We start from the raw sequence: 144,179 nt of genomic DNA on the forward strand, positions 1-144,179 counted from the left end.
CCCCATATAGGGCCCCCTATATATTTGCAGAACCCCCCATATATAGGACCTCCTACCATAGCCGTGCCCCCTCCCATATTCAGGACCTCCTATAGTTGCTGACCATCGCTCTACGTTTAGGACCGCCGTAGATTCCAGGTCCAGTCTGTGACCCCGGGGGTCTCTGTAGAGGCGCCATCCTTCTCTTCTTGGATTTTCGGAGCGATTATGTTCAGGAATCATCGGGACATTTTCAGTTTTTTGTTTTTTTTTATTAACATGCTCTAATAATATCCATATTCCAGCAATCAGCGTACCCCGGGACTGATGCCCCCAGGACAGACGCCCCCCCGGGACAGAAGCCCCCCAGTCCATGTACTCAGCCCTTCACCAGCGTGCGGTTATGACCATTTGGGGGTCTCGTTCAGCTCCGTCCCTGGAGACGTACAATACACCGGTGTCTGCGCTCATACTGGGGGTCCGCAGCGCCGGGCACCATTTGTGCTACAAGGCACCGGGCTCCCAGGGTTGCGATTGGCTGCAGTGCGATGAGTGGACCGTGGCCTCCATTCTCGCCATGTGAGCGGGGTCTTCGTGTTCTGTCCTAGTGATTATGTCCCTATAGCAGGAGGATAGTGGGAGCGGGGTCCGGGAGCGGGGGTGCAGGCGGAGGACCTACCCGCACATCGTCAGCGTCAGCCACTGCAAGAGACAGCGAAGAGTTAAGGGGGACGGTGCCATTTTTGGTGCGTGTTGTTGGAGGCGCCTCCTCCTGTTTTGTTCTTGGTTCTGGCCCTTAATTTCATTAATCAATTGATTCATTATTTTTAAGGAGGCCCGAAAACCCCATGAAACAAATGTACGCAACGTGCCCGGGCTGAAGGTTCACAGGTGCGAAATATCGGGGCGGCTGCTTGATTACCGTTTCTACGTTTTTACGTTTTAGGTAAAATTTGTGCAGAAATCTGATAACGTCTGAATGGTTCACAAACTTTCAAGTAGATACAATGTGTCCTGTGTAACAGCCAATCACAGCACACCTCCTATTCATCCAGAGTGCTCTGATTGGCTGCGGTGAGTAGATGGGGCCGGGCTGGGCGGAGTCTGCCTGTGTCTTGCTGCCACCTGGTGGCCATACTGGATAAGACATTGGAAAAGGATGTGTAATGAAGGCTGATACCAGAGAGCAACAGCTTGTTACATGTACAGATGTAACTGCCCCAGACTACATCAGAATTCCCAGTGGAGAGCGTGCCCATTGCTGGGGATTACCCACCTCTCCCAGGTTCATCTCCGCCGCACCGCTGCCTTCAGGGTCGATGCCCTTAAAAAATCCTTTAAAAAAAAGAAAGAAAATGGCAGAAGTTGAGGATGAGGCCACACGGCATCATGGCCACCAGAATAACGAGGAGACAGGGACTCACTGAACATGGCCTCCAGCTTCACCAGGCAGCACACAAAGTTGTCAAAGTCGATTCCCAGATCGCTGTCAGCGTAACGAGCGACCAAGACCTGCATCAGCTTATTATTGAGCCGGAACCCTGGAGGGAGAGAGAGGGGCAGTGACTGCGGCCCCCGCGGCCCAGATCAGGCGTCCCCCCCAGAGGGAGAGAAAGGGGCAGTGACTGCGGCCCAGGATCAGGCGCCCCCCCCGGAGGGAGAGAAAGGGGCAGTGACTGCGGCCCCCGCGGCCCAGGATCAGGCGTCCCCCCCCCCCCCCCGGAGGGAGAGAAAGGGGCAGTGACTGCGGCCCCCGCGGCCCAGGATCAGGCTCCCCCCCTTGCGGGAGAGAAAGGGGCAGTGACTGCGGCCCAGGAACAGGCGCCCCCCTCAGAGGAAAAGAAAGGGGCAGTGACTGCGGCCCAGGATCAGGCGCCCCCCCAGAGGGAGAGAGAGGGGCAGTGACTGTGGCCCGGGATCAGGCGCCCCCCCCCGGAGGGAGAGAAAGGGGCAGTGACTGCGGCCCAGGATCAGGCGCCCCCCCAGAGGGAGAGAAAGGGGCAGTGACTGTGGCCCGGGATCAGGCGCCCCCCCCGGAGGGAGAGAAAGGGGCAGTGACTGCGGCCCGGGATCAGGCGCCCCCCCCGGAGGGAGAGAAAGGGGCAGTGACTGCGGCCCGGGATCAGGCGCCCCCCCCGGAGGGAGAGAAAGGGGCAGTGACTGCGGCCCGGGATCAGGCGCCCCCCCAGAGGGAGAGAAAGGGGCAGTGACTGTGGCCCGGGATCAGGCGCCCCCCCCGGAGGGAGAGAAAGGGGCAGTGACTGCGGCCCGGGATCAGGCGCCCCCCCCGGAGGGAGAGAAAGGGGCAGTGACTGCGGCCCGGGATCAGGCGCCCCCCCCCGGAGGGAGAGAAAGGGGCAGTGACTGCGGCCCAGGATCAGGCGCCCCCCCAGAGGGAGAGAAAGGGGCAGTGACTGTGGCCCGGGATCAGGCGTCCCCCCCAGAGGGAGAGAGAGGGGCAGTGACTGTGGCCCGGGATCAGGCGCCCCCCCCGGAGGGAGAGAAAGGGGCAGTGACTGCGGCCCGGGATCAGGCGCCCCCCCCGGAGGGAGAGAAAGGGGCAGTGACTGCGGCCCGGGATCAGGCGCCCCCCCCCGGAGGGAGAGAAAGGGGCAGTGACTGCGGCCCGGGATCAGGCGCCCCCCCCGGAGGGAGAGAAAGGGGCAGTGACTGCGGCCCGGGATCAGGCGCCCCCCCCGGAGGGAGAGAAAGGGGCAGTGACTGCGGCCCGGGATCAGGCGCCCCCCCCGGAGGGAGAGAAAGGGGCAGTGACTGCGGCTCCCGCGGCCCAGGATCAGGCGTCCCCCCCCGGAGGGAGAGAAAGGGGCAGTGACTGCGGCCCCCGCGGCCCAGGATCAGGCGTCCCCCCCCGGAGGGAGAGAAAGGGGCAGTGACTGCGGCCCCCGCGGCCCAGGATCAGGCTCCCCCCCTTGCGGGAGAGAAAGGGGCAGTGACTGCGGCCCAGGATCAGGCGCCCCCCCAGAGGGAGAGAGAGGGGCAGTGACTGTGGCCCGGGATCAGGCGCCCCCCCCGGAGGGAGAGAAAGGGGCAGTGACTGCGGCCCCCGCGGCCCAGGATCAGGCGTCCCCCCCCCCCCCGGAGGGAGAGAAAGGGGCAGTGACTGCGGCCCCCGCGGCCCAGGATCAGGCTCCCCCCCAGAGGGAGAGAGAGGGGCAGTGACTGCGGCCCCCGCGGCCCAGATCAGGCGTCCCCCCCAGAGGGAGAGAAAGGGGCAGTGACTGCGGCCCAGGATCAGGCGCCCCCCCAGAGGGAGAGAGAGGGGCAGTGACTGTGGCCCGGGATCAGGCGCCCCCCCCGGAGGGAGAGAAAGGGGCAGTGACTGCGGCCCCCGCGGCCCAGGATCAGGCGTCCCCCCCCCCGGAGGGAGAGAAAGGGGCAGTGACTGCGGCCCCCGCGGCCCCCGCGGCCCAGGATCAGGCTCCCCCCCAGAGGGAGAGAGAGGGGCAGTGACTGTGGCCCGGGATCAGGCGCCCCCCCCGGAGGGAGAGAAAGGGGCAGTGACTGCGGCCCCCGCGGCCCAGGATCAGGCGTCCCCCCCCGGAGGGAGAGAAAGGGGCAGTGACTGCGGCCCCCGCGGCCCAGGATCAGGCGTCCCCCCCCCCCCCGGAGGGAGAGAAAGGGGCAGTGACTGCGGCCCCCGCGGCCCAGGATCAGGCATCCCCCCCCTGAGGGAGAGAAAGGGGCAGTGACTGCGGCCCCCGCGGCCCAGGATCAGGCTCCCCCCCTTGCGGGAGAGAAAGGGGCAGTGACTGCGGCCCAGGAACAGGCGCCCCCCTCAGAGGAAAAGAAAGGGGCAGTGACTGCGGGCCCCGCGGCCCAGGATCAGGCGTCCCCCCCCCCCCGGAGGGAGAGAAAGGGGCAGTGACTGCGGCCCCCGCGGCCCAGGATCAGGCATCCCCCCCCCGGAGGGAGAGAAAGGGGCAGTGACTGCGGCCCCCGCGGCCCAGGATCAGGCGTCCCCCCCCGGAGGGAGAGAAAGGGGCAGTGACTGCGGCCCCCGCGGCCCAGGATCAGGCTCCCCCCCTTGCGGGAGAGAAAGGGGCAGTGACTGCGGCCCAGGAACAGGCGCCCCCCTCAGAGGAAAAGAAAGGGGCAGTGACTGCGGGCCCCGCGGCCCAGGAACAGGCGCCCCCGCGGAGGAAAAAAGGGGCAGTGACTGCGGCCCCGGATCAGGCGACCCCCCAGAGGGAGAGAAAGGGGCAGTGACTGCGGCCCCCGCGGCCCCGGATCAGGCTCCCCCCTCTTGCGGGAGAGAAAGGGGCAGTGACTGCGGCCCCCACGGCCCAGGATCAGGCGCCCCCCCAGAGGGAGAGAAAGGAGCAGTGACTGCGGCCCAGGATCAGGCGCCCCCCCCCCAGAGGGAGAGAAAGGGGCAGTGACTGCGGCCCCCGCGGCCCAGGAACAGGCGCCCCCCCCGGCCTGGGAACAGGTGGCCCCTCGCTTACCTGCGGACTCCAGTGCCATGCGCAGCTCGTAGGAGCTCATGGTTCCGGACTTGTCCACATCGTGTTCCCGGAAGACGCCCTAGAACAGGACCAGCAATAATCAGAAGGATGGAGACTCCGGATCACAGACATGGCCGACCTTCTCGGCACGTTAGATGCTCGATTGCCGCACAGTACACTAATAGTGATGGCGGCTGATATGTGCGGCTGCTGGCGCCTCACGTCCGCTGATGATTCTCCGCAGGGCTATGTTCACACGTTGCGAGCTGCGTTTTCTGGATCCCAAAATTCAGCTTTGCTTCCCCACACAGTGCAGGGCGCGGGAAGAGGCAATGTCTTCAAATTAGGGGACAAGGTTTTCAGACCTATAAAATCTCGGACTATTCTGAGGAAAATCAGCAGGAATCACGGGGGGGCAGAGGGGAGCGGCCAACGGCAGAGGGGAGCAGCCAAGGCAGAGGGGAGCGGCCAACGGCAGAGGGGAGCGGCCAACGGCAGAGGGGAGCGGCCAACGGGGGAGTAGAACGGCCAATGGGGGAGGGGAACAGCCAACAGGGGAGTGGAACGGCCAACGGCAGAGGGGAGCAACCAACGGGGGAGGGGAACGGCCAACGGCAGAGGGGAATGGCCAACGGCAGAGGGGAGCAGCCAACAGGGGAGGGGAGCAGCCAACAGGGGAGGGGAGCAGCCAACAGGGAAGGGGAGCAGCCAACGGGGGAGGGGAGCAGCCAACGGGGGGAGTAGAACAGCCAACGGCAGAGGGGAGCGGCCAACAGGGGAGGGGAGCGGCCAACAGGGGAGGGGAGCGGCCAACAGGGGAGGGGAACAGCCAACAGGGGAGTGGAATGGCCAACGGCAGAGGGGAGCAGCCAACGGGGGAGGGGAATGGCCAATGGAGGAAGGGAACCGTCATTGGGGGAGGGGAACGGCCGACGGCGGAGGGGGAACGGCCAACAGGGGAGGGGAAGGCCGCATTCACACTGTCAGGATTCACATCAGTCCTTGTAGCCCGGAGTGGAGACGACAGAGGCCGAAAGGCTGTAACTCTCCTGCTTTCAGCTTATACAAAAACTGATGTAAATTACTGACCGTGTGAACGAGACCTTACACAGACCAGTGACGGAACGAGCAGGAGTCTGGGGAGAAAGCAGAAGACAGATCTCATCTGTGCGAACACCCAACACTGCGGGAGTACGGAAAACCACACACGACATCACACCTAACATTGCAGGAACATGGAAAACCACACACAACGTCACAGCCGACGCTACAGCAATATGGAAAACTACACACGGCATCACTGCCAACGCTGCAGGAATACGGAAAACCACACAAGGCGTCACAGCCGACGCTGCGGCAATACGGAAAACCACACACGAGGTCGCAGCCAACGCTGCGGGAGTACGGAAAACCACACACACGAGGTCACAGCCGACTCTGCGGGAATACGGAAAACCACACACGGCATCAAAGCCAACGCTGCAGGAATACGGAAAACCACACAAGGCGTCACACCCGACGCTGCGGCAATACGGAAAACCACACACGAGGTCACACCAGACGCTGCGGCAATACGGAAAACCACACACGAGGTTGCAGCCAATGCTGCGGTAATATGGAAAACCACACACGGCGTCAAAGCCAACGCTGCAGGAATACGGAAAGCCACACACGAAGTCACAGCCGACGCTGCGGCAATATGGAAAACCACACACGGCGTCACAGCCAACGCTGCGGGAATACGGAAAACCATAAATGGCGTCACCAGCATCAAAGCGCTGCAAAACAGAGCGTGAAAAGCTGTCGTTACAGTGTGTGGGTTGGAAACGCTGCCGTCACTAAATTCAGCCAGAAAACTAAACCCGTTGTGAGCACCGGACATCTCAGTTTTTCAGGTTCTGTAAAAAGCAGTTTTTAATTTGCATAAAACCTGCAAAAAAAACGCAGCATGTGAAGATGGGATTATTGTGTTAATCTGTTTTCACCTAGTCCAACAGCAGCACAATATGGCGTTACCATGCCCCCGCGCGCTAACGGGACAAAGTGGAACATTTAATGATTGTTAGTAGTCCCACCCCTCATCTCCCCCAGGATGAAGCATCCCAGAAGCCATCAGTTTAACGACATTAATAACACGTACTTTACAGGGTGGGAGCCTTGTGCTACTGGTGGACTAGGGGAAAACAATAATCGAATCTTCCCCTACGTCCACAGCAGCACAATATGGGATCTAGCACGGATTCTTTATTTGGGAGGGATTGAAACTGAGTCTAGAATAGATCTGGCAAAGGCAGTAGATGCAGCAGAGGAAGCTTCTAACCTACAGTATTTCAAGAAGGTCATTGGTGTTGATCATGTAGCTGAGCGACATATGTGGTCAATAGACCACAGCTGAGTGAGCAAAGATGAACTGGGGAGATGGAACGTTGACATTTTGATAGCACAGCCTAATACAATCACAAATCCATCTCGAAAGGGAAGGTTTTGAATCCTTCTTCCCCTTGAACTTTCCTAATTGAAGTACCAGGAGGTTTTATCCTTTCTGAACGCCTGAGATCCTTCGAGGTAAACTTATAGACCTCTTACAATGTCGAGAGTGGAAAGAGATCATCTTCCTGGGATGATGTTGCTTCAGGAACATAGACTGGAAGAGAGATCATTTGGTTCAGATTCTCCGATGATGGAATTTTTGGTCGGAAGGAAGGAATGAATGAATAAGTCTCAGATTAACCCTATCCTGTGTGAATACAGAGTAGGGTTCCCTGGAGGACAAAGCCTGTAGGTCACTCACTCTTTTGGCCGAGGTGACTGCTAGCAAGAGAACAGTCTTGAGGGTCAGGAATCTCAATTCTACTGAGATCAGGGGTTCAAATGGTGGCTTAGTTAACTGTTTGAGCACCATGCCGAGGTCCATGTGGGTAACTGGTTTAGAAATTCGAGGTCTTATTCTTGAAATGGCCTTCAGATAATCCATGATCTCTGGAGATTCTGCAAGGCATCTTCTAAGGCAAGCAGAGATAGCCGCAACCTGGACTCTGATGGTACTAGGTTCAAGTCCTCTGTCAAATCCTTCCTGCAAAAATTCCAAGATCTGTGGGATGGATGGTTCCCAAGGATTGATGGATCTTCTTGAGCACCAAGAGGAAAAGATTTTTTTTATCCGTGCATAGGGCCTGTTGATTGCATCACTCCTAGAGTGAGCTAGCGTTTCCAACACCCTATTTGAAAAACCCTTTGTTTAGTCAACCTCCAACCTGTCAGATTGCAAGCTCTCAGGGTCTGACACAGAACCGGCCCCTGAGAAATCAGGTTCTGTTATAGGGGGAGCTTCCAGAACTGGCCCTGGCTCATTGTCATAAGAGTGAACCACGATCTTTGACCAGAATGGTAGGATGGCTATTACAGACACTTGATCCTGCCTGATCTTCATCAATACCCTTGGAATCATGGAAGTTGGTGGATAAATATAAGCCAGTCTGAAACTCCATGGAATTGTCATGGCTTCTACTGCCATTGAGTTGTCCTCCAGATATAGGGAGAAGAAATCCACAGTCTTGGCATTCTCCCTGGTCGCCATCAGGTCGATTTCTGGGTGACCCCAACTTAGTGAAATCAGTCTGAACACCTCTGGATTCAATGACCATTCTCCCGGTATAAATAGATTGCGACTGAGTCTGTCGGCGAGGACATTCTACTTCCCTCGGATATGAGTAGCTGATAACCTGGTTACCGTTGACTCTGCCCACTGAAAAATTCGAGCCACATCTGCCATGAGAGGGGGAGATCTTGTGGCACCCTGCTTATTTATGTAGCACACACAGGCCATATTGTAGGTGCTTACCATCACCACTTGACCTCTCAGGGAATCTGTGAAGTTTTGGAGAGCAAGGTAAATGGCTCCCTTACATTGGAAGCCAGGAGGGATTCAGTACTGGACCAAGCTCCTGCGATGGTACTGCTTCTTAAGTGGGCCCCCCAACCTGTTCCTGAGGCGTCTGTCATTAGAATTATCCAGGTTGGTTTTTCCAGACTCTTTCCGTCCGGAACCTGTTGCGACTAAGAGAAGGTTTGTCTCATTGCCGTGGAAAGGACATGCATGGCATTCAAGTTGGAAGGACTTCTGTTCCATGCCCTTAGGACTTCCGTCTGAACGGTTCTCATGTGGGCTAAGGATCAAGGAACAACCTTGGCGGTGGAACTTAATACCCCTAAGAACCTCATGAGAGTCCTTATCGGGACCCTGGGACACCGCGAGAAAAAACGTGCTCCATTGAGAAAAAGCGCCTTCCTCTTATAGAGTTGATTGCAAACACCAGGAAGGATTTGGAGGTGTCTAGGAACAGATCCGACTTCTCCTTATTTATTATCCAGCCGAGGTCCGTAAGAAGGACCAGAGTAATCTGCAGGTGCTCCAGAAGGAGAGGGCGAGATGCTGCAAGAATCAGCCAATCGTCCAGATATGGAATTATTCGTATTCCCTGAATACAGAGCCTGGACATCATCGCAGATACCACCATGGTGAAGATATAGGGTGCGGTGGTTATCCCAAAGGGAAGAACCTTGAACTGGAAGTGTCGAAGGTTTCCACTGAGGATGACTGCGATTCTTAAGTATCTTCTGTGTACGGGAAGTATCGGTATATGAAAATATGCATCTTTCAGATCTATGGACACCATAAGATCGCCTCTCTCCAGAATGACTCTGATGGACTTGATAGTTTCCATGCTGAACCTTTCCTTTTGAATGAACCTATTCAGATGCCTTAGATTGATTATCAGACTCCACTTGCATAATGGTTTCGGAACCAGAAAGACAGGCGAGTATACGCCTCTTCCAACCTGGGACATTGGAACAGGTTACAAGGCTGATAGAAGAATTAGATCCTGTATCTCCTTCTCTAGAATTTTCTGCCTGGAGGGAGGAAGAGTTCTGGACACCGAATATCTTTTTTGGGGATCAGAAATGAAAGGAATTATATAACCATTCTCTATAATTTTGATCACCCAGGTGTCTTTTATTAAATCTTTCCAGTTTTGCAAGAAAGGTGTCAACCTTCCCCCACCGGTAACTTTTTGGCATCAGAAGTCTTTTTTGATTGCTCTGCGGTTCCTATAAGCTCCTCGACAGGAAGATGCGGCTTCCCCTCTTCTTCCACCATACTGATATGTTCCTCTAAATCTAGAGGTGAAGTACGGGATTGATCCCATGGGACGAGGCGAAGCCACAAAAGGATAGTCTTTGAGGAAGTGACTTGCCTTTGTTATCAGCTAGGTCCTCCATAATTGAATCCAACTTCTGGCCGAACAACCTTCCTGGAGAATATTCCACGTTACAGAGATGGTATTTGGAAGGTACATCATCTGACCATGGCTTAAGCCACAACGCTCTCCTTCCCACAGTAGACAGGGCCATGGCTCTAGCCGCCGACTTTATCATCTGTTCTGAAGCTTCGCACAGAAAATCCACAGATGGGTTTAAGCACATGAACCTTTTAAGTAGATCCTGTCTGGAGACCCCAGCCTCAATATCCTCCTCCAGTCTGGCTAGCTACTAAGGGCCCTAGATGTTTCATGGGCCGAGATCCCAACGGAGGACTGTGCAACTGCTGAGCAATAAGATCTCTTCAAGGAGACCTCAACCCTCCGGTCCATAGGATCTTTAAGACTTGCAGCATCTTCAGAAGGAACAATAGTCTTTCTGGACAATCTAGCGATTGCTGTATCTACCTTAGGGGGAGACGGCCAGTCCTTAAACTGAGACTCATACAGCGGGTAGAGCCTTTTAAAAGGTTTGGATTGAAACTGTGCCTTCTCTGGTCTTTGCCATTCACCCTTCATAAGGTCCATGACCTTATCATCCACAGTAAAGGCCGTAGGCACTTGAGAGGTGGTAGGCAGTGTGATGAGGGAACAGCCGCCATCTTGGAACAGGCATGCTATCAGATTGGCGTGACTCCATTTTGTCTCCTGGACACAGGAGTGCTCCTGGACCCCCACCTTTGCTAATGAATAGAGTTCCTATTAGTATGCTAACGGGCTGAGCTCAGGGTAAACTGTAGACGGTAGTTCAAAGCCCCATGAGGAAACCACGCCACCAGGGGGCTTGGAAATGCTTGGGGGCTTAATTAAAACACGCATGCCAAGTGGCCACTGGATACACATCTATTATGGCAGCCCAGCCAAACCGTCTCCAACATGGAATTGTGAATTATGGACGCATCGTCCGAGGTACAGGCTCATAAAAAATATTCTCCTTACCCTAAAGAAATGGTGCATCTAATAGTGCGATTCCCGTGGCGGTGGGAGGTCTGAAACCCGAGATATAGGGATCAGCCTCCCACAGGGACCGAATGGGTCCAGGTTTGATCCCAGTACGACCGGCAGAACAAACCACAGGCGCTGGTACTGCCCGTGTGCTGATCCGATCATCCTGAGAGAAGTTATCCCATTTATTAGATATTGGAATAAATCTTGCAGGGAGACAGAGGGGGTGGAGATTGCTAAGCCCACCCAGCTGCAGGCAGGGGGGCTCAGCCAGGTATAAGAAGACGCTGAGGTCACTGGGAGGGTCTCACTCCACAGAAGAAGATGATGATGATGACATCTTAAGGAACAGGGTATGCCAGCCAGAGGGGGGCAAGCACATGCTTTCTGGGGGCTGCCCGGCAACTAAGTTTTGGACCTGCGGAAGGCTATGCCCCCCGGCTTCCACAAGCTACCTTCAACCTGGTAAATTGACCTCCAGCTTTATACCTTTAAGCCTTGTAATATTGTTGTTATATTGTACTCTGACTGTAACTCTTGATATATTGTGATTGTATATTTCTGTAATTATCTAGTGCGCCCTTAAGGCAATTAAATCATAAATTAATTTTGGGCTGATCCTTTTACTCTGATTGCGAATCTTAGAATACCCAGGGTGGGTAACAGGGCAGTCTCCCCGGCGGCCATTTGCTCTAGGTGCAGTTCCTTTACTGACCTGAGAGACAAAGGGGGCGCCGGAGAGCTGGGCCTGTGTAGTGACGTCACGGATTGGTGACGTGGGAGGAAGGGGTAATCCTTCACAGTGGTGGCAGCGTACGTGGGATCAGAGTAATAGTGTGCGTGGGACCCCTACTCCCAGACACTAAAGACTACCAGTGGTAACTTTCACTGCTGGGGTCTTAAGGTCAGCCCAGCACTAGACGGTCAGAGTGTAGATATAATAAGTTGTGTGCAAGGTCAGGGGTACAGCTGTGTCAGTAACCAGAGGTTCCAAAGATGGCGGAGGGCACCAGGAGTGCAGTGAGGGCGCAGGCCAGTGCTATGGCTTATGAGGAGGTGGTGGTGGACGGTACTGTTCCAGGCGAGGGGGAGCTCAGCCCAGACTCCCCAAGGAGCCAGCCACCCGTGCTTAGTCCGGCAAGGGACTACCCACCACCTACCCGCCCCAGCCTGTCCACATCAGCGGCCCTTGTTGCAGCGGCAGTAGCACGTCTCGAGGCGGGTAATGAAGACGCCTATATGAGACTCATGGCAGCTGCAGAGAAAGCAGCGGAGGCCGAGCGTGCAGAACGCCGTGAGGCAGCGGAGCGGGCAGAGAGAGCTGCTGAGCGGGCAGCGGCAGAGAGAGCAGCGGAGCGCCAGCACCGACTGGAGATGGCTCAACGCGGGCTCCCGCTGGACGCCCCAGCACCGCCAGAGTCCAGGGTTTCCAAAGTCCGGGCCGAGGACTTCCCTCTGCTTGAGAAGGATGGAGACCTGGATTCCTTCTTGCTGGCCTTTGAAAGGACCTGCCTTCAACACCATCTGGCCCCGGATCAGTGGGCAAGATACCTGACCCCCCGTTTGAGGGGTAAGTCCCTGGAAGTTTTGGGGGACTTACCTGCCGGGGCGGAGCAGGACTACAGCAGCATCAAGCGGGCGCTGATCCAGCACTACAACCTCACCCCAGAGTCCTACCGCAAGAAGTTCCGGAGCCTGCAGCGGGGCCCAAAGGACACCTGGACCGACCACATGCGGGCGTTGCTGAGAGCTGCAGAGCACTGGACCTCGGGTCTAGCGCTCACCACCCGCCAGGAGGTCCAGGAACTGTTCGTCATGGAGCAGTTCTTGTGGAACTGCCCAGAGGACCTCCAGCAGTTCCTCCGTGACCGGAAACCGAAGGGGGCTTCCGCTACAGCCGCCCTGGCAGATGAGTATGCCAATAACAGGGCGCCTGAGCCGAAGAAGCCTGCCAGCAGCACCTGGAGAGGGGGTAAGCCCAATCCTGCCCCTGTTTCCCCAGGCCCCAGAGTGCAAGGGGTGTACCCCCCTGCTGCCCTCTCCAGGCCAGGCGCAGAACCCAGACGTTGTCATCACTGCAACCAGCTGGGGCGCTTCAAGACAGCATGTCCCCAGCGTCTTAAGGCCCCATCCATGTCCCCGAAACCGTCCACTGTTTTATGTGTGGGAGGGGGTGGTGGGAGGTCCCTGGACAATTACCAACCCGTCACTATCGGCCGCTCAGCGGTCATGGGACTGCGGGACACAGGCGCTGAACAAACCCTAGTACGTCCTGAGGTGGTGTCCCCTCAAGACTTGGTACCGGGGAAAACCCTTTCCGTCTCCGGAATTGGAGGCGTGGAACCGGCGCTGCCTGTCGCAAAGGTGTTTTTGGACTGGGGCGCCGGGAGGGGAATGCGGGAGGTGGGAGTAACGTCAAACATTCCTGCTAATGTATTACTTGGGACCGATTTGGGGCGGCTAGTGTCTCAGTATGTGGCCACTGAACCCCCAAGTTCGGCTCCCCAAGAATGTCATGACTCTACTGTGAATGTTGATGTGTTGAATGTGCCTCCAACAGTGGGGGAGGGAGTGAAACCTGAGGGTACTCCATACACTGACACCACACACACGGGGCTCACGGGGAGGACAGGTGAGGAGACTGTAGGGGAGAGCTCAGAGGTGGAGGGAGGGGCTGCTACGGGCAGTGTAGGGCCCCTAAGTGAATCCAGCCTGCTGAGTCTAGGGCCCCTGCAGGAAGAGGAACAGGCCATGGGGGGAGGAGGCGTCCCGGGAGAGGAGCCACCAGGTAAGACCCCAGGGCAGGAGTTCCCCACCCCCGGGATGTCAGGAGGGCAGGAAAGTCTGCCTGACCCGGCGACTTGGTCAGGGGCCGGGGGGAAGCAGGTGCTACCCATGGGCACAGCGGTCGTGGCCGCTGTCACCCGGAATGGGAGCGCCGGAGCCAAAGGAGCCTTGCAGAGGTCCGACGGCTTCCCCCTCTCTGACCAAGTGGCTGCCGAGTCAGACAGCGGCCAGGAGACAGATCCCGGGGAGCTGACAGCGGATGTGGCGGTGTCGTCCATTCTCGCCACATCGAGTCAGGGATTTCAGGCAGCGTTGGAAGCCGACGGTAGCCTGAAAGCTCTCAAGGAGCAGGCGGCACAGCCTCCTGGGGAGTCAGACCGCGAGCGGGTGGTCTGGGACCAGGGACGGCTGTACCGGGTATCGGTCCAGCAGGGTTCACCGGAGGCGTGGCCCAGGGACCGACAGTTAGTGGTACCCTATCCGTTCAGGGCGGAATTGTTGCGGATAGCCCACGAGATTCCCATGGCCGGACACCTAGGGATCGCTAAGACCAGGGCCAGGCTAGCGCAGCATTTCTACTGGCCTGGAATGAGGACCGAGGTAATTGCCTACTGCCGTTCGTGTGACACCTGCCAGAGGGTGGGGAAGGCGGGGCGGCGCCCCAAAGCCCCACTGGTAACTCTGCCCATCATTGAAGAGCCTTTCTCGAGGGTGGCTGTGGATCTCATTGGACCTCTGTCCACTCCCAGTCGCTCCGGGAAATGCTTCATATTAACGGTAGTGGACTATGCCACTCGGTACCCGGAGGCGGTCGCTTTGTCATCCATTCGGGCTGACAAAGTGGCCACTGCCTTACTGGAGATCTTCTCCAGAGTGGGGTTTCCCCAGGAAATGCTCACCGACCGAGGGACCCAGTTCATGTCCCAGCTGATGGAGTCTCTCTGTAAGCAGATACAGGTGCAACATCTGGTAGCCAGCCCGTATCACCCACAGACCAATGGCCTGTGTGAGCGGTTCAACGGCACCTTAAAGCAGATGCTTAAGATGTTGGTCGACTCCCACGGGAGAGATTGGGAGCGGTATCTCCCACACCTTCTATTTGCCTACCGGGAGGTTCCACAGGCCTCAACGGGGTTCTCCCCCTTTGAGCTCCTGTATGGGCGACGTGTACGGGGGCCCCTTGCTCTGGTGAAGGAAGCGTGGGAAGGAGATTTGGCCACCCCTGGAGTGTCGGCCATTGAGTATGTTGTGCGCTTCCGGGACAGAATGACGGCCTTGACGCAGCTGGTGCATGACAATATGGCCCAGGCCCAAGCTGACCAGAAGCGGTGGTACGACCAGAATGCTTGTGAGAGGACCTACCAGGTGGGTCAAAAGGTGTGGGTACTGGTCCCCGTCCCACAAAACAAGCTTCAGGCAGCCTGGGAGGGTCCATACCTCGTGCACCAGCAGCTCAACGCCGTCACCTATCTGGTCACCCTGGACCACGCCCGTGGAAGGAGGAAGGCCTTCCACGTGAACATGATGAAAGCACATCATGAGCGGGAGGCTTGTGCCCACCCAGTGTGCAACCTCCCGGAGGAAGGGGAGGTAGAAACCCTCCTGGATCTGCTTACCCAAGTCAAGGCGGGTGGATCCATCGAGGATGTGGAGGTTGGCCACCAGCTTTCGGAGGACCAACGTTCCCAGCTGGGGGTCACCCTACACCCCTTTCGGGAGCTGTTTAGCAGCCTGCCCGGAAGGACTGAGGCAGCCGTCCACGATGTGGACACCGGCAATCACCCCCCGATCCGGCGTTCAGCATATCAGGTCTCTCTCGAGGTGCAGCAGCACATGCGCCAAGAGATAGACGAGATGCTGAAGCTGGGGGTGATCCAAGCATCCAACAGCGCGTGGGCTTCGCCGGTAGTCCTCGTCCCTAAAAAGGACCGGACTACGCGGTTCTGCGTGGACTACCGGGGGCTCAACGCTGTGACGGTCACCGATGCGTACCCAATGCCGCGCATCGATGACCTGCTCGATCAGCTGGCCGGGGCCAAGTACCTGACCATCATGGATCTGAGCAGGGGATATTGGCAGATTCCCCTGACCCCTAAGGCACGGGAACGCTCTGCCTTTATCACCCCATTTGGACTGTACGAGTCCACGGTGATGCCCTTCGGCATGAAGAATGCCCCTGCCACTTTTCAGCGGATGGTCAACACGCTGCTCAAGGGTCTGGAAGGGTATGCGACTGCGTACCTGGATGACATTGCCATCTTCAGTCCCACCTGGGAAGATCACCTACAGCACCTGGCGCAGGTGTTGGGGAGGATCCAGAGGGCAGGGTTGACCATTAAGCCGGAAAAGTGCCAGCTGGGTATGAGTGAGGTCCAGTACCTGGGACACCGGGTAGGTGGGGGAGCTCTGAAGCCAGAGCCCGGGAAGGTGGATGCCATCACCTCCTGGCCCTCCCCCAGGACCAAGAAGCAGGTGATGTCCTTCTTGGGGACGGCCGGGTACTATAGGAGGTTTGTTCCACACTATAGCACCCTGGCCAAGCCCCTGACGGACCTCACCAAGAAGAAGCTGCCCGTCGCAGTCGACTGGACAGTCGCCTGCGAGACAGCTTTCCAGGCGCTCAAAACCGCCTTGTCTAGCTCTCCTGTACTACAGGCAGCCAACTTCACGCGGCCGTTCGTAGTACAGACCGACGCCAGTGACTTTGGCCTCGGTGCTGTGCTCAGCCAGGTCGACACTACGGGACATGAACACCCCGTTTTGTACCTGAGCCGGAAGCTCCTGCCGAGGGAAGTGGCCTATTCCACGATGGAGAAGGAATGTCTGGCAATTGTATGGGCCCTGCAACGTCTGCAGCCATACTTGTACGGACGCCACTTCACCGTGGAAACAGACCACAACCCCCTCAGCTGGTTACACTCGGTCTCTGGGACGAATGGGAGGTTGCTACGCTGGAGCCTGGCTCTCCAGCAGTATCACTTCAGCATCCGCCACAGAAGTGGCAGAGACCATGGTAATGCTGATGGGTTGTCCCGGCAAGGAGAAGGTGTGGAAGGGCGCATGGGGGAACACAGGAATGTGATGCCCCCTAGCGCCCTCTAAAGCAGGGAGGTGTGATGAGGGAACAGCCGCCATCTTGGAACAGGCATGCTATCAGATTGGCGTGACTCCATTTTGTCTCCTGGACACAGGAGTGCTCCTGGACCCCCACCTTTGCTAATGAATAGAGTTCCTATTAGTATGCTAACGGGCTGAGCTCAGGGTAAACTGTAGACGGTAGTTCAAAGCCCCATGAGGAAACCACGCCACCAGGGGGCTTGGAAATGCTTGGGGGCTTAATTAAAACACGCATGCCAAGTGGCCACTGGATACACATCTATTATGGCAGCCCAGCCAAACCGTCTCCAACATGGAATTGTGAATTATGGACGCATCGTCCGAGGTACAGGCTCATAAAAAATATTCTCCTTACCCTAAAGAAATGGTGCATCTAATAGTGCGATTCCCGTGGCGGTGGGAGGTCTGAAACCCGAGATATAGGGATCAGCCTCCCACAGGGACCGAATGGGTCCAGGTTTGATCCCAGTACGACCGGCAGAACAAACCACAGGCGCTGGTACTGCCCGTGTGCTGATCCGATCATCCTGAGAGAAGTTATCCCATTTATTAGATATTGGAATAAATCTTGCAGGGAGACAGAGGGGGTGGAGATTGCTAAGCCCACCCAGCTGCAGGCAGGGGGGCTCAGCCAGGTATAAGAAGACGCTGAGGTCACTGGGAGGGTCTCACTCCACAGAAGAAGATGATGATGATGACATCTTAAGGAACAGGGTATGCCAGCCAGAGGGGGGCAAGCACATGCTTTCTGGGGGCTGCCCGGCAACTAAGTTTTGGACCTGCGGAAGGCTATGCCCCCCGGCTTCCACAAGCTACCTTCAACCTGGTAAATTGACCTCCAGCTTTATACCTTTAAGCCTTGTAATATTGTTGTTATATTGTACTCTGACTGTAACTCTTGATATATTGTGATTGTATATTTCTGTAATTATCTAGTGCGCCCTTAAGGCAATTAAATCATAAATTAATTTTGGGCTGATCCTTTTACTCTGATTGCGAATCTTAGAATACCCAGGGTGGGTAACAGGGCAGTCTCCCCGGCGGCCATTTGCTCTAGGTGCAGTTCCTTTACTGACCTGAGAGACAAAGGGGGCGCCGGAGAGCTGGGCCTGTGTAGTGACGTCACGGATTGGTGACGTGGGAGGAAGGGGTAATCCTTCACAGGCAGCTTTGATGGATGACGTTCCTTCTGCACAGCTCTAATAAGCCTGCCTGATTTTTCTACTGAAAAGTAGGTTTTCTTAAACAATTCTTCCTCAGAATCCGATGATGAAGATATGATCTCATCAATGACCATAAGGTCTTCAGACTTGAGTCACTTCCTTGCGGAGAGGGGGAAAGTCTGGAGCGTTTCCGAGCTCTAGAAGGCATTGGATCTCATGGAGACACCTATTAGGTCTTTTACCCATATGACTAAGTCTCTAATCGTGGGTTCCTCCGCAGATATTGCACATGGTCCCAGACCAACCATGCGGGAGGGGTAGACCGCAGGAAGCACACTCCACGTGAGGTCTTTTGGAGGTCGGTTTCCCGCCGGCAGAATCCCGAGATGACTTACTGGATAGCCAGCCATAAGACAAGCATGCAGGATAAAAACACTTAAAAAGGACGAAAAAAAGGAGGGGAAGCAACTTCTCCCACCCCGTGATGAAGTCTGATAACCACAGAAAACCACCAGCAATATGGTGGCGCCCATAGAGGAGACAGGAAGACACTGTGGATCCCACCAAGAGAATGATCCATAGAAAGTGCTGAAAGGAAGTAGCTACTTCACCCGGAACTCTCAGCAGTGGCGCCCGTGAAGCAGACTAAAACCCTGGATAAGCGGGCACGGGGGTAAGGAAGGACAAGAGGCGTCCCGCTAGCACGGGGGCAGAGTAAAAACTGATGGCTTCTGGGAGGCTTCCCCCTTATCCTGGGGGAGATGAGGGCGTGGGACTAAATCATTAAATATTCCACATGGTCACGTTAGGCCCCTTTCACACATCAGTTTTTTGCCGTCAGTCACAATCCGCTCCTCGATGGATCCGTCCCAGATTGTGAAAAACTGGTGCGACGGATTCGTTTTTTTGATGGATTCGACTAGCAGATCCGGCTAATTGGATCCCAAATAAATCGGAGCATGCTCAGTAAAAAAAACAAAAAAAAAACGGAATCCGTCACCATAGGCTTCCATTCGAGCAAACAACGGACGGCGTTGTCCAATTTTTCGACGTACACAAAAATGGTTACTTTGCCCGTCATCTCCGGCCGCCGGACAAACTATTTTCGACGGATTTGGTGAACGACAGATGAAACGTAAGATCATCTGTCACAATCCGTCACTAAAACAAGTCTATGAGAAAAAACGGATCCAGCAGCATCAGTCGCCAGATTGGCAAAAAATTGATGTGTGAAAGGGGCCTTAGCGCGCAGGGGCAACGTAACCCCATATTGTGCTGCTGTGGACGTAGGGGAACTAATCAACAGCACAGCTCGGACCCCGGACCTGGGGCAAAATGGCTCTGAAATCTAACATTTCACTCAGTCCATCTCACACTAGTGTCTGGATGTACAACTTGTCACAGCTGAAGGTTTGGCACCATGTGTTAGACCGGGTAACACCGAGCTGAACATGTCAGCAGCACAAGTCACTGCTGTTTGTTACAATGTATCAGTGAGATGTTCGGCTCGCAGAGATTGCCTGGACACACTGTAACAAACCCTCAGCTGGATCAGCTCAGTGACTGGTCATGTTCTGGCTCTTCTCAGTACAGCAGGCAGAGATCCTGACATGGGTGAGGTAGACATCAGAACACATGCTGAGAGTTGTAGTCCGGCCACGGTTCATCCCCAGACTCACCAGCCAGCTCCGGATTTTGTTCCACAGGATCTGAAACTCCACAATCCCGAGCTTCCCGCTGCCGTCTTTCTGCGGGGGACTCAGTTAAAGAAATAAATCACTGCACTGTGCCCACAACACAGGAGGCGGGGGCCACACACAGGAGGCGGGGGGACACACACAGGAGGCGGGGGGACACACACAGGAGGCGGGGGGACACACACAGGAGGCGGAGGGGCCACACACAGGAGGCGGAGGGGCCACACACAGGAGGCGGAGGGGCCACACACAGGAAGCGGGGGGGCCACAAATAGGAGGCGGGGGCCACACACAGGAGGCGGGGGCCACACACAGGAGGCGGGGGCCACACACAGGAGGCGGGGGCCACACACAGGAGGCGGGGGGCCACACACATCCACCAAGGAACACACACAGGAGGCGGGGGCCACACACAGGAGGTGGGGGGCCACACACAGGAGGCGGAGGGGCCACACACACTCGATCATGCTCCTCCTGCACTGACCAGTAGGGGGAGCTCATTACATTAATACCTACACACACACATACAACAGCTCCCCCTGGTGGTGACTGACAGAAACATGAGTCAGAGATATCTCTACAGGATTTAGCAAGCGAAAAAGCAAAAATGAGCCAAATCCTGCCCGCGAAGGACAGTACCAATTCCGGCCCGTGAAGGGAAGGATCCAACCCCGGCCCGCGAAGGGATGGATCCAACCCCGGCCCGCGAATGACAGCACCAACCCCGGCCCGCGAAGGGACGGATCCAACCCTGGCCCGCGAATGACAGCACCAACCCCGGCCCGCGAAGGGACGGATCCAACCCCGGCCCGCGAATGACAGCACCAACCCCGGCCCGCGAAGGGACGGATCCAACCCTGGCCCGCGAATGACAGCACCAACCCCGGCCCGCGAAGGGACGGATCCAACCCCGGCCCGCGAATGACAGCACCAACCCCGGCCCGCGAATGACAGCACCAACCCCCGGCCCGCGAAGGGACGGATCCAACCCCGGCCCGCGAATGACAGCACCAACCCCGGCCCGCGAATGACAGCACCAACCCCCGGCCCGCGAAGGGACGGATCCAACCCCGGCCCGCGAATGACAGCACCGACCCCGACCCGCAAAGGACAGCACCAACCCAGGCCCGTGAGGGACAGCACCAACCCAGGCCCGTGAAGGACAGCACCAACCCAGGCCCGTGAAGGACAGCACCGACCCAGGCCCGTGAAGGACAGCACCGACCCAGGCCCGCGAGAGACGGCTCTGACCTCCACACATGTTGATCGAACGGAGCGCATGTAATCAACAGTAACATCCTCCCCATAGACCCCATAGAGAAGGATACGTCCATGAGGTTGACCATCTGCCGGCAGGCCTCCATGCTGAACCCGTCCGTCTTCAGGTCCTTGTCTGTTGGCAGAAATAACGTGAAGCTGAGAACAATAACCACCATCATCTATGGTGGGCCGGACTTACCGAGTTCCTAGGTGCTGGCTCTACATGGGCAGCTATGGGACGCCTGGTAGTACTGGGTGCGGACAGTGCCGGCTCCACCAGTCGTTGTGTCCACAGAGTGGATGTTTAGCTCCAGATTTACAGATTTTTAGGAATCTTCTGTAGAAGCAGTGAGGTCTCCAGTGTGTGCAAGATCTGCGCCATGCACTGGTGACAGCGCAGCCGGGACCCCCCACCCTGGCGACAGCGCAGCCGGGACCCCCCACCCTGGCGACAGCGCAGCCGGGACCCCCCACACTGGCGACAGTGCAGCCGGGACCCCCCACACTGGCGACAGTGCAGCCGGGACCCACTACACACAGTGGAGTTGGCACAGCCGGACCCCTCTCACTGGTAACGGCACAGCCAGGACCTTCCACACACTTGCCCCAACCAGCACAGTACATATATGACCAGAGTGCAGAGAAGATTAAAGGGCGCGTGCAGCTTCAGAACCCCCCCAGCTGCAGTTTGTTTCGTTTCACACTCCTCCTCACACTGCTTGTAAGGCGCCGATTCGATGCTTGTATGTACGCGGAGCGTCTACTCCGGCTGTCTGTGATTTGTCTTTGTGTGTTATGTGGTCGATCCCTTAGAATACAGTTGTGTTTTCTCCACTTATGGTCAGTGGTTGGGTGAAGCCATTTATTGTCAGACTGCTGTGTTTTCTCTTTATAAATCTTAATGACAACCCAAAACATCCAAATGACCCTGATAAAAGTTCCCCTCCCATATCTTAATATCGTGTGTTGCCCCTTCTAACATCAATGACAGCTTGAAGTCTTTAGTGGTAGTTGTGGATGAGGTTCTTTATTTTCTCAGATGGTAAAGCTGCCCACTCTTCTTGGCAGAAAGCAAAAACCCTAGTCCATGCCCTCATCATCTCCTGCCTCGACTACTGTAACCTCCTGCTCTGTGGCCTCCCCTCTAACACTCTCGTGCCCCTCCAATCTATTCTAAACTCTGCTGCCCGACTAATCCACCTGTCCCCCCGCTATTCCCCGGCCTCTCCCCTCTGTCAATCCCTTCACTGGCTCCCCATTACCCAGAGACTCCAGTACGAAACCCTAACCATGACATACAAAGCCATCCACAACCCGTCTCCTCCATACATCTGTGACCTCGTCTCCCGGTACTCTCCTACACGCAACCTCCGATCCTCACAAGATCTCCTTCTCTACTCCCCTATTATCTCCTCTTCCCACAATCGCATACAAGATTTCTCTCGCGTATCCCCCCTACTCTGGAACCCTCTACCACAACATATCAGACTCTCACCTACCATCGAAAACTTCAAAAAGAGCCTGAAGACCCACCTCCTCCGACAAGCCTGCAGTAACCACCGATCGACCAAACCGCTGCATGACCAGCTCTATCCTCACCTACTGTATCCTCACCCATCCCTTGTAGATTGTCAGCCCTCGCAGGCAGGGTCCTCTCTCCTCCTGTATCCTCACCCATCCCTTGTAGATTGTGAGTCCTCGCGGGCAGGGTCCTCTCTCCTCCTGTATTCTCACCCATCCCTTATAGATTGTGAGCCCTCGCGGGCAGGGTCCTCTCTCCTCCTGTATCCTCACCCATCCCTTGTAGATTGTGAGTCCTCGCGGGCAGGGTCCTCGCTCCTCCTGTATCCTCACCCATCCCTTGTAGATTGTGAGCCCTCGCGGGCAGGGTCCTCTCTCCTCCTGTATTCTCACCCATCCCTTGTAGATTGTGAGCCCTCGCGGGCAGGGTCCTCTCTCCTCCTGTATTCTCACCCATCCCTTGTAGATTGTGAGTCCTCGCGGGCAGGGTCCTCGCTCCTCCTGTATCCTCACCCATCCCTTGTAGATTGTGAGCCCTCGCGGGCAGGGTCCTCTCTCCTACTGTATCCTCACCCATCCCTTGTAGATTGTGAGCCCTCGCGGGCAGGGTCCTCTCTCCTCCTGTATTCTCACCCATCCCTTGTAGATTGTGAGCCCTCGCGGGCAGGGTCCTCTCTCCTCCTGTATTCTCACCCATCCCTTGTAGATTGTGAGCCCTCACGGGCAGGGTCCTCTCTCCTCCTGTATTCTCACCCATCCCTTGTAGATTGTGAGCCCTCGGGGGCAGGGTCCTCTCTCCTCCTGTATCCTCACCCATCCCTTGTAGATTGTGAGCCCTCGCGGGCAGGGTCCTCTCTCCTCCTGTACCAGTTATGACTTGTATTGTTCAAGATTGTTGTACTTGTTCTTATTATGTATACCCCTCCTCACATGTAAAGCGCCATGGAATAAATGGCGCTATAATAATAATAAATAATAATAATAAAGCCTCCAGTTCCTGTAAATTCCTGGTCTGTCTAGCATGACCTGCGCACTTGAGATCTCCCCAGAGTGTCAGGAGACTGAGATGGCCACTCCAGAACCTTCACTTTGTTTCGCTGTAGACAATGACAGGTCGACTTGGTCTTCTGTTTTGGATCGTTGTCATGTTGGAACGTCCAAGTACATCCCATGCGCAGCTTCTGGTCTGATGAGTGCAAATTTTTGCTGATAATGTGCTGCATTCATCTTTCCTTCAACTTTGATCAAGTTTCTTGTGCCTTTGTATTTCACACATCCCTAAAACAACTGCGATCCACCTCCATGCTTTACAGTAGGAATGGTGTTCATTTCATCATAGGCCTTGTTGACATCTCTCCAAATGTAACTTTTATAGTTGTGGCCAAAAAGTTCAATTTTGGTCTCATCACTGCAAATTACCTTGTTCCAGAAGTTTTGAGGCTGGTCTCTGTGCTGTTTTGTGTATTGTAGTTGAGATACTTTGTGGCATTTGCGCAGTAATGGCTTTCTTCTGGCGACTCGACCACGCGGCCCATTTTTCTTCAAGTGCCTCCTTATTATGCATCTTGATACAGCCACATCATTAGTTTTCAGATCGTCCTGTATTTCAGCTGATGTTATTTGTGGGTTTTTCTTTGCATCCCGAACAATTTTCCTGGCTGTTGTGGACATTTTTGTTGGTCTACCTGACCGTGGTTTTGTTTTTCCAGAGCCCCTGATTTTCTATTTGCTAATCACAGGTTGAACGCTGCTGACTGGCATTATCAACTCCTTGGATATCATTTTGTATCCTTTTCCTGTTTTATACAGTTCAACTACTTTTTCCTGTAGATCTATTGACAATTCTTTTGCTTTCCCCATGACTCACAATCCAGAAACGTCAGTGGCTGGATGAAAGATGCAAGAGTCAGTCTGGACCCCAGAAACTCACTCTTCTTTTATGCACACACTGATTACAAGCAAACAGGTCACAGGTGAGGATGTCACCTTTAGTAGCCATTCACACCCATTTGTGTCATCTTCTGCGCATGTTATGAGGCCAAAATCACCAGGGTGTGTGAACTTTAGATCAGGGTCATGTGGATGTTTTGGGTTGTCATTATGATTTAAAAAGAGAAAACACAGTAGTCTGACAATAAATGGCTTCACCCAACTACTGACCATGAGTGGAGAAAATTTTTTGTTTGATGTTATCATTCATATTCTCTGAAAAAAGGCCAAGAAAGCAAAAATTCTGTCGGGGTGTGTAAACTTTTGAGCACAACTGTACACACACACACACACAACGCTCAATATATACATACACACGTGTGCACAGTATGACACACATGATGCTCAGGATACACAGTCTATATGAAGCATGAGCTATCATGGTGCATTGTGGGAGGACAGCGCAGTACATTATGCACACAGCACCATCCCCCATAATGCAATGCAACCCAGAGCACTGAATTCTGGGATATCAGTGGCGAGGGCAGCTCTGGATGTGACTGGAGTAGAGAAGTTGGGTCACTCACGTCGGGTCACCACTCTGTTCAAGATGGTTCGCAGTTCAAAGACGCTGATCTCCATGTCCTAAGGAAAAGCAGCAATCAGTGAATTCAGCTCCCGGCAGATCCCGAACCCTGAGCCGCCTGTCCCCCACTCACCGCTCCCGCCAGCTGCTGGAACATGTTCCTAAAGGCATCGTCCACGTCGTCCTCCGAGAGGTCCTCCTGAGAAGACAAAACCCCGAGACATTCAGCATGTCCTCCCTCCTGAGACTGCAGATCAGCCCCAACCTTGTCCTGCTCACACAGCTGAAGTCTTGTAACTATGTATCAGTGCAGCTACTCCCTGCGCAACTCTCACTGATCCATTGTAACAAGCCCTCAGATGTGTGAGCAGGACAAGGTCAGGGGAACAAGGACAGTGCGGCCCCCTACATCTGCTCCCTCATTTTATCACCTACCCGTCCTCTCCACAGTGCGGCCCCCCTACATCTCCTCCCTCATTCTATCACCTACCCGTCCTCTACACAGTGCGGCCCCCCTACATCTCCTCCCTCATTCTATCACCTACCCGTCCTCCACAGTGCGGCCCCCCTACATCTCCTCCCTCATTGTATCACCTACCCGTCCTCTCCACAGTGCGGCCCCCCTACATCTGCTCCCTCATTTTATCACCTACCCGTCCTCTCCACAGTGCGGCCCCCCTACATCTCCTCCCTCATTGTATCACCTACCCGTCCTCTCCACAGTGCGGCCCCCCTACATCTCCTCCCTCATTGTATCACCTACCCGTCCTCTCCACAGTGCGGCCCCCCTACATCTCCTCCCTCATTGTATCACCTACCCGTCCTCTCCACAGTGCGGCCCCCCTACATCTCCTCCCTCATTGTATCACCTACCCGTCCTCTCCACAGTGCGGCCCCCTACATCTCCTCCCTCATTTCTATCACCTACCCGTCCTCTCCACAGTGCGGCCCCCTACATCTCCTCCCTCATTTCTATCACCTACCCGTCCTCTCCACAGTGCGGCCCCCCTACATCTCCTCCCTCATTGTATCACCTACCCGTCCTCTCCACAGTGCGGCCCCCCTACATCTGCTCCCTCATTGTATCACCTACCCGTCCTCTCCACAGTGCGGCCCCCGACATCTCCTCCCTCATTGTATCACCTACCCGTCCTCTCCACAGTGCGGCCCCCTACATCTCCTCCCTCATTGTATCACCTACCCGTCCTCTCCACAGTGCGGCCCCCCTACATCTCCTCCCTCATTGTATCACCTACCCGTCCTCTCCACAGTGCGGCCCCCTACATCTCCTCCCTCATTGTATCACCTACCCGTCCTCTCCACAGTGCGGCCCCCCTACATCTCCTCCCTCATTGTATCACCTACCCGTCCTCTCCACAGTGCGGCCCCCTACATCTCCTCCCTCATTCTATCACCTACCCGTCCTCTCCACAGTGCGGCCCCCCTACATCTCCTCCCTCATTCTATCACCTACCCGTCCTCTCCACAGTGCGGCCCCCCTACATCTGCTCCCTCATTCTATCACCTACCCATCCTCTCCACAGTGCGGCCCCCTACATCTCCTCCCTCATTCTATCACCTACCCGTCCTCTCCACAGAGCGGCCCCCCTACATCTCCTCCCTCATTGTATCACCTACCCGTCCTCTCCACAGTGCGGCCCCCCTACATCTCCTCCCTCATTCTATCACCTACCCGTCCTCTCCACAGTGCGGCCCCCCTACATCTCCTCCCTCATTCTATCACCTACCCGTCCTCTCCACAGTGCGGCCCCCCTACATCTCCTCCCTCATTCTATCACCTACCCGTCCTCTCCACAGTGCGGCCCCCCTACATCTCCTCCCTCATTCTATCACCTACCCGTCCTCTCCACAGTGCAGCCCCCCTACATCTCCTCCCTCATTCTATCACCTACCCGTCCTCCACAGTGCGGCCCCCCTACATCTCCTCCCTCATTCTATCACCTACCCGTCCTCTCCACAGTGCGGCCCCCCTACATCTCCTCCCTCATTCTATCACCTACCCGTCCTCTCCACAGAGCGGCCCCCCTACATCTCCTCCCTCATTGTATCACCTACCCGTCCTCTCCACAGAGCGGCCCCCCTACATCTCCTCCCTCATTGTATCACCTACCCGTCCTCTCCACAGTGCGGCCCCCCTACATCTGCTCCCTCATTCTATCACCTACCCGTCCTCTCCACAGTGCGGCCCCCCTACATCTGCTCCCTCATTCCATCACCTACCCGTCCTCTCCACAGTGCGGCCCCCCTACATCTGCTCCCTCATTGTATCACCTACCCGTCCTCTCCACAGTGCGGCCCCCCTACATCTCCTCACTCATTCTATCACCTACCCGTCCTCTCCACAGTGCGGCCCCCCTACATCTCCTCCCTCATTGTATCACCTACCCGTCCTCCACAGTGCGGCCCCCCTACATCTCCTCCCTCATTTCTATCACCTACCCGTCCTCTCCACAGTGCGGCCCCCCTACATCTGCTCCCTCATTCTATCACCTACCCGTCCTCTCCACAGTGCGGCCCCCCTACATCTCCTCCCTCATTCTATCACCTACCCGTCCTCTCCACAGTGCGGCCCCCCTACATCTCCTCCCTCATTGTATCACCTACCCGTCCTCTCCACAGTGTGGCCCCCCTACATCTCCTCCCTCATTCTATCACCTACCCGTCCTCTCCACAGTGCGGCCCCCTACATCTCCTCCCTCATTGTATCACCTACCCGTCCTCTCCACAGTGCGGCCCCCCTACATCTCCTCCCTCATTCTATCACCTACCCATCCTCTCCACAGTGCGGCCCCCCTACATCTGCTCCCTCATTCTATCACCTACCCGTCCTCTCCACAGTGCGGCCCCCCTACATCTCCTCCCTCATTCTATCACCTACCCGTCCTCTCCACAGTGCGGCCCCCCTACATCTGCTCCCTCATTCTATCACCTACCCGTCCTCTCCACAGTGCGGCCCCCCTACATCTCCTCCCTCATTCTATCACCTACCCGTCCTCTCCACAGTGCGGCCCCCCTACATCTCCTCCCTCATTTCTATCACCTACCCGTCCTCTCCACAGTGCGGCCCCCCTACATCTCCTCCCTCATTGTATCACCTACCCGTCCTCTCCACAGTGCGGCCCCCCTACATCTGCTCCCTCATTCTATCACCTACCCGTCCTCTCCACAGTGCGGCCCCCCTACATCTGCTCCCTCATTCTATCACCTACCCGTCCTCTCCACAGTGCGGCCCCCCTACATCTCCTCCCTCATTCTATCACCTACCCGTCCTCTCCACAGTGCGGCCCCCCTACATCTGCTCCCTCATTCTATCACCTACCCGTCCTCTCCACAGTGCGGCCCCCCTACATCTGCTCCCTCATTCTATCACCTACCCGTCCTCTCCACAGTGCGGCCCCTGTTGTGAATTTGCTTTTTGGCTCCCTCTAGTGGTTACTAGTTTTTTGACTCTGGTTTTTCTGTCTTTCCTTTTATCCGCACCTGGGTCGTTAGTTAGGGGCGTTGCTTTATAAGCTCCCTGGACACTCAGTTCTATGCCTGGCAACGTAGTTATCAGAGCTAATCTGCTGTGCTCTTGTCTACTGATCCTGGTCCGGTTATTCAGCTAAGTCATTTACTTTGCTTTTTGCTATTTGTTTTTGGTTTTGTATTTTTGTCCAGCTTGTTCCTAATCTGTATCCTGACTTTTGCTGGAAGCTCTAGGGCGCTGGTGTTCTCCCCCCGGACCGTTAGACGGTTCGGGGGTTCTTGAATTTCCAGTGTGGATTTTTGATAGGGTTTTTTGTTGACCATATAAGTTACCTTTCTATATTCTGCTATTAGTTAGCGGGCCTCTCTGTGCTAAACCTGGTTCATTTCTGTGTTTGTCATTTCCTCTTACCTCACCGTTATTATTTGTGGGGGGCTTCTATCCTGCTTTGGGGTCCCTTTCTCTGGAGGCAAGAGAGGTCTTTGTTTTCCTCTACTAGGGGTATTTAGATTCTCCGGCTGGCGCGTGTCATCTAGGATCAACGTAGGTATGACCCCCGGCTACTTCTAGTGTTGGCGTTAGGAGTAGATATATGGTCAACCCAGTTACCACTGCCCTATGAGCTGGATTTTTGTATCTTGCAGACTTCCACGTTCCTCTGAGACCCTCGCCATTGGGGTCATAACAGTTTGCCAGGCCCATATTAAATGTTTAATGCATTGCAAAAGAGGGATTATAAGAAAGAAGATTCTGAGTTTTTTTTTTCTCCTCTCTCATTTTTTTTTTTTTTTTTTTTTCTTCATCCCCTTTACCTCAGAGTGGCTTATGCTTGCTGCAGACATGAATGTCCAGACCTTGATTACAAGTGTGGACCAGCTGGCTACTCGTGTGCAGGGCATACAAGATTATGTTATCAGAAGTCCTGGGTCAGAACCTAAGATACCGATTCCTGAACTGTTTTCCGGAGACAGGTTTAAGTTTAGGAATTTCAAGAATAATTGTAAATTGTTTTTGTCCCTGAGACCCTGTTCATCTGGAGACTCCGCTCAGCAAGTAAAAATTGTTATTTCGTTCTTACGGGGTGACCCTCAAGATTGGGCTTTTTCGCTGGCGCCAGGAGATCCGGCATTGCCTCCTCATAGGGACTGTGACTGTGCTTTAGATTTGATTCCAGGCAGTAAATTTCCTAAGGGAAGACTCTTTAATCTGTCGGTACCTGAACATACCGCTATGCGTTCGTATATCAAGGAGTCTTTGGAGAAAGGACATATTCGTCCGTCTTCTTCCCCTCTTGGTGCAGGATTCTTTTTTGTGGCTAAAAAGGACGGATCTTTGAGGCCTTGTATTGATTATCGGCTTTTAAATAAGATCACTGTCAAATTTCAGTATCCTCTGCCGCTGTTGTCTGACTTGTTTGCCCGAATTAAAGGTGCCAAGTGGTTCACCAAGATAGACCTTCGTGGTGCGTACAACCTTGTGCGCATTAAGCAAGGTGATGAATGGAAAACCGCATTCAATACGCCCGAAGGTCATTTTGAGTACTTGGTGATGCCTTTTGGGCTCTCCAATGCGCCTTCAGTTTTTCAGTCCTTTATGCATGACATTTTCCGGAAGTATCTGGATAAATTTTTGATCGTTTATCTGGATGATATTTTGGTTTTTTCTGATGATTGGGACTCGCATGTGGAGCAGGTCAGGTTGGTCTTTAAAATTTTGCGTGAAAATTCTTTGTTTGTCAAAGGCTCAAAGTGTCTCTTTGGTGTACAGAAGGTTCCCTTTTTGGGGTTTATTTTTTCCCCTTCTGCTGTGGAGATGGACCCGGTCAAGGTCCGAGCTATTCTTGATTGGACTCAGCCCTCGTCAGTTAAGAGTCTTCAGAAGTTCTTGGGTTTCGCTAACTTCTACCGTCGTTTTATCGCTAATTTTTCTAGCGTTGTGAAACCTTTGACGGATATGACCAAGAAGGGCTCCGATGTAGCTAACTGGGCTCCTGCTGCCGTGGAGGCTTTCCAGGAGTTGAAACGCCGGTTTACTTCGGCGCCTGTTTTGTGCCAGCCCGATGTCTCACTTCCCTTTCAGGTTGAGGTGGATGCTTCGGAGATTGGAGCAGGGGCCGTTTTGTCGCAGAGAGGCCCTGGTTGCTCTGTTATGAAACCTTGTGCCTTTTTCTCTAGGAAGTTTTCGCCTGCCGAGCGAAATTATGATGTGGGCAATCGGGAGTTGTTGGCCATGAAGTGGGCATTTGAGGAGTGGCGTCATTGGCTCGAGGGTGCTAAGCATCGTGTGGTGGTCTTGACTGATCACAAAAATCTGATGTATCTCGAGTCTGCTAAACGCCTTAATCCGAGACAGGCCCGCTGGTCATTGTTTTTCTCCCGCTTTGATTTTGTTGTCTCGTATTTACCAGGTTCAAAGAATGTGAAGGCCGATGCTCTTTCTAGGAGCTTTGTGCCTGATGCTCCTGGAGTCGCTGATCCTGTTGGTATTCTTAAGGATGGAGTTATCTTATCAGCTATTTCTCCGGATCTGCGACGTGTGTTGCAGAGATTTCAAGCTGATAGGCCTGAGTCTTGTCCACCTGACAGACTGTTTGTTCCGGATAAGTGGACCAGCAGAGTCATTTCCGAGGTTCATTCCTCGGTGTTGGCAGGTCACCCGGGAATTTTTGGCACCAGAGATCTGGTGGCCAGGTCCTTTTGGTGGCCTTCTTTGTCAAGGGATGTGCGGTCATTTGTGCAGTCCTGTGGGACTTGTGCTAGAGCTAAGCCTTGCTGTTCTCGTGCCAGCGGGTTGCTCTTGCCCTTGCCTGTCCCGAAGAGACCTTGGACACATATTTCCATGGATTTCATTTCTGATCTTCCGCTATCTCAGGGCATGTCTGTTATCTGGGTGATATGTGATCGCTTCTCCAAGATGGTCCATTTGGTTCCTTTGCCTAAGCTGCCTTCCTCTTCCGATCTGGTTCCTGTGTTTTTCCAGAACGTGGTTCGTTTGCACGGCATCCCTGAGAATATTGTGTCAGATAGAGGATCCCAGTTCGTTTCCAGGTTCTGGCGATCCTTTTGTAGTAGGATGGGCATTGATTTGTCGTTTTCCTCTGCTTTCCATCCTCAGACTAATGGACAGACGGAGCGAACCAATCAGACTTTGGAGGCTTATTTGAGGTGTTTTGTCTCTGCTGATCAGGACGATTGGGTGACATTCTTGCCGTTGGCTGAGTTTGCCCTTAATAATCGGGCTAGTTCCGCCACCTTGGTTTCGCCTTTTTTCTGCAACACTGGTTTCCATCCTCGCTTTTCTTCAGGTCATGTGGAGTCTTCTGACTGTCCTGGGGTGGATTCTGTGGTGGATAGGTTGCAGCGGATCTGGAATCATGTGGTGGACAACTTGAAGTTGTCACAGGAGAGGGCTCAGCGCTTTGCCAACCGCCGCCGCGGTGTGGGTCCCCGACTACGCGTTGGGGATTTGGTATGGCTTTCTTCCCGCTTTGTTCCTATGAAGGTCTCCTCTCCCAAATTTAAACCTCGTTTTATTGGTCCTTACAAGATATTGGAAATCCTTAATCCTGTATCTTTTCGTCTGGATCTTCCTGTGTCGTTTGCTATTCACAATGTATTTCATAGGTCCTTGTTGCGGCGGTACGTTGTGCCTGTAGTTCCTTCTGCTGAGCCTCCTGCTCCGGTGTTGGTTGAGGGCGAGTTGGAGTACGTGGTGGAGAAGATCTTGGATTCTCGCCTCTCCAGGCGAAGACTTCAGTACCTGGTCAAGTGGAAGGGCTATGGTCAGGAGGATAATTCCTGGGTGGTCGCCTCTGATGTTCATGCGGCCGATTTAGTTCGTGCCTTTCATGCCGCTCATCCTGATCGCCCTGGTGGTCGTGGTGAGGGTTCGGTGACCCCTCACTAAGGGGGGGGTACTGTTGTGAATTTGCTTTTTGGCTCCCTCTAGTGGTTACTAGTTTTTTGACTCTGGTTTTTCTGTCTTTCCTTTTATCCGCACCTGGGTCGTTAGTTAGGGGCGTTGCTTTATAAGCTCCCTGGACACTCAGTTCTATGCCTGGCAACGTAGTTATCAGAGCTAATCTGCTGTGCTCTTGTCTACTGATCCTGGTCCGGTTATTCAGCTAAGTCATTTACTTTGCTTTTTGCTATTTGTTTTTGGTTTTGTATTTTTGTCCAGCTTGTTCCTAATCTGTATCCTGACTTTTGCTGGAAGCTCTAGGGCGCTGGTGTTCTCCCCCCGGACCGTTAGACGGTTCGGGGGTTCTTGAATTTCCAGTGTGGATTTTTGATAGGGTTTTTTGTTGACCATATAAGTTACCTTTCTATATTCTGCTATTAGTTAGCGGGCCTCTCTGTGCTAAACCTGGTTCATTTCTGTGTTTGTCATTTCCTCTTACCTCACCGTTATTATTTGTGGGGGGCTTCTATCCTGCTTTGGGGTCCCTTTCTCTGGAGGCAAGAGAGGTCTTTGTTTTCCTCTACTAGGGGTATTTAGATTCTCCGGCTGGCGCGTGTCATCTAGGATCAACGTAGGTATGACCCCCGGCTACTTCTAGTGTTGGCGTTAGGAGTAGATATATGGTCAACCCAGTTACCACTGCCCTATGAGCTGGATTTTTGTATCTTGCAGACTTCCACGTTCCTCTGAGACCCTCGCCATTGGGGTCATAACAGGCCCCCCTACATCTGCTCCCTCATTCTATCACCTACCCGTCCTCCACAGTGCGGCCCCCCTACATCTGCTCCCTCATTGTATCACCTACCCGTCCTCTCCACAGTGCGGCCCCCTACATCTGCTCCCTCATTGTATCACCTACCCGTCCTCTCCACAGTGCGGCCCCCCTACATCTCCTCCCTCATTGTATCACCTACCCGTCCTCTCCACAGTGCGGCCCCCCTACATCTGCTCCCTCATTGTATCACCTACCCGTCCTCTCCACAGTGCGGCCCCCCTACATCTCCTCCCTCATTGTATCACCTACCCGTCCTCTCCACAGTGCGGCCCCCCTACATCTGCTCCCTCATTCTATCACCTACCCGTCCTCTCCACAGTGCGGCCCCCCTACATCTGCTCCCTCATTGTATCACCTACCCGTCCTCTCCACAGTGCAGCCCCCCTACATCTCCTCCCTCATTGTATCACCTACCCGTCCTCTCCACAGTGCGGCCCCCCTACATCTCCTCCCTCATTCTATCACCTACCCGTCCTCTCCACAGTGCGGCCCCCCTACATCTGCTCCCTCATTGTATCACCTACCCGTCCTCTCCACAGTGCGGCCCCCCTACATCTGCTCCCTCATTCTATCACCTACCCGTCCTCTCCACAGTGCGGCCCCCCTACATCTGCTCCCTCATTCTATCACCTACCCGTCCTCTCCACAGTGCGGCCCCCCTACATCTGCTCCCTCATTCTATCACCTACCCGTCCTCCACAGTGCGGCCCCCCTACATCTGCTCCCTCATTGTATCACCTACCCGTCCTCTCCACAGTGCGGCCCCCTACATCTGCTCCCTCATTGTATCACCTACCCGTCCTCTCCACAGTGCGGCCCCCCTACATCTCCTCCCTCATTGTATCACCTACCCGTCCTCTCCACAGTGCGGCCCCCCTACATCTGCTCCCTCATTGTATCACCTACCCGTCCTCTCCACAGTGCGGCCCCCCTACATCTCCTCCCTCATTGTATCACCTACCCGTCCTCTCCACAGTGCGGCCCCCCTACATCTGCTCCCTCATTCTATCACCTACCCGTCCTCTCCACAGTGCGGCCCCCCTACATCTGCTCCCTCATTGTATCACCTACCCGTCCTCTCCACAGTGCGGCCCCCCTACATCTCCTCCCTCATTCTATCACCTACCCGTCCTCTCCACAGTGCGGCCATCAGCACCACACATACTGGCTGGTGACATCTCATGCAGCCATTATCCATCCCCCACTCCCTGGCCGGACCATTATTATAATAAGCCCCTGTACTGTCGCCCCCCTCCTCACTGTAGATTGTAAGCTCTGAAGAGCAGGTGCGTCTCATTGTGCTTTAACCCCTTAGTTACCCCAATATGTCTTTTTACTGACGTGTGATATAAGAGACAGGCGCCCCCTACAGGCGATGGCTTCAGGACTAACAGCTGTCCACTATAGCTGACAACTTGCTGCATCAGCCGCCATCAGTGTTGGCACCGACTGTAGTCGTCTCACCCCTTAAATGCTGCTGTCAATAGTGACTATGGCATCTAGATGGTTAACAGAGTGTGGGGGCTCAGACTTTTCATTCCTATCATGCCACTTTGCATTAATTCCTGAAAAGCACCTGAAGGGTTAATGAACTACCCAAAATCAATTCTGAATGCATTGAGGGCGTGCGTTTTTTAAAATGGTCTCACTTTGGGGTGTTTCCAATATATGGGACCCCCCAAAAGTCACTTCTCACCTGGACAGGTACCTAAAAAATGTTTTGTAAATTTCCTTGAAAAAAAATCAAAAATTCCTGCTGCGTTGTTAAACCTCCGAATATGCAAACAAAATAAAACGACATTTTACAAATGTCCTGAAGTAAAGTAGACATGAGGGAAATGTTATTTATTCATGGTTTTCTGGATTACAGGGATAATCATTCACGTTTCGAAAATTTCAATTTTCAAAAAAAATTGGCAAATTTTTTATATTTTTATAAATAAAACATATGACCTTAAATTTATCATTATCATAAAGGACAATGCGTCACGAAAAAACAAAATCTCAGAATCACTGGGCTGTATTCAAGCATTCCAGAGTTATTACTACAGAAAGTGACACAGGTCAGAGTTACAAAAATTGTCCCGGTCACTAAGGGGTTAATTATTGTCACTAAGGGGTTAATTACTGTATTATCTTTAACGTCTTGTGTATGAACGGTTAACCTGGAAATCGCTGTGGAATATGTTGGCGCTATATAAAGATTATTATTATTATTATTGGTTCCCAGCGGCAGAGATCAGGGCCGACACCTCACGGGATCCAATCACCGCGACATCTCAACCACCGATCCGGTGATCGACCCCAACTATCAGAGCAACATCCAATCCCATGGTCCTACCTGATCCGGAAGATCCGCAGACACCTCTTCATCCAGCTCCCTGCAGAGAAAAGAACAGGGTGAGAAGTCGGACCCCCGACAGCCCAATAATACCGAGCAGCATGCAGAAGAGAAAGACCTGATGACAGGGTGAATATTATGACTTAGCACATGGCACAGACTCCGCCCAGCGCCAGCAGTGGCTCCGCCCACACTTACTGCGTCTCTGACTGCTTTTCCGTGAAGACTCTTAGCACGAAGTCTCCCTCCTTGTTCGGCTCGAAGGTGGATGGAACGATGAGATACTCCCCGGGGGGCAGGCGGATCTGGTTGCTCACTTCCCGCAGGTTTATGAAGGTCTCGGAGCGGGCACAGGACTGGTGCCGTAGGAAGAAATCCTTCTTAAGGTGAACGGACTGGCAGCCCTTAAACTGTAAGCGTTAAGAGTGTCAGAAAACAAGAACATATCCAGGAAAAGAAAAGCAGCCACAAAGAAGGAAATGTGGAGCCCAGAGGATAAGGAACTGGAGGTGAACGAGAATAAGGAGGAGAAAGGCGAAGGGGAACAAGGAGGAGGAAGGCGAAGGGGAACAAGGAGGAGGAAGGCGAAGGGGAACAAGGAGGAGGAAAGCGAAGGGGAACAAGGAGGAGGAAGGCGAAGGGGAACAAGGAGGAGGAAGGCGAAGGGGAACAAGGAGGAGGAAGGCGAAGGGGAACAAGGAGGAGGAAGGCGAACGGGAACAAGGAGGAGGAAGGCGAACAAGGAGGAGGAAGGCGAACAAGGAGGAGGAAGGCGAACAAGGAGGAGGAAGGCGAAGGGGAACAAGGAGGAGGAAGGAAAACAAGGAGGAGGAAGGAAAACAAGGAGGAGGAAGGAAAACAAGGAGGAGGAAGGAAAACAAGGAGGAGGAAGGAAAACAAGGAGGAGGAAGGAAAACAAGGAGGAGGAAGGAAAACAAGGAGGAGGAAGGAAAACAAGGAGGAGGAAGGAAAACAAGGAGGAGGGAGGTGAAGGAGAACAAGGAGGAGGAAGGCGAAAGACTGAAGAAGAGGAATAGAAATAAAAGAAGGCGAGGAAGGTCCCTTCATCCTCCACTTCATCTCCTACCAGATCCCTGTCTCCAGGTGTCCGCACCACTGACCTAGTAATAGGTACAGATCCATACAATCCATCTGTCCAGGTGCAGGACCCCCTGACCCACTTACCGCTCCGCTCTCAGTAAGGACCCCCATTCCAGATGGCCATTTGGACATCTTATCCTGAACCGCCATTACACATCTAACCCCACAACCCATCAGTGTCCATCATACGCCATGTTTGCTGCACGTACCTCATCTGGGACCTACAGGGAACAGGAGGAAAGAAGAGAAAGATTGATGGGGACAAATGACAAGACTGCATGGAGGGCGACAAGGACAGATGGGAAACGTGCACCCGCCGCACTCACCTCATACACAGCGAAGCCGATGGTGTGCATGTCTCCGCCCACCTTCCTCTCTCGCCGGCGGTTTTTCTGCATGAGCGCCACCATGAAGCTGCAGGCAAGCTCATTATCATCTGGGTCATCGTCCTCTTCCAGAAGTGTGATCTTAAACTGAGGGTTGATCCAGAAAGTGGCTGCAACCAGAGACAGAAGTGAGGTGGGTGCTTGGTGTCCAAAAAGAGCAGTAGGGCTCATGGAGCACCCTCTTACCTGGATTGTTCCTGCAGCCCCCGGCCGTGCTGCCCCTCCGCCAGGTCCCATCATACATGGTCGTGTGCCACTTGCTGAGATCATCTTTGCAGAGCGCGTCGGGGGTGAGATTACAGATCTCCAGTCGTGAAAATTGGCGTAGAAATTCTTGGAAGGACATCCTGAGGAGCGGCGGAGAGGAGTTAAGGGGTCTACAGCGAGGAGAACACTAAAGATGGCTGACTACTTGGCCTAATACAGGGAGGTGAATAACCAATGCTACGACCTCTAGCCAATCGCTCTTCTCATAGTAAAAAAAAAAAAAAATAGAAGAAAAAAAATAAACTCCTTAAAAGGAAAAATACAAGAAAATCTTTCTTCAGTAAATACTTGGACAATTCCTAGAGGAGGACACCTGGTGGGATCCGGTCACGGATAATCCACCCCCATAGCTGCAGTCCAGATGCACATTACCTCGTCTTGGTGGGTGCGTAGTGTAGATCTCTTGTAGCCTACAAGCGATTCTCATTTTGCTACCAAACCTTTATTAATGTATTTATTTTGGGACGATCTGGAACTTGGTTGTTTGATTTTTCACCCATTTCTTGGCCCATATCCATGTGCCTCTATACGGTCTCAGTTCTGTGGATCGCCAAGGACGGATTTATTCTCTGCAGTACACCTTTCTTTTTTGTGTTTTTAAACATTTTATGTATTGACTGAATAAAGATTTTTTTTGCATTACGGTATATATTTTCTTTAAGGAGTTCTTTCCTTCTATTTTTTTTTTTTTTTTTGCAATTTAGAAACTTCTATTACTCTTGACCATATGATGGTTATCTCGCTCTTCTCATAGTGTCCAGAGTACGGGAAAAGGGCCGATACCTTTACTATCATTGATGTCACTAGGTCTCCTGTCTGTCTAGGACCCCAAACCTAATGACAAGGAAAATTCATGGAAGATCAAAGATGACAAGAAAACCTCCTCATTGGACAATGTTCCTAAACACCCACCAGAACTCGCCGTCCTCCATCTTCAGGCACAGGTCTTCCCGCTCTGAGGGATCAACCTCATTCCATTCAGAAGAGCTGAAGAAGACAAAGAAGGGTCAACTGCTGAGAGCCTACAACTTCTCAAGTCCCATCAGCTACAGAAGTCATGGAGAGCAGTCCTCTACGTTGACATGTGATCAATGAGGTGGGACACCATCGTTTCTGTGGACTATTAGGTCATGGAGTCCTCTAGAAAATGAAAACCCAAAGTGGAAGCAGGCGACAAAAAGAATTTGCATGGATACCAAGAAATTCTAGTTAACCCCTTCATGACCCAGCCTATTTTGACCTTAATGACCTGGCCGTTTTTTGCAATTCTGACCAGTGTCCCTTTATGAGGTAATAACTCAGGAACGCTTCAACGGATCCTAGCGGTTCTGAGATTGTTTTTTCGTGACATATTGGGCTTCATGTTAGTGGTAAATTTAGGTCAATAAATTATGCGTTTATTTGTGATAAAAATGGAAATTTGGCGAAAATTATGAAAATTTCGCAATTTTCACATTTTGAATTTTTATTCTGTTAAACCAGAGAGATATGTGACACAAAATAGTTAATAAATAACATTTCCCACATGTTTACTTTACATCAGCACAATTTTGGAAACAAGATTTTTTTTTCCTAGGAAGTTATAAGGGTTAAAATTTGACCAGCGATTTGTCATTTTTACAACGAAATTTACAAAACCATTTTTTTTAGGGACCACCTCACATTTGAAGTCAGTTTACGGGGTCTATATGGCTGAAAATACCCAAAAGTGACACCATTCTAAAAACTGCACCCCTCAAGGTGCACAAAACCACATTCAAGAAGTTTATTAACCCTTCAGGTGCTTCACAGCAGCAGAAGCAACATGGAAGGAAAAAATGAACATTTAACTTTTTAGTCACAAAAATTATCTTTTAGGAACAATTTTTTTTATTTCACAATGGTAAAAGGAGAAATTGAACCATGAAAGTTGTTGTCCAATTTGTCCGCTGATACCTCATATGTAGGGGTAAACCACTGTTTGGGCGCACAGCAGGGCTCGGAAGGGATGGCACGCCATTTGGCTTTTTAAATGGAAAATTAGCTCCAATCATTAGCGGACACCATGTCACGTTTGGAGAGCCCTTGTGTGCCTAAACATTGGAGATCCCCCACAAATGACCCCATTTTGGAAACTAGACCCCCAAAGGAACTAATCTAGATGTGTGGTGAGGACTTTGAACCCTCAAGTGCTTCACAGAAGTTTATAACGCAGAGCCATGAAAATAAAAAAAAATATTTTCTCAAAAATGATCTTTTAGCCTGCAATTTTTTATTTTCCCAAGGGTAACAGGAGAAATTTGACCCCAAAAGTTGTTGTCCAGTTTCTACTGAGTACGCTGATACCCCATATGTGGGGGTAAACTACTGTTTGGGCACATGCCGAGGCTCGGAAGTGAAGTAGTGACGTTTTGAAATGCAGACTTTGATGGAATGCTCTGCGGGCGTCACGTTGCATTTGCAGAGCCCTTGATGTGGCTAAACAGTAGAAACCCCCCACAAGTGACCCCATTTTGGAAACTAGACCCCGAAAGGAACTTATCTAGATGTGTGGTGAGCACTTTGAACCCCCAAGTGCTTCACAGAAGTTTATAACGCAGAGCCGTGAAAATAATAAATACGTTTTCTTTCCTCAAAAATAATTATTTAGCCCAGAATTTTTTATTTTCCCAAGGGTAACAGGAGAAATTTGACCCCAAAAGTTGTTGTCCAGTTTCTCCTGAGTACGCTGATACCCCATGTGTGGGGGTAAACCACTGTTTGGGCACACGTCGGGGCTCAGAAGGGAAGTAGTGACTTTTGAAATGCAGACTTTGATGGAATGGTCTGCGGGCGTCACATTGCGTTTGCAGAGCCCCTGGTGTGCCTAAACAGTAGAAACCCCCCACAAGTGAAACCATTTTAGAAACTAGACCCCACAAGGAACTTATCTAGATATGTGGTGAGCACTTTGAACCCCCAAGTGCTTCACAGACGTTTACAACGCAGAGCCGTGAAAATAAAAAATCATTTTTCTTTCCTCAAAAATGATGTTTTAGCAAGCATTTTTTATTTTCACAAGGGTAACAGGAGAAATTGGACCCCAGTAATTGTTGCGCAGTTTGTCCTGAGTATGCTGGTACCCCATATGTGGGGGTAAACCACTGTTTGGGCACACGTCGAGGCTCGGAAGTGAGGGAGCACCATTTGACTTTTTGAATACAAGATTGGCTGGAATCAATGGTGGCGCCATGTTGCGTTTGGAGACCCCTGATGTGCCTGAACAGTGGAAACCCCTCAATTCTAACTCCAACACTAACCCCCCCACACCCCTAACCCTAATCCCAACTGTAGCCATAACCCTAACCACAACCCTAACCCCCCCACACCCCTAATCCTTATCCCAACTGTAGCCGTAACCCCAACACACCCCTAACTCCAACTGTAGCCATAACCCTAGTCACAACTTTAATCCCAACACACCCCTAACCCTAACCACAACCCTAATTCCAACCCTAACCCTAAGGCCATGTGCCCACGTTACGGATTCGTGTGAGATTTTTCAGCATCATTTTTGAAAAATCCGCGGGTAAAGGGCACTGCGTTTTACCTGCGGATTTACCAAGGATTTCCAGTGTTTTTTGTGCGGATTTCACCTGCGGATTCCTATTGAGGAACAGGTGTAAAACGCCGCGGAATCCGCACAAAGAATTGACATGCTGCAGAAAATACAATGCAGCGTTTCCGCGCTGTATTTTCTGCACCATGGGCACAGCGGATTTGGTTTTTCATATGTTTACATGGTACTGTAAACCTGATGGAATACTGCTGCGTATCCGCAGCCAAATCCGCACCGTGTGCACATAGCCTAATTCTAAAGGTATGTGCACACGCTGCGGAAAACGCTGCGGATCCGCAGCAGTTTCCCATGAGTTTACAGTTCAATGTAAACCTATGGGAAACAAAAATCGCTGTGCCCATGCTGCAGAAAAACTGCACGGAAACGCAGCGGTTTACATTCCGCAGCATGTCGCTTCTTTCTGCGGATTCCACAGCGGTTTTACAACTGCTCCAATAGAAAATCGCAGTTGTAAAACCGCAGTGAAATGCGCAGAAAAACCGCGGTAAATCTGCCATAAATCCGCAGCGGTTTAGCACTGCGGATTTATCAAATCCGCAGCGGAAAAATCCGCAGAGGACCAGAATACGTGTGCACATACCGAAACCCTAACCCTAGCCCTAACCCTAGCCCTAACCCTAACCCTAGTTCTTACCCCAACCTTAGTGGAAGAAAAAAAAAAATCTTTATTTTATTATTGTCCCTACCTATGGGGGTGACAAAGGGGGGGGGGGGGGGTCATTCAGTATTTTTTTAATTTTTATCACTGCGATAGGTTTTATCGCAGTGATCAAAATGCACTTGAAACGAATCTGCCGGCCGGCAGATTCGGCGGGAGCACTGCGCATGCGCCCGCCATTTTGGAAGATGGCGGCGCCCAGGAATGAAGATGGACGGACCACGGGAGGCTCGGTAAGTATGATGGGGTGGTGGGGAGCACGGGGGGGGTGGATCGGAGCATGGGGGCGGGTAAATCGGAGCACAGGGGGGTGGATCGGACTGCAGGGGGGTGGATCGGAGTGCAGGGGGGGGTGATTGGAGCACGGGGGTGAGCGGACAGGAGGACGGAGGGGAGCGGGGCAGTGTACCGGACAGATCGGAGGGCTGGGGGGCGATCGGTGGGGTGGGGTGGGGGCACATCAGTGTCTCCAGCCATGGCCGATGATATTGCAGCATCGGCCATGGCTGGATTGTAATATTTCACCAGTTATAATAGGTGAAATATTACAAATCGCTCTGATTGGCTGTTGAATGTGAAACTGCCAATCAGAGCGATCGTAGCCACGGGGGGGTGAAGCCACCCCCCCCCTGGGCTAAACTACCACTCCCCCTGTCCCTGCAGATCGGGTGAAATGGGAGTTAACCCTTTCACCGGATCTGCAGGGACGCGATCATTCTGTGACATAGCACATGCGTCACAGGTCGGATTGGCACCGACTTTCATGACGCATACGCTGTGTCACAGGTCGGGAAGGGGTTAAAGCAATCTCCTCCTCATAGTGGAGATTATACCCACAGGTCAGTTTTCTTACTTATCGCTCCAGGCTCCCGTCCACTCCACCTGGCCCCAAGGATTGCGAATGCGGATGAGCTTCTCCACCTTTCCTCGGTAATTTACCTGTTGATGGAGGAGATGACAATTGAAGGCCTTGAATCTAATATCTGTTAGAAGATCATTGCTCCAGTTTTTCAACCTCTCTGCAGCTTTCGACACTGTTGACCACCCTCTCTTACTCTCTAGGCTCGAGTCACTTGGCATTAAGGACACTGCTCTCTCCTGGTTCTCCTCCTATCTTTCTGACCGCTCCTTCAGTGTTCTGTTCTCTGGCTCCACTTCATCTCCTCTTCCTCTCGCTGTCGGGGTACCTCAGGGCTCAGTCCTTGGCCCCCTTCTCTTCTCCCTCTACACGGCCCCAATTGGACAGACCATCAGCAGATTTGGCTTTCAGTACCATCTTTATGCTGATGACAACTATACACGTCATCCCCTGACCTTACCCCCGCTGTACTACAGAACCCCACCGACTGTCTGTCCGCAGTCTCCAACATCATGTCCGCTCTCTATCTGAAACTCAACCTCTCCAAAACTGAACTTCTGCTCCCACCATCTACTAACCTCCCTAAATCTGACATTTCCCTCTCCGTGGGTGGCACCATAATAACACCCCGGCAGCAGGCGCGCTGTCTGGTGTTATGTCTGACTCCGATCTCTCCTTCACCCCCCATATACAATCTCTTGCCCGCTCGTGCCGCTTACACCTAAAGAACATCTCTAGAATCCGCCCTTTTCTCACCATGGAAACAACAAAGACCCTCACTGTTGCCCTGATCCACTCCCGCCTGGACTACTGTAACGCTCTATTAATTGGCCTCTCCCTCACTCGACTTTCCCCTCTCCAGTCCATCCTTAAAGGGACTCTGTCACCTGAATTTGGAGGGAACAATCTTCAGCCATGGAGGCGGGGTTTTTGGGTGTTTGATTCACCCTTTCCTTACCCGCTGGCTGCAATATTGGATTGAAGTTCATTCTCTGTCCTCTGTAGTACAGGCAATCTTACCTTGTGCAGGCGTGTACTACGGAGGACAGAGAATGAACTTCAATCCAATATTGCAGCCATCATGCAGCCAGCGGGTAAGGAAAGGGTGAATCAAACACCCAAAAACCCCGCCTCCATGGCTGAAGATTGTTCCCTCCAAATTCAGGTGACAGTGTCCCTTTAATGCAGCCAGGGTCGTCCATCTGGCTAATAGGTACTCGGACCGCTCTGTGCCGGTCATTGCACTGGCTGCCCATTCATTACAGGATCCAATTTATACTGCTTGTTCTCACCCACAAAGCTCTCCACAGTGCGGCCCCCTTACATCTCCTCCCTCATTTCTATTACCTACCTGTCCTCTCCACAGTGCGGGCCCCCTACATCTCCTCCCTCATTTCTATTACCTACCTGTCCTCTCCACAGTGCGGGCCCCCTACATCTCCTCCCTCATTTCTATTACCTACCTGTCCTCTCCACAGTGCGGGCCCCCTACATCTCCTCCCTCATTTCTATTACCTACCTGTCCTCTCCACAGTGCGGCCCCCTTACATCTCCTCCCTCATTTCTATTACCTACCTGTCCTCTCCACAGTGCGGGCCCCCTACATCTCCTCCCTCATTTCTATTACCTACCTGTCCTCTCCACAGTGCAGCCCCCCTACATCTCCTCCTCATTTCTATTACCTACCTGTCCTCTCCACAGTGCGGCCCCCCTACATCTCCTCCTCATTTCTATTACCTACCTGTCCTCTCCACAGTGCGGCCCCCCTACATCTCCTCCCTCATTTCTATTACCTACCTGTCCTCTCCACAGTGCGGCCCCCCTACATCTCCTCCTCATTTCTATTACCTACCTGTCCTCTCCACAGTGCGGCCCCCCTACATCTCCTCCTCATTTCTATTACCTACCTGTCCTCTCCACAGTGCGGCCCCCCTTACATCTCCTCCCTCATTTCTATTACCTACCTGTCCTCTCCACAGTGCGGCCCCCTTACATCTCCTCCCTCATTTCTATTACCTACCTGTCCTCTCCACAGTGCGGCCCCCTACATCTCCTCCTCATTTCTATTACCTACCTGTCCTCTCCACAGTGCGGGCCCCCTACATCTCCTCCCTCATTTCTGTCTATCACCCTACCCACTCTACACAGTGCGGACCCCATAAAGATTATTATTATGTACTAGCTTTTAGAAAGCCCCATTGCGGTCCCCTACCTCCTTGAGAGCAGTTACAGAATATGCGTGGCCCTTCACCAACTTCTTGAAGGTAATGGCTTCCATATCAAAGGCACTAGTGATCTAAGAAAAGAAGTTAGAGTTTACAAAAAGAAAAAAAAAAAAAAAAACACCCCCACAAAAATACAAGGGTACTGCTGTGGGGGCTGCACAGACTCCTATAAAATATAGAAAGACAAGTGTTGTTAGAAGTTAAATGAAACCCTTTGATAGCCATATTGTGTCTCTACATGGAGACAGTAACTTTTTCTTGTTTTCATTAGTTGACAGTACTTTATTCCCCACGAGCCCAGGAGGTGTTACTACCCACAGACATTGGAGTCCTATCAGTATAAATGGGGAGGGAAAATTTTCCTGAAGGGATATTTGTAGTTAATGAACTAAAACTCATTCATGGATAACAGATGACAATGGCAAGGCATGAATATACCGACCACCTCATACTTATGTGAAGTCCATGATGGATGCGTCTGGATGAGCATCTACTTACATCAATGGAGCAGCCCAGCAGGGACCCTCGGGACAGTGCTCGGCTGATGATTTTATCCAAGTCACGTGGGGCTTTCCGCAGTTCATACATCATGGCGACCCCACCAGTAAAGTCTTCAAACCCCTCTGTGGTGCTACCGCCAGAGAGGGCCTCATAGGAACCATTCAGCCTGGAGGAAAGAGAGAGGCTAAGGGCTGACATGAAAAAGACGCACTGGAATAACAGATGATATCACCATCACCGAGTGTGAATATGTGAGTGTCTGAGTGTAAGAGTGAGGGTGAGAGCCAATGTCGGAGGGTCTTCAAGTATGTAGGAGCTACCTATTACATTTGTGCTGGGTCCCCCTGCGGCCCAAGTGGCGGCTCGGTGATTACTCACTTGGCGTAGGCTTTTTCCAGCAGCGCACTCCAGAACTCCGAACACTCAGCCGAGTGGACGAAGACCAACTCCCCATCCTTCACTGGCAGCCGGTCATCAATCACCACATCCACCCACTCCCCGAACTGCCAGATCTGAAGACGATGGGGCAAATACAGTGAGCACACGGGAAGGAGCGCGCAACTAAAAATCAAATAAATCTCTCCAGTAAAGCCCTGTGCTGCGGCCATGTTATACCTGGAAATGGAAAATCCCTGCATAATCTTCCTGGAAGCTCTGCCCATGAGGAACGACGCGGTGCAGGAGATCCTCATTCAGCGTCAGGGACCCAATAGCAGCCAAAAGCCAGCAGTCACCTGCAAAGAATCAGACCCGACCTTCAATGCACCAGAGCACCAACCGCCGCCCAGAGCACCAACCGCCGCCCAGAGCACCAACCGCCGCCCAGAGCACCAACCGCCGCCCCAGAGCACAAACCGCCGCCCCAGAGCACAAACCGCCGCCCCAGAGCACAAACTGCAGCCCCAGAGCACAAACCGCAGCCCCAAAGCACCAACTGCCGCCCAGAACACAAACTGCAGCCCCAGAGCACCAACTGCCGCCCAGAGCACCAACCGCCGCCCAGAGCACAAACCGCCGCCCAGAGCACAAACCGCCGCCCAGAGCACAAACCGCCGCCCCAGAGCACAAACTGCAGCCCCAGAGCACAAACCGCAGCCCCAAAGCACCAACTGCCGCCAAGACCACAAACCGCCACCCCAGAGCCCGGGATTTTTCTCAAAAACGTCCCAGGTGGAGCCACCAAAAACTAGCTGCCCCCTGATGGATGCTGGAGCAACATTTGCTTGTTGCCTCCCATTGCGCTTTAATAAATGCCTCCAACAAAGTTTAGAGGTGATGGAGCAATAATGGCCGTATTACACCCATGATCCTCCCATCTCTGATGTAAGACATTCTGTCCAGCAGTGAAGGAGTTAAGGATTAACCAGTAATGCTCTGTCTATAATTAGCTGCCGCTGTTCAATGCCGGTTGAAGCAGGAGGGACGGGAGAGGTGGGAAGGTGGGGGGACGGGGCCCTGGAGGCTTCAGATCCTGGGATCAGCCAATCACATTCAGGGACCGGAGTGATCGGCGCTTGTGGCCATATTACTTGTTATGATCTATATACATCCGGGGTCTCAACTCTCTGCTGCCCCCTGCAGGCCCATGCTCAGCTGCCTTGTACTCGGAGAGTTGGGGGGTGTCTAAATACCAGACTCACCCAGGGCCCCCTGACAGATGTCAGTTCTGGTTGCGCCACCAACAATGAACTGTGGATCCGAGACGATTTCCTGCAGAGAGAGGGTACAGGTGGAAAAGGGGTCATCACAACATTACAGGAGGATCTGCCTGAAGAGAAGCCCCCTGAAATTACCATAAAACTTCAGAGGACACCATTACATTAGTGTCCCTCCCCTGACTCAAGACACACACGCATCCCCAGCACATGACTGGACATGGTCTGTGACATGGAGCCTATTGCATATGGCAGTCCCCCCCATCCTCCAATGTGACCCTTGACCCTGTCCACATCCCTTTCGCCAGTCTGAGTAGGCCTAATTGCAGACCCCATAGCAGTACTTACTGTTGGCCGCTTCCATCTTACACCCTGTACTTTGCTGGAACCAGGACCCAGCTCCTTGAAGCCCAAGGAGGCGGTGACGGTTGGGAAATGGGGGTCCTCAAACAGTGCCCCGTTCTCCAGGCAGGACTGACGCAGACTCTCATAATCCTGGCTAAGGTATTTCACGGCACACTCATGAGACCCCACACCAGATGCCTTCAGACGATCGATCTTCAGCTTTGAAGCGATCCCCCCAAACGGCATCATCTTCCCCTCTGTAAGAAAACAGGAATTGTGAGAAACAAGAGACATAGCGGGCAGGCAGAGTGGGCTCAGACACGGCGGGCAGGCAGAGTGGGCTCAGACACGGCGGGCAGGCAGTGGGCTCAGACACGGCGGGCAGGCAGAGTGGGCTCAGACACGGCGGGCAGGCAGAGTGGGCTCAGACACGGCGGGCAGGCAGAGTGGGCTCAGACACGGCGGGCAGGCAGAGTGGGCTCAGACACGGCGGGCAGGCAGAGTGGGCTCAGACACGGCGGGCAGGCAGAGTGGGCCCAGACACGGCGGGCAGGCAGAGTGGGCTCAGACACGGCGGGCAGGCAGAGTGGGCTCAGACACGGCGGGCAGGCAGAGTGGGCTCAGACACGGTGGGCAGGCAGAGTGGGCTCAGACACTGAGTAGACACGGCGGGCAGGCAGAGTGGGCCCAGACACGGCGGGCAGGCAGAGTGGGCTCAGACACGGCGGGCAGGCAGAGTGGGCTCAGACACGGCGGGCAGGCAGAGTGGGCTCAGACACGGCGGGCAGGCAGAGTGGGCTCAGACACGGCGGGCAGGCAGAGTGGGCCCAGACACGGCGGGCAGGCAGAGTGGGCTCAGACACGTGGGGAGAAAGGATACTGTGCATAGTCTTCTAGCTGGGGGTAATGGGCAGGTTATGGAGGACTGATAGGAGGTGATAATACAGTGAAGTTTTTACAATTATCAACCAGTGACCACATTATATGCAATGCGGCCTCACCGGACACCACAACCTTCAGAGTTCTGGGCAAAAAACCAATATCTGTGCCCACTGCATGTAGTGGATTCCAGCGATTATCACACTGATCCGGGCACAGATTCTCCGGAGAAGCCCTATAGATTGGAGTCACCACGACGTGCCACAGGGTAAAGGAATCACGTACGACTGCAGTTTTCACACTGGACACCAGAGGGCATAAACAAAACCATCTCAGTTTACAGCCTGTTGTGATATGTAGTGGAGCCCAGATGGGCCGGTGGCCCCCGCTGACCGCCAGAACCGAGACCCTCACACACTCCCTGCAGCTGTATCCATATCTATGGCAGTGAAGATCCCTGGAGATAACCCCGCGTGTGCCGTATCCGCCAGGGACATCATCAGATCGCTCCTCATGGAGTAGCTGAATGCAGGAAGGCGTATAATGGATCAATGACATCACATGGATCAGATATACAACTTGCAAAAAAAAAAAAAAAATGTTCTGCCCCTGAAACCTCCACCATTTCTGCTTACAACAGTCTGGAAGGTCAGGGAAGTGAGGAGACCATCGCTGGAGTTGTGGGGCAGGAACGTTGTCCCCGTCTTGTCTGATGTCGGATTCTCGCTGCTCTGCACTTTGGGGTCTTTGCCGGATTTTTCATTTCATAATGCACCAATGTCTTCTACTGTAGAAGGTCTGGACCACAGGCAGCAGGTTCATCTCCCGAACTCCTTCTGCAGAGCCGTGCTGTGCTGGAGGCAGGAGAGGGTTAACTGCTGAACTAGACATTGTCAAAATGGAGCAGCCATTGTTCTCCCACCTCTATATAATGCTCAGCAGTGATGGCGCCTCCTCGGCGGCAAGCTCGACGGTCCCGCTGCTCGGCGGCAAGCTCGACTGTCACGCTCCTCGGCGGCAAGCTCGACTGTCACGCTCCTCGGCGGCAAGCTCGACTGTCACGCTCCTCGGCGGCAAGCTCGACTGTCACGCTCCTCGGCGGCAAGCTCGACTGTCACGCTCCTCGGCGGCAAGCTCGACTGTCACGCTCCTCGGCGGCAAGCTCGACTGTCACGCTCCTCGGCGGCAAGCTCGACTGTCACGCTCCTCGGCGGCAAGCTCGACTGTCCCGCTCCTCGGCGGCAAGCTCGACTGTCACGCTCCTTGGCGGCACGCTCGACTGTCCCGCTCTTCGGCAGCAAGCTCGACTGTCCCGCTCCTCGGCGGCAAGCTCGACTGTCACGCTCCTTGGCGGCACGCTCGACTGTCACGCTCCTCGGCGGCAAGCTCGACTGTCCCGCTCCTCGGCGGCAAGCTCGACTGTCCCGCTCCTCGGCAGCAAGCTCGACTGTCCTGCTCCTCGGCGGCAAGCTCGACTGTCCCGCTCCTCGACGGCAAGCTCGATGGCTCCGCTCCTCCAGAGTATGTAGGACATGGCATCTGGGGTTTACATAAATAATTTTACATTTTTATTCATCTGACCACAGAACAGTTTTCTATTTTGCCTCCAACCATAGTGCTCTTTGGTCCAGTTGGACTTCTCAGCTGTGCACACGGACTTCTCCAGAATCTCTGATTAGATTATGTGCTGTTAATGGAGGACATTCGCAGCCTTTGTGATTTTACATTGAGGAACATTTTTCTGGAATTCTTCTACCATTTTTAGCTGCAGTTGTCACGGATGGATGACCTCTGACCATCTTTGCTTTGGAGAGACTCTGCCTCTCTCATGCTCTTTTTATACAAAATGAAATGCCCAGTTCTGACCTATTCTGTGTGATAACAAGAAGCTTCACCCTGAGGCTCGTCGGCCCGTGACTCGCGGCTCGTGGCATTAGCACCAGGTCTACCACCAAGTTACGAAGAGAAAGTCCTTGCACGGAGGAGCAAACACCGGCCAGGGATGGAGGAGAGGAGAAGATATTGTAACTGGAGAGATGAGGACACTGATTGTCACAGGGACGCACCCGACAGAGGAATACTGGGACCCTGGGAAGTAAGGACACCCCTGTAGTCAGAGCGCAGGTGGAGCAGGGAGGTTTGGCTTTCATTGCCTCGGTGATGATGGGCTCCGGCCGCAGCTCCCGACATCTCAGAGCTGATGTGTCCCTCAAGGTAAAAGGCGGAGATTTCCCAATGGCTGGATTCATTTCACACATTGTGATCGTAGATGGCAGAAAGTCGCCCGTCCCCCACCCTGACCGCAGATCAGAGAATATTTACTCTGCGTCACCTCCCCATAGGAAATACACCCAAGACATTTACACAGGAGAGCAAGAAACCAGGAAAGCTTCTAGGGGGCGAGATAGTCTGCAGAGGTGTAATAATCCGCAGAATATATCACTATGTGTGTCAGGAGAAGCGATGCTCTGCAGAGAGGTCAGTGCTGTAATAATCTGCAGGATATATCACTGTATATGTCAGGAGGTGAGGAGCGATGCTCTGCAGAGAGGTCAGTGGTGTAATAATCTGCAGGATATATCACTGTATATGTCAGGAGGTGAGGAGCGATGCTCTGCAGAGAGGTCAGTGGTGTAATAATCTGCAGGATATATCACTGTATATGTCAGGAGGTGAGGAGCGATGCTCTGCAGAGAGGTCAGTGGTGTAATAATCTGCAGGATATATCACTATGTATCTGTCAGGAGGTGGAGGAGCGATGCTCTGCAGAGAGGTCAGTGGTGTAATAATCTGCAGGATATATCACTGTATATGTCAGGAGGTGGAGGAGCGATGCTCTGCAGAGGTCAGTGGTGTAATAATCTGCAGGATATATCACTGTGTATCTGTCAGGAGGTGGAGGAGCGATGCTCTGCAGAGAGGTCAGTGGTGTAATAATCTGCAGGATATATCACTGTGTATCTGTCAGGAGGTGGAGGAGTGATGCTCTGCAGAGAGGTCAGTGGTGTAATAATCTGCAGGATATATCACTGTATATGTCAGGAGGTGAGGAGCGATGCTCTGCAGAGAGGTCAGTGGTGTAATAATCTGCAGGATATATCACTATGTATCTGTCAGGAGGTGGAGGAGCGATGCTCTGCAGAGAGGTCAATGGTGTAATAATCTGCAGGATATATCACTGTATATGTCAGGAGGTGAGGAGCGATGCTCTGCAGAGAGGTCAGTGGTGTAATAATCTGCAGGATATATCACTGTGTATCTGTCAGGAGGTGGAGGAGCGATGCTCTGCAGAGAGGTCAGTGGTGTAATAATCTGCAGGATATATCACTGTATATGTCAGGAGGTGAGGAGCGATGCTCTGCAGAGAGGTCAGTGGTGTAATAATCTGCAGGATATATCACTATGTATCTGTCAGGAGGTGGAGGAGCGATGCTCTGCAGAGAGGTCAATGGTGTAATAATCTGCAGGATATATCACTGTGTATCTGTCAGGAGGTGGAGGAGCGATGCTCTGCAGAGAGGTCAGTGGTGTAACAATCTGCAGGATATATCAGTGTATCTGTCAGGAGGTGGAGGAGCGATGCTCTGCAGAGAGGTCAGTGGTGTAATAATCTGCAGGATATATCACTGTGTATGTCAGGAGGTGGAGGAGCGATGCTCTGCAGAGGTCAGAGGTGTAATAATCTGCAGGATATATCACTATGTATCTGTCAGGAGGTAGAGGAGCGATGCTCTGCAGAGAGGTCAGTGGTGTAATAATCTGCAGGATATATCACTATGTATCTGTCAGGAGGTGGAGGAGCGATGCTCTGCAGAGGTCAGTGGTGTAATAATCTGCAGGATATATCACTGTGTATCTGTCAGGAGGTGGAGGAGCGATGCTCTGCAGAGAGGTCAGTGGTGTAATAATCTGCAGGATATATCACTATGTATCTGTCAGGAGGTGGAGGAGCGATGCTCTGCAGAGGTCAGAGGTGTAATAATCTGCAGGATATATCACTATGTATCTGTCAGGAGGTAGAGGAGCGATGCTCTGCAGAGAGGTCAGTGGTGTAATAATCTGCAGGATATATCACTATGTATCTGTCAGGAGGTGGAGGAGCGATGCTCTGCAGAGGTCAGTGGTGTAATAATCTGCAGGATATATCACTGTGTATCTGTCAGGAGGTGGAGGAGCGATGCTCTGCAGAGAGGTCAGTGGTGTAATAATCTGCAGGATATATCACTGTGTATCTGTCAGGAGGTGGAGGAGCGATGCTCTGCAGAGAGGTCAGTGGTGTAATAATCTGCAGGATATATCACTGTATATGTCAGGAGGTGGAGGAGCGATGCTCTGCAGAGAGGTCAGTGGTGTAATAATCTGCAGGATATATCACTGTGTATCTGTCAGGAGGTGGAGGAGTGATGCTCTGCAGAGAGGTCAGTGGTGTAATAATCTGCAGGATATATCACTGTGTATCTGTCAGGAGGTGGAGGAGCGATGCTCTGCAGAGGTCAGAGGTGTAATAATCTGCAGGATATATCACTATGTATCTGTCAGGAGGTAGAGGAGCGATGCTCTGCAGAGAGGTCAGTGGTGTAATAATCTGCAGGATATATCACTATGTATCTGTCAGGAGGTGGAGGAGCGATGCTCTGCAGAGGTCAGTGGTGTAATAATCTGCAGGATATATCACTATGTATATGTCAGGAGGTGAGGAGTGATGCTCTGCAGAGAGGTCAGTGGTGTAATAATCTGCAGGATATATCACTATGTATCTGTCAGGAGGTAGAGGAGCGATGCTCTGCAGAGAGGCCAGTGGTGTAATAATCTGCAGGATAGATCACTGTATCTGTCAGGAGGTGGAGGAGCGATGCTCTGCAGAGAGGTCAGTGGTGTAATAATCTGCAGGATATATCACTATCTGTCAGGAGGTGGAGGAGCGATGCTCTGCAGAGAGGCCAGTGGTGTAATAATCTGCAGGATAGATCACTGTATCTGTCAGGAGGTGGAGGAGCGATGCTCTGCAGAGAGGTCAGTGGTGTAATAATCTGCAGGATATATAACTGTATCTGTCAGGAGGTGGAGGAGCGATGCTCTGCAGAGGTCAGTGGTGTAATAATCTGCAGAATATATCACTGTGTATCTGTCAGGAGGTGGAGGAGCGGCCCCTTTAAGCCCCCCCATCCCAGTATTCCGCACAGCCCCCTCCCCCATCGCTCGCCCCTGAGTCAGCACATTGGTCTTCAGCCAAATCCCAGCAGTGAATGAGGCAGAATCTCTGCGGATGAGAGAATGTGATATAATAACTGGACAATAATAATCCGGGTGTCCGACTGATGATATAATGTGCAGGGAGCGCGGTGACGGGTGGCGAAGCTGTATGGTGTACGGAGTGCGATAATGATTGGCACGGCTGTGCTGTTCAGTCACATGATCTGCAGGGAGCGCGGTGATGGGTTGGTGCGGTCACATGATCTGCAGGGAACGCGGTGATGGGTTGGTGCGGTCACATGATCTGCAGGGAGCGCGGTGATGGGTTGGTGCGGTCACATGATCTGCAGGGAGCGCGGTGATGGGTTGGCGCGGTCACATGATCTGCAGGGAGAGCGGTGATGGGTTGGTGCGGTCACATGATCTGCAGGGAGAGCGGTGATGGGTTGGCGCAGTCACATGATCTGCAGGGAGAGCGGTGATGGGTTGGTGCGGTCACATGGTCTGCAGGGAGCGCGGAGATGGGTTGGTGCGGTCACATGGTCTGCAGGGAGCGCGGAGATGGGTTGGTGCGGTCACATGATCTGCAGGGAGAGCAGTGATGGGTTGGTGCGGTCACATGGTCTGCAGGGAGCGCGGAGATGGGTTGGTGCGGTCACATGATCTGCAGGGAGCGCGGTGATGGGTTGGCGCGGTCACATGATCTGCAGGGAGCGCGTTGATGGGTTGGTGCGGTCACATGATCTGCAGGGAGCGCGGTGATGGGTTGGTGCGGTCACATGATCTGCAGGGAGCGCGGTGATGGGTTGGTGCGGTCACATGATCTGCAGGGAGAGCGGTGATGGGTTGGTGCGGTCACATGATCTGCAGAGAGCGCGGAGATGGGTTGGCGCGGTCACATGATCTGCAGGGAGCGCGGTGATGGGTGGGGCGGTCACATGATCTGCAGGGAGCGCGGTGATGGGTTGGCGCGGTCACATGATCTGCAGGGAGCGCGGTGATGGGTTGGTGCGGTCACATGATCTGCAGGGAGAGCGGTGATGGGTTGGTGCGGTCACATGGTCTGCAGGGAGCGCGGAGATGGGTTGGCGCGGTCACATGATCTGCAGGGAGCGCGGTGATGGGTGGGGCGGTCACATGATCTGCAGGGAGCGCGGTGATGGGTTGGCGCGGTCACATGATCTGCAGGGAGCGCGGTGATGGGTGGGGCGGTCACATGATCTGCAGGGAGCGCGGTGATGGGTTGGCGCGGTCACATGATCTGCAGGGAGCGCGGTGATGGGTGGGGCGGTCACATGATCCGCAGGGAGCGCGGTGATGGGTTGGTGCGGTCACATGATCTGCAGGGAGCGCGGTGATGGGTTGGCGCGGTCACATGATCTGCAGGGAGCGCGGTGATGGGTTGGCGCGGTCACATGATCTGCAGGGAGCGCGGTGATGGGTTGGCGCGGTCACATGATCTGCAGGGAGCGCGGTGATGGGTGGGGCGGTCACATGATCTGCAGGGAGCGCGGTGATGGGTTGGCGCGGTCACATGATCTGCAGGGAGCGCGGTGATGGGTTGGTGCGGTCACATGATCTGCAGGGAGCGCGGTGATGGGTTGGTGCGGTCACATGATCTGCAGGGAGCGCAGTGATGGGTTGGTGCGGTCACATGATCTGCAGGGAACGCGGTGATGGGTGGGGCGGTCACATGGTCTGCAGGGAGCGCGGAGATGGGTTGGTGCGGTCACATGATCTGCAGGGAGCGCGGTGATGGGTTGGCGCGGTCACATGATCTGCAGGGAGCGCGGTGATGGGTTGGCGCGGTCACATGATCTGCAGGGAGAGCGGTGATGGGTTGGTGCGGTCACATGATCTGCAGGGAGAGCGGTGATGGGTTGGTGCGGTCACATGATCTGCAGGGAGCGCGGTGATGGGTTGGTGCGGTCACATGGTCTGCAGGGAGCGCGGTGATGGGTTGGTGCGGTCACATGGTCTGCAGGGAGCGCGGTGATGGGTTGGTGCGGTCACATGGTCTGCAGGGAGCGCGGTGATGGGTTGGTGCGGTCACATGGTCTGCAGGGAGCGCGATGATGGGTTGGCGCGGTCACATGATCTGCAGGGAGCGCGGTGATGGGTGGGGCGGTCACATGATCTGCAGGGAGCGCGGTGATGGGTTGGCGCGGTCACATGATCTGCAGGGAGCGCGGTGATGGGTGGGGCGGTCACATGGTCTGCAGGGAGCGCGGTGATGGGTTGGTGTGGTCACATGATCTGCAGGGAGCGCGGTGATGGGTTGGTGTGGTCACGATCTGCAGGGAGCGCGGTGATGGGTTGGCGCGGTCACATGATCTGCAGGGAGCGCGGTGATGGGTTGGTGCGGTCACATGATCTGCAGGGAGCGCGGCCCTCCACAGTTTGGGCACAGACATTGCGTTGTATGTGCGGTGACTTTCGGGACCTCCCCGCAGACCCTCCTCCTCCTCGCCAAGCATTTACGTCCCAGAGGTTTCAAGCTGCTGACGCCACAATGGGATTACCCAGAATCCTCCTGTTTGGGAGATGCCAGCAGAATCCCACCATCACCAGCCACCAAATATTAAGCCTACAAACATCAATATTTACACAGCTCCTCCCACTTAGAACCTGCAGTCCTATGCAAGAGGGCAGACTTGTGCGAGTGTGTTTACTTACTGGTAGAGGGATTAGTAAGTCATCACACAGACGAGACGCTGCTGAGAATCCATCACCGTGAGCTCTCCCCAAATATGGACGCTCAACTCACCGTCAAATACAGAGGCATGTAAAAGTTTGTACACCCCTGATCAAAATGACTGTTATTGTGAACAGTGAAGCTGAAGATGAACTGATCTAAAAGGACTGAAGTTACAGATGACGCGTTTCCTGTGTATTATATATACACAAAAATGTAAAGTATAGATGACAATATATAAAAAAAAAAAGTTTGTACACCCTTGAAGATTTGTGAGCTCAGATAACCGTGACCAAGGTGTGAGACCTTAATTATCCAGCTAGGGTTATGGCTCGCTCACCATCATCGTTAGGAAAGGCCAGGTGAGGCAAATGTCTAGCTCTAACCTAAAATCCAGCAGCGGTGGGATCTTCTAAGCAGCTGCCGAGCACTCTGAGAATGGTGGAGGCCACATGGCAGGAGACGTTATAAGAAGACAGCAAAGTGTTTACAAGTTGTATTTTCCCAAGTTTGAAATGTAATTAAGAAAATGGCCGTTACCAGGAACAGTGAAGGTCAAGATAACGTCTGGTAGACCAAGAAAAATGTCAGTGAGAGCAGAATTGCTAGAGAGGCAAAGCAGAATCCCCACTTGACTGCAAAAGACCTTCAGAAAGATTCAGCAGACTCTGGAGTTGTGGTACATTTGTTCTACTGGTCAGAGACACCTGCACAAATATGGCCTTCATGGAAGAGTCATCAGAAGAAAACCTCTTCTGCGTCCCCAGCATAAAATTCAGCATCAGGAGTATGAAAAAAACATCTAAACAAGCCTGATGCATTGTGGAAACAAGTCATGTGGACTGTTGAGGGTAAATAGATCTCTGTGGCCACAATGATCACAGGTATGTGTAGGGCACAGAAAGTCAGGAAAAGAACATCTCACCAACCAGTAAGCATGGGGGAAGGGTGATCAATCATACTTTGGGGGGGTGTTGCAGCCAATGGCAAGAGGAACATTTCACGGGTAGAGAGAAGAATGGATTCAATGAAATCTCAACAAATTCTTGATGCAAACATAATACCATCTGTAACAAAGCTGAAGGTGAAAAGAGGAAGAGGATGGAAGAGGATGGCTGCTACACATGGAGAATGATCCTGAACACACGTCACAATCCACAATAGACGACCTCAGAAGGCGCAGGATGAAGGTTTTACAATGGCCCTCACAGTCCCCTGATCTGAACATCATTGAAAATCTGTGGCGAGACCTCAAAATAGCAGAGGATGGAAGACGCCTCCAGAATCTCACAGAACTGGAGGGATTCTCCAAGGAAGAATGGAGGAAAATCCCTCAGACAAGAACTGAAAAACTCTTATCTGGATACAAAAAGCGTTTACAAACTGTGATATTTGCATAAGGGAGCGCTACTAGGTACTAACCATGCAGGGTGCACAAACCTTTGCATTGGCCCATAAAAATTTCATAATTTTTAAAATGTAAAAAAAGAAAAAAACTATAGCTTTTTTTATTTGCCTAAAATACAAAGGAAATGCGTCATCTGTAACTTCAGGGCTTTTAGATTATTCCATCTTAAACTTGCTTCACTGTTTACATTAACAGTAATTTTGACCGAGGGGTGCACAAACTTTTACATGCCACTGTACATACGTCAATGTGGAGAGCGAGACGAGATTCCATAAAGTGTCCATCAGATGCCTCCCCGGGCTCTGCCTGGCCGCCAGACGCCTCCCTGGGCCCCTAGCCCCATCTCTCCTATATAACGTACCTTACACTGCAGGTGATGGATCCACAGCGAATGCCACTCGCCACCTGCCACCTCCACCCATGCTCCATATCCCCACCCAAGCCGCATGCTTGCCTCCACGACACATTGTATACTGGCTCCATAAGCAATTACTTTTTGACCAAGCACCAACATAGGGCCCATTCACAACCCAAAGGGCAATCCTATCCAATCCACCAGACACTGCCAGCCCTGCAGGGCAGATCCAATGCCAACATACCTGAAAAGATCGCTGCCATGAGCGATTACTCCGAGCAGCAGTGCGTGCGAGAGCTGAAGGCCACAGAGGTGTTGATTGCAGGTAAGTGAAATAAAGAGAAAAGAAAGATGGTGAGAAGAGCAGAACATCAAAGCTACAGTGCCTGCCGGATATTATAATGCCATTACAGGACACAAAGGTCTCCATATAACCCCAGGCTGACTATTTATAGGGTAGAGCCATGCTATATAGTATGTGGTTAGTAGTTAATAAAAAGGTCCCTACAGAAGACCCTGTAACGTAAAGGACAATTAAAAAATTGAAAATAGAATTCCCTAAAACTAACCAACTCCAGTGTGGAGACCGTATGGATTCAGTGTAGAGACCAGTATATACCTCATTTATGTAAAGGTGACAACCATCTGCAGTGATCTCGCCAAACCCTGGAATGGGAGATACTGGAAGAGGTAAAACCTACATATCTGGAACCGTAATGGGGTCCTACATTGCCCCCGTAATGCAAACTTTCATACAAAACCTTAAAAGTTCCTGTACATATCGGAGAAGTGTAATTCAGCATGGAACAGATACATTGTGGACAACATGGGGTTCAGGAAGATTTCAAGGAAGGTGGGTGAATAGTTGGGGCTCCTAAACATGGGCTTTTAATGAATTGGAATATTTTTTCTGTAAGAGAAACTTGAGTAGTACAGTCACCTTACCAGATCCCAGCAGTGGATCTCCTAATGCACAGAGATTACATTTATTGAGGCATCTTCTACCTTCACTTCCAGTTTCACCACCTAAATATTTACAAGGAGGATTTCCTGATAATGTCCGCTCACTGAGGAACCCTCAAGATCCAAGCCAAAGTGACCATGCCTAAATGTTTACTACAAAGTCACATGGCTCTGTCCCGAGCACAGGAGCGGACAGTCTCATGGCACCAGAACCTGGTAACTTAGAATCATGTAGGAACAGTTGGTGCAAATTTTGATGCAATTTTTGGAGCCAAAGCCAGAATAGGATCAGTCAGATGCAGAGGCGAACATACCGCTGCTGCACCGAGGGCCCTTGCAGGCAGGCAGAGCCGGCGTCACCACACGGTGCACCTGACAAATGCTGGGGCCCACTTGCTTTCAAGGACACTGGCAGGCTATTGGCCCGAGTCAGGATTGCCTGGCGACAGCGAGCTGGCACCGGGACCCCCCATGATTGAAACTGCGTGAAATACTCACCTCTCAATGTTCCTCCGCAGGTCCAGTCTATTCTGCGTCTTGTGACTGACGTCGCAGGGCAGAAGGTGCGACGACGTCACTAGAGGGTCTCCTCTATGCTGAGCACTGCAAAGACAGAATTCACTGAGGAGACCAGAGCAGCAATGGAACGGGGGAGGGAAAGATTTTATTTATTTTTCTTAGTGTATGGCATAAAACGTGTGACCCTTTATACTGTATGGAGCATTACATGGGGCCCACTATACTGTATGGAGCATTACATGGGGCCCATTATACTGTATGGAGCATTACATGGGGTCCATTATACTGTATGGAGCATTACATGGGGTCCATTATACTGTATGGAGCATTACATGGGGCCCATTATACTGTATGGAGCATTACATGGGGCCCATTATACTGTATGGAGCATTACATGGGGCCCATTATACTGTATGGAGCATTACATGGAGCATTATATGGGGCCCATTATTCTGTATGGAGCAATATATGGGGCCCATTATTCTGTGTGGAGCATTATATGGGGCCCATTATTCTGTATGGAGCATTACACGGGGCCATTATTCTATATGGAGCACATACATAATACTGTATGGAGCATTTTATGGGGTCCATAATACTGCATGGAGCATTATATGGGGCCCATTATACTGTATGGAGCATAACATGGGGTCCATTATACTGTATGGAGCATAACATGGGGTCCATTATACTGTATGGAGCATAACATGGAGCATAATATGGGGCCCATTATTCTGTATGGAGCAATATATGGGGCCCATTATACTGTATGGAGCATTACATGGGGCCCATTATACTGTATGGAGCATAACATGGGGTCCATTATACTGTATGGAGCATTGCATGGAGCATAATAAGGGGCCCATTATACTGTATGGAGCATAACATGGGGCCCATTATACTGTATGGAGCATTACATGGAGCATTACATGGGGCCCATTATTCTGTGTGGAGCATAACATGGGGCCCATTATACTGTATGGAGCATTACATGGGGTTCATTATACTGTATGGAGCATTACATGGAGCATTACATGGGGCCCATTATTCTGTATGGAGCATTATATGGGGCCCATTATTCTGTATGGAGCATTACACGGGGCCATTCTATATGGAACATTATATGGGGCCCATAATACTGTATGGAGCATTTTATGGGGCCCATAATACTGTATGGAGCATTTTATGGGGCCCATTATTCTATATGGAGTATTATACGGGGCCCATTATACTGTATGGAGTGTAAGATGGTGCCAGACTGGTCCTTGAGGGGAGACGTATCATTGCGGCTATTAGCTGCAGTGATGTGAGCTCGGAAGCATGCTCCAGCACATATAGTGCTGAGAGAGTTATTAGGCCATTCCAGGGCAAGGTTTTATCAGCAGTCATAAGAGATGGGTGGGAAGGACGTATCACATATCCGACCCAGGGGCGTGTTGTGGCAGATAAAATGGAGGCCGAGTGTCTCATTCAGTGTCTGGGGATGTGTGGATCTCCAGTGTGTTGGTCTGGGCTGAGGCCTAGAGAACCGGACACTATCCTGAGCGGACCCGCTGTGTGTTGTATGGACTTTTTACTTTGTGCCTGACCAGGCAGCGTTTTTGTTTTGCCATCTGGAGCGGGTTATGAACGTTGAATAAACCAGCCTGGACATTGCAGCAATACCGCCGCCTGTGCCGACCTCAACCGCAGCCGAGTGCAGCCTCCAGACTGGCGCTAGAAGCACGGGCATGGATCCCAAGGGGCACGGATCCCAAGGGGCACGGATCCCAAGGGGCATGGATCCCAAGGGGCACGGATCCCAAGGGGCACGGATCCCAAGGGGCACGGATCCCAAGGGGCACGGATCCCAAGGGGCACGGATCCCAAGGGGCACAGATCCCAAGGGGCACGGATCCCAAGGGGCACAGATCCCAAGGGGCACAGATCCCAAGGGGCACGGATCCCAAGGGGCACGGATCCCAAGGGGCAGCGTGGCCGTCGCACAGATCTGCATGTCCTGGGTGAAAGCGGCTGCAGGAGCGAAATCTGACAACATGGAGGAGTTGATAAAGCACCTGGTGCCGGCTAATATCCAGCAGCAACAGATACGGCAGCACCATCAGCAGATGAACTCCTAGCCGAGGCGATCCGTGGCAGGACAACCGCCCCAACCCTAAATCCAGGTGATGACTCATGTGAGGAAGAAGAGCATTGCAAAAGATGACCCCGGGTGGTGACGTCAAGGCTTTCCTGCTGTTTCAAAGGTTGGCGGAGTGGGAGAAATTGCCCGGAGCAGTGGGCGGAGGTGCTGGCACCATATTTGACAGGTAAACCGCAGAAGGAGTATTATGACTTGACGCTGCAGGACAGAAAAGAGTACGGCAAGATAAAGGCACGCTCAGGAGTGACTGACTGTCAGGGTGCACGAGGGGGCGCGCCTCCCCGGTCCCAAATGTTCCATCTCCTACACCTGGTCCAAAAATGGTTGCAACCTGAATCCTCTTCCCCAGCACAGATGGTGCAGAGGGTCGTCATGGACAGGCTAATAGATGCGAGGCAATAAACCAGCTCACCCTCCACCAGCTGCAGCGGGTCCGGGACCAGCGCTGCTGCCAACACTCAGCTAGATGCAGGAAAGAAAGTGATCCAGTTCCCGGTACGTCGTAGGTAAAAATCGAAGGTTTATTCTTGTTCATAAAAAAAAAAAAAAAAAAAGTATCCGAAAACATTTACCAAAAATATTTGGAGAAAGGGGGGAGACATGGGAGGAAAAAAATCACCAGACGCGTTTCGAACAGGACATGTTCTTAGACTTGGTGTGAGTGACAATGGGCAGGTTGATACACTCCCTGCCCAGGCCGCTGCAATCCTGGGTTGCCCAGGCAGATCCCCGTGATGCCGGTGACTTAGTGAACCTGGTGCAGAGGTACCAGGAGGTCACGAGGTCTTTGTGGAAACTAGGGGGTCGGAGCCTCGTCATATTGGGGGTCCCAAAGGGGGTGGACACCAAAAAGAGGTGGGACATCCAAGAGCCCAGAAGGCATCAGAGTCAAAGGCCCCGTCCAATAGTATAATTTGTTGGAGGTTCATACCCCGAGTCAGTTAGCCGCCCGTTGTCCCATGACCACAGAGACAATGGAGTGCAGCCTAGGACGCCGCTGCTCACATGTGGCATGTCCCTCCAGCAGTGCTGCCCCTCAACCAGGCGATGGGCCGCAGGCATGACCCATAACAGTGAATGGGGCACAAATGACTAGTTTGCTTGACTCGGAGAGTATGGTAACCCTAGTGAGGGCCACAATTCCCCACCGGCTGATTCCTGAAAGGCGGGTGGGCATCCGCTGTATCCATGGCGACGCTAAGTACTATCCTGTGGCCCAAGTGGTCATAAACACAAACTGTGGCACCGAGTCCCATGAGATGAGATCGGCGTGGTCAAGGACCTATTGCACCATATTATAATAGGGCGGGACTTCGTGTTATTTTGGGACTTGTGGGGGGAAAGAGGGAACGTCAGGTTGTCTGGACAAAAGCCAGGTCGCTCCCAAAGAAACCGCGTCGCGGGCGGCAGATGACAAGTTTCCCCTTTGTGCGCTTGTCGGCGATGAGGATGAGGCAGCATCCACTGAGGCCATCATCCCTGAGCTGGAGGTGTCCGGGGGAAACTTTGGAACCTCCCAACTCAGAGTATTTAACTCTAAAAGGGGCCTATGATAATGTAACGGTACTTAGTGGGGGAGCCCACGAGCCAGGGGCTGACACCCGACACCCATATTTTGCGGTGAACGGAGAGATATATCGCGTCACCAAGCTGAGAGGGGAGGTAACAGAGCAGTTACTAGTGCCAGGGCCGTACAGAAACAGAGTGTTAGGCATGGCCCATACACGTTAGGTGGTCACCTGGGCATAGAGGAAACCCAGAAACAGATCCTCCAGAGGTTTTACTGGCCCGGTTGTCACCGGGATATTGTGAATTTCTGTAGGTCCTGTCCCATCTGCCAGCTGACCTCCCCAATGGCCCACTTTCGTAGCCTGTTAGTGCCATTGCCCATTATTGAGGTGCCATTTGATCGCATAGCCATGGATCTAGTGGGACCACTGGTCTAGTCCGCCAGAGGACAGCACAGCAGTATATCTTGGTGGTACTGAACTATGCTACAATGCCAGGAGGCCATTCCACTACACAACTCCTCCGCCAAGTGTATCGCCTGAGAGTTGGTCCAGGTCTTCTTTAGAACGAGGTTGCCTAAAGAGAACCTGATGGACCAAGGGACCCTGTTTATGTCAAAGGTGATGAAGTTGTGCAAAACATGCAAATCACACAACTCTGGACCTCATTCTACCATCTGCAGTTGGATGGCTTGGTAGAGTGGTTTAATAAACCCTTAAAGGCCATGTTAAAGAAGGTTGTAGAGATGTACGGTTGGGACTGGGACTGTCTACTACTGTACCTTCTATTCACCATCAGAGAAGTCCTGCAGGCCTCTAATGGATTCTCCCCTTTTGAACTGTGGAATGGCTAATACTCTCGTGGGCTCACCGACGTAGCAGAAGAGACATGGGAGGCAGAGTCTACCCCCTACTGGAGTGTGATGGAGCATGTGGCCCAGATGCAAGAGAGTATTGCCAAAGTGATGCTCCTCGTGAGAGAACACCTCCTCAAAGCACAAAAGGCGCAGTCGAGGGTATACAATAGGTCGGCGAGGGTGAGACACTTTGACCCTATGGATAGAGTACTGTTGCTGTTACCTACGGTGGATAGCAAATTCCTGGACAAGTGGCAGGGCCCCTGCGAAATAGTTGAAAAGGTTGGAGATGTCAACTATAAATGTCCACCAACCAGGGAGAAGGAAGCCCTACCAGGTACACCACGTCAACCTGATTAAGCCATGGCGAGATAGTGAGTCCGTGGAAGCTCCATGTTTGGTGGCCAAATCTGAAGTGGACATAGAGGAACTTAAGGTGGTGGAGACGCTGCCACATGCCCAAAAGCAACAGTGCCGGGAGTTGCTACAGCGGAACAGTGACCTCTTCTCGGAGCTGCCAGGCTATACGAAGGTCATCGAGCATGAGACCCAAACGGAGCCTCATGTCTGGGTCAATTTGATGCCTTATCGGATTCTCAAAGCATGCCAAGAGGTGATCTCATAGGAGGTGAAGGGGATGCTGAGCCTGGGAGTCATCAAGGAATTCAAGAGTTCAATAGTCTTCGTGCCGAAACCAGATGGAGAATGGTGGTTTTGCACTGACTATAGACAGAAGCTCCAAAACCTGAGACGGCCTTCCAGGAACTGAAGCTGACCCTGTGCAAACTGCCGATGCTGATAGCACCCGATTTCTCTAAGGAGTTTGTAGTCCAGACGGACGCATCGGATGTTGGGCTGGGAGATGTCTTATCTTAAGAGGTGAACGGGGAAGAGCACCCCATAACGTATCTTAGCAGGAAGTTGTCATCCTGAGAGAAAAATTATTCCATAGTGGAGAAGGAATGTTTAGCCATCAAGTGGGCGTTGGACAGTCATAGTAACATAGTTAGTAAGGCCAAAAAAAGACATTTGTCCATCCAGTTCAGCCTATATTCCATCATAATAAATCCCCAGATCTACGTCCTTCTACAGAACCTAATAATTGTATGATACAATATTGTTCTGCTCCAGGAAGACATCCAGGCCTCTCTTGAACCCCTCGACTGAGTTCGCCATCACCACCTCCTCAGGCAAGCAATTCCAGATTCTCACTGCCCTAACAGTAAAGAATCCTCTTCTATGTTGGTGGAAAAACCTTCTCTCCTCCAGACGCAAAGAATGCCCCCTTGTGCCCGTCACCTTCCTTGGTATAAACAGATCCTCAGCGAGATATTTGTATTGTCCCCTTATATACTTATACATGGTTATTAGATCGCCCCTCAGTCGTCTTTTTTCTAGACTAAATAATCCTAATTTCACTAATCTATCTGGGTATTGTAGATCTCCCATCCCCTTTATTAATTTTGTTGCCCTCCTTTGTACTCTCTCTAGTTCCATTATATCCTTCCTGAGCACCGGTGCCCAAAACTGGACACAGTACTCCATGTGCGGTCTAACTAGGGATTCGTACAGAGGCAGTATAATGCTCTCATCATGTCTAAAGGTACCGTCACATTTAGCGATGCTGCAGCGATATAGACAACGATGTCGATCGCTGCAGCGTCGCTGTTTGGTCGCTGGAGAGCTGTCACACAGACAGCTCTCCAGCGACCAACGATGCCGAAGTCCCCGGGTAACCAGGGTAAACATTGGGTTACTAAGCGCAGGGCCACGCTCAGTAACCCGATGTTTACCCTGGTTACCATTTTAAAAGTAAAAAAAAAAAAAAAACACTACAAACTTACATTCCGGTGTCTGGTCATGTCCCTCGCCTTCAGCTTCCCGCACTGACTGAGCGCCGGCCGTCACCGCTGTGCTCTGCTTTACGGCTGGCCGGCGCTGACACTGGGGGATGCAGCGAAGCGGACGCTGAGGGACGTGACAGGAATGTAAGTATGTAGTGTTTTTTTTTTACTTTTACAATGGTAACCAGGGTAAACATCAGGTTACTAAGCACGGCCCTGCGCTTAGTAACCCGATGTTTACCCTGGTTACCAGTGAAGACATCGCTGAATCGGCGTCACACACGCCGATTCAGCGATGTCTGCGGGAGATCCAGGGACGAAATAAAGTTCTGGCCTTCTAGCTCCGACCAGCGATGTCACAGAAGGATCCAGATCGCTGCTGCGTGTCAAACACAACGAGATCGCTAGCCAGGACGCTGCAACGTCACGGATCGCTATCGTTATCGTTGTTCAGTGTGACGGTACCTTAAGGTACTACCTCTTATGAGAGATTCAGACTAGTGTCAGTCGATGCCCCACTGAAGTGGATGAGGGAGAAGAAAGGGAACAATGCCCAAGTGACCAGGTGGTTCCTAGCACTTCAGGATTTTAACTTCCATGTGGAGCATAGGCCAGGGAAACTTCATGGCAATGCTGATGCTCTGTCGAGGATCCAGTTTGTTGGCAGAATGTGCCAAGGCCCCCAGAATTGGGCAGAGGGGTGAGGATATGCAAGATGGCCACCCGACAAGTCCTTGAGGGGAGATATGTGTCATTGCGGCTGTTAGCTGCGGTGATGTGAACTCGAAAGCATGCTCCAGCACATATAGTGCCGAGAGAGTTATGTGGGCCATTCCAGGGCCGGGTTTTACGAGCAGTCATAATAGATGGGTGGGAATGACTGATCACATATCCTAACCCCAGGGGCGTGGTTTGGCAGATAAAATGGAGGCCGAGTGTCTCATTCGGGGTCTGGAGCTGGAGATGTGTGGATCTCCTGTGTGTTGGTCTGTGCTAAGGCCTAAAGAACCGGACACTGTTCTGACGGGGCAGAGCCTCTGTGTGTGTTTTATGGACTTTTTACTTTATGTTTTCTTTTTGTGGCGGAAAAGGCTGTGTTTTTGTTTTGTCATCTGGAGCGGTTTATGAACTTGCCTGGACATTGCAGCAATACCGGTTCCTGCGCCGACCTCAACCGCAGCTGAGTGAGTATAATCCTCTATCGGAGCAAAATATGGGGCCCATTATACTGTATGGAGTGCCAATAATACTGTATGGAGCATTATATGGGCCCATTATACTGTATGGAGTGCCAATAATACTGTATGGAGCATTATATGGGCCCATTATACTGTATGGAGCATTACATGGGCCCATTATACTGTATGGAGCATTATATGGGGCCCATTATACTGTATGGAGCACTATGGAGTGCCAATAATACTGTATGGAGCACTATATGGGGCCCATTATACTGTATGGAGCACTATGGAGTGCCAATAATACTGTATGGAGCACTATATGGGGCCCATTATACTGTATGGAGCACTATGGAGTGCCAATAATACTGTATGGAGCACTATATGGGGCCCATTATACTGTATGGAGTGCCAATAATACTGTATGGATCACTATATGGGGCCCATTATACTGTATGGAGCACTATATGGGCCCATTATACTGTATGGAGCACTATATAGGGCCTGTCACGCATCAGACGGAGGATATTTTTATCCCAACCGTTCACACTAATATGCCATGAAACGGGGCTGTTTGGTTGCCCAGTTATTTTCTGAAGGGGATTTAAATATATCCCACTTCACAGTTCCGGTTTGGAACTTGCAGCTCTCTGGCGCCCCCCTTACCCTCAGGTCAGACAGGGTACTGCACCTAGGATAATTAGTCGCCAGAAAGGCTGCCTTACTTTGCACTGGCTAATGGGCACACTGCAGCGAGGTCGATAAAACTACTCCTACTCAGGTGGAAACAATAATTATCAACGTCGTCCGTCGATACCAGGTTCCCCAAACAAACAGGACAAATCCGCTGCCACCAGCTCCGATTCCGTAATTAATAACGGGTCTGGAGCCAACCCAAATCAGTAGCATAATTCACTTCAGAGGACGCGACAGTACGTTATAGAGCAAGGAGAGACGAAGGTAGTAATTTTATATATTTTACTCCACAAGGTAGGCAGTGTTTACAAAAGGGTAAAAGGATTTTATAAAGGAATACAAAGTATCCTATGTACAATTACAAATAAAAAGGGATTAAAGTTGAAAAAAACCCACTTACAGTTCTCTCATATCATTTCAGATCATGGGGGAGGGGCGACATCAAAATGCATTATAAAGCATCTCTCAGCTAGCTTCCTGGTCAAAGGCTACTGAAAAATGAGATCTCACGGTCTTATACCCCTTGGTCGTGACATCACTGAGTGGGCGGAGCTATGGAGTACACGCCTACTTTCTCAGAGAGACGCAGACTTATGGAACATTCAGATCCACCATAGCCCCAGGATGCAGCCTCGTATAGAGACGGAATTACCATTGATCTTATTTGTGACTAGCACTCTATTAAGACCAAACAGGACCTGGCTATGCACCGTGAGTAATCAGTAATTCGTTTCTCGGATACTAAGGGTACAGGAGATTGGAAAACGCTCTGGGTGATGGCCCGGCCGACGCACATACCCAATATATAACTTTCATATCTCTGTCACTAATTGGGGTCAAGTTTTGCCTTACTATTAAGTTTGTACATGAACAAAAGAGCACATGGTTTCAGATAAAAGACTGGTTTCCTGCACACTCCTGCATTTGAGACCCACACTGGAGTTTCAGGTTACAGCTGTATTGTCAGCAGGGAGCAACAGTTGGGAGGAAGGGGATAGGAAAGCCCGCAGCGTGTGCCTGTGCTCAGCTCTAATGGATGTAGCAGAGCTCAGTGTGCGTGATCATAGACAATCAAATATATTCCTGTCGGCCCATTATACTGTACTAGATGGTGGCCTGATTCTAACGCATCGGGTATTCTAGAATATGCATGTCCACGTAGTATATTGCCCAGTCACGTAGTATATTGCCCAGCCACATAGTATACAGCACAGAGCCACGTAGTATATTGCCCAGCCACGTAGTATATTGCCCAGCCACGTAGTATATTGCCCAGCCACGTAGTATATTGCCCAGCCACGTAGTATATTGCCCAGCCACGTAGTATATTGCCCAGCCACGTAGTATATTACCCAGCCACGTAGTATATTGCCCAGTCACGTAGTATATTGCCCAGCCACGTAGTATATTGCCCAGCCACGTAGTATATTGCCCAGCCACGTAGTATATTGCCCAGTCACGTAGTATATTGCCCAGCCACGTAGTATATTGCCCAGCCACGTAGTATATTGCCCAGCCACGTAGTATATTGCCCAGCCACGTAGTATATTGCCCAGCCACGTAGTATATTGCCCAGTCACGTAGTATATTGCCCAGCCACGTAGTATATTACCCAGCCACGTAGTATATTGCCCAGTCACGTAGTATATTGCCCAGCCACGTAGTATATTACCCAGCCACGTAGTATATTACCCAGTCACGTAGTATACAGCACAGAGCCACGTAGTATATTGCCCAGCCACGTAGTATATTGCCCAGCCACGTAGTATATTACCCAGCCACGTAGTATATTACCCAGCCACGTAGTATATTACCCAGTCACGTAGTATACAGCACAGAGCCACGTAGTATATTACCCAGTCACGTAGTATACAGCACAGAGCCACGTAGTATATTGCCCAGCCACGTAGTATACAGCACAGAGCCACGTAGTATATTGCCCAGCCACGTAGTATATTACCCAGCCACGTAGTATATTACCCAGTCACGTAGTATACAGCACAGAGCCACGTAGTATATTGGCTAGTCACGTATGTCACAGGTTAAACAATAAAAAATAAACATATACTCACCTTCCGAGAGCCCTTGCAGTCATGTCGCCTGTGTGCGGTGCACTCGGCAGCTTCCGGTCCCAGGGTTGGTAGCGCAGGACCCGTGATGACGTCGCGGTCACATGACAGTGACATCATGGCAGGTCCTTGTCGCATAGCATCCTTAGCACCGGAACCTGCCGCTTGCATGGAGCGGTCACCGGAGCGTCGCGAGGAGCGGGAAAGGCGGCGGAAGGTGAGTATATGATTTTTTTTTTTAATTATTATTATTTTTAACATTAGATCTTTTTACTATTGATGCCGCACAGGCAGCATCAATAGTAAAAACTTGGTCTCACAGGGTTAATAGTGGCGGTAACGGAGTGCGTTACCCGCGGCATAACGCGGTCCGTTACCGCCGGCATTAACCCTGTGAGCGGTGACCGGAGGGGAGTATGGAGCGGCCATTTTCTTCCGGACTGTGCCCAACGCTGATTGGTCGCGGCAAAACAGCCACGACCAATCAGCGACTTGGATTTCCTTGACAGAGGCCGCGAACAATGAATATCCGTGACAGACAGACGGAAGTGACCCTTAGACAATTATATAGTAAATGGAGCACTATATGGGGCCCATTATACTGTATGGATATGGAGCAGGACGGGGGGCGCCGGCCATCAGGGGACACGGGACGGGGGGCGGCTGCCATCAGGGGACACGGGACGGGGGGCGCCGGCCATCAGGGGACACGGGACGGGGGGCGGCTGCCATCAGTGGACACGGGACGGGGGGCGGCTGCCATCAGTGGACACGGGACGGGGGGCGGCCGCCATCAGGGGACACGGGACGGGGGGCGGCCGCCATCAGGGGACACGGGACGGGGGGCGGCCGCCATCAGGTGACACGGGACGGGGGGCGGCCGCCATCAGGGGACACGGGACGGGGGGCGGCCGCCATCAGGTGACACGGGACGGGGGGCGGCCGCCATCAGGGGACACGGGACGGGGGGCGGCCGCCATCAGTGGACACGGGACGGGGGCGCAGCCAAATCTCACCTTGTCTCTCACAGCCCTGCCTGTGTAACGGAACTGTGCCTGATTCACCCCCAAAATGTCTCCCAGTTACCCCACAGACAATGAGGGAGAGCAGCGGCTGCCGGGAGAGGAGAGCACAAGACAGGAGGAATCCTGGGGAGACCGCAGAGCCATCACTGCTGACAACCTGCCGGTCCACGGTGAGAGGTTGAAGGCCCCGCCCCCTTGTCCATCACTGCTGACAACCTGCAGGTCCACGGTGAGGTTGTCGGCCCCGCCCCCTTGTCCATCACTGCTGACAACCTGCCTGTGCACGGTGAGAGGTTGTCGGCCCCGCCCCCTTGCCCATCACTGCTGACAACCTCCCTGTGTATAGGTGTGAGAGGTTGTCAGCCCCCGCCCCCATGTCCATCACTGCTGACAACCTGCCTGTGCACGGTGGGAGGTTGTCGGCCCCGCCCCCTTGTCCATCACTGCTGACAACCTGCCTGTGCACGGTGGGAGGTTGTCAGCCCCGCCCCCTTGTCCATCACTGCTGACAACCTCCCTGTGTATAGGTGTGAGAGGTTGTCGGCCCCGCCCCCTTGTCCATCACTGCTGACAACCTGCCTGTGCACGGTGGGAGGTTGTCAGCCCCGCCCCCTTGTCCATCACTGCTGACACCCTCCCTGTGTATAGGTGTGAGAGGTTGTCGGCCCCGCCCCCTTGTCCATCACTGCTGACAACCTCCCTGTGTATAGGTGTGAGAGGTTGTCGGCCCCGCCCCCTTGTCCATCACTGCTGACACCCTCCCTGTGTAAAGGTGTGAGAGGTTGTCGGCCCCGCCCCCTTGTCCATCACTGCTGACACCCTGCCTGTGCACGGTGGGAGGTTGTCGGCCCCGCCCCCTCGTCCATCACTGCTGACAACCTGCCTGTGCACGGTGAGAGGTTGTCAGCCCCGCCCCCTTGTACATCACTGCTGACAACCTCCCTGTGTATAGGTGTGAGAGGTTGTCGGCCCCGCCCCCTTGTCCATCACTGCTGACACCCTGCCTGTGCACGGTGGGAGGTTGTCGGCCCCGCCCCCTTGTCCATCACTGCTGACAACCTGCCTGTGCACGGTGAGAGGTTGTCGGCCCCGCCCCCTTGTCCATCACTGCTGACAACCTGCCTGTGCACGGTGAGAGGTTGTCGGCCCCGCCCCCTTGTCCATCACTGCTGACAACCTGCCTGTGCACGGTGGGAGGTTGTCGGCCCCGCCCCCTTGTCCATCACTGCTGACAACCTGCCTGTGCACGGTGGGAGGTTGTCAGCCCCGCCCCCTTGTCCATCACTGCTGACAACCTCCCTGTGTATAGGTGTGAGAGGTTGTCGGCCCCGCCCCCTTGTCCATCACTGCTGACACCCTGCCTGTGCACGGTGGGAGGTTGTCGGCCCCGCCCCGGTGCTGACGTCACACAGTAGGAGATTCTGCTCCATTAGATACAAAGTGTCAGAAAACAAACTGGAACCTTAAAGGGCCCGAAAGCGTCAGAGAGAAGCGGCGGCTGATAACAGGGAGCAACAGCTGAGGGGCCGCCGTCACTACCGACCACCTCCAACTTCTCTGCTCGGAGCCTCCCGGGGGATTGTGGGTAATCTGCACCACCCAAATATCACCCGGAGAGGGGGGAGGACAGGGAAGGGTTAATGCTACTCACAGAGCGCGGTCCGCTGTGCCGGAGCCCCCGGTGTAACGCGCCGACCGTCCGGAAGTCTCCGTGTGTGACTATAGCGCGGAATCGCTGCAGCCGATCACTGCTACTATGTGTCTGCCGCCACTCCCAGGCGGTGGGCGGAGCTAGAAGAAAGGGAGGAGCTTCTTCTTAAAGCTACAGATAATGCGACACAGCACTAAGTATATATATATATACACTGCACAGCACAGTACCCTCCTGTATATATACACTGCACAGCACAGTACCCTCCTGTATACATACACTGCACAGCACAGTACCCTCCTGTATATATACACTGCACAGTACCCTCCTGTATATATACACTGCACAGCACAGTACCCTCCTGTATATATACACTGCACAGTACCCTCCTGTATATATACACTGCACAGTACCCTCCTGTATATATACACTGCACAGCACAGTACCCTCCTGTATATATACACTGCACAGCACAGTACCCTCCTGTATATATACACTGCACAGCACAGTACCCTCCTGTATATATACACTGCACAGCACAGTACCCTCCTGTATATATACACTACACAGTACCCTCCTGTATATTTACACTGCACAGCATAGTACCCTCCTGTATATATACACTGCACAGCACAGTACCCTCCTGTATATATACACTGCACAGTACAGTACCCTCCTGTATATATACACTGCACAGCACAGAACCCTCCTGTATATATACACTGCACAGCACAGTACCCTCCTGTATATATACACTGCACAGTACAGTACCCTCCTGTATATATACACTGCACAGTACAGTACCCTCCTGTATATATATACACTGCACAGCACAGTACCCTCCTGTATATATACACTGCACAGTACAGTACCCTCCTGTATATATACACTGCACAGTACAGTACCCTCCTGTATATATACACTGCACAGCACAGTACCCTCCTGTATATATACACTGCACAGTACCACTCCTGTATATATACACTGCACAGCACAGTACCCTCCTGTATATATACACTGCACAGCACAGTACCCTCCTGTATATATACACTGCACATTACAGTACCCTCCTGTATATATACACTGCACAGTACAGTACCCTCCTGTATATATACACTGCACAGCACAGTACCCTCCTGTATATATACACTGCACAGCACAGTACCCTCCTGTATATATACACTGCACAGCACAGTACCCTCCTGTATATATACACTGCACAGCACAGTACCCTCCTGTATATATACACTGCACAGCACAGTACCCTCCTGTATATATACACTACACAGTACCCGCCTGTATATATACACTGCACAGCACAGTACCCTCCTGTATATATACACTGCACAGTACCCTCCTGTATATATACACTGCACAGTACAGTACCCTCCTGTATATATACACTGCACAGCACAGAACCCTCCTGTATACATACACTGCACATTACAGTACCCTCCTGTATATATACACTGCACAGCACAGTACCCTCCTGTATATATACACTGCACAGCACAGTACCCTCCTGTATATATACACTGCACAGTACCCTCCTGTATATATACACTGCACAGCACAGTACCCTCCTGTATATATACACTGCACAGTACAGTACCCTCCTGTATATATACACTGCACAGCACAGAACCCTCCTGTATATATACACTGCACATTACAGTACCCTCCTGTATATATACACTGCACAGCACAGTACCCTCCTGTATATATACACTGCACAGCACAGTACCCTCCTGTATATATACACTGCACAGTACAGTACCCTCCTGTATATATACACTGCACAGTACAGTACCCTCCTGTATATATATACACTGCACAGTACAGTACCCTCCTGTATATATACACTGCACAGTACAGTACCCTCCTGTATATATACACTGCACAGTACAGTACCCTCCTGTATATATACACTGCACAGCACAGTACCCTCCTGTATATATACACTGCACATTACAGTACCCTCCTGTATATATACACTGCACAGTACCCTCCTGTATATATACACTGCACAGTACAGTACCCTCCTGTATATATACACTGCACAGCACAGTACCCTCCTGTATATATACACTGCACAGTACAGTACCCTCCTGTATATATACACTGCACAGTACAGTACCCTCCTGTATATATATACACTGCACAGCACAGTACCCTCCTGTATATATACACTGCACAGCACAGTACCCTCCTGTATATATACACTGCACAGTACAGTACCCTCCTGTATATATACACTGCACAGCACAGTACCCTCCTGTATATATACACTGCACAGTACAGTACCCTCCTGTATATATACACTGCACAGCACAGTACCCTCCTGTATATATACACTGCACAGTACCACTCCTGTATATATACACTGCACAGCACAGTACCCTCCTGTATATATACACTGCACAGCACAGTACCCTCCTGTATATATACACTGCACATTACAGTACCCTCCTGTATATATACACTGCACAGCACAGTACCCTCCTGTATATATACACTGCACAGCACAGTACCCTCCTGTATATATACACTGCACAGCACAGTACCCTCCTGTATATATACACTGCACAGCACAGTACCCTCCTGTATATATACACTGCACAGCACAGTACCCTCCTGTATATATACACTGCACAGCACAGTACCCTCCTGTATATATACACTGCACAGCACAGAACCCTCCTGTATATATACACTGCACAGTACAGAACCCTCCTGTATATATACACTGCACAGCACAGAACCCTCCTGTATATATACACTGCACAGCACAGTACCCTCCTGTATATATACACTGCACATTACAGTACCCTCCTGTATATATACACTGCACAGCACAGAACCCTCCTGTGTATATATACACTGCACAGCACAGTACCCTCCTGTATATATACACTGCACATTACAGTACCCTCCTGTATATATACACTGCACAGCACAGTACCCTCCTGTATATATACACTGCACAGCACAGTACCCTCCTGTATATATACACTGCACAGCACAGTACCCTCCTGTATATATACACTGCACAGCACAGTACCCTCCTGTATATATACACTGCACAGCACAGTACCCTCCTGTATATATACACTGCACATTACAGTACCCTCCTGTATATATACACTGCACAGCACAGTACCCTCCTGTATATATACACTGCACAGCACAGTACCCTCCTGTATATATACACTGCACATTACAGTACCCATACTGTATGCTCCATACTGTATAATGGCCGCACATGATGCTCCATACTGTATAATGGCCGCACATGATGCTCCATACTGTATAATGACCACACATGATGCTTCATACTGTATAATGGCCACACATGATGCTCAATACTGTATAATGACCGCACATGATGCTCCATACTGTATAATGACCACACATGATGCTCCATACTGTATAATGACTGCACATGATGCTCCATACTGTATATTGGCTGCACATGATGCTCCATACTGTATAATGACCCCACATGATGCTCCATATTGTATAATGACCTCACATGATGCTCAATACTGTACAATGACCGCACATGATGCTCCATACTGTATAATGGCCGCACATGATGCTCCATACTGTATAATGGCCGCACATGATGCTCCATACTGTATAATAGCCGCACATGATGTTCCATAGTGTATAATGACCGCACATGATGCTCCATACTGTATAATGGCCGCACATGATGCTCCATACTGTATAATGGCCGCACATGATGTTCCATAGTGTATAATGACCGCACATGATGTTCCATAGTGTATATTGGCCGCACATGATACTTCGTATCGTATAATGGCCACGCATAGCTACTCCTACACTTTGCACACACGGCTCCGCTCCGTACACACGGCTCCACTCCATACATCTCATACACACACGGCTCCGCTCCGTACACCTCGTACACATTCAGCTCTGCTCCATACACCTCGTAAACATTCAACTCCGCTCCATACACCTCATACACGGCTCCGCTCCATACACCTCATACACATGGCACTACTCCGTACACCTCATACACACACCGCTCCGCTCCATACACATTGCACATGCTGCTCCGCTCCGTATACCTTCCACACACACGGCTCCGCTGCGTTCACATACGGCTCCTCTCCATACATCTCATACACACACGGCTCCGCTCTATACACATTGCAGACGCTGCTCCGCTCCGTATACCTTGTACATGCATGGCTCTGCTCCGCACACTTCGTACACACGTGGCTCCGCTCCGTACACTTCGTACACACGTGGCTCCGCTCCGTACACCTTTCACACTCTGCTCTGATCCGCACACCTCTTACACACACGACTCCGCTCCATACACCTTTCACACGCTGCTCCGCTCCGTACACCTCGTACACACGCGGCTGTGCTCCGTACACCTCGTACACATGGCTCCGTACACCTCTTACACACGACTCCGCTCCGTACATCTTTCACATGCTGCTCCGCTCCGTACACCTCATACACACGCGGCTGTGCTCCGTACACCTCGTACACATGGCTCCGTACACCTCTTACACACGACTCCGCTCCGTACATCTTTCACATGCTGCTCCGCTCCGTACACCTCGTACACATGGCTCCATACACCTCTTACACACGACTCCGCTCCGTACATCTTTCACATGCTGCTCCGCTCCGTACACCTCGTACACACGCGGCTGTGCTCCGTACACCTCGTACACATGGCTCCGTACACCTCTTACACACGACTCCGCTCCGTACATCTTTCACATGCTGCTCCGCTCCGTACACCTCATACACACGCGGCTGTGCTCCGTACACCTCGTACACACGACTCCGCTCCGTACACCTCGCACACACGCGGCTGTGCTCCGTACACATGACTCCGCTCACCTTTCACGTGCTGCTCCGCTCCGTACACACGCGGCTGTGCTCCGTACACCTCGTACACACGACTCTGCTCCGTACACCTTTCACAGTACGAGGTGCACCGAGCAGAGCCGCGTGTGTGTGTCTGTGTACGAAGTGTACTGAGCGGAGCCTCAGCCGCGTGTGTGCACCGAGCGGAGCTGCAGCTTGTAATTAGCATATGATGATACAGTGACTGACTGTCATAGGGGCTAAAGGTACTGTCACACTAGACGATATCGCTAGCGATCCGTGACGGTGCAGCGTCCTCGCTAGCGATATCGTCCAGTGTGACAGGCAGCAGCGATCAGGCCCCTGCTGGGAGATCGCTGGTCGGGGAAGAAAGTCCAGAACTTTATTTCGTCGCTGGACTCCCCGTAGACATCGCTGAATCGGCGTGTGTGACACCGATTCAGCGATGTGTTCACTGGTAACCAGGGTAAACATCGGGTTACTAAGCGCAGGGCAGCGCTTAGTAACCCGATGTTTACCCTGGTTACCAGCGTAAAAAAACAAACAGTACATACTTACATTCAGCTGTCTGTCCCTTGCCGTCTGGTTCCTGCACTGACTGCTGGCCGTAAAGTGAAAGCAGAGCACAGCCACATTGGGTTACTAAGCGCGGCCCTGCGCTTAGTTACCCGATGTTTACCCTGGTTACCGGGGACCTCGGGATCGTTGGTCGCTGGAGAGCGGTCTGTGTGACAGCTCTCCAGCGACCAAACAGCGACGCTGCAGCGATCCGGATCGTTGTCGGTATCGCTGCAGCGTCGCTAAGTGTGACGGTACCTTTAGCACTTTTATGCCTGGGGAAATAAAGCAGCCACATTGATTAGTGTTGTCACTCTCTCCCAGGAGGCTGCAGCTGCTCCTCCTCCACAATGCACTGGACGGAGGAGTCATCTCTGTGACATCCACTACTCACTGATCTGCATCTGTCCCGTTAGCAGCCTCCATTCCTCTCATGGTCTGCTGCTTACATTGCCCCCGGCCCCCAGGCTGTGTCCGGCTGTGTTATGTCACCTCAGGTGTCCCCTCTCTCTGAACTGTGAGGCAGACTGGAAGACTCAGGAACACACCTACGGGGAAGGGGCGTGGCCTAACAAAAGGGGGCGTGTTACAGCAGCTTCAACTGTTCTGTCTGCTGGACTCTCTGCGTCCCGGGCAGGACAGACGGGGCAAGCATCAAATCCGGGGCAGTCCCGCACAATGAGGGACGGTTGGGAGGTATGCAGTACCCTCCTGTATATATACACTGCACAGCACAGTACCCTCCTGTATATATACACTGCACAGCACAGTACCCTCCTGTATATATGCACAGCACAGTACCCTCCTGTATATATACACTGCACAGCACAGTACCCTCCTGTATATATACACTGCACAGCACAGTACCCTCCTGTATATATACACTGCACAGCACAGTACCCTCCTGTATATATACACTGCACAGCACAGTACCCTCCTGTATATATATACACTGCACAGCACAGTACCCTCCTGTATATATACACTGCACAGCACAGTACCCTCCTGTATATATACACTGCACAGCACAGAACCCTCCTGTATATATACACTGCACAGCACAGAACCCTCCTGTATATATACACTGCACAGCACAGAACCCTCCTGTATATATACACTGCACAGTACCACTCCTCCTGTATATATACACTGCACAGCACCACTCCTCCTGTATATATACACTGCACAGTACCACTCCTCCTGTATATATACACTGCACAGTACCACTACTCCTGTATATATACACTGCACAGTACCACTCCTCCTGTATATATACACTGCACAGTACCACTCCTCCTGTATATATACACTGCACAGTACCACTCCTCCTGTATATATACACTGCACAGTACCACTCCTCCTGTATATATACACTGCACAGTACCACTCCTCCTGTATATATACACTGCACAGTACCACTCCTCCTGTATATATACACTGCACAGTACCACTCCTCCTGTATATATACACTGCACAGTACCACTCCTCCTGTATATATGCACTGCACAGTACCACTCCTCCTGTATATATGCACTGCACAGTACCACTCCTCCTGTATATATGCACTGCACAGTACCACTCCTCCTGTATATATGCACTGCACAGTACAGCTCCTCCTGTATATATGCACTGCACAGTACCGCTCTTCCTGTATATATGCACTGCACAGTACCACTCCTCCTGTATATATACACTGCACAGAACCCTCCTGTATATATACACTGCACAGTACCACTCCTCCTGTATATAAACACTGCACATTACAGTACCCTCCTGTATATATACACTGCACAGTACCACTCCTCCTGTATATATACACTGCACAGTACCACTCCTCCTGTATATATACACTGCACAGTACAGAACCCTCCTGTATATATACACTGCACAGTACCACTCCTCCTGTATATATACACTGCACAGTACCACTCCTCCTGTATATATACACTGCACAGTGTCACGATTCAGGGTGACTTTAGGCCAACAGACGGCTATCACATGTGCAGGGGGGCTTATCTTAGTTATCCCTCCACTGCTAACACTGTGATGAGAAAACACACACAAGGCTATTGACCTCTTAGTTTACAGCAGGGGCTTATTCTAGGTATCCCACTGCTTTCAATATACCACAAACTGCAGGGATTTATTCCACTTAACACTTGCAGTTCTCTGGCGCCCCCCTTACTCTCAGGTCAGATTAGGTACTGCACCCTGGGTGATTAGTCGCCAGAAAGGCTGCCTGCTATGTACTGGCTATTGGGCACGCTGCAGCGACGCAATAACTACTCCCACTCAGGCAGGAACAATAATTATCAACGCCGCAGCCGCTACAGCATCACTCAACAGTCAGCACACTCTCGCTGCCACCAGCTTCGATTAAACGGGTCCGAAGCTAACCCAACACAACAGTAACAGTAGCGTATTTCCCTTCAGAAGACTTAGGGTACGGTTTAGAACAGGAGAACAAACTAATATTAAATATTATATCCCATAAAAATTAGGCAGTGCTTTATCAAAACTATTTTATAAAGATGTTACAAATGAGACAATTGCAAATATGTACACGGGTAATTATAACATAAAAGGAAAAAAGGAGAAAAGATAACACTCACATGTTCAAAGCATGGCAGGCCCCCAGGCTGGTGCAGCTTTCCATACGTCCCAGCTCATGGGATGTGCTCAGCTCTTCCAGGAAAATAGGACAAGAAAGAAGCTGGGGATGTGTGCAGACAGTTATAGCTTCAGCCTGTAACATCCCAGAAAGGGGTTGGATCACCTCGTCCCTCCTACCTCTTCAGTTAACTCATTTTTATTCTTATCTATATCTAATTTCGATAACTCCTGTCATGATCCCAATGGCAGGGGATCACAAAAGGACAAGCACAAAAACAAAACAAGCTCTAGGGTGATGGAACCTGAGCTGACCGTGATCCTGAACCTAAACACACAACTAGCAGTAGCCGGGGAATGTGCCTACGATGATTCCTAGACGTCTCGCGCCAGCCGAAGGATTAACTTCCCCTATAAGAAGAAACACAGACTTCACTTGCCTCCAGAGAAACACCCCACAGAAATAGCAGCCCCCCACATGTAATAACGGTAAAATGAGAGGAAAGCACATACGTAGTTATGAAAATAGAATCAGCAAAAATGAGGCCCGCTAAAGCTAGATAGCAGAGGATACAAAAGTGAACTGCGCGGTCAGCGAAAAACCCTTCAAAAAACCATCCTGAAATTACTTGAACTCATGTGCCAACTCATGGAACATGAGGAGTAATTTCAGCCCACTAGAGCAACCAGCAGCAAGGAATCACATCTCTGCAAGCTGGACTAAGACAAAAATTAAGCAAAACGTGGAACAGGAAAATCAAAACTTAGCTTGTCCTGAAGATAACAGACGCAGGGAGCAGAGGTAAAAAGACACACTGATTACATTGATAGCCGGCGAGGAAATGACAAAAAAGCCAGGTTAAATAGGAAACTCCCATAACCTGATGGAACAGGTGGACACCAGAGACCGCAGAGAACACAAGTCACCCAGTACCATCAGTAACCACCAGAGGGAGCCCAAAAACAGAACTCACAACAAACTCCGCTACAAAACATATCATAGTTCTAACAAACCCATCATTCATCTCGGATTAACGTGAGCATTCTAATGAGATCAAATATGTCCTATCTGGGATACATATTTACAGAGAAAACCCTACTTCTTTACCAGACGGAGTTAGAAGCCCGAGTTTCAAGGGATGGGTAGATACACCGAGTGGGAATACGAATATATATTTTCGCGTTCTTAACGTAAAAATTGTGCATAATATCGTACAAAAACCAAAGAATCTTTCATGAATTTCTGGAAAATTTTAAACAGTTCTCTGCAGTTCTCTGCTAGAGGAGATTTGAGCCTAGTCGTAAATTCCTTTCGGCAATAAAACCTCTCTTCCCCCATACATTGGCAAAGCAGCTCTTGGCTGAGTGAAAGGGAAGGAATTTGAAGCTACAAACTGTTGCAGCATCACTCCAAGAAGGGGGGCTTAGCCCACGCAGGCTAGCAAGAAAACTAACTTATGATATTTCATACCATATCATGACACCTCCCCCTTTTGGTGTGCGCTAGGGAGGCAGTACCCCACGATATGCCTCCATGGGCACCTCAGTAGGTTCACCCTGGCGGGAGAGTCCATCTGCATTCCCATGCTCTTTGCCCGTTTTGTGTTCAATGGTGAAGTCAAACTGCTGAAGGGCCAGGCTCCAGCGTAGCAACCTGCCGTTGGTTCCACACATGGCGTTTAGCCAGCGCAGAGGGTTGTGGTCGGTCACCACAGTAAAGGGGCGACCGTACAAGTAGGGCTGCAAGCGCTGCAGGGCCCAGACTATGGCCAGGCACTCCTTCTCGATGGTGGAGTAGGCCACTTCCCTCGGCAAAAGCTTCCGGCTCAGGTATAACACGGGGTGCTCTTGGTCCTCCGAGTCAACCTGGCTGAGTACAGCACCAAGGCCAAACTCGCTGGCGTTGGTCTGCACCAAGAACGGTCGACTGCTTTCAACACAGGGGCGTTGCACAGTGCGGTTTTCAACGCCTGGAAGGCCCCCTAACAGCCATCTGTCCAGTTGACGATGTGGGGTAGCTTCTTCCTGGTGAGGTCCGTCAAAGGTTTTGCCAGGCTATTATAGTGCTGTACGAAGCGCCTATAGTACCCTGCAGTGCCCAAGAAGGACATCACCTGTTTCTTGGTCACGGGAGTGGGCCAGTTCACGATCACTCCCACTTTGTCAGGCTCTGGCTTCAGGGTGTTCCCGCCACCCGGTGCCCCAGGTAGTGAACCTCCCTCATGCCCATCTGACACTTTCCCGGCTTGATAGTCAGTCCTGCTTGGTGAATTCACCTGAGCACCTCCTCGAGATGCTGCAGGTGTTCCTCCCAGGAGGAACTGAAGATGGCAATGTCATTCAAGTACGCCACGGCGTACTTCTCCAGTCCCTGAAGCAGGAGGTTGACCATCCGCTGGAAAGTGGCAGGGGCATTCTTCATGCCGAAGGGCATGACCGTGGACTCGTACAGTCCAAAGGGTGTGATAAAGGTGGACTTCTCCTGCGCCTCGGGGCTCAGAGGAATCTGCCAGTATCCTCGACTCAGATCCATTATTGTTAGGTAATCTGCGCCAGCTAACTTCTCAAGCAGCTCCTCGATGCGCGGCATTGGGTGTGCATCCGAGGCTGTGATCGCGTTGAGCCCCCTGTAGTCCACGCAGAACCGGGTGGTCCGGTCCTTCTTTGGCACGAGAGCTACAGGTGATGCCCACGCGCTCTTTGACCGTCGAATCACCCCCAGCTGTAACATCTCATCGATCGCTTGGCGCATAATCTGCTGCACCTGGTCAGAGATTCGATAGGGTGTTCGCCGTAGTGGGGCGTGATTCCCGGTGTCCACCTCGTGGACTGCTAACTGAGTCCTCCCAGGTCAGTTGGAGAACACGACCCGGAAGGGTTCCAGTGTGGTTTGCAACTGCAACCGCTGGGGTTCAGTTAACGAGGCGCTTACCTCCACATCCTCGATGGACCCATTGGCCTTGGCTTGGGCCAGCATGTCCAGGAGGGTGTCTTCCTCCCCGTCTTCGGGCAAGCTGCAGACCGGTAGGACAAAAGGTTCACGTTCGTGATGAGCCTTCATCATGTTGACGTGAAAGGCCTTTCGCCTACCCCGAGCGTGGTCAAGCGTGACCACGTAAGTGACCGGGTTGAGCTGTTGGTGGACGACGTACGGGCCCTCCCAGGCTGCCTGAAGCTTATCCATTGGTACGGGGACCAGCACCCACACCTTTTGACCCACGTGGTAGGTCCGCTCCCGGGCGTTCTGGTCGTACCAGTGCTTCTGATCAGCCTGAGCCTGCGTCATGTTGTCATGCACCAACTGCGTCAAGGTCTGCATCTTGTCACGGAAGTGCATGACATACCCCACTATGGACACTTCAGAAGGGTTCGGCTCCTCTTCCCAGGATTCTCTTACCAAACCAAGGGGTCCCCGGACTCGCCTGCCATACAGGAGCTCGAAGGGGGAGAACCCCGTCGAGGCCTGCGGAACCTCTCGGTAAGCGAACAGTAGGTGTGGGAGGTACCGCTCCCAGTCGCGCCCTTGAGTCTCAACCAGCATGCGTAGCATCTGTTTGAGGGTACCATTGAAGCGTTCACACAAGCCATTGGTCTGTGGGTGATACGCACTCGATACCAGGTGCTTCACCTGCATTCTCTTACAGAGAGCCTCCATTAGGCGAGACATAAATTGGGTCCCTTGATCAGTAAGCATTTCCCTGGGAAACCCTACACGTGAAAAGATGGCCAACAGGGCATCCGCCACCTTATCTGCCCTAGTTGACGACAGAGCTACTGCCTCTGGGTACCGGGTAGCATAGTCTACCACAGTAAGGATGTATTGCTTTCCAGAGCTGCTGGGGACGGCCAGCGGGCCCACAATGTCCACCGCGATCCTCTGGAAAGGCTCCTCTATCACTGGCAAAGGGATCAGGGGAGACTTAAGAGCAGGCCCCGCCTTCCCCACTCTTTGACAAGTGTTACAGGAGCGGCAGTAGTTTGACACATCTGTCCCCATCTTAGGCCAATAGAAGTGTTGAGACAGCCGGGCCTTAGTTTTGCTGATCCCTAAGTGTCCAGCTAGCGGGATCTCATGGGCAATCCGCAACAACTCACCCCGGAATTGCTGCGGGACGACCAGCTGTCTTTCCCTCAACCACTCCTTTTGTGATTCTCCGGGTACTGTCTCCCGGTACAACCTTCCTCGTTCCCAGAACACCTTCTCCTTATCAGTCTCGGAGAAGAGCATCCCGGCAAGTTGTCTCAAACTCTCTAGGTTCGCATCTGTGTGCAGAGCGGCCTGAAACTCCTGGCTAGGGGAAGCCAAAAGCGACGTCAGGGTCCCTTCCCCACGGGAACCCTCTTGGACCTGCTCTGGGTCCACCTCTGGTTCAGTCACAGTGGTGACTGAGGAGGGTCCGGAAGGCAGACAGTTATCTGCGTTCCGGGCACTCTGACTGCGGGTGACAGCGGCTACGTAGGCTGTCTCCCCGGGGATTTCTAAAGACCCATCAGCCGGCGCTGCTATGGGCTCTACCTTCCCATCCATCCCCAACACTCCAGGGGCAGTGCTACTTATGGGCCAGTTACCTTCCTCGGTGGCACTGGTCACTTTCATGGCATCACCTTCCTCACGGTTCCCATGCATCTCCCCATTTCCTGTAGCACCGACACTTGCCCCTGTTAGGAGTTCCTCAGCCGTCTCACTCCGCAGAGCGACGTGGCTGGGCACGCCTGTACCTATGGACACATTAACCTTCACAGAAAAATCATTATCAGGTTCAGCTGGCACAGGTACAACATTTTCACCATCAATCCTAGGGAAAAAATGGTTATTAGATGCATCATTACAAGATAAAGCATGGTCAGGTAACACATGCGATTTCCTATCATCATCATCATCATCATCATCAGGGTTAACGTTACCCTCATTAGTATATTGGGGAGGGGTGTCAGGGACGTAGTACGCAACCATCCTCCCCAAATCAGTCCCCAACAAAACATCAGTGGGCAAATTATCAGACAGCCCCACTTCCTTCACCCCGCTCCCGGCACCCCAATCAATATAAACCCGGGCCATTGGTAAGGGACAGCTGATGCCCCCAATCCCAGTGACAGTTAGGGTTTTCCCCGGAATGATTTCTTCAGGGGCCGCCAGTTCGGGTCGGATGAGGGTTCGTTCAGCCCTGGTGTCCTTGAGGCTTGTAGCAACATGGCCTCCCACAGTGACGTGCTGTACGTTGTCACACACCCTCCCAACCACACCACCCACCAAAAGAACTGCTGCATTAGGCCCTGAGGCCTTGGCTGGGGTGTTCTTCTGCTTGGTTGGGCAGGAGGGACTGATATGACCAGTCTGATGGCAGGTGAAACACTTGCGAGGTTCGGTGGTAGGTCTGGTGCTGTTGGCCACGGGGACAGGACCTCTGGAGTGCTGGCTGGCAGGGGTACTGGCGTTGGTTGCAGGCTTACCCGCTCTCCAGCTGGTGGTGACTGGCTTCCGCACTTCCGATCTACGGTTGGCCTCATAGGCATCGGCAATCTGTGCTGCTTTCGTCACGTCTTTGGGTTCTCTGTCCATCACGAACTGTCGCACCTCAGCTGGGCAAAGATGAAAGAACTGGTCTTTGATCATCAGGTCTCGCAGCTGTGCAAAGGTGGTCACTGACAGTCCTTGGGTCCACTGGTCAAAGTGGGTCCCCAGTCCATGCACCACATCACTGTAACTGTCGTGTGAGCCACGTTGGAGGGTCCGGAACTTTCTACGGTACACCTCGGGTGTAAGCTGGTACTTGGCTATCAGAGCCTGCTTGATGGCCTCATAGTCTCCATCTTGTTCTTGAGGGAGGGCAGCAAACACCTCCAGAGCTTTGCCTCTCAGCCCTGGTGTCAGGTATCGTGCCCATTCATCTGTAGGCAGCCGGTACTGTCTGCAGGCTTTCTCAAAGGCCCGCAGAAAAGTGTCCAAGTCCCCGTCCTTCTCCATAACAGGAAAGTGATCGGGCCGGGACTTAGGTATCTGAGTGCTGCTGGGCTCACGTCTCTGGGAGGTGGAGGGCATCCCCCCCTGCCGGAGCATCTCCGGTTCATGTTCTCGCTGGGCTTGGCGCACGGCTCTCTCAGCCTCCCGCTCGGCTCGGGCCTCTCTCTCGGCTCGCTCCTGGTAATGCTGGATCAGCTGCAGACGTCTCTCTAGGTCATCTGCGGAGCATTGTTGCAGAGCCAGCTGCAGGAGGAGGTCTGCATCCCCCTGGTTGCCAGAAGGGCCCGTATTCAGTGGTTGGACCTCTGCTGCAGCACCATGTTCGTTTGTGCTGGCTTCTGCGGCCTCTGGGCTCTGTGGCCTGGCTTGGTCTGCTTCAAATTGCACCAGTTCAGCGACCATTTGAGCCTTGGTCTTGCCCTGGGGGTTCAGGCCATGGCACGTGCATATCCCAGCAAGAATGTCCTTCTTCTGCTGGTTGTACCAGGCTTCCCCTTTCGCAGCCATGGTTGCCAAATAAAAGATAGGATAGAAAAACGAAGAGAAGGGGAGGGGATAATTACCAGTACGCAATTGTCTCAAGACTAATAAAACACTGAGTTCGTTCTCCAAACTTATTTGAGCAGAGTCCTCGCGAGAACTTTCTGCAAGTTTTTAGTGAGAGGGATGATTACTCAAACCAAATCACTAATGCTCTAAGATATCCCACCGCCTTGCCACCAATTGTCAGGATTCCCCTGACCGCTGCCACCAATTTGTCACGATTCACACCGTGACCGTCACCCCTACGTCACGGGTTGGGGTGACTTTAGGCCAACAGACGGCTATCACATGTGCAGGGGGGCTTATCTTAGTTATCCCTCCACTGCTAACACTGGGATGAGAAAACACACACAAGGCTATTGACCTCTTAGTTTACAGCAGGGGCTTATTCTAGGTATCCCACTGCTTTCAATATACCACAAACTGCAGGGATTTATGTATATCCCGCTTACAGTTCCACTTAACACTTGCAGCTCTCTGGCGCCCCCCTTACTCTCAGGTCAGATTAGGTACTGCACCCTGGGTAATTAGTCGCCAGAAAGGCTGCTTGCTATGTACTGGCTATTGGGCACGCTGCAGCGACGCAATAACTACTCCCACTCAGGCAGGAACAATAATTATCAACGCCGCAGCCGCTACAGCATCACTCAACAGTCAGCACACTCTCGCTGCCACCAGCTTCGATTAAACGGGTCCGAAGCTAACCCAACACAACAGTAACAGTAGCGTATTTCCCTTCAGAAGACTTAGGGTACGGTTTAGAACAGGAGAACAAACTAATATTGAATATTATATCCCATAAAAATTAGGCAGTGCTTTATCAAAAATATTTTATAAAGATGTTACAAATGAGACAATTGCAAATATGTACACGGGTAATTATAACATAAAAGGAAAAAAGGAGAAAAGATAACACTCACATGTTCAAAGCATGGCAGGCCCCCAGGCTGGTGCAGCTTTCCATACGTCCCAGCTCATGGGATGTGCTTAGCTCTTCCAGGAAAATAGGACAAGAATGAAGCTGGGGATGTGTGCAGACAGTTATAGCTTCAGCCTGTAACATCCCAGAAAGGGGTTGGATCACCTCGTCCCTCCTACCTCTTCAGTTAACTCATTTTTATTCTAATCTATATCTAATTTCGATAACTCCGCTACAAAACATATCATAGTTCTAACAAACCCATAATTCATCTCGGATTAACGTGAGCATTCTAATGAGATCAAATATGTCCTATCTGGGATACATATTTACAGAGAAAACCCTACTTCTTTACCAGACGGAGTTAGAAGCCCGAGTTTCAAGGGATGGGTAGATACACCGAGTGGGAATACGAATATATATTTTCGCGTTCTTAACGTAAAAATTGTGCATAATATCGTACAAAAACCAAAGAATCTTTCATGAATTTCTGGAAAATTTTAAACAGTTCTCTGCTAGAGGAGATTTGAGCCTAGTCGTAAATTCCTTTCGGCAATAAAACCTCTCTTCCCCCATACATTGGCAAAGCAGCTCTTAGCTGAGTGAAAGGGAAGGAATTTGAAGCTACAAACTGTTGCAGCATCACTCCAAGAAGGGGGGCTTAGCCCACGCAGGCTAGCAAGAAAACTAACTTATGATATTTCATACCATATCATGACATATACACTGCACAGTACCACTCCTCCTGTATATATACACTGCACAGTACCTCTCCTCCTGTATATATACACTGCACAGTACCTCTCCTCCTGTATATATACACTGCACAGTACCACTCCTCCTGTATATATACACTGCACAGTACCGCTCCTCCTGTATATATACACTGCACGGTACCACTCCTCCTGTATATATACACTGCACAGTATCGCTCCTCCTGTATATATACACTGCACAGTACCACTCTGTTATGAACTGGTGGTTTAGGAGCAACATGGGATGAGCTCTGAAGGAGGTGGCACCTGTACTGACCGCAGTCCCTAAGCTTAACACAACACTAGAATTAGCCGTGGAATGTTCCTGTCACTCCCTAGACATCTCGTCACAGCCGGAGAACTAACTACCCCTAAAGATAGAAACAGGAAAGCTATCTTGCCTCAGAGAAAATCCCCAAAGGATAGACAGCCCCCCACAAATAATGACTGTGAGTGGAGAGGGAAATGACATATGTAGAATGAAACCAAGATGTAGCAAAGGAGGCCAGTCTAGCTAGATAGACAGAACAGGACAGAATACTGTGCGGTCAGTATTTAAAAAACTAGAAAAATCCACCACAGAGTTTACAAAAATCTCCACACCTGACTAAAGGTGTGGAGGGTAAATCTGCTTCCCAGAGCTTCCAGCTAAACTGAATAAATCCATACTGACAAGCTGGACAAAAAAACATAGAATGTACAGAACAATTAAGTCCACAGCATGTGGACAGAAAAGAGCAAAGCAAGGACTTATCTTTGCTGAACTGGTCAGGATATCAGGGAAATCCAAGCAGAGATGTGAATCCAACCAGGAACCATTGACAAGTGGCACTGGCTGAAGGAAAGAGCCAGGCTAAATAGCCGAGCAGAATAGACAATCAGTGGAAGCAGCTGCTGACTGCTAAATCCAAGGAGCAGCCATTCCACTTAAAACCACCGGAGGGAGCCCAGAAGCAGAACTCACAACAGTACCCCCCCCTCCCTTGAGGAGGGGTCACCGAACCCTCACCAGAGCCCCCAGGCCGATCAGGACGAGCCAAGTGAAAAGCATGAACCAAATCGGCGGCATGGACATCGGAGGCAATAACCCAAGAATTATCCTCCTGGCCATAACCCTTCCACTGGACAAGATACTGAAGCCTCCGCCTCGAAAAACAAGAATCCAAAATTTTCTCAACCTCATATTCCAACTCTCCCTCAACCAACACCGGGGCAGGAGGATCAACCGAGGGAACAACGGGCACCACATATTTCCGCAATAAAGATCTATGGAAGACATTATGAATGGCAAAAGAGGCTGGAAGGGCCAAACGAAAAGACACAGGATTGATAATCTCAGAAATCTTATAAGGACCAATAAACCGAGGCTTAAACTTAGGGGAAGAAACCTTCATAGGAACATGACGAGAAGACAACCAAACCAAATCCCCCACACGAAGCCGGGGACCAACACACCGACGGCGGTTAGCAAAACGCTGAGCCTTTTCCTGAGACAACGTCAAATTGTCCACCACATGAGTCCAAATCTGCTGCAACCTGTCCACCACAGAATCCACACCAGGACAATCGGAAGGCTCAAGCTGCCCAGAAGAAAAACGAGGATGAAAACCAAAATTACAAAAGAAAGGTGAAGCCAAAGTAGCCGAACTAGCCCGATTATTAAGGGCAAACTCTGCCAACGGCAAGAAAGCCACCCAATCATCCTGATCGGCAGACACAAAGCATCTCAAATAGGTTTCCAAGGTCTGATTAGTTCGCTAAGTTTGGCCATTTGTCTGAGGATGAAATGCAGAAGAAAAAGACAAATCAATGCCCATCCTAGCACAAAAGGCCCGCCAAAACTTAGAAACAAACTGGGAACCTCTGTCAGACACAATATTCTCCGGAATGCCATGCAAACGAACCACATGCTGAAAAAACAATGGAACCAAATCTGAGGAGGAAGTCAACTTAGGCAAAGGTACCAGATGGACCATCTTAGAAAATCGGTCACAGACAACCCACATAACCGACATCTTCTGGGAAACAGGAAGATCCGAGATAAAATCCATGGAAATATGCGTCCAAGGCCTCTCAGGGATCGGCAAAGGCAAAAGCAACCCACTAGCGCGGGAACAGCAAGGCTTGGCCCGGGCGCAAGTCCCACAGGACTGCACAAAAGCACACACATCCCGCGACAAGGAAGGCCACCAAAAGGACCTAGCAACCAAATCTCTGGTACCAAAAATCCCAGGATGGCCAGCCAACACAGAACAATGAACCTCAGAAATCACTTTACTTGTCCATCTATCAGGAACAAACCGTTTCCCCACTGGACAGTGGTCAGGCCTATCAGCCTGAAATTCCTGAAGCACCCGCCGCAAATCAGGGGAGATAGCAGAAAGAATCACCCCTTCCTTAAGAATGCCAACCGGCTCAAGGACTCCAGGAGAATCAGGCGAAAAACTCCTAGAGAGGGCATCAGCCTTAACATTCTTAGATCCCGGAAGATACGAGACCACAAAATCAAAACGGGAGATAAACAGGGACCACCGAGCCTGTCTAGGGTTCAGCCGCTTGGCCGACTCGAGGTAAATCAGATTCTTATGATCAGTCAAGACCACAACGCGGTGCTTGGCTCCATCAAGCCAATGTCGCCACTCCTCAAATGCCCACTTCATAGCCAACAACTCCCGATTGCCGACATCATAATTGCGCTCCGCAGGCGAAAACTTTCTGGAAAAAAAAAGCACACGGTTTCATCAAAGAACCATCAGACTCCCTCTGAGACAAAACGGCCCCTGCCCCAATCTCAGACGCGTCAACCTCAACCTGAAAAGGAAGAGAAATATCCGGCTGACGCAACACAGGGGCAGAAGTAAATCGGCGTTTAAGCTCCTGAAAGGCCTCAACAGCCGCAGAGGACCAGTTCGTCACATCAGCGCCTTTCTTCGTCAAATCAGTCAGAGGCTTCACCACACTGGAAAAGTTGGCAATGAAACGGCGATAGAAATTAGCAAAGCCCAAAAATTTCTGAAGGCTCTTCACAGATGTGGGTTGAATCCAGTCATGAATGGCTTGGACCTTAACAGGATCCATTTCCATAGACGAGGGAGAAAAAATAAAACCCAAAAAAGAGACCTTCTGAACTCCGAATAGGCATTTAGACCCCTTCACAAACAAAGCATTATCACGAAGGATCTGGAACACCATCCTAACCTGCTTCACATGAGACTCCCAATCATCGGAAAAAATCAAAATATCATCCAAATACACAATCATGAATTTATCAAGGTAATTGCGGAAAATATCATGCATGAAGGACTGAAATACAGAAGGAGCATTAGAAAGCCCGAATGGCATCACAAGATATTCAAAATGGCCTTCGTGCGTATTAAATGCAGTTTTCCATTCGTCACCCTGTTTAATACGAACAAAATTATATGCCCCTCGAAGGTCAATCTTAGTAAACCAACTAGCCCCCCTAATCCGAGCAAACAAATCAGAAAGCAAAGGCAAGGGGTACTGGAATTTGACCGTGATCTTATTAAGAAGACGATAATCTATACAGGGTCTCAAGGAGCCATCCTTCTTTGCAACAAAAAAGAAACCCGCTCCCAATGGTGACGAAGACTGCCGAATATGCCCCTTCTCCAAAGACTCCTTAACCTATCTCCGCATGGCGGCGTGCTCTGGCACAGACAGATTGAAAAGTCGGCCCTTAGGGAACTTGCAGCCAGGAATCAAGTCAATAGCACAATCACAGTCCCTGTGCGGAGGAAGGGAACTGGATTTGGGCTCATCAAATACATCCAGGAAATCTGACAAAAACTCAGGAACCTCAGGAGAGGGGGAAGAGGAAATTGACATCAAAGGAACGTCACTATGTACCCCTTGACAACCCCAACTAGTCACCGACATAGTTTTCCAATCCAGCACCGGATTATGTTCCTGTAACCATGGAAAACCCAGTACAACAACATCATGCAGGTTATGCAACACCAGAAAACGGCAATCTTCCTGATGTGCTGGAGCCATGTACATAGTCATCTGTGTCCAGTACTGAGGTTTATCCTTGGCCAATGGTGTAGCATCAATGCCCCTCAAAGGAATAGGGCTCTGCAAAGGCTGCAAGGAAAAACCACAGCGCCTGGCGAATTCTAAGTCCATTAAGTTCAGGGCAGCGCCTGAATCTACAAATGCCATGACAGAAAAGGACGACAATGAGCAAGTCAGGGTCACAGATAAGAGAAATTTAGGCTGTACAGTACTGATAGTAACAGACCTAGCGACCCTCCTAGTACGCTTAGGGCAATCAGAGATAACATGAGCAGAATCACCACAGTAGAAACACAGCCTATTCTGACGTCTGAATTCCTGCCGTTCTATTCTAGTCAAAATCCTATCACATTGCATAGGTTCTGGACTCTGCTCAGAGGACACTGCCATATGGTGCACAGCTTTGCGCTCGCGCAGACGCCGATCAATCTGAATGGCTAGAGACATAGATTCGCTCAAACCAGTAGGCGTAGGGAAGCCCACCATAACATCTTTAAGGGCTTCAGAAAGACCTTTTCTGAAAATTGCTGCCAGAGCCTCTTCATTCCATTTAGTGAGCACAGACCATTTTCTAAATTTCTGGCAGTATAATTCTGCCGCTTCCTGACCCTGACACAGGGCCAACAGGGTTTTTTCTGCATGATCCACAGAATTAGGTTTGTCATACAATAATCCGAGCGCTTGAAAAAATGCGTTCACATTCAGCAATGCCGGATCCCCTGATTCAAGGGAGAATGCCCAGTCCTGAGGGTCACCACGCAGCAGAGAGATGACAATTGTAACCTGCTGAATGGGATCACCAGAGGAACGGGGTTTCAAAGCAAAAAACAATTTGCAGTTATTTTTAAAGTTCAAAAACTTGGATCTGTCCCCAAAAAACAAATCAGGAGATGGAATTTTAGGCTCTAAAGCTGGAGTCTGGACAACATAATCTTGGATACTCTGTACTCTTGCAGCAAGTTGATCCACACAAGAAAACAAACCCTGAACATCCATGCCGGTGCCAAAATCCTGAACCACCCAGAGATTAAGGGGAAAAAAAAACAAAACAAACTGCAGAAAAAAAAATGGCTCAAAACCCTTTTTTTTCCTTCTTTTGAGATGCATTTAATTCATTTTTGGCCACTTGTACTGTTATGAACTGGTGGTTTAGGAGCAACATGGGACGAGCTCTGAAGGGGGTGGCACCTGTACTGACCGCAGTTCCTAAGCTTAACACAACACTAGAAGTAGCCGTGGAATGTTCCTGTCACTCCCTAGACATCTCGTCACAGCCGGAGAACTAACTACCCCTAAAGATAGAAACAGGAAAGCTATCTTGCCTCAGAGAAAATCCCCAAAGGATAGACAGCCCCCCACAAATAATGACTGTGAGTGGAGAGGGAAATGACATACGTAGAATGAAACCAAGATGTAGCAAAAGGAGGCCAGTCTAGCTAGATAGATAGAACAGGACAGAATACTGTGCGGTCAGTATAAAAAACTAGAAAAATCCACCACAGAGTTTACAAAAATCTCCACACCTGACTAAAGGTGTGGAGGGTAAATCTGCTTCCCAGAGCTTCCAGCTTAACTGAATAAATCCATACTGACAAGCTGGACAAAAAAACATAGAATGTACAGAACAATTAAGTCCACAGCATGTGGACAGAAAAGAGCAAAGCAAGGACTTATCTTTGCTGAACTGGTCAGGATATCAGGGAAATCCAAGCAGAGATGTGAATCCAACCAGGAACCATTGACAAGTGGCACTGGCTGAAGGAAAGAGCCAGGCATAAATAGCCGAGCAGAAAAACAATCAGTGGAAGCAGCTGCAGACTGCTAAATCCAAGGAGCAGCCATTCCACTTAAAACCGCCGGAGGGAGCCCAAGAGCAGAACTCACAAAAGTGCCACTTAGAACCACCGGAGGGAGCCCAAGAGCAGAATTCACAACACGTCTCTAGATGAAGTCCTTCATCTTTCATCCAGCACAGACCGCCATCATTTCTTCCAGCCAGGACTCGTTTCTGCAGGAAATAACAGTTATCTCGAGCTCCGCTTGCAGAACACATTACTTAATTTTTAACAACTTCTACATTACACCACATGAAGAAAAAAAGGTGATATAGTGTCACTCTACACAGTAACAGGCCTGCCCCCTCATTTAAAACAGTATACTCAAAAAATAAAATAAATACATCACTGCAGTAATAATATCCCTTAATTAGCCCCTATGGTAATACTATTCCCCACCCTGGCCCCGTTTATCTCATTCCTGGCTCGAGCCATATGTTCTCGCATCCTGCCCTCATGAGTATCCATTCTACCCCATATGATCTCCCCATCCTGCCCCATCAGTCTCCATCGTATCCATCCTGCCCCATGATCCAATCCTGCCCCATGTCTTTAATTCTGCCCTGTGTCTCCAATCATGCCCCGTATCTACATTCTGCCCATGCCTCAAGTCCTGCCCCCAGTGTGTCCAGCAATCTGCCCCAGTGTGTCCAGCATATTACCCCCAGTGTGTCCAGCAACCTGCCCCAGTATGTCCAGCAACCTGCCCCAGTATGTCCAGCATATTGCCCTAGTATGTCCAGCATATTGCCCCAGTGTCCAGCAATCTGCCCCAGTGTGTCCAGCATTGCCCCCCGACAGTGTGTCCAGCAATCTGCCCCAGTGTGTCCAGCATATTACCCCCAGTGTGTCCAGCAATCTGCCCCAGTATGTCCTATTGTCCAGCATTGCCCACAGTGTGTCAAGCAATCTGCCCCAGTGTGTCCAGCATATTACCCCCAGTGTGTCCAGCATATTGCCCCAGTATGTCCAGCATATTGCCCCAGTGTCCAGCAATCTGCCCCAGTGTGTCCAGCATTGCCCCCGGACAGTGTGTCCAGCAATCTGCCCCAGTGTCCAGCATATTACCCCCAGTGTGTCCAGCAATCTGCCCCACTATGTCCAGCAATCTGCCCCAGTATGTCCTATTGTCCAGCATTGCCCACAGTGTGTCCAGCATTGCCCCAGTGTGTCCAGCATATTACCCCCAGTGTGTCCAGCATATTACCCCCAGTGTTTCCAGCAACCTGCCCCAGTATGTCCAGCATATTGCCCCAGCGTCCAGCAATCTGTCCCAGTTTGTCCAGCATTGCCCCCAGACAGTGTGTCCAGCAATCTGCCCCAGTGTGTCCAGCATATTACCCCCAGTGTGTCCAGCATATTACCCCCAGTGTGTCCAGCATATTACCCCCAGGGAGTCCAGCAATCTGCCCCAGGGTGTCCAGCAATCTGCCCCAGGGTGTCCAGCAATCTGCCCCAGTGTGTCCAGCAATCTGCCCCAGGGTCTACAGCATTGCCCCAGTGTGTCCAGCAATATGCCCCAGTGTCCAGCAATCTGCCCCAGTGTCCAGCATTGACCCAGCGTGTCCAGCAATCTGCCCCAGTGTCCAGAAATCTGCCCCAGGGTCTCCAGCATTGCCCCAGTGTGTCCAGAAATCTGCCCCAGTGTGTCCAGAAATCTGCCCCAGGGTCTCCAGCATTGCCCCCAGACAGACAGTCAGACATAAAGAAAAAAAAAAGTAAAATCCTCACCTCTCCCGTTCCCAGCGCAGGTCCGGTGCAGTCAGCGTCTCTCCGGTTCTGCAACGCTCAGGACAGAGGCTGAGCGCGCAGTGATGACGTCATCGCACCCTCTGCCCTGAGACGTCGCAGAGTCAGAGGGCGCTGAAGACGCTGCAGCCACCGCGCAGCCGCAGGAACCAGGAGAGGTGAGTATTAGCGCTGGCACCGGGGGGGGGATGGGGGCGCCGCCCGAAGATTTAAAGGGCCCACGTCCTTTTTTTTTTTTTTTTTTCCCTCCTCCTGCAGCGCCGGCCGCGGCCCGGTGACCCGCCCCCGCATTGTGCAGCCCGGGGTGGCCCGCCCCCCCCCCCCCCCGCTCCACCCTTGCTACGCCACTGCCTGAGCCTATGCAGTGTGATAGGATTTTGTCTAAAGCTGAACGTCAAGGATTCAGGTGTCAGAATAGGTTGTGTTTTTACTGCGGCGATTCTGCTCATGTTATTTCTGATTGCCCTAAGCGTACAAAGAGAATCGCTAGTTCTGTTACCATCAGTACTGTACAACCTAAATTTGTTGTCTGTGACCTTGATCTGCTCATTATCATCATTTTCTGTTATGGCGTTTGTGGATTCAGGCGCCGCTCTGAACTTAATGGACTTAGAATTTGCCAGACGTTGTGGTTTCCCCTTGCAGCCTTTGCAGAACCCTATTCCTTTGAGGGGCATTGATGCTACACCGTTGGCTAAAAATAAACCTCAGTTTTGGACACAGCTGACCATGCGCATGGCGCCAGCCCATCAGGAAGATTGTCGTTTTCTGGTGTTGCTTAATTTGCATGATGATATTGTGCTGGGTTTTTCATGGTTGCAGCTACATAATCCGGTGTTAGACTGGAAATCCATGTCTGTGACTAGTTGGGGTTGTCAGGGGGTTCATGATCAGGTTCCTTTGATTTCAATTTCCTCTTCACCCTCTTCTGAAATTCCTGAGTTTTTGTCGGATTTCCAGGATGTATTTGATGAGCCCAAATCCAGTTCCCTTCCACCGCACAGGGACTGTGATTGTGCTATTGACTTGATTCCAGGTTGTAAGTTCCCTAAGGGCCGACTTTTCAATCTGTCTGTGCCAGAACATACCGCCATGCGGAGTTATGTTAAGGAGTCTTTGGAGAAAGGGCATATTCGGCCATCTTCTTCACCATTGGGAGCAGGTTTTTTTTTTTGTTGCCAAGAAGGATGTCTCCTTGAGACCCTGTATTGATTATCGCCTCTTGAATAAGATCACGGTCAAATTTCAATACCGCTTGCCTTTGCTTACTGATTTGTTTGCTAGGATTAAGGGGGCTAGCTGGTTTACTAAGATTGACCTTCGAGGGGCATATAATCTTATTCGTATCAAGCAGGGTGACGAATGGAAAACTGCATTTAATACGCCCGAAGGCCATTTTGAATACCTTGTGATGCCATTCGAACTCTCTAATGCTCCATCTGTAATCCAATCCTTCATGCATGATATCTTTCGGAGTTATCTTGATAAATTCATGGTTGTATATTTGGATGATATTTTGATTTTTTCCGATGATTTGGAGTCTCATGTGAAGCAGGTCAGGATGGTATTTCAGATCCTCCGTAATAATGCTTTAGTTGTGAAGGGGTCAAAGTGCCTCTTTGGAGTGCAGAAGGTTTCTTTTTTGGGCTTCATTTTTTCTCCCGCATCTATAGAAATGGATCCGGTTAAGGTTCAGGCCATTCATGATTGGATTCAGCCCACATCTGTGAAGAGCCTTCAGAAATTTTTGGGCTTTGCTAATTTTTATCGTTGTTTCATTGCCAACTTCTCCAGTGTGGTTAAACCTCTGACTGATTTGACGAAGAAAGGCGCTGATGTGACGAATTGGTCCTCCGCGGCTGTTTCTGCCTTTCAGGAGCTTAAACGCCGATTTACTTCTGCCCCTGTGTTGCGTCAGCCGGATATTTCTCTTCCATTTCAGGTTAAGGTTGACGCGTCTGAGATTGGGGCAGGGGCCGTTTTGTCTCAGAGGAATTCTGATGGTTCCTTGATGAAACCATGTGCCTTCTTTTCTCGGAAATTTTCGCCTGTGGAACGCAATTATGATGTCGGCAATCGGGAGTTGTTGGCTATGAAGTGGGCATTTGAGGAGTGGCGACATTGGCTTGAGGGGGCCAAGCACCGTATTGTGGTCCTGACCGATCATAAGAATCTGATTTACGTCGAGTCTGCCAAACGGCTGAATCCTAGACAGGCTCGATGGTCCTTGTTTTTCTCCCGTTTTGATTTTGTGGTCTCGTACATTCCTGGTACTAAAAATGTTAAGGCGGATGCCCTCTCTAGGAGTTTTTTTCCTGATTCCCCTGGGGTTCTTGATCCGGTCGGCATTGTGAAGGAAGGGGTGATTCTTTCTGCCATCTCCCCTGATTTACGACGGGTTCTTCAGGAATTTCAAGCTAATAAACCTGACCGCTGTCCAGTGGGGAAACTGTTTGTTCCTGATAGATGGACTAGTAAAGTGATTTCTGAGGTTCATTGTTCTGTGTTGGCTGGCCATCCTGGGATTTTTGGTACCAGAGATTTGGTTGGTAGGTCCTTTTGATGGCCTTCTTTGTCGCGGGATGTGCGTTCTTTTGTGCAGTCCTGTGGGATTTGTGTGCGGGCTAAGCCTTGCTGTTCCCGCGCTAGTGGGTTGCTTTTGCCTTTGCCGGTCCCTGAGAGACCTTGGACGCATATTTCTATGGATTTTATTTCAGATCTTCCGGTTTCCCAGAGGATGTCGGCTATTTGGGTGGTTTGTGACCGGTTTTCTAAGATGGATCATTTGGTACCTTTGCCTAAGTTGCCTTCCTCTTCTGATTTGGTTCCGTTGTTTTTTCAGCATGTGGTCCGTTTGCATGGCATTCCGGAGAATATTGTGTCCGATAGAGGTTCCCAGTTTGTTTCTAGGTTTTGGCGGGCCTTTTGTGCTAGGCTGGGCATTGATTTGTCTTTTTCTTCCGCATTTCATCCTCAGACAAATGGCCAGACCGAGCGAACTAATCAAACTTTGGAAACTTATTTGAGATGCTTTGTGTCTGCTGATCAGGATGATTGGGTGGCTTTCTTGCCATTGGCCGAGTTTGCCCTTAATAATCGGGCTAGTTCGGCTACCTTGGTTTCGCCTTTTTTTTGTAATTTTGGTTTTCATCCTCGTTTTTCTTCAGGGCAGGTTGAGCCTTCTGATTGTCCTGGTGTGGATTCTGTGGTTGACAGGTTGCAGCAGATTTGGTCTCATGTGGTGGACAATTTGGTGTTGTCTCAGGAGGAGGCTCAACGTTTTGCTAACCGCCGTCGGTGTGTTGGTTCCCGGCTTCGGGTTGGGGATTTGGTCTGTTTGTCTTCCCGTCATGTTCCTATGAAGGTTTCTTCCCCTAAGTTCAAGCCTCGGTTTATTGGTCCTTATAGGATTTCTGAGATTATCAATCCAGTGTCTTTTCGTTTGGCCCTTCCAGCCTCTTTTTCCATCCATAATGTGTTCCATAGATCTTTGTTGCGGAAGTATGTAGTGCCCGTTGTTCCCTCTGTTGATCCTTCGGCCCCGATGTTGATTGATGGGGAGTTGGAGTATGTGGTTGAGAAGATTTTGGATTCTCGTTTTTCGAGGCGGAGGCTTCAGTATCTGGTCAAATGAAAGGGTTATGGCCAGGAGGATAATTCTTGGGTTGTTGCCTCCGATGTTCATGCTGACGATTTGGTTTGTGCCTTTCATTTGGCTCGTCCTGATCGGCCTGGGGGCTCTGGTGAGGGTTCGGTGACCCCTCCTCAAGGGGGGGTACTGTTGTGAATTCTGCTCTTGGGCTCCCTCCGGTGGTTATGAGTGGTAGTGCTGCGGTAGTTGGATCGCAGCATTTATCAGGTGTATCTATTTTTTGCAATTTGGGCTGGGCTATATAGCCTTGCTTGATCCTTTAGTCAGTGCCAGTTGTCCATTGTTTTTGGAGGATTCACATCCCTTCTGGTCTCTCCTGTTTGCTGTGCTTTTCTTCAAAGATGTGGACCTTATAGTTCTGTGCATTTTCATGTTTTTGTCTTGTCCAGCTTAGTCTGTGAAGGATTTTTTGCAGCCTAGCTATTTCTCTGGAGATGCAGATATACCCTCCATGTCTTTAGTCAGATGTGGTGTTTTGTATTTTTCTGTGGTGGATATTTTCTAGTGTTTTTATACTGACCGCATAGTACTCTGTTCTATTCTTTCTTTTTAGCTAGTATGGCCTCCTATGCTAAATCCTGATTTCATTTCTCCGTATGTTATTTCCCTCTCCTCTCACCGTCAGTATTTGTGGGGGGCTGTCTTTCCTTTGGGGATTTTCTCTGAGGCAAGATAGGTTTCCTGTTTCTGTCTTTAGGGGTAGTTATTTCTTAGGCTGTGTCGAGGGGTCTAGGGAGTGTTAGGTACCCCCCACAGCTACTTCTAGTTGCGCTGTTAAGTTCAGGGTTTGCGGTCCGTACAGGTACCACCTTCTCCAGAGTACGTCTCATGCTGCTCCAAGGCCACCAGATCATAACAGTTGTGCCTGCAAGGGTTAATCTATCTCCCCACTCTCAGTCCAGCATTCAACCTCTGTCCTATGCTGTAATGGGAGCATAAATCACACACCGACCCAGGCCACACACCCGCTCATACGTGCTGCCACCACTCATCGAATACACGGGCGATGATTCCCGGAACTAACAATAATACTAATAAAAATATGTCTATCACTCATAAGGCTCACACACCTTAGGCTATGGATTCTTTTAGAACATTCAAGGTTCAACTTGTTAAAGTTTTATACTTTAATAACAAAAGGTTCAATGCTTACAATTAGAAAAAGGTATGAAAATATGATAATAAAAAAACATACAACTTATGCAAAAAAGTATCAAAATAAACAGGAGAAACTTACAGAAATTATCTAACTGGTAGTTGCTTTCTGCTCCCTGAGGGTAGGACGATGTAGATTGGATCACACCAGCTTCTCAGGCTGCCCCCATCATGTGAACACAATTCTCTGTCTGCAGCCTAAATTTATAACTTTGGTCTGCGGTCAGGTTTCTAGACCGGCCCCCCAGGTTAATATCATAATTGCAGTCTGTTTGATTGGGCACGGCCGCTCTACTAATGAATATATGATATTTTCCTCTGGAGACACTTGTGAGATGGTTCCCAGGAATAGATCACCTCATGCCGCAATTAGCATCTCCCCTCCAAGCACTAGGGGGTGTCAAGTGTTCCTTTCTTCTTGGCCTTAGCTAGACCTCCTGGTGAGATATGGAGACACAATTTCTACTAGTCCCAAGGAAGTACCTATTAACACCTTGGTGCGACTTGCCTTCAAGACAGATGTTACATTATCACTAGTCACACATATAACCCTAGACATATGTCACTACACTACACACATATAGATATACATATACACATATTTCACCACAGAGATATAAATAAATCCCCTTCAGAAAAGAACCGGAGGAAGCCAAACAACCCCGGTTCATGACATGACATGACTATGAGGGCATCATACTGTTTGTGAAGAGATTGATAGGGCATCATATTGTGTGTGAGAGGGATTGTGAGGGCATCATATTGTGTATGGGGGGCTGTGGGGGTATAATACTGTGTATAGGGGACTGTGGGGGGCATCCTACTGTATGTGGGGGACTGTGGGGTATAATACTGTGTATGGAGGACTGTGGGGGGCATCATACTGTGTGTGGGGGACTGGGGTGTTGATCCAGGCACAAGAGCTGAATTACAGGAGCAGAGGATTTTCGCTGTTGGTGAGGTGCAGCACGTTCTGTGGCTGTGATGCGCGCAGGACACAATCCCCCTCACACTGATGAGCGGCAGCTCTGAGTCTTAGACTGAATTCTGCTACATAGTAAATGATAAAATGAAATAAACCAATAATAATAACGAGCAGTTACGTTCGGCCTCCACAACAGTCACAGAATCTTGCTTGGAAAATGAATTGCCCACAGCTGGGGAACACCAGAGATATTTGTCTGACACATTACAACAAACCCTCAGCTGTGAGAATTTTCAGGTTTTCAGCCTCGGGATGTTAGGCAGGAAGGCGGGGGCAGAGCTCGGCAGATGTGGACGTTATTATGTGATAGATGAGACTGGGGGCCACTTAAAAGACGATACAGAAGCGGAGGAATGTCGGCCCCAGGACACGTTTTGGGCCACCTAGAACTGGTTTTCCAGCAAGCAGTGACAGCGCCGCTCAGATTATTATTAATCCTTTCAGATGTGAAGGGTGAGAACAGGAGATGATATGGCGGTAGGGACATCCTGAGAGTGATGTCCACCCTCCATAAAGCAATGCCTCCTGATGCAGGACGAGGGTTGGCGAGACTCAGGTCCACCCACATTTCTAAGATCTCCGATTCCGGTTCATCGGTCCATGTGAACATGGGGCCAATCAGCCAGCAAACGCGCAACGTGCTGCAGAGAACCTGATGTCGGCAGCACATCGCTGGTGTGAGCGGAGGGTCTGCTCTTGGGGGGCTGACCATCGTATGAGCCAGCGCCTTGTGTGCCGACCATGGGGAGGATCCTGCCAGTGTGAATGGGCCTGTAGGGTTAGAAGGATAAAGGATGCGCAAGTTCTGGTGAGCAGTTCAGACCTGCAGGTTACGTAGGGTCAGTGACAATTATTGGGGCGTCCAGGGGAGTCGGGACCGCTGATGCCAGCACTTGTGTTCGGCTGAATGTGCGCCCGAGCATGCACATTTAATTGAATTGTATAGCAGCCCAGAGACCAGCTCTCTGCACCACAGTACCTATACCAGAAGCCGGCCAATCAGAGGCTGGCAGCTGATGTCCTTGTGCCCATCTCAGCAGCGCATGATGCTCCTGCGATGTGCCGCCACAGCTGCATATTGGGGGACATTACAAGAAGACCAGGATGGTTGTAAGGATTTGGACTCTACATCTGTTCCTGTCTGCTGTTGCCCTCAGTTCGGTTACTTTTGCCCTTACCTAAGATGGAGTCACTGGCCTCACGGGGGCCATCTTGCTTCCTGTCAGACTTTCCCTGTTCCTGTCTGTGGTGTATATAACTCATTGCTTGAGTATCTTGTTCCTGGACTTGTGATCAAGCTGGAAGAACTGCTATCTTGCTGGTTCTTCATTACCTTGGGATACCCCATCTGTCTCCGGATCTACATGTCTTCATCATAAGACTTGTTTCCCTGGATCTGCTCTTCAGTCCTCTCTGCTGCTGGACTGCTCCCTGCTAGGAGGCCTGGCCTGGTCTCCAGGTATCTGGAGCTGACATATTTGGACTTCCACGGTCTGTACACGTGCTTACTGCCTATGCAGCTCTGTCTGCTACTAACCTGCTGTGTCATAGCTGTTTACCTGCATACCATCATAAATATTCTTGAACTCTTAACCTGTTGTCTCTCGGCCTCTTTTGTGACCCATGATACTGATCTCCACTGCACTTAGCACTAAGTTTATAACAATGGTCCTCCATAAGTATTATGGGCACCACATGGTCCTCCATACAGTATTATGGCCACCACATAGTCCTCCATACAGTATTATGGCCACCACATAGTCCTCCATACAGTATTATGGCCACCACATGGTCCTCCATACAGTATTATGGCCACCACATGGTCCTCCATACAGTATTATGGCCACCACATGGTCCTCCATACAGTATTATGGCCACCACATAGTCCTCCATACAGTATTATGGCCACCACATAGTCCTCCATACAGTATTATGGGCACCACATAGTCCTCCATACAGTATTATGGGCACCACATAGTCCTCCATACAGTATTATGGCCACCACATAGTCCTCCATACAGTATTATGGGCCACATACAGGGGCGGATTATAAGAGGGTCAATCTGGGTGGTAGCCCAGGGCCCAGTGGTGTGGGGGGGATTGGATCATGGGGCAGGATGGATACAATGGAGACTGATGGGGCAGGATTGGATCATCGGGCAGGATGGATACGATGGAGACAGATGGGGCAGGATGGGGAGATCATATGGGGTAGAATGGATACTCATAAGGGCAGGATGCGAGAACATATGGCTGGAGCCAGGAATGAGACACACGGGGCCAGGGTGGGAAATATTATTACCATAGGGGCTAATTAATGGATATTATTACTGCAGTGATGTATTTAATTTATTTTTTGAGTATACTGTTTTAAATGGGGGGGGGGCGGTCCTGTTACTGTGTAGAGTGACACTATGTCGCCTTTTTTTCTTCATGTGGTGTAATGTAGAAGTTGTGAAAAATTAAGTAATGTGTTCTGCAAGCGGAGCTCGAGATAACTGTGTTATTTCCTACAGAAATGAGTCCTGGCTGGAAGAAATGATGGCGGTCTGTGCTGGATGAAAGATGAAGGACTTCACCTAGAGACGTCACTGGTGAGTCAGTGTGACCTATACACTGACACTATAAACTGTATACTATATACAGAGGTCGTGTGTACAATGTCACCAGAAATCACTGTATTACCTATACATTATATACAGAGCTCCTGTGTATAATACCTCTGTATTACCTCTACACAGACACTGCATACCAAGTACAGATCTCCTGTGAATACTGACACTTAGATAGTATTGTGTTTTTTTTTTTATTACTGATCAGTATTGTAGTATTCAGTCACTATGTGGTGGTAATATGTGGTCTTGACATGGTGCGGTGGTATTTGTTCCTTGTATGTGATATTGGTCAAAATATACCTAAATTGTATTGCATATTTTAACAAATGTTTAATAGGTTACAGTAGAGTAGGGCCCGGCTATTTTTCTGGAATAATCTGGTTCAGGTATAACACGACCCCCGTCACATGACCGGGGGGGCCCACAGTGGCTGAACAGCCCGGGGCCCTGGCTACCATTAATCCAACCCAGGCAACATATAATGATCTATACAGTATTATGGGCAACACATAGTCCTCCATAAAGAATGAGCCCCATATAATGTCCATACAGAATAATGAGCCCCACATAGTCCTCCATACAGTATTATCAGCACAACATAGTATTTCATACAGAAAAATTGGCACCACATAGTCCTCCATACAGTATTATGGGCCCTATATATTGCTTCATACAGTATAATGATTCCATATATTACTACATACAGCAGAGGTTGCCGAAACAGTTGAAAGTACGATTCGAGGGGTAGGCCTGGTGCCAGCACTTTGTGCCACAAACCAGACTACCCTGGAAGGGGCGCGACTATGACAGCTGCCTGGGTTTTCACTGGAGCCTCTGATGGTGAGGACAGGCTTGTGCAGCAGGCAGCTGCCCAATGCTACTCCAGGTGGTGTCTGGCTGTGGCTGCTGATCCCACTTGGAGAACAGGAACACCAGGACAGGTGTGGGCATCAGGCAGGACTGGCAGAAGAGAACGGCAGAAACTCAGACGAGTAGGCTGGCACGGTTAAGACACAGGGCTGGCAGAGACACAAGGCTGGCACGCACGGCAGAGACACAGGGCTGGCAGGATCGGCAGAGACAGGGCTGGCAGGACGGCAGAGACACAGGGCTGGCCAAACGGCAGAGACACAGGGCTGGCCAAACGGCAGAGACACAGGGCTGGCCAAACGGCAGAGACACAGGGCTGGCCAAACGGCAGAGACACAGGGCTGGCCAAACGGCAGAGACACAGGGCTGGCCAAACGGCAGAGACACAGGGCTGGCAGGAATGGCAGAGACACAGGGCTGGCAGGAACGACAGAGACACAGGGTTGGTTGCTGTGGTGTATGAAGGAACAGTTGGGGACCTGTTCTCACAGGAGTTTCAGGTGCGGATATGTAGTATGAAGGAACAGTTAGGGACCTGTTCACACAGGAGGTGCAGGTAAGAAAACAAACAGAAAGGAATGAAGTATGAAGGAACAGGTTGGGACCTGTTCACACAGGAGATGCAGGTACAGAAACAAGCCAGAAGGAAAGGAGAATGAAGGAACAGGTTGGGACCTGTTCACACAGGAAGAGAACCGCAAGGCTGCGGATAGGGATGGTAGAGCAGCAAGAGATAGCGCAGCAACAGAAGCTAAGGAGAGCGGAACTGCAAAGAATGTGGAGAGGAGCTGCAGCAAGAGATTCCTGCAGCAACAGGAGTGGAGCAAAGTAGAACGGAGCAGAACCACAGGAGTGCGGAGCAGAGCTAAAGCCACAAAGGTACAGAGCAGGCAGAGCTGTAAGAGTGCGGAGCATAAGCCAACAGAGAGAACACAAGGAAAGACACAGCAGGGAAAGAAGCCACAGACAAGGAGACAGAGATAGGACTAAGTTCATACAAGGTAATGGAACAAGACAAGGAACAAGAACAAAGACACAGGGACCAGGATATACAGCCTCCTGGAGGGCGGACAACAAGATCAAGGCAAGGCAAGGAGAACAGCCTCTAGAGAGGGAGTAACACAGAGCAAGGCCTGGCAAACTCAGAAGCTAAGCACAAACTGAGCTAACACATTGCACAGGCCCAGTCCACTGGGTGGAGCTGCACTAAATACTGAAGGCCTCTTGGTGATTGGTCAGGAACAGATTCGACAGGAGCACCTGATTCCTATTAGAACCAGAGAGCTCAGGCGCCGCCCCCCTATTCACACAGCCAGGAAGCATGCAGAGCGCAGAGGAACAGAATATGGAGCTGGCAAGAAGCAGAAACCACATCATGGCCTGGAGCAGTGCGCAAGATAGTGTGAGAGATGAGAGGCCATGCCGTGATGCCAGCAGAGTTGTTACAAGCGTACGGGCAGAGACAGCTGTATGGGAGAGACAGCTGAGATGGCTGTCGGAAGAAACGACGGATCAGCTGAACAACAGATCAGCTAAACGATAGAACAAAAGAATGATCGATCCGCCGAACGATGGATCAGCTGAATTATGGATCAGCCGAACAGTGGATCCGCCGAACAATATGTCTGCCAAACAATGAATGTGCCAAACGATGGATGGGAAAAACAATGGATCAGCCGAACAATGGATCAGCCAAACAATGGATCAGCCAAACGATAGATCTGCCAAGCAATAAATCACCCGAGCAAATGCAACAGCCGAGTGATGGATCAGCCAAACCATGGATCAGCTGAATGATGAATCAGCCAAACGATGAATCTGCCAAATATCAGATCCGCCAAATGATGGCTCTGTCAAATGATGAATCTACCGAACATTGGATCCAACAAAAGTTTGATTCGAATGGTGAATCTGACAAAAGTTGATTCCACCAAATGATGAATCCGCAAAACGATGAATCAGCCAAAAAAAGAATCCGCTAAATGACGGATGAGCCAAAGATAGATTAGCAAAAGGATGGATCCGCCGAAGGATGGAGCCACCTAATGATGGATCTGCTGAATGATGAATCCGCCAAAGGAGAGATCAGCCAAATTATAAACCCGAGAAATGATAAGTCGCAAACACACAGGAAGCTGCCAGTGTTGTGGGCGAGATTATATACAGAAATCTGCCAATCGGTGAAGTGGGCGGGTGTGACGACACAGCATTTAATCTTAATTATCCAGACGTCTATTTTCAGTAAGCCAGGAGGCATAGACTGTTGACTCTTCTTGAATGTTGAATTGATATTTGTAAATTGATGAATGGTTTAATTCTTATATCAGCTCCCACAGTTTTCTGTACCATTATCTTTGCAAAGCAGGGATGCAGGGTCACAGAACAATGTTTGCTGATATAATTACACCTTGTACCAGGACATGCAGTTTGTTAACTTGCAAACATTGAAGGATAAGCTACAAATAATTGTGGAGATACAGGGGTCAGCGGGTGCCCTAGTCTGCTTGCTTGAGACCACATGGACCTGGGATCATCCCACTGAACACTCGCTCTCCTTTTACAGTGGGGTTAATGCTACTCAGACAACACAGGGTGAGGGTAACACAGTGTGGTAATACTTTATTGAACCACAAAACAGGAAGATAACACAGAACAGTCCCAGCAAAATACCCAAAATGGTGCAAAGCTACAGAGCTTCCAGGGCCGACTACTCCTTCACCTGTGGCACACACAGAGGAAGTAAGGACAAGCTTAGGAGGATACCTTTATCATCCCCACCCCTCACACCAATTTGTCATGAACCGCGGTTGTTTGGTTGCCCCTGGTTCTTTCTGAAGGGGATTTATCTATATCCCACTTCCCAGTTCCGGTTTGGAACTTGCAGCTCTCTGGCGCCCCACTTACCTTCAGGTCAGTCAGGGTACTGCAACTAGGGTAATTAGTCGCCAGAAAGGCTGCCTGCTATGTACTGGCGACTGAGCATGCTGCAGTGAGGGCGATATAACTACTCCCACTCAGGCGGGAACAATAATTATCAAGGCCACCGTCACTACAAAGCCTAAACGCACAGGACAAATCTTGCTGCCACCAGCTCCGATTTCGTAATTATTAACGGGTCCGGAGCCAACCCAAATCAGTAGCGTAATTCACTTCAGAGGATGCGACAGTTCGTTATAGAGCATGGAGAGACAAGCTAGCAATTTTATTTTTTACTCCAAAAAAGTTAGACAGTGTTTACAGAGGTATAAAAAGATATTATAGAGACAATTATCGCATGTACAGTGCCTACAAGTAGTATTCAACCCCCTGCAGATTTAGCAGGTTTACACATTTGGAATTAACTTGGCATTGTGACATTTGGACTGCAGATCAGCCTGGAAGTGTGAAATGCACTGCAGCAAAAAAGAATGTTATTTCTTTATTTTTTTTTTTAATTGTGAAAAGTCTTTTCAGAGGGTCATTTATTATTCAACCCCTCAACCCACCAGAATTCTGTTTGGTTCCCCTAAAGTATTAAGAAGTAGTTCAGGCACAAAGAACAATGGGCTTCACATGTTTGGATTAATTATCTTTTTCCAGCCTTTTCTGACTATTTAAGACCCTCCCCAAACTTGTGAACAGCACTCATACATGGTCAACATGGGAAAGACAAAGGAGCATTCCAAGGCCATCAGAGACAAGATTGTGCAGGGTCACAAGGCTGGCAAGGGGTACAAAACCCTTTCCAAGGAGTTGGGCCTACCTGTCTCCACTGTTGGGAGCATCATCCGGAAGTGGAAGGCTTATGGAACTACTGTTAGCCTTCCACGGCCTGGACAGCCTTTGAAAGTTTCCTCCCGTGCCGAGGCCAGGCTTCTCCGAAGAGTCAAGGCTATCCCAAGGACAACAAGGAAGGAGCTCCGGGAAGATCTCATGGCAGTGGGGACATTGGTTTCAGTCAATACCATAAGTAACGTACTCCACCGCAATGGTCTCCGTTCCAGACGAGCCCGTAAGGTACCTTTACTTTCAAAGCGTCATGTCAAGGCTCATCTACAGTTTGCTCATGATCACTTGGAGGACTCTGAGACTGACTGATTCAAGGTTCTCTGGTCTGATGAGACCAAGATCGAGATCTTTGGTGCCAACCACACATGTGAAGTTTGGAGACTGGATGGCACTGCATACGACCCCAAGAATACCATCCCTACAGTCAAGCATGGTGGTGGCAGCATCATGCTGTGGGGCTGTTTCTCAGCCAAGGGGCCTGGCCATCTGGTCCGCATCCATGGGAAGATGGATAGCACGGCCTACCTGGAGATTTTGGCCAAGAACCTCCGCTCCTCCATCAAGGATCTTAAGATGGGTCGTCATTTCATCTTCCAACAAGACAACGACCCAAAGCACGCAGCCAAGAAAATCAAGGCCTGGTTCAAGAGGCAAAAAAATCAAGGTGTTGCAGTGGCCTAGTCAGTCTCCTGACCTTAACCCAATTGAAAACTTGTGGAAGGAGCTCAAGATTAAAGTCCACATGAGACACCCAAAGAACCTAGATAACTTGGAGAAGATCTGCATGGAGGAGTGGGCCAAGATAACTTCAGAGACCTGTGCCGGCCTGATCAGGTCTTATAAAAGACGATTATTAGCTGTAATTGCAAACAAAGGTTATTCCACAAAATATTAAACGTAGGGGTTGAATAATAATTGACCCACACTTTTATGTTTAAAATTTATAAAAATTTAACTGAGCAACAAAACTTTTTGGTTTGTAAGATTTATGCATCTGTTAATAAATCCTGCTCTTGTTTGAAGTTTGAAGGCTCTAACTTATTTGCATCTTATTAAACCTGCTAAATCTGCAGGGGGTTGAATACTACTTGTAGGCACTGTAAAATGCAATTACAAATAAAACAAAAAGGATTAAAATTGAAAAGAACACTCAGGGTATGTGTCCACGTTCAGGATTGCATCATGATTTGGTCAGGATTTTATGCAGGTAAAATCCTGACCAAATCTGCACCTGAGGTCATTGGCAGGTCACCTGCGCTGTCCTTGCGTTGTTTCTGCAATGTAAGGACATGCTGCGTTCTTAAAAGACGCGCCGCATGTCCGTGTTTGCGCATCTGCCGCATGCATCTTTTACTGCATAGTGGAGACAGGATTTCATGAAATCCCCTCCACTATGCTGTAACATCTGGATGCTGCGTTTTTGACGCTGCGGCTCAACGCAGCGTCAAACACGCAGCGTTTCCTGAACGTGGAAACTTACCCTTACAGGTCGTTGTCATTGCATCATCATGGCGGCCGTGTGCTGTGGAGGATGCACACATCTAGATGCATCATACATCTGTACAGCAGCTAGACCCCGGACATAAGACTCTCACAACTCAGCAGGTTAAGATATGCCCTCTGGTCGTAACATCATTGAGTGGGCTGGGTTATGAAATGCACTCCTCTTTTCTCAGAGTTATGAAATGCCGTTTTTACCCATTTTTCGGCGTATGAACCTGGTAGCAGAAAGACACAGTTATCACTATGCTCAGCAAGTCCTGAAGGTTAATGTAAGTGGAAACACGTCTTGGCTGGGAGCCCCAGTTAAGCAGTAATGCGTTTCTCACTTTCGGCTGCGCGCTGAGCTCCCCAATCCCACCAGCTAGGAGCTCTGTCCTTGCGGTTTCTGTAAATATGGATTTCTGTGCCTATCCTGTTATGATATATTTGGTCTTATTGGACCACCATAGCTACACAAGGGAATCGTCATGCTCTTCTAGTCTTTAAATTTAGCTTCACAGTGGCCAACAAAGACATTCCTGGGAGGGGGAAAGCTCAGTGTACGCAATAATACACAATCAAATACCACATGTTCCTGACAGCCATGATGTCTTGGCTGCTGTCCTGTAGAGTCTCTGATCCTTTGGGTCTCTTGGATGTATTATTATAGAGGCATGTCCTCTTTTTAAGGTTCTGAACTGTTCTTCAAACCATCATTCACAGGTCAAGGGGATGTGGTGATGAGATTAATTTGCATTGTTAGATTATGTATAGTTTATCCTTTAAAGGGAACCTGTCACCTGAATTTGGCGGGACCAGTTTTGGATCATATGGGCGGAGTTTTCAGGTGTTTGATTCACCCTTTCCTTACCCGCTGGCTGCATGCTGGCCGAAATATTGGATTGAAGTTCATGCTCTGTCCTCCGTAGTACACGCCTGCACAAAGCAAGATTACCTTGCGCAGGCGTGTACTACGGAGGACAGAGAATGAACTTCAATCCAATATTGCGGCCAGCATGCAGCCAGCGGGTAAGGAAAGGGTGAATCAAACACCCAAAAACTCCGCCCATATGACCCAAAACTGGTCCCGCCAAATTCAGGTGACAGGTTCCCTTTAAGGTTTACAAGTCAACAAACTGCATGGCCTGGCATAATGTGTAATCAACAGATCGGCAAACAACATTGTTCAATCATTCTGTATCACTGTTTTGTAAAGATAACAGTATAATGAACTGTAGCAGCGGATATAAGAATAACCATTCATCAATATACACTGCTCAAAAAATAAAGGGAGCACTAAAATCCCACATCCTAGATATTACTGAATGAAATATTCCAGTTGAAAATCTTTATTCATTACATAGTGGAATGTAAATAAATAAAACCTAAAAATGGTCAATGTAAATCACAAATAATATCCCATGGAGGTCGGGATTTGGAATGATACTCAAAATCGATGTAGACAACGAAATTACAGGCTGGTCCAACTTCAGTGGAAATGCCTCAAGACAAGGAAATGATGCTCAGTAGTGTGTGTGGCCTCCATGTGCCTATATGACCTCCCTACAACGCCTGGGCATGCTCCTGATGAGGCGGCGGATGGACTCCTGAGGGATCTCCTCCCAGACCTGGACTAAAGCATCCGCCAACTCCTGGACAGTCTGTGGTGCAACGTGACGTTGGTGGATGGTGTGAGACATGTCCCAGATGTGTTCAATCGGATTCAGGTCTGGGGAACGGGCGGGCCAGTCAATGCCTTCATCTTGCAGGAACTGCTGACACACTCCAGCCATATGAGGTCTGGCATTGTCCTGCATTAGTAGGAACCCAGGGCCAACCGCACCAGCATATGGTCTCACAAGGGGTCTGAGGATCTCATCTCGGTACCTAATGGCAGTCAGGCTACCTCTAGCTTGCACATGGAGGGCTGTGCGGCCCTCCAAAGAAATGGCACCCCACACCATTACTGACCCACTGCCAAACCGGTCATGCTGAAGGATGTTTTGGCAGATCGCTCTCCATGGCGTCTCCAGACTCTGTCATGTCTGTCACCTGTGCTCAGTGTGAACCTGCTTTCATCTGTGAAGAGCACAGGGCGCCAGTGGCAAATTTGCCAATCCTGGTATTGTGGCAAATGCTAAGCATCCTGCACGGTGTTGGGCTGTGAGCACAACCCCCATCTGTGGACGTCGGGCCACCAGACTATCCTCATGGAGTCGGTTTCTAACCGTTTGTGCAGACACATGCACATTTGTGGCCTGCTGGAGGTCATTTTGCAGGGCTCTGGCAGTGCTCCTCCTGTTCCTCCTTGCACAAAAGGCAGAGGTTAGTGGTCCTGCTGCTGGGTTGTTGCCCTCCTACGGCCCCCTCCACATCTTGTAGCGCCTCCAGCCTCTGGACCAGAGGTCTCAAACTGCTTTCCTTGAGGGCTGCAAATAGGTCATGTTTTCAGGATTTCCTTGTATTGCACAGGTGATAATTTAATCACCTGTGGAGAATGATTCCAGCACCTTGTGCAGTGCTAAGGATATCTTGAAAACATGCATGGTTTGAGGCCCTCAAGGAATGCAGTTTGAGACCCCTGCTCTGGACACTACGCTGACAGACACAGCAAACCTTCTTGCCACAGCTCACATTGATGTGCCATCCTGGATGAGCTGCACTACCTGAGCCACTTGTGTGGGTTGTAGAGTCCGTCTCATGCTACCAGGAGTGTGAAAGTGCATCCAACATTCAAAAGTGACTGAAACATCAGCCAGAAAACATTGGTACTGAGATGTGGTCTGTGGTCCCCACCTGCAGAACCACTCCTTTATTGAGGGTGTCTTGATAATTGCCAATAATTTCCATCTGTTGTCTATTCCATTTGCACAACAGCATGTGACATTGATTGTTAAACAGTGTTGCTTCCTAAGTGGACAGTTTGATTTCACAGAAGTTTCATTTACTTGGAGTTATGTTCTGCTATTTTAGTGTTCCCTTTATTTTTTTGAGCAGTGTACAAATATCAACCTAAAAGAAGAGGCGACATAAAGAGAACAGTGCATGCCTCCTTAATGAAAATTGACGTCTGGATAATTAAGATTAAATTCTATGTCATCACCTTAATGCAAATTAATCTCGTTATCACCTCTTTTCCTGTGAATAATGGCTTGAAGGACAGTTGTGAACTATAAAAAGGCGATATGCCTCTGTAGCAAGATACATCCAAAGACTCTTTACAAAACCACCGCCAGGAACACCCTACAGGACGGCCGCCAGATCATGGCTCCATCACGAAGGACACAGATTTGACGTTCTACAGGATGCCAGCTTAGGGGACCACGGCTGAGGCAACATTTGCCATCTGTGTAAGGGTGAGACTCCGCAATGTGCAGCATCTTGGGTATTTGATGGGACTGTTCTATGTGTTATCTGCCTGGTTTGTGCTTCAATAAGGCATCTGTTACCCTCACCCCATGTGGTCTGAGTAGCGTTATGCCCACGGTAAGGGGAGAGCGGGCGTGCGGTGGGACGATCCCTGGTCCATGCTTCAGCTAGCGGACCAGAGCACCCGCTCACCTCCATGTCTTCACAGCGGGGTTATACAGAGAAAGCTGCCAGTCAGTGGAGGGGGTGGTGTTATACATATATATATATATATCTAATATATAATTGCCTAGAATACTACTTCCTGCAATTTGTGCCAACTTCCGTGTCTTTGTCCGGAGCTAATGTGCGGAGCTAATGTCCGGAGCTAATGTGCGGAGCTAATGTCCGGAGCTAATGTCCGGAGCTAATGTCCGGAGCTAATGTGCGGAGATAATGTGCGGAGCTAATGTCCGGAGCTAATGTCCGGAGCTAATGTCCGGAGATAAGTGACGTCAACAGTGTCCAGTGTCTGATTGGTTGCCGCCTGCTGCGAGCGACCAATCAGAAACGTGCCGTACTGTGACACACTCCGCCCGCCATTTTGGTGTGATTTTTGAATTTTTACCTCACAGCAAGTTTCTACTGCATGGAGGCGGGCCCAGTGACGTTGCTCTTCAAGCTCCTGCCGAATTTCGTCAAAAAAATGATAATACCATTTACCAAAACTATATATATTTAGTTGTGAAGTGGTTCAGTGACATTTTCACACCAATTTTGAACTTTTGTTTGGTGTTTTCTCCATATACTGCCTATTATTCACTGACTGTTATACTGAGAGACTGCCGTTTATTAACCTCTTCTTTGCCACATTGGGTATATTGCTCTATTATTTGCCACATAAGGACATTGTCCATTATTGCCCAGCAATTTCTCTGCAATATAAACTGCCTATTTATTAATATCTGCATTCCTGCAAAGAACTATTGCCGATTATTAACTGGCTATTTTCCTACTACCTGACACTGCCTCTTATTAACCTGTTGTTTGCCACCACCACGCTTAAAGCTGTTTAGCTTAGCCAACATGAGCTCTAATAGTAAGGATACTAATGACACAGAGCCCAAAGCTGCTGATGGCGCACGTAAGATTAGGTCTGATAGAAAGTATACTAATAATGCAGAGCAAAAAGACGCCGATGCCGCACGTAAGCGCAAACAGCGTGCTAACAAGAGTACAGAGGATAGATGCAAGCGCCTGGATACTGTTAAGTATACTAATGACACAGAGTCCAAAGCTGCTGATGGCGCACGTAAGATCAGGTCTGATATAAAGTATGGTAATGATGCAGAGCGAAAAGCCGCCGATGCCGCACGTAAGCACAAACAGCGTGCTAACAAGAGTACAGAGGAGAGATGCAAGCGCCTGGATACTGTTAAGTATACTAATGACACAGAGTCCAAAGCTGCTGATGGCGCACGTAACATCAGGTCTGATAATAAGTATACCAATGACGCTGAGCGAAAAGCCGCCGATGCCGCACGTAAGCACAAACAGCGTGCTAACAAGAGTACAGAGGAGAGATGCAAGCGCCTGGACACTGTTAATGCTGCTTGCAATAAACGCATTACTAATGAGTCTTTTGAGGACAAAACTAATCGATTAAGTAATAAAGCTGCTGCTGCACGCTCTCAACGTTGCAAACATAATATTTCCACGTCCTCAGTCATAGATTCTGCCCACAATACAGCTTCTTTGTCTCCATTCATAGAATGTGTGCAGCTTGAAGCTCCTTTAACCGTTGGTAAATCTGCACGTAAGCGCAAACACTGTCCTACTTACACTCCAAATGATAAACGCCGTCGCCTGCACACTGTTAAGTCTGCTTATAAGACATGCTTCACACCTGACTCTTCTAAGGCAACAAACAAACCATTACCAAATGCAGCTGGTGCACGCCGTGAATGGCGCAAAAAAACGCTTGCACCTCCATATTAATAAACTCTGACCACGATACACCTTCCAACTCCTCAGTGATTGAATCTGTGGACAGTGAAGATCCTCTACCAGGTCCACGCTTTATATATGTTGGCTTACAGAAACGTTCCAATGCTCCGTTATCACAACCTGTACCTCAACATCCTACAGCTTTTACTAATGATGGCAGTACCATAGTAGAACACTCCTGTGGTCCTATGAACTATTTATGTGAACATTGTCAAGCATTACATTTTAATGCTGAGATACCAGCAGATAAAAATTTTACTCTGTGTTGTCACAAGAGTAAAGTGCATATACCTATACCCCAATATCCCGAGGTCTTTAAACGATTGCTGACAGGGGAGAGTGAGTTCAGTAAGAATCTCATGGAAAATATTCGTAGTATTAACAGCTCATTTGCTTTCGCCTCCATGGGTGCCAATATATCCCCTCCACCTGGACATGGCCCTTACTGTTTCCGTATACATGGACAAATATATCATCGTACTGGAACTCTACATCCCAGTGATGATCAAGTTCCAGCTTATGCCCAACTGTATATTTTGGATACCGCGACCGCGAATGAACAACGTTTAAACTGTGAACAAAATCAAAAATGTCATCCCACTTTGATGAGTATAATTGCTCTTCAGTTAGACAATGTGAATCCCTTTGTTGCTGCCTACAAAATGTTACGAGATGTGGAACATGAAGAACATCTTAAAGCTGAAGCTAATGGCACTCTCATGCCAAATATCATCATGGCCCTTAAACAAGATCGGAATCAAGACCCTCGCCGATATAATAATCCAACTGTCAATGAAGTTGCTGTCGTATTTGAAAATGACAATGGAGAGCCACCATTTAATCGTGATATTTTAATACATTTACAACCGGACCCCAAAAATCCTTTGGCGCCAAGAACACAACAGGTCAGCATTCTACACAGTAATTTAGATGCTTTACTCTATCCTTTATTTTTCCCTTACGGAGACCAGGGCTGGCATGATGGCCTCAAGCAACAAGGGCAAAGTCCACGCAGAGTTACACAACTGCAATATTACTGCTATGTGCAGTCTGTCCGTAATCAGTTTAATCCACTCCTGAATGGTGGCAAACTCACTCAGCAGTACTTAGTGGATGCTTATGTGAAAATCGAGGCAAATCGCCTAAATTATATCCGTCAACACCAAAAGGATTTGAAAGTAGAGGATTATTGTGTACTCCAGGAACATCTCCAGAAAAAATCCATTGAGAAGGGCATCCCCATTGGAAAAACGGTCATTTTACCATCTTCGTTTGAAGGCAGTCCCAGGAATATGCAGCAGCGGTACCAGGATGCCATGGCTATTGTGACTAAATATGGTCGTCCTGATCAGGACTGCCACTAGAAATTTCGGGGCCCCATACTGGCAAAATTTTCGGGGCCCCCTTGAGACTCCGCCCAGGCTCCACCCCAGCCCCGCCTCCAGGCTCCACCCCTCGAACTGTCCACAGTCCCACCGCTCTCTCTTGGAAAATCTCCACTTCTCACCTATCACACATTAACAGTTCCCATCACCAGATCACACATGTAGCCGGCAGCTTTTGTTTTGGCCAAAAGATTTTTTAAGCCGCCACCATAACACGGTAGACACTTTTGTCCGGGCCCTACTCTGCTGTAACCTATTAAATATTTGTTAAAATATGCAATACAATTTAGGTATATTTTTATTTATTTTTCAATTTTTAAAATGCCCAATAATATCACATAGAAGGAACAAATACCACAACACCATGACCAGATGACATATTACCACCACAGTGATCAAATAATATCACATACAAGGAACAAATACCACAACACCATGACCAGACCACATATTACCACCACATAGTGACTGAATACTACAATTCTGATCAGTAATATTTAAAAAAGCACCATACTATCACCATAAGTGCCATTATACACAGGAGATCTGTAATTAGTATGCAGTGTCTGTGTACAGATAATATAGTGATCACTAGTGAAATTATACACAGGAGCTCTGTATACAGTGTATAGTGTCAGTGTATAGGTAACACACTGACTCACCAGTGACGTCTCTAGGTGAAGTCCTTCATCTTTCATCCAGCACAGACCGCCATCATTTCATCCAGCCAGGACTTCTCTCTGCAGGAAATAACACAGTTATCTCGAGCTCCGCTTGCAGAACACATTACTTAATTTTTCACAACTTCTACATTACACCACATGAATACAGTAACAGGACCGCCCCCCATTTAAAACAGTATACTCAAAAAATAAAATAAATACATCACTGCAGTAATAATATCCCTAAATTAGCCCCTATGGTATTAATAATATCCCCCAGCCTGGCCCCGTGTGTCTCATTCCTGGCGTCAGCCAGATATTCTCCCATCCTGCCCTCATGAGTATCCATTCTGCCCCATATGATCTCCTTATCCTGCCCCATATGATCGCCCCATGTGATCTCTCCATCCTGCCCCATCTGTCTCCATCATATCCATCCTGCCCCATGATCCTGCACGATCTGTCTCCAATTCTGCCCCCAGTGTCTCCAATCATGCCCCATGTCTCCATTCTGCCCCCATGTCTGCAATCCTGACACTTGTCTCCAATCATGCCCCATGCCTCCATTCTGCCCCCTATGTCTCCAACCATGCCCCCATGTCTGCAATCCTGACACATGTCTCCAATCCTGCCCCATCTGTCTCCAGTCATGCCCCCATGTCTTTCATCCTGCCCCGTGTCTCCAATCATGCCCCGTATCTCCATTCTGCCCCGTGTCTCGCATTCTGCCCCTGGGTCTCACAGTCTGCCCCTGTGTCCAGCATTCTGCACCTGTCACTGTGTCCAGCATTCTGCCCCTGTCACTGTGTCCAGCATTCTGCCCCTGTCACTGTGTCCAGCATTCTGCCCCACTGTGTCCAACATTCTGCCCCACTGTGTGTCCAGCATTCTGCCCCACTGTGTGTCCAGCATTCTGCCCCACTGTGTGTCCAGCATTCTGCCCCACTGTGTCCAGCATTCTGCCCCACTGTGTCTCGCATTCTGCCCCACTGTGTCCAGCATTCTGCCCCACTGTGTCTCGCATTCTGCCCCAATGTCCAGCATTCTGCCCCTGTCACTGTGTCCAGCATTCTGCCCCTGTGTCCAGCATTCTGCCTCACTGTGTGTCCAGCATTCTGCCCCACTGTGTCCAGCATTCTGCCCCACTGTGTCCAGCATTTCTGCCCCACTCTGTTCAGCATTTCTGCCCCACTCTGTCCAGCATTTCTGCCCCACTCTGTCCAGCATTTCTGCCCCACTCTGTCCAGCATTTCTGCCCCACTCTGTCCAGCATTTCTGCCCCACTCTGTCCAGCATTTCTGCCCCACTGTGTCCAGCATTTCTGCCCCACTGTGTCCAGCATTTCTGCCCCACTGTGTCCAGCATTCTGCCCCACTGTGTCCACCATTCTGCCCCACTGTGTCTGGCATTTCTGCCCCTGTGTGTCCAGCATTCTGCCCCACTGTGTCCACCATTCTGCCCCTGTGTGTCCACCATTCTGCCCCACTGTGTCCAGCATTTCTGCCCCACTGTGTCCAGCATTTCTGCCCCACTGTGTCCGGCATTTCTGCCCCTCTGTGTCCAGCATTCTGCCCCACTGTGTCCACCATTCTGCCCCTGTGTGTCCAGCATTTCTGCCCCTGTGTGTCCATCATCCTGCCCCCCGGGCCACCCTGGATCGCAGCAGCTCTCAAAGAAAAAAAAAAACACAACTTCTTACCTGGCCAAGCTCCAGCGCCGGGTGAAGCTCCCTCTCCAGGCTCCACACAGACGCACTCGCCGCCGGGCCCGGCGGCTGACAATGACGTCAGACGCCGGCGACGCCGGCGAGTGCGCACTGCGGCCCTATTCAGCCGCCAGCCTCAGACTGGCTGGCGGCTGTTAACTATTGACGTGCGGGCGCGGGCCCGCACGTCAATAGTGTGCCGCTGCCGCAGCACCTGCAGGGGGGGCCCGGTGACCAGATGAGACGGGGCCCGATGCGGGCCCCCTCTGCTCACCGGGCCCCATACGCCAGTCACGGCTGTCATGCCCTGATGGCGGCCCTGGTCCTGATCTATTCATCACCATGACCTGTAATCCGAAATGGAATGAGATTACTGAGAATTTGGAACCTTGGCAGCGTGTGGAACATAGACCTGATTTGGTGGCACGTGTTTTCAAAATAAACTGGAAGCACTCTTAAAAGACATTAACAATGGATTATTTGGGAAAGTTTGCGCTATGGTTCATGTAATTGAATTTCAAAAACGTGGCCTTCCACACGCTCACATTTTGATTATTCTGGACAGCAACTCCAAATTAAGGACTGAGGAGGACATAGACAATACAGTGTGGGCTAAAATTCCCAATCCTACCCACTACCCTCAGCTCCATAAAATTGTTCTCCAACATATGATTCATGGTCCGTGTGGAGAACACAACCCAAATTCTCCCTGTATGGATCTGGGGAAGTGTACAAAAGGTTTCCCTAAAGATTTGCAACCAAGAACCATCATAGCTAAGGACGCCTATCCTACTTACCGCAGACACTTTGGCCCATCTTTTCAACACCATTCTAACATGATTGATAATTCGTGGGTGGTTCCATATAATCCGTTCCTGCTATTAAAATACAAGTGCCATATAAATGTCGAAGTTTGTGGTTCCATTCAGGCTGTGAAATATTTATTTAAATACGTCTACAAAGGACATGATAAAGCCAATCTTGAAATCTGCCAGACTAACATCCAACATGATGAAACACACCAATTCATGGATTCAAGATATGTCAGTGCACCAGAGGCAGCTTGGCGAATATTCTCATATCCAATGCATAAACAATCTCATAGCATCATTCGCCTTGCTGTACATCTACCGCATTCTCAGCCACTCTATTTTCATGAGGATGACTCTATTGGAAACATCAAACAAAAGCTCCATCAAAATTCTACACTTATGGCCTACTTCAAGCTTAATCAGAACGACCATCATGCTCATATTTATTTATACCGTGAAATTCCCGAAAACTATGTTTGGAAAGAAGGTTCTTGGGAAGTTAGAAAGCGAGCAGGTGGTTCTGTGATTGGACGAATGTATACTGTCAGTGTGAAAGACCAAGAACGCTACTATTTAAGATTGTTATTACATAGTAACATGGTAACATAGTTAGTAAGGCCGAAAAAAGACATTTGTCCATCCAGTTCAGCCTATATTCCATCATAATAAATCCCCAGATCTACGTCCTTCTACAGAACCTAATAATTGTATGATACAATTACCCATAAAGGCAACAGGTTTCTGCTAATAACCAAGAAAAATTATCTTTCACAATTGGTGCAGAATCCAACCAGAGGAGCAGCACTTTTAGACCTAATACTATCTAATAGACCTGACAGAATAACAAATCTGCAGGTGGTTGGGCATTTAGGAAATAGCGACCACAATATTGTACAGTTTCACCTGTCTTTCACTAGGGGGACTTGTCAGGGAGTCACAAAAACATTGAACTTTAGGAAGGCAAAGTTTGACCAGCTTAGAGATGCCCTTAATCTGGTAGACTGGGACAATATCCTCAGAAATAAGAATACAGATAATAAATGGGAAATGTTTAAGAACATCCTAAATAGGCAGTGTAAGCGGTTTATACCTTGTGGGAATAAAAGGACTAGAAATAGGAAAAACCCAATGTGGCTAAACAAAGAAGTAAGACAGGCAATTAACAGTAAAAAGAAAGCATTTGCACTACTAAAGCAGGATGGCACCATTGAAGCTCTAAAAAACTATAGGGAGAAAAATACTTTATCTAAAAAACTAATTAAAGCTGCCAAAAAGGAAACAGAGAAGCACATTGCTAAGGAGAGTAAAACTAATCCCAAACTGTTCTTCAACTATATCAATAGTAAAAGAATAAAAACTGAAAATGTAGGCCCCTTAAAAAATAGTGAGGAAAGAATGGTTGTAGATGACGAGGAAAAAGCTAACATATTAAACACCTTCTTCTCCACGGTATTCACGGTGGAAAATGAAATGCTAGGTGAAATCCCAAGAAACAATGAAAACCCGATATTAAGGGTCACCAATCTAACCCAAGAAGAGGTGCGAAACCGGCTAAATAAGATTAAAATAGATAAATCTCCGGGTCCGGATGGCATACACCCACGAGTACTAAGAGAACTAAGTAATGTAATAGATAAACCATTATTTCTTATTTTTAGTGACTCTATAGCGACAGGGTCTGTTCCGCAGGACTGGCGCATAGCAAATGTGGTGCCAATATTCAAAAAGGGCTCTAAAAGTGAACCTGGAAATTATAGGCCAGTAAGTCTAACCTCTATTGTTGGTAAAATATTTGAAGGGTTTCTGAGGGATGTTATTCTGGATTATCTCAATGAGAATAACTGTTTAACTCCATATCAGCATGGGTTTATGAGAAATCGCTCCTGTCAAACCAATCTAATCAGTTTTTATGAAGAGGTAAGCTATAGGCTGGACCACGGTGAGTCATTGGACGTGGTATATCTCGATTTTTCCAAAGCGTTTGATACCGTGCCGCACAAGAGGTTGGTACACAAAATGAGAATGCTTGGTCTGGGGGAACATGTGTGTAAATGGGTTAGTAACTGGCTTAGTGATAGAAAGCAGAGGGTGGTTATAAATGGTATAGTCTCTAACTGGGTCGCTGTGACCAGTGGGGTACCGCAGGGGTCAGTATTGGGACCTGTTCTCTTCAACATATTCATTAATGATCTGGTAGAAGGTTTACACAGTAAAATATCGATATTTGCAGATGATACAAAACTATGTAAAGCAGTTAATACAAGAGAAGATAGTATTCTGCTACAGATGGATCTGGATAAGTTGGAAACTTGGGCTGAAAGGTGGCAGATGAGGTTTAACAATGATAAATGTAAGGTTATACACATGGGAAGAGGGAATCAATATCACCATTACACACTGAACGGGAAACCACTGGGTAAATCTGACAGGGAGAAGGACTTGGGGATCCTAGTTAATGATAAACTTAACTGGAGCAGCCAGTGCCAGGCAGCAGCTGCCAAGGCAAACAGGATCATGGGGTGCATTAAAAGAGGTCTGGATACACATGATGAGAGCATTATACTGCCTCTGTACAAATCCCTAGTTAGACCGCACATGGAGTACTGTGTCCAGTTTTGGGCACCGGTGCTCAGAAAGGATATAATGGAACTAGAGAGAGTACAAAGGAGGGCAACAAAATTAATAAAGGGGATGGGAGAACTACAATACCCAGATAGATTAGCGAAATTAGGATTATTTAGTCTAGAAAAAAGACGACTGAGGGGCGATCTAATAACCATGTATAAGTATATAAGGGGACAATACAAATATCTCGCTGAGGATCTGTTTATACCAAGGAAGGTGACGGGCACAAGGGGGCATTCTTTGCGTCTGGAGGAGAGAAGGTTTTTCCACCAACATAGAAGAGGATTCTTTACTGTTAGGGCAGTGAGAATCTGGAATTGCTTGCCTGAGGAGGTGGTGATGGCGAACTCAGTCGAGGGGTTCAAGAGAGGCCTGGATGTCTTCCTGGAGCAGAACAATATTGTATCATACAATTATTAGGTTCTGTAGAAGGACGTAGATCTGGGGATTTATTATGATGGAATATAGGCTGAACTGGATGGACAAATGTCTTTTTTCGGCCTTACTAACTATGTTACTATGTTACTATGTAATGTCTATGGATGTAGATGAGGACAGAGAAGCCCCCGGAGGTGGATGTGGGGGGCACATACTTTCTCCATATGAATGTCTATGGATGTAGATGAGGACAGAGAAGCCCCCGGAGGTGGATGTGGGGGGCACATACTTTCTCCATATTAATGTCTATGGATGTAGATTAGGACAGAGAAGCCCCCGGAGGAGGATGTGGGGGGCACATACTTTCTCCATATTAATGTCTATGGATGTAGATGAGGACAGAGAAGCCCCCGGAGGAGGATGTGGGGGGCACATACTTTCTCCATATTAATGTCTATGGATGTAGATGAGGACAGAGAAGCCCCCGGAGGTGGATGTGGGGGGCACATACTGTCTCCATATTAATGTCTATGGATGTAGATGAGGACAGTGAAGCCCCTGGAGGAGGATGTGGGGGGCACATACTTCCTCCATATTAATGTCTATGGATGTAGATGAGGACAGTGAAGCCCCCGGAGGAGGATGTGGGGGGCACATACTTCCTCCATATTAATGTCTATGGATGTAGATGAGGACAGTGAAGCCCCCGGAGGAGGATGTGGGGGGCACATACTTTCTCCATATTAATGTCTATGGATGTAGATGAGGACAGTGAAGCCCCCGGAGGAGGATGTGGGGGGCACATACTTCCTCCATATTAATGTCTATGGATGTAGATGAGGACAGTGAAGCCCCCGGAGGAGGATGTGGGGGGCACATACTTTCTCCATATTAATGTCTATGGATGTAGATGAGGACAGTGAAGCCCCCGGAGGTGGATGTGGGGGGCACATACTTTCTCCATATTAATGTCTATGGATGTAGATGAGGACAGTGAAGCCCCCGGAGGTGGATGTGGGGGGCACATACTTTCTCCATATTAATGTCTATGGATGTAGATGAGGACAGTGAAGCCCCCGGAGGAGGATGTGGGGGGCACATACTTTCTCCATATTAATGTCTATGGATGTAGATGAGGACAGTGAAGCCCCCGGAGGTGGATGTGGGGGGCACATACTGTCTCCATATTAATGTCTATGGATATAGATAAGGACAGAGAAGCCCCCGGAGGTGGATGTGGGGGGCACATACTTTCTCCATATTAATGTCTATGGATGTAGATGAGGACAGTGAAGCCCCCGGAGGAGGATGTGGGGGGCACATACTGTCTCCATATTAATGTCTATGGATGTAGATGAGGACAGTGAAGCCCCCGGAGGAGGATGTGGGGGGCACATACTGTCTCCATATTAATGTCTATGGATGTAGATGAGGACAGAGAAGCCCCCGGAGGAGGATGTGGGGGGCACATACTTTCTCCATATTAATGTCTATGGATGTAGATGAGGACAGTGAAGCCCCCGGAGGAGGATGTGGGGGGCACATACTTTCTCCATATTAATGTCTATGGATGTAGATGAGGACAGAGAAGCCCCCGGAGGTGGATGTGGGGGGCACATACTTTCTCCATATTAATGTCTATAGATGTAGATGAGGACAGTGAAGCCCCCGGAGGAGGATGTGGGGGGCACATACTGTCTCCATATTAATGTCTATGGATGTAGATGAGGACAGAGAAGCCCCCGGAGGAGGATGTGGGGGGCACATACTGTCTCCATATTAATGTCTATGGATGTAGATGAGGACAGAGAAGCCCCCGGAGGAGGATGTGGGGGGCACATACTGTCTCCATATTAATGTCTATGGATGTAGATGAGGACAGTGAAGCCCCCGGAGGAGGATGTGGGGGGCACATACTGTCTCCATATTAATGTCTATGGATGTAGATGAGGACAGTTAAGCCCCCGGAGGAGGATGTGGGGGGCACATACTGTCTCCATATTAATGTCTATGGATATAGATGAGGACAGAGAAGCCCCCGGAGGTGGATGTGGGGGGCACATACTTTCTCCATATTAATGTCTATGGATGTAGATGAGGACAGTGAAGCCCCCGGAGGAGGATGTGGGGGGCACATACTGTCTCCATATTAATGTCTATGGATGTAGATGAGGACAGTTAAGCCCCCGGAGGAGGATGTGGGGGGCACATACTGTCTCCATATTAATGTCTATGGATATAGATGAGGACAGAGAAGCCCCCGGAGGTGGATGTGGGGGGCACATACTTTCTCCATATTAATGTCTATGGATGTAGATGAGGACAGTGAAGCCCCCGGAGGAGGATGTGGGGGGCACATACTGTCTCCATATTAATGTCTATGGATGTAGATGAGGACAGTGAAGCCCCCGGAGGAGGATGTGGGGGGCACATACTGTCTCCATATTAATGTCTATGGATATAGATGAGGACAGAGAAGCCCCCGGAGGAGGATGTGGGGGGCACATACTTTCTCCATATTAATGTCTATGGATGTAGATGAGGACAGAGAAGCCCCCGGAGGTGGATGTGAGGGGCACATACTTTCTCCATATTAATGTCTATGGATGTAGATGAGGACAGTGAAGCCCCCGGAGGAGGATGTGGGGGGCACATACTTTCTCCATATTAATGTCTATAGATGTAGATGAGGACAGTGAAGCCCCCGGAGGAGGATGTGGGGGGCACATACTTTCTCCATATTAATGTCTATGGCTGTAGATGAGGACAGAGAAGCCCCCGGAGGAGGATGTGGGGGGCACATACTTTCTCCATATTAATGTCTATGGATGTAGATGAGGACAGAGAAGCCCCCGGAGGAGGATGTGGGGGGCACATACTTTCTCCATATTAATGTCTATGGATGTAGATGAGGACAGAGAAGCCCCCGGAGGTGGATGTGAGGGGCACATACTTTCTCCATATTAATGTCTATGGATGTAGATGAGGACAGTGAAGCCCCCGGAGGAGGATGTGGGGGGCACATACTTTCTCCATATTAATGTCTATAGATGTAGATGAGGACAGTGAAGCCCCCGGAGGAGGATGTGGGGGGCACATACTTTCTCCATATTAATGTCTATGGCTGTAGATGAGGACAGAGAAGCCCCCGGAGGAGGATGTGGGGGGCACATACTTTCTCCATATTAATGTCTATGGATGTAGATGAGGACAGAGAAGCCCCCGGAGGAGGATGTGGGGGGCACATACTGTCTCCATATTAATGTCTATAGATGTAGATGAGGACAGTGAAGCCCCCGGAGGAGGATGTGGGGGGCACATACTTTCTCCATATTAATGTCTATGGATGTAGATGAGGACAGAGAAGCCCCCGGAGGAGGATGTGGGGGGCACATACTTTCTCCATATTAATGTCTATGGATGTAGATGAGGACAGAGAAGCCCCCGGAGGTGGATGTAGGGGGCACATACTGTCTCCATATTAATGTCTATGGATGTAGAGGAGGACAGTGAAGCCCCCGGAGGTGGATGTGGGGGGCACATACTTTCTCCATATTAATGTCTATGGATGTAGATGAGGACAGTGAAGCCCCCGGAGGAGGATGTGGGGGGCACATACTTTCTCCATATTAATGTCTATAGATGTAGATGAGGACAGAGAAGCCCCCGGAGGAGGATGTGGGGGGCACATACTTTCTCCATATTAATGTCTATGGCTGTAGATGAGGACAGAGAAGCCCCCGGAGGTGGATGTGGGGGGCACATACTTTCTCCATATTAATGTCTATGGATGTAGATGAGGACAGAGAAGCCCCCGGAGGAGGATGTGGGGGGCACATACTTTCCTCCATATTAATGTCTATGGATGTAGATGAGGACAGTGAAGCCCCCGGAGGAGGATGTGGGGGGCACATACTGTCTCCATATTAATGTCTATGGATGTAGATGAGGACAGTTAAGCCCCCGGAGGAGGATGTGGGGGGCACATACTGTCTCCATATTAATGTCTATGGATATAGATGAGGACAGAGAAGCCCCCGGAGGTGGATGTGGGGGGCACATACTTTCTCCATATTAATGTCTATGGATGTAGATGAGGACAGTGAAGCCCCCGGAGGAGGATGTGGGGGGCACATACTTTCTCCATATTAATGTCTATAGATGTAGATGAGGACAGTGAAGCCCCCGGAGGAGGATGTGGGGGGCACATACTTTCTCCATATTAATGTCTATAGATGTAGATGAGGACAGTGAAGCCCCCGGAGGAGGATGTGGGGGGCACATACTTTCTCCATATTAATGTCTATAGATGTAGATGAGGACAGTGAAGCCCCCGGAGGTGGATGTGGGGGGCACATACTTTCTCCATATTAATGTCTATGGATGTAGATGAGGACAGAGAAGCCCCCGGAGGAGGATGTGGGGGGCACATACTTTCCTCCATATTAATGTCTATGGATGTAGATGAGGACAGTGAAGCCCCCGGAGGAGGATGTGGGGGGCACATACTGTCTCCATATTAATGTCTATGGATGTAGATGAGGACAGTTAAGCCCCCGGAGGAGGATGTGGGGGGCACATACTGTCTCCATATTAATGTCTATGGATATAGATGAGGACAGAGAAGCCCCCGGAGGTGGATGTGGGGGGCACATACTTTCTCCATATTAATGTCTATGGATGTAGATGAGGACAGTGAAGCCCCCGGAGGAGGATGTGGGGGGCACATACTGTCTCCATATTAATGTCTATGGATGTAGATGAGGACAGTGAAGCCCCCGGAGGAGGATGTGGGGGGCACATACTGTCTCCATATTAATGTCTATGGATATAGATGAGGACAGAGAAGCCCCCGGAGGAGGATGTGGGGGGCACATACTTTCTCCATATTAATGTCTATGGATGTAGATGAGGACAGTGAAGCCCCCGGAGGAGGATGTGGGGGGCACATACTTTTCTCCATATTAATGTCTATGGATGTAGATGAGGACAGTGAAGCCCCCGGAGGTGGATGTGGGGGGCACATACTGTCTCCATATTAATGTCTATGGATGTAGATGAGGACAGTGAAGCCCCCGGAGGAGGATGTGGGGGGCACATACTTTCTCCATATTAATGTCTATGGATGTAGATGAGGACAGTGAAGCCCCCGGAGGTGGATGTGGGGGGCACATACTGTCTCCATATTAATGTCTATGGATGTAGATGAGGACAGAGAAGCCCCCGGAGGAGGATGTGGGGGGCACATACTTTCTCCATATTAATGTCTATGGATGTAGATGAGGACAGAGAAGCCCCCGGAGGTGGATGTGAGGGGCACATACTTTCTCCATATTAATGTCTATGGATGTAGATGAGGACAGTGAAGCCCCCGGAGGAGGATGTGGGGGGCACATACTTTCTCCATATTAATGTCTATAGATGTAGATGAGGACAGTGAAGCCCCCGGAGGAGGATGTGGGGGGCACATACTTTCTCCATATTAATGTCTATGGCTGTAGATGAGGACAGAGAAGCCCCCGGAGGAGGATGTGGGGGGCACATACTTTCTCCATATTAATGTCTATGGATGTAGATGAGGACAGAGAAGCCCCCGGAGGAGGATGTGGGGGGCACATACTGTCTCCATATTAATGTCTATAGATGTAGATGAGGACAGTGAAGCCCCCGGAGGAGGATGTGGGGGGCACATACTTTCTCCATATTAATGTCTATGGATGTAGATGAGGACAGAGAAGCCCCCGGAGGTGGATGTAGGGGGCACATACTGTCTCCATATTAATGTCTATGGATGTAGAGGAGGACAGTGAAGCCCCCGGAGGTGGATGTGGGGGGCACATACTTTCTCCATATTAATGTCTATGGATGTAGATGAGGACAGAGAAGCCCCCGGAGGTGGATGTGAGGGGCACATACTTTCTCCATATTAATGTCTATGGATGTAGATGAGGACAGTGAAGCCCCCGGAGGAGGATGTGGGGGGCACATACTTTCTCCATATTAATGTCTATAGATGTAGATGAGGACAGTGAAGCCCCCGGAGGAGGATGTGGGGGGCACATACTTTCTCCATATTAATGTCTATGGCTGTAGATGAGGACAGAGAAGCCCCCGGAGGAGGATGTGGGGGGCACATACTTTCTCCATATTAATGTCTATGGATGTAGATGAGGACAGAGAAGCCCCCGGAGGAGGATGTGGGGGGCACATACTGTCTCCATATTAATGTCTATGGATGTAGATGAGGACAGAGAAGCCCCCGGAGGTGGATGTGGGGGCACATACTTTCTCCATATTAATGTCTATGGATGTAGATGAGGACAGTGAAGCCCCCGGAGGAGGATGTGGGGGGCACATACTGTCTCCATATTAATGTCTATGGATGTAGATGAGGACAGAGAAGCCCCCGGAGGAGGATGTGGGGGGCACATACTTTCTCCATATTAATGTCTATGGATGTAGATGAGGACAGAGAAGCCCCCGGAGGTGGATGTGGGGGGCACATACTGTCTCCATATTAATGTCTATGGATGTAGATGAGGACAGAGAAGCCCCCGGAGGAGGATGTGGGGGGCACATACTGTCTCCATATTAATGTCTATGGATGTAGATGAGGACAGAGAAGCCCCCGGAGGTGGATGTGGGGGCACATACTTTCTCCATATTAATGTCTATGGATGTAGATGAGGACAGTGAAGCCCCCGGAGGAGGATGTGGGGGGCACATACTGTCTCCATATTAATGTCTATGGATGTAGATGAGGACAGAGAAGCCCCCGGAGGAGGATGTGGGGGGCACATACTTTCTCCATATTAATGTCTATGGATGTAGATGAGGACAGTGAAGCCCCCGGAGGTGGATGTGGGGGGCACATACTTTCTCCATATTAATGTCTATGGATGTAGATGAGGACAGAGAAGCCCCCGGAGGAGGATGTGGGGGGCACATACTGTCTCCATATTAATGTCTATGGATGTAGATGAGGACAGTGAAGCCCCCGGAGGTGGATGTGGGGGGCACATACTTTCTCCATATTAATGTCTATGGATGTAGATGAGGACAGTGAAGCCCCCGGAGGTGGATGTGAGGGGCACATACTTTCTCCATATTAATGTCTATGGATGTAGATGAGGACAGTGAAGCCCCCGGAGGAGGATGTGGGGGGCACATACTTTCTCCATATTAATGTCTATGGATGTAGATGAGGACAGAGAAGCCCCCGGAGGAGGATGTGGGGGGCACATACTGTCTCCATATTAATGTCTATGGATGTAGATGAGGACAGAGAAGCCCCCGGAGGAGGATGTGGGGGGCACATACTTTCTCCATATTAATGTCTATGGATGTAGATGAGGACAGTGAAGCCCCCGGAGGTGGATGTGGGGGGCACATACTTTCTCCATATTAATGTCTATGGATGTACATGAGGACAGTGAAGCCCCCGGAGATGGATGTGGGGGGCACATACTTTCTCCATATTAATGTCTATGGATGTAGATGAGGACAGAGAAGCCCCCGGAGGAGGATGTGGGGGGCACATACTGTCTCCATATTAATGTCTATGGATGTAGATGAGGACAGTGAAGCCCCCGGAGGAGGATGTGGGGGGCACATACTGTCTCCATATTAATGTCTATGGATGTAGATGAGGACAGAGAAGCCCCCGGAGGAGGATGTGGGGGGCACATACTTTCTCCATATTAATGTCTATGGATGTAGATGAGGACAGTGAAGCCCCCGGAGGAGGATGTGGGGGGCACATACTGTCTCCATATTAATGTCTATGGATGTAGATGAGGACAGAGAAGCCCCCGGAGGTGGATGTGGGGGGCACATACTGTCTCCATATTAATGTCTATGGATGTAGATGAGGACAGTGAAGCCCCCGGAGGAGGATGTGGGGGGCACATACTTTCTCCATATTAATGTCTATGGATGTAGATGAGGACAGTGAAGCCCCCGGAGGAGGATGTGGGGGGCACATACTTTCTCCATATTAATGTCTATGGATGTAGATGAGGACAGTGAAGCCCCCGGAGGTGGATGTGGGGGGCACATAGTGTCTCCATATTAATGTCTATGGATGTAGATGAGGACAGAGAAGCCCCCGGAGGTGGATGTGGGGGGCACATACTTTCTCCATATTAATGTCTATGGATGTAGATGAGGACAGTGAAGCCCCCGGAGGTGGATGTGGGGGGCACATACTTTCTCCATATTAATGTCTATGGATGTAGATGAGGACAGTGAAGCCCCCGGAGGTGGATGTGGGGGGCACATACTGTCTCCATATTAATGTCTATGGATGTAGATGAGGACAGTGAAGCCCCCGGAGGTGGATGTGGGGGGCACATACTTTCTCCATATTAATGTCTATGGATGTAGATGAGGACAGTGAAGCCCCCGGAGGTGGATGTGGGGGGCACATACTTTCTCCATATTAATGTCTATGGATGTAGATGAGGACAGTGAAGCCCCCGGAGGTGGATGTGGGGGGCACATACTTTCTCCATATTAATGTCTATGGATGTAGATGAGGACAGTGAAGCCCCCGGAGGAGGATGTGGGGGGCACATACTTTCTCCATATTAATGTCTATGGATGTAGATGAGGACAGTGAAGCCCCCGGAGGTGGATGTGGGGGGCACATACTTTCTCCATATTAATGTCTATGGATGTAGATGAGGACAGTGAAGCCCCCGGAGGTGGATGTGGGGGGCACATACTTTCTCCATATTAATGTCTATGGATGTAGATGAGGACAGTGAAGCCCCCGGAGGTGGATGTGGGGGGCACATACTGTCTCCATATTAATGTCTATGGATGTAGATTAGGACAGTGAAGCCCCCGGAGGTGGATGTGGGGGGCACATACTTTCTCCATATTAATGTCTATGGATGTAGATGAGGACAGTGAAGCCCCCGGAGGTGGATGTGGGGGGCACATACTGTCTCCATATTAATGTCTATGGATGTAGATTAGGACAGTGAAGCCCCCGGAGGTGGATGTGGGGGGCACATACTTTCTCCATATTAATGTCTATGGATGTAGATGAGGACAGTGAAGCCCCCGGAGGAGGATGTGGGGGGCACATACTTTCTCCATATTAATGTCTATGGATGTAGATGAGGACAGAGAAGCCCCCGGAGGTGGATGTGGGGGGCACATACTTTCTCCATATTAATGTCTATGGATGTAGATGAGGACAGTGAAGCCCCCGGAGGTGGATGTGGGGGGCACATACTGTCTCCATATTAATGTCTATGGATGTAGATTAGGACAGTGAAGCCCCCGGAGGTGGATGTGGGGGGCACATACTTTCTCCATATTAATGTCTATGGATGTAGATGAGGACAGTGAAGCCCCTGGAGGAGGATGTGGGGGGCACATACTGTCTCCATATTAATGTCTATGGATGTAGATTAGGACAGTGAAGCCCCCGGAGGAGGATGTGGGGGGCACATACTTTCTCCATATTAATGTCTATGGATGTAGATGAGGACAGTGAAGCCCCCGGAGGAGGATGTGGGGGGCACATACTGTCTCCATATTAATGTCTATGGATGTAGATGAGGACAGAGAAGCCCCCGGAGGAGGATGTGGGGGGCACATACTTTCTCCATATTAATGTCTATGGATGTAGATGAGGACAGTGAAGCCCCCGGAGGTGGATGTGGGGGGCACATACTTCCTCCATATTAATGTCTATGGATGTAGATGAGGACAGTGAAGCCCCCGGAGGTGGATGTGGGGGGCACATACTTTCTCCATATTAATGTCTATGGATGTAGATTAGGACAGAGAAGCCCCCGGAGGTGGATGTGGGGGGCACATACTGTCTCCATATTAATGTCTATGGATGTAGATTAGGACAGAGAAGCCCCCGGAGGTGGATGTGGGGGGCACATACTTTCTCCATATTAATGTCTATGGATGTAGATGAGGACAGTGAAGCCCCCGGAGGAGGATGTGGGGGGCACATACTTTCTCCATATTAATGTCTATGGATGTAGATGAGGACAGAGAAGCCCCCGGAGGTGGATGTGGGGGGCACATACTTCCTCCATATTAATGTCTATGGATGTAGATGAGGACAGTGAAGCCCCCGGAGGTGGATGTGGGGGGCACATACTTTCTCCATATTAATGTCTATGGATGTAGATGAGGACAGTGAAGCCCCCGGAGGAGGATGTGGGGGGCACATACTGTCTCCATATTAATGTCTATGGATGTAGATTAGGACAGAGAAGCCCCCGGAGGTGGATGTGGGGGGCACATACTTTCTCCATATTAATGTCTATGGATGTAGATGAGGACAGTGAAGCCCCCGGAGGAGGATGTGGGGGGCACATACTGTCTCCATATTAATGTCTATGGATGTAGATTAGGACAGAGAAGCCCCCGGAGGTGGATGTGGGGGGCACATACTGTCTCCATATTAATGTCTATGGATGTAGATTAGGACAGAGAAGCCCCCGGAGGTGGATGTGGGGGGCACATACTTTCTCCATATTAATGTCTATGGATGTAGATGAGGACAGTGAAGCCCCCGGAGGAGGATGTGGGGGGCACATACTTTCTCCATATTAATGTCTATGGATGTAGATGAGAACAGTGAAGCCCCCGGAGGAGGATGTGGGGGGCACATACTTTCTCCATATTAATGTCTATGGATGTAGATGAGGACAGTGAAGCCCCCGGAGGAGGATGTGGGGGGCACATACTTTCTCCATATTAATGTCTATAGATGTAGATGAGGACAGTGAAGCCCCCGGAGGAGGATGTGGGGGGCACATACTTTCTCCATATTAATGTCTATGGATGTAGATGAGGACAGTGAAGCCCCCGGAGGAGGATGTGGGGGGCACATACTTTCTCCATATTAATGTCTATGGATGTAGATGAGGACAGTGAAGCCCCCGGAGGAGGATGTGGGGGGCACATACTTTCTCCATATTAATGTCTATAGATGTAGATGAGGACAGTGAAGCCCCCGGAGGGGGATGTGGGGGGCACATACTTTCTCCATATTAATGTCTATAGATGTAGATGAGGACAGTGAAGCCCCCGGAGGAGGATGTGGGGGGCACATACTTTCTCCATATTAATGTCTATGGATGTAGATGAGGACAGAGAAGCCCCCGGAGGAGGATGTGGGGGGCACATACTTTCTCCATATTAATGTCTATGGATGTAGATGAGGACAGTGAAGCCCCCGGAGGAGGATGTGGGGGGCACATACTTTCTCCATATTAATGTCTATGGATGTAGATGAGGACAGTGAAGCCCCCGGAGGAGGATGTGGGGGGCACATACTTTCTCCATATTAATGTCTATGGATGTAGATGAGGACAGTGAAGCCCCCGGAGAAGGATGTGGGGGGCACATACTTTCTCCATATTAATGTCTATGGATGTAGATGAGGACAGAGAAGCCCCCGGAGGAGGATGTGGGGGGCACATACTTTCTCCATATTAATGTCTATGGATGTAGATGAGGACAGAGAAGCCCCCGGAGGTGGATGTGGGGGGCACATACTTTCTCCATATTAATGTCTATGGATGTAGATGAGGACAGTGAAGCCCCCGGAGGTGGATGTGGGGGGCACATACTTTCTCCATATTAATGTCTATGGATGTAGATGAGGACAGTGAAGCCCCCGGTGGAGGATGTGGGGGGCACATACTTTCTCCATATTAATGTCTATGGATGTAGATGAGGACAGTGAAGCCCCCGGAGGTGGATGTGGGGGGAACATACTTTCTCCATATTAATGTCTATGGATGTAGATGAGGACAGTGAAGCCCCCGGAGGTGGATGTGGGGGGCACATACTGTCTCCATATTAATGTCTATGGATGTAGATGAGGACAGAGAAGCCCCCGGAGGAGGATGTGGGGGGCACATACTTTCTCCATATTAATGTCTATGGATGTAGATGAGTACAGAGAAGCCCCCGGAGGAGGATGTGGGGGGCACATACTTTCTCCATATTAATGTCTATGGATGTAGATGAGGACAGTGAAGCCCCCGGAGGAGGATGTGGGGGGCACATACTGTCTCCATATTAATGTCTATGGATGTAGATGAGTACAGAGAAGCCCCCGGAGGAGGATGTGGGGGGCACATACTTTCTCCATATTAATGTCTATGGATGTAGATGAGGACAGTGAAGCCCCCGGAGGTGGATGTGGGGGGCACATACTGTCTCCATATTAATGTCTATGGATGTAGATGAGTACAGAGAAGCCCCCGGAGGAGGATGTGGGGGGCACATACTTTCTCCATATTAATGTCTATGGATGTAGATGAGGACAGTGAAGCCCCCGGAGGTGGATGTGGGGGGCACATACTGTCTCCATATTAATGTCTATGGATGTAGATGAGGACAGTGAAGCCCCCGGAGGAGGATGTGGGGGGCACATACTTTCTCCATATTAATGTCTATGGATGTAGATGAGGATAGAGAAGCCCCCGGAGGTGGATGTGGGGGGCACATACTTTCTCCATATTAATGTCTATGGATGTAGATGAGGACAGTGAAGCCCCCGGAGGAGGATGTGGGGGGCACATACTGTCTCCATATTAATGTCTATGGATGTAGATGAGGACAGAGAAGCCCCCGGAGGAGGATGTGGGGGGCACATACTGTCTCCATATTAATGTCTATGGATGTAGATGAGGACAGAGAAGCCCCCGGAGGAGGATGTGGGGGGCACATACTTTCTCCATATTAATGTCTATGGATGTAGATGAGGACAGTGAAGCCCCCGGAGGAGGATGTGGGGGGCACATACTTTCTCCATATTAATGTCTATGGATGTAGATGAGGACAGTGAAGCCCCCGGAGGAGGATGTGGGGGGCACATACTTTCTCCATATTAATGTCTATGGATGTAGATGAGGACAGAGAAGCCCCCGGAGGAGGATGTGGGGGGCACATACTTTCTCCATATTAATGTCTATGGATGTAGATGAGGACAGTGAAGCCCCCGGAGGTGGATGTGGGGGGCACATACTTTCTCCATATTAATGTCTATGGATGTAGATGAGGACAGAGAAGCCCCCGGAGGAGGATGTGGGGGGCACATACTGTCTCCATATTAATGTCTATGGATGTAGATGAGGACAGTGAAGCCCCCGGAGGAGGATGTGGGGGGCACATACTTTCTCCATATTAATGTCTATGGATGTAGATGAGGACAGTGAAGCCCCCGGAGGTGGATGTGGGGGGCACATACTTTCTCCATATTAATGTCTATGGATGTAGATGAGGACAGTGAAGCCCCCGGAGGAGGATGTGGGGGGCACATACTGTCTCCATATTAATGTCTATGGATGTAGATGAGGACAGAGAAGCCCCCGGAGGAGGATGTGGGGGGCACATACTTTCTCCATATTAATGTCTATGGATGTAGATGAGGACAGTGAAGCCCCCGGAGGAGGATGTGGGGGGCACATACTGTCTCCATATTAATGTCTATGGATGTAGATGAGGACAGTGATGCCCCTGGAGGTGGATGTGGGGGGCACATACTTTCTCCATATTAATGTCTATGGATGTAGATGAGGACAGTGAAGCCCCCGGAGGAGGATGTGGGGGGCACATACTTTCTCCATATTAATGTCTATGGATGTAGATGAGGACAGTGAACCCCTCGGAGGTGGATGTGGGGGGCACATACTTTCTCCATATTAATGTCTATGGATGTAGATGAGGACAGAGAAGCCCCCGGAGGAGGATGTGGGGGGCACATACTTTCTCCATATTAATGTCTATGGATGTAGATGAGGACAGAGAAGCCCCCGGAGGAGGATGTGGGGGGCACATACTTTCTCCATATTAATGTCTATGGATGTAGATGAGGACAGTGAAGCCCCCGGAGGAGGATGTGGGGGGCACATACTTTCTCCATATTAATGTCTATGGATGTAGATGAGGACAGAGAAGCCCCCGGAGGAGGATGTGGGGGGCACATACTTTCTCCATATTAATGTCTATGGATGTAGATGAGGACAGAGAAGCCCCCGGAGGAGGATGTGGGGGGCACATACTTTCTCCATATTAATGTCTATGGATGTAGATGAGGACAGAGAAGCCCCCGGAGGTGGATGTGGGGGGCACATACTTTCTCCATATTAATGTCTATGGATGTAGAGGACAGAGAAGCCCCCGGAGGAGGATGTGGGGGCACATACTTTCTCCATATTAATGTCTATGGATGTAGATGAGGACAGTGAAGCCCCCGGAGGTGGATGTGGGGGGCACATACTTTCTCCATATTAATGTCTATGGATGTAGATGAGGACAGTGAAGCCCCCGGAGGTGGATGTGGGGGGCACATACTTTCTCCATATTAATGTCTATGGATGTAGATGAGGACAGTGAAGCCCCCGGAGGAGGATGTGGGGGGCACATACTTTCTCCATATTAATGTCTATGGATGTAGATGAGGACAGAGAAGCCCCCGGAGGAGGATGTGGGGGGCAAATACTGTCTCCATATTAATGTCTATGGATGTAGATGAAGACAGTGAAGCCCCCGGAGGAGGATGTGGGGGGCACATACTTTCTCCATATTAATGTCTATGGATGTAGATGAGGACAGAGAAGCCCCCGGAGGAGGATGTGGGGGGCACATACTGTCTCCATATTAATGTCTATGGATGTAGATGAGGACAGTGAAGCCCCCGGAGGTGGATGTGGGGGGCACATACTGTCTCCATATTAATATCTATGGATGTAGATGAGGACAGTGAAGCCCCCGGAGGTGGATGTGGGGGGCACATACTGTCTCCATATTAATGTCTATGGATGTAGATGAGGACAGTGAAGCCCCCGGAGGTGGATGTGGGGGGCACATACTTTCTCCATATTAATGTCTATGGATGTAGATGAGGACAGAGAAGCCCCCGGAGGAGGATGGGGGGGCACATACTTTCTCCATATTAATGTCAATGGATGTAGATGAGGACAGTGAAGCCCCCGGAGGAGGATGTGGGGGGCACATACTGTCTCCATATTAATGTCTATGGATGTAGATGAGGACAGAGAAGCCCCCGGAGGAGGATGTGGGGGGCACATACTTTCTCCATATTAATGTCTATGGATGTAGATGAGGACAGAGAAGCCCCCGGAGGAGGATGTGGGGGGCACATACTTTCTCCATATTAATGTCTATGGATGTAGATGAGGACAGTGAAGCCCCCGGAGGTGGATGTGGGGGGCACATACTTTCTCCATATTAATGTCTATGGATGTAGATGAGGACAGAGAAGCCCCCGGAGGAGGATGTGGGGGGCACATACTTTCTCCATATTAATGTCTATGGATGTAGATGAGGACAGAGAAGCCCCCGGAGGAGGATGTGGGGGGCACATACTTTCTCCATATTAATGTCTATGGATGTAGATGAGGACAGAGAAGCCCCCGGAGGAGGATGTGGGGGGCACATACTTTCTCCATATTAATGTCTATGGATGTAGATGAGGACAGAGAAGCCCCCGGAGGAGGATGTGGGGGGCACATACTTTCTCCATATTAATGTCTATGGATGTAGATGAGGACAGAGAAGCCCCCGGAGGTGGATGTGGGGGGCACATACTGTCTCCATATTAATGTCTATGGATGTAGATGAGGACAGAGAAGCCCCCGGAGGAGGATGTGGGGGGCACATACTTTCTCCATATTAATGTCTATGGATGTAGATGAGGACAGTGAAGCCCCCGGAGATGGATGTGGGGGGCACATACTGTCTCCATATTAATGTCTATGGATGTAGATGAGGACAGTGAAGCCCCCGGAGGTGGATGTGAGGGGCACATACTGTCTCCATATTAATGTCTATGGATGTAGATGAGGACAGTGAAGCCCCCGGAGGTGGATGTGGGGGGCACATACTGTCTCCATATTAATGTCTATGGATGTAGATGAGGACAGAGAAGCCCCCGGAGGTGGATGTGGGGGGCACATACTTTCTCCATATTAATGTCTATAGATGTAGATGAGGACAGTGAAGCCCCCGGAGATGGATGTGGGGGGCACATACTTTCTCCATATTAATGTCTATAGATGTAGATGAGGACAGTGAAGCCCCCGGAGGAGGATGTGGGGGGCACATACTTTCTCCATATTAATGTCTATGGATGTAGATGAGGACAGTGAAGCCCCCGGAGGAGGATGTGGGGGGCACATACTGTCTCCATATTAATGTCTATGGATGTAGATGAGGACAGTGAAGCCCCCGGAGGAGGATGTGGGGGGCACATACTGTCTCCATATTAATGTCTATGGATGTAGATGAGGACAGTGAAGCCCCCGGAGGAGGATGTGGGGGGCACATACTTTCTCCATATTAATGTCTATAGATGTAGATGAGGACAGTGAAGCCCCCGGAGGAGGATGTGGGGGGCACATACTTTCTCCATATTAATGTCTATGGATGTAGATGAGGACAGTGAAGCCCCCGGAGGAGGATGTGGGGGGCACATACTGTCTCCATATTAATGTCTATGGATGTAGATGAGGACAGAGAAGCCCCCGGAGGTGGATGTGGGGGGCACATACTGTCTCCATATTAATGTCTATGGATGTAGATGAGAACAGTGAAGCCCCCGGAGGTGGATGTGGGGGGCACATACTTTCTCCATATTAATGTCTATGGATGTAGATGAGGACAGTGAAGCCCCCGGAGGATGATGTTGGGGGCACATACTGTCTCCATATTAATGTCTATGGATGTAGATGAGGACAGAGAAGCCCCCGGAGGTGGATGTGGGGGGCACATACTGTCTCCATATTAATGTCTATGGATGTAGATGAGGACAGTGAAGCCCCCGGAGGAGGATGTGGGGGGCACATACTTTCTCCATATTAATGTCTATGGATGTAGATGAGGACAGTGAAGCCCCCGGAGGTGGATGTGGGGGGCACATACTTTCTCCATATTAATGTCTATGGATGTAGATGAGGACAGTGAAGCCCCCGGAGATGGATGTGGGGGGCACATACTGTCTCCATATTAATGTCTATGGATGTAGATGAGGACAGTGAAGCCCCCGGAGGAGGATGTGGGGGGCACATACTTTCTCCATATTAATGTCTATGGATGTAGATGAGGACAGTGAAGCCCCCGGAGGTGGATGTGGGGGGCACATACTTTCTCCATATTAATGTCTATGGATGTAGATGAGGACAGTGAAGCCCCCGGAGGAGGATGTGGGGGGCACATACTTTCTCCATATTAATGTCTATGGATGTAGATGAGGACAGTGAAGCCCCCGGAGATGGATGTGGGGGGCACATACTGTCTCCATATTAATGTCTATGGATGTAGAGGAGGACAGTGAAGCCCCCGGAGGAGGATGTGGGGGCACATACTTTCTCCATATTAATGTCTATAGATGTAGATGAGGACAGTGAAGCCCCCGGAGGAGGATGTGGGGGGCACATACTTTCTCCATATTAATGTCTATGGATGTAGATGAGGACAGTGAAGCCCCCGGAGGAGGATGTGGGGGGCACATACTGTCTCCATATTAATGTCTATGGATGTAGATGAGGACAGAGAAGCCCCCGGAAGTGGATGTGGGGGGCACATACTTTCTCCATATTAATGTCTATGGATGTAGATGAGGACAGAGAAGCCCCCGGAGGTGGATGTGGGGGGCACATACTGTCTCCATATTAATGTCTATGGATGTAGATGAGGACAGAGAAGCCCCCGGAGATGGATGTGGGGGGCACATACTTTCTCCATATTAATGTCTATAGATGTAGATGAGGACAGTGAAGCCCCCGGAGGAGGATGTGGGGGGCACATACTTTCTCCATATTAATGTCTATGGATGTAGATGAGGACAGTGAAGCCCCCGGAGGTGGATGTTGGGGGCACATACTGTCTCCATATTAATGTCTATGGATGTAGATGAGGACAGAGAAGCCCCCGGAGGTGGATGTGGGGGGCACATACTGTCTCCATATTAATGTCTATGGATGTAGATGAGGACAGTGAAGCCCCCGGAGGAGGATGTGGGGGGCACATACTTTCTCCATATTAATGTCTATGGATGTAGATGAGGACAGTGAAGCCCCCGGAGATGGATGTGGGGGGCACATACTGTCTCCATATTAATGTCTATGGATGTAGAGGAGGACAGTGAAGCCCCCGGAGGAGGATGTGGGGGCACATACTTTCTCCATATTAATGTCTATAGATGTAGATGAGGACAGTGAAGCCCCCGGAGGAGGATGTGGGGGGCACATACTGTCTCCATATTAATGTCTATGGATGTAGATGAGGACAGTGAAGCCCCCGGAGGAGGATGTGGGGGGCACATACTTTCTCCATATTAATGTCTATGGATATAGATAAGGACAGTGAAGCCCCCGGAGGAGGATGTGGGGGGCACATACTGTCTCCATATTAATGTCTATGGATGTAGATGAGGACAGAGAAGCCCCCGGAGGAGGATGTGGGGGGCACATACTGTCTCCATATTAATGTCTATGGATGTAGATGAGGACAGTGAAGCCCCCGGAGGAGGATGTGGGGGGCACATACTTTCTCCATATTAATGTCTATGGATATAGATAAGGACAGTGAAGCCCCCGGAGGAGGATGTGGGGGGCACATACTGTCTCCATATTAATGTCTATGGATGTAGAGGACAGAGAAGCCCCCGGAGGTGGATGTGGGGGGCACATACTGTCTCCATATTAATGTCTATGGATGTAGATGAGGACAGTGAAGCCCCCGGAGGTGGATGTGGGGGGCACATACTGTCTCCATATTAATGTCTATGGATGTAGATGAGGACAGAGAAGCCCCCGGAGGAGGATGTGGGGGGCACATACTGTCTCCATATTAATGTCTATGGATGTAGATGAGGACAGTGAAGCCCCCGGAGGAGGATGTGGGGGGCACATACTTTCTCCATATTAATGTCTATGGATGTAGATGAGGACAGTGAAGCCCCCGGAGGAGGATGTGGGGGGCACATACTTTCTCCATATTAATGTCTATGGATGTAGATGAGGACAGAGAAGCCCCCGGAGGAGGATGTGGGGGGCACATACTTTCTCCATATTAATGTCTATGGATGTAGATGAGGACAGTGAAGCCCCCGGAGGAGGATGTGGGGGGCAAATACTGTCTCCATATTAATGTCTATGGATGTAGATGAGGACAGTGAAGCCCCCGGAGGAGGATGTAGGGGGCACATACTTTCTCCATATTAATGTCTATGGATGTAGGTGAGGACAGTGAAGCCCCCGGAGGTGGATGTGGGGGGCACATACTGTCTCCATATTAATGTCTATGGATGTAGATGAGGACAGAGAAGCCCCCGGAGGTGGATGTGGGGGGCACATACTTTCTCCATATTAATGTCTATGGATGTAGATGAGGACAGTGAAGCCCCCGGAGATGGATGTGGGGGGCACATACTGTCTCCATATTAATGTCTATGGATGTAGATGAGGACAGTGAAGCCCCCCGGAGGAGGATGTGGGGGCACATACTTTCTCCATATTAATGTCTATGGATGTAGGTGAGGACAGTGAAGCCCCCGGAGGTGGATGTGGGGGGCACATACTTTCTCCATATTAATGTCTATGGATGTAGATGAGGACAGAGAAGCCCCCGGAGGTGGATGTGGGGGGCACATACTTTCTCCATATTAATGTCTATGGATGTAGATGAGGACAGTGAAGCCCCCGGAGGAGGATGTGGGGGGCACATACTTTCTCCATATTAATGTCTATGGATGTAGATGAGGACAGTGAAGCCCCCCGGAGGAGGATGTGGGGGGCACATACTTTCTCCATATTAATGTCTATGGATGTAGATGAGGACAGAGAAGCCCCCGGAGGAGGATGTGGGGGGCACATACTTTCTCCATATTAATGTCTATGGATGTAGATGAGGACAGTGAAGCCCCCGGAGGAGGATGTGGGGGGCACATACTTTCTCCATATTAATGTCTATAGATGAAGATGAGGACAGTGAAGCCCCCGGAGGAGGATGTGGGGGGCACATACTTTCTCCATATTAATATCTATGGATGTAGAGGACAGAGAAGCCCCTGGAGGAGGATGTGGGGGGCACATACTTTCTCCATATTAATGTCTATGGATGTAGATGAGGACAGAGAAGCCCCCGGAGGAGGATGTGGGGGGCACATACTTTCTCCATATTAATGTCTATGGATGTAGATGAGGACAGAGAAGCCCCCGGAGGAGGATGTGGGGGGCACATACTTTCTCCATATTAATGTCTATGGATGTAGATGAGGACAGAGAAGCCCCCGGAGGAGGATGTGGGGGGCACATACTTTCTCCATATTAATGTCTATGGATGTAGATGAGGACAGAGAAGCCCCCGGAGGAGGATGTGGGGGGCACATACTTTCTCCATATTAATGTCTATGGATGTAGATGAGGACAGAGAAGCCCCCGGAGGAGGATGTGGGGGGCACATACTGTCTCCATATTAATGTCTATGGATGTAGATGAGGACAGTGAAGCCCCCGGAGGAGGATGTGGGGGGCACATACTTTCTCCATATTAATGTCAATGGATGTAGATGAGGACAGTGAAGCCCCCGGAGGTGGATGTGGGGGGCACATACTTTCTCCATATTAATGTCTATGGATGTAGATGAGGACAGAGAAGCCCCCGGAGGAGGATGTGGGGGGCACATACTTTCTCCATATTAATGTCTATGGATGTAGATGAGGACAGAGAAGCCCCCGGAGGAGGATGTGGGGGGCACATACTTTCTCCATATTAATGTCTATGGATGTAGATGAGGACAGAGAAGCCCCCGGAGGAGGATGTGGGGGGCACATACTTTCTCCATATTAATGTCTATGGATGTAGAGGACAGAGAAGCCCCTGGAGGAGGATGTGGGGGGCACATACTTTCTCCATATTAATGTCTATGGATGTAGATGAGGACAGAGAAGCCCCCG

General features: G+C 50.5%; 1 protein-coding gene across 1 annotated transcript; it reads right to left on the bottom strand.

Annotated features, from left to right (window-relative positions):
- Positions 1 to 229: 229 nt before the first annotated feature.
- CAPN11 (calpain 11) lies at positions 230 to 72,044 on the bottom strand. The gene is made up of 23 exons (XM_069768260.1): positions 71,913 to 72,044; positions 57,704 to 57,756; positions 46,933 to 47,186; positions 46,570 to 46,639; positions 45,545 to 45,663; positions 45,308 to 45,441; positions 44,927 to 45,095; positions 44,416 to 44,499; positions 42,198 to 42,283; positions 38,001 to 38,075; positions 37,008 to 37,168; positions 36,762 to 36,931; positions 36,645 to 36,656; positions 35,533 to 35,744; positions 35,335 to 35,374; positions 24,902 to 24,967; positions 24,770 to 24,827; positions 20,801 to 20,865; positions 19,455 to 19,523; positions 4,446 to 4,524; positions 1,404 to 1,520; positions 1,256 to 1,314; positions 230 to 681 (listed from the first exon to the last, which is right to left on the bottom strand). Exons 2-23 carry the CDS (start codon positions 57,720 to 57,722, stop codon positions 655 to 657), a joined length of 2,145 nt encoding a protein of 714 aa, XP_069624361.1. The 5' UTR covers positions 57,723 to 57,756; positions 71,913 to 72,044; the 3' UTR covers positions 230 to 654.
- Positions 72,045 to 144,179: the final 72,135 nt, after the last annotated feature.

This window comes from Ranitomeya imitator, chromosome 5 (assembly GCF_032444005.1).
Source record: "Ranitomeya imitator isolate aRanImi1 chromosome 5, aRanImi1.pri, whole genome shotgun sequence".
NCBI lineage: Eukaryota > Metazoa > Chordata > Amphibia > Anura > Dendrobatidae > Ranitomeya > Ranitomeya imitator.

Excerpts from the sequence above, each read along its gene's own strand:
- CAPN11 (XM_069768260.1), bottom strand. Across the intron at positions 24,968-35,334 it reads CTGCGGATCTTCCGGATCAG|GAGGACCTCTCGGAGGACGA; the intron begins GTAGGACCATGG and ends TTGTCTTCTCAG. Across the intron at positions 1,315-1,403 it reads GAAGCTGGAGGCCATGTTCA|GATTTTTTAAGGGCATCGAC; the intron begins GTGAGTCCCTGT and ends TTTTTTTTAAAG.